The sequence below is a fragment of the Ciconia boyciana genome, chromosome 5, assembly GCF_034638445.1.
Source record: "Ciconia boyciana chromosome 5, ASM3463844v1, whole genome shotgun sequence".
NCBI classification, from domain to species: Eukaryota; Metazoa; Chordata; class Aves; order Ciconiiformes; family Ciconiidae; genus Ciconia; species Ciconia boyciana.
The window spans coordinates 57,554,963-57,698,781 of record NC_132938.1 but is presented as its reverse complement, the minus strand read 5'-3'; the positions used below and the strand labels follow the sequence as shown (position 1 = coordinate 57,698,781).

Below are 143,819 nucleotides of genomic sequence, written 5' to 3'. Positions count from 1 at the left end.
TTCTGGGGTAGTTGGTGTCTCTGGAGAAGATTACCTGCTTATGGATCCTGGATAATTCGTTGGCCTCAAATTTTCTAAAAGCAAAGTTCCCTTGCAGTGAGTTTTCCAAGTGAGCCATTTTTTTTGACAGAGATGGAAACGGTGAATGGTGCCTGGGCAGCCCATAGAGTAAAAAGCAGGGGAGAATCCCATCGGTTGCAATAGCCCTTGGCTATTTCGGCAATGTTGGTCCTGACTTTGGTCCTCAGAAGCATGGCTGGGGTAAACACTGAGGTCACTGCTGTGATTGCATGCCTTCCCCCTATAGCCTCCCCCTGCCCACATACCTATACATGCATGCACCCACATATATACCGCCATGAGTGCCAGCTCTGGCAGAGTGCAGGTTGTTTTGGAGGTACCACTTTGCGGGCTGGGTCTGTGGGGAGTTTTACGGAGGGCCAAGTGTCCCACCCTGCCCCACAGGGTCCCCTCCCTCAGCCTGCTGCCCCAACGGCCTGGCATGGCACAAGAGCGGGCCTCCCAAAAGCTGCGGGCTGTGGGGAAGGCTTTCTACCGTGTTAGCTAAGGGTACTGAGGGTGAGACAAATTATGGCTGCTACTATCTTTCTGAATTTGGAAGGAAATTATCTTGATATCAGGTGTTTTATAGCATGTCTCAAACATCCTCCGATTTTTTTCAAATTTCATGCAACAAAGTTTTTTTTCCAAATACGGACATCAGAGTTTAGATTGGTAACAGTGCTGGGTTAGGGCTCTGTCCAAATATCATGTTCAAGCTGAGTAATACCCCTTGGCTAGGCAGCGGGTTTGCTCCTGATACCCAGGAGCGTTGCACAAATGGGAACACACAACACAGACGAAACGTCCGTCTTTGGAGGACGCTGGTTGCCAGCATGCACATGCCCAGGTCCAGTCTGCATGTGTTGTAGGAAAGGCATCTCCGTCACTCCAGAAAAGCCGGAGATCTTTAAAAGCTAGAGGTGCTGCCCATCCTCTGGAGGCCCCACCTGGCTCCCCTCCCTGCTCCCTGCCAGCTGCCTGGCAGGCGGTGACAGCTCTGACAGACGCCAGGAATGCGTTAGGTCTAAACATTTCCAAGCTGCTGTTTAGATCGTTAAGAGCCTGTTTGCATTAGGACAGGGGAAAAGGGGCCACGCAGTAAACAAAAGAGCTCCCGCAAATCTTCCAGCTTGGCTGGAAGGTGGTCCAGCTTGGTCCAGTGCCGTCCAGCTTGTCTGCAGGTGGACCGGTTGCAGAAATCGCTTCTGACAGTTTCTGAGGCACCTCCAGGAGTCAGAACTGATGAGCTGCTGCTTCTTGCGGCCAAGGAACAAGGGGTAGCTCATCAGAGAGCCCTGAGCCTGCTCCCAGCTAACTCCACTGCAAAGCAGCTAACAGCGCATCCTGCCCGCCCTTCCTACAAGTTATGTGTAGGGACTCCACGCCGCGGAGCAACCTGCCCGGAACAGGCCCTTGTGCCAGCCCTTCGCACCCTCCTGCATTGCGCTTGGTGCCAGCGAAAGCCGAAAAGCCCGTCCCCCCAGCCCGCGGTTTGGCAGCTGCACCCTGCTGCTGGATGCTGTGAGGATGCTGCTCCCAGGGCTGGTCCCCGTGCGGCAGCCACTGCTCCCGCTCCCTCCCTGGGCTCCGCAGGGTGTGAAGGCGGCTGGAGAGAGGAGAGGCTGAATTGCTGAGACCGTAGTTGTGCATTTGGGGAGGGACATGGGTTGCTTAGGTGAGCACGCTGTTATTAACCAGCTTGTTTGAGGTTTTGCTGCCTTGGCTTGTTCCTATATAGCGTGCCTATACGCAACCCAGTCAGCTAGGACAAAACAGAGCACAGCTTACCAGCAACAGGCACCCGCCTCTAGAAACAACACCTTGTTCCCCTGCTCATGGGGTCAGAGCAGGGACCCCGCCACAGCTATGCGTGTTGGACCATCAGTGACTAAAAGCACGGGGCAGCTCAGGTGCCTGGGAGACAAAAGGGGTCTGCGGGAGCTGCCAGCCCTGTGACCATCTCTCCTCGGGCTGGCTCTGCCCTGGGCTGCAGCGAGCCCAAGTGCGGGAGCCGGGGGGAGGACCCATCGGGAGGCACCCCAGGACCCCACCACCCATGCGTTTTTCTTGGGGTATCACTGTAGGTTGATTATTTGGGTTGCAATTCGTTTTTTTTTAAAGTTTACAGCATTAGTAAAGACCATTTTGCAGGGCTCAGCTTTTAAAAGAAACCCAAAGCAACTTTGCAGGGTGTTGCCAGCCCTACCCACTTGACTGCTTTTAGCTTTAAAAGACCTTATCAAGTTGAACACAACTGACAGGTCATATTTCGAGGAAGTGAGCCAAAAATGTTTTCACTATTTAGTTGGGTAAATTCAAGCACTGAGCAGTTTAACCCCCAAAGCACCCTCCTTGTCTGCTCTGTGCGCCTTTTAAAATTGGTTTTGTAAAGGACAAAATGTAGCTGGGCTATTTGTGCACTGAAACGTGAGTAAAACGCCGTGTTTTCCACAGCATTATAAATAGATGGAAGTTCGTTCCATAAAAGGTAACCGGGCAGGAGAGGGGAAGAAAAACCCTGAAGGTGATTTCCATCAGTGTTTCCAGGCTCCACTTCCACTGTTGTGCAATTAAGTCCAATTCAGTTGATATATTGGTTATCCAAAATGGAAAGACAGAAGGTTTATATTGCTTTCCATTACTATGGGTATGATGAAAGTACCACAGGCCCCCATCCCTGATAGAGACCTCTATTGTCTGAGACACAAAGCTGAGTAATAAACACAGTCCCCGGGGGAGATTCTCAGCTGGTGTAAATTATCACAGCAATTAATGTGCTATTTTGTAAGTATGAGAATTTACACCAGATGATAATCTTCCTCCTGGCCTGGAAGAATTACTGATTTTACCACACGATTCAATAAAGCCAGCTACAATTGCAAACGGCCATGATTTACATGCTCTGCTAAAAACCTTCTTCTCTGCCATGTTCCTCTGAATTAAGAGGATTAAGGGCAACATTTAGGTTCTCCCTCTTCCTTACAGTGTGCACCTGTTGAGCACCCACCTTCCACGTGCAGCCGGCAGTTTTTAGGCATTGTTCTTCGTTGCTTTTTAGGCACCTGCTGAAGGTAGCTTGGCTGTGCCCTGGAGACCTCACCCTCCCTGTGCTGTCTCCCTGCCTGGTGTCATGGGGGTCTGTTGCTCTGGAGGTGTGGGGTTTTCCAGTTGCTGCCTTGAGGAGTCTCTGAAATGATCTTTGGAAATGGGATGGGAATGCAGACTTTGTAAAGTGGCAGGCAAAAGTGGTGTGTTTCTGCAGTTGCATCGTGGCCTGAAGGATGAGGAATGATGAAGTTAGTGGGAAACCCTTCCTGAGCCCCTTCCTTGGCACAGTAGCTGCCACCACTGATTTCTCCTTGCTTTGAGACAAGCTCCCAAACAGCCTGCAGGGTATCCTCATCCAGCACCTTAGGGAACTTGACCATTTATCTGCTATTACTTTTGTCACCTCAGTTGGGCTTTGGTGCATGTAAGACACCAACATGATCTACTCTGCCACAGCTGAAATTCTCCTGTCTCTCCAGAAGCAGAGATGAAGGCTCTCGGGGAGCTATAATCTTTTTAAAGATGCAAATGGAGCTTCCACAACATCTAAAGGAGGAATTTCAGGATCTGGCTGTGGATTTAGGCACCTAAATCACCTAAATCCCTCTCTAGTGGAGTGATTTTTTTTTTTCCTTTGGGGTGGTGGACTGCTATTGTTTCTTTCTGTATACATATATTTGTAAACCTATGAATTACACTGTGAAAACTCACAAGAGTGAGGACCACTCACATGTGCTTTAAATCTACCACAAATACTTGCTAGGTTGAATCCTGGCCTGATTTTTAGCCTGGAGATGTTCCACATGCCACTGCTGTTAGACATGTGCAATGGAAACAGGATTTCTTTAGCTGGTTAAGCACTTTTGGATCCCGCAGAATGTAGACATTACTATTATAATAATGGTTATGGTAATTTCCAAGGTAGGTGATAAATCTATTGCTTAATCCATCTCTTCCTTAATTAGACAGCAAGCACAATGTCAGTATGTGGAGTAGAAGAAGCCTCAAGCGAGATCAGCGTTTAAAATCTAAGATTCAAATTATCCTTTCCTTTGTGAAGATGAGGGAGGGACTGTTTAAAAATAACAAACTCCAGTGATTTATGTGGGATCCTCTTGTCTTATCGAAAAAACACAGATTCAAATTGCAGAAGCTTTAGCGGACCCAATGGAGAAAAGTCTTAAGTTTAATCCTACTAGGCATTTTAAAACCATGAGATGATATGGCGCACAGATTTTAAAAGGCAAAATGAAATGCTTAATCTCCATCAGTTTAAAAAAAGGCCACTCCAGTAACACAGAAGACTATGTAACTTTGAGGAGAGGGTTTAAGTGGTTACTGCAACCTAACTAAACCGGGATGGTGAGAGCTGGGGGAGAACCGCGAGCCGATGATGTGAGCGGGGGTTTTGGGTTTGACTCAATGTTGCGGGGGGCAGCGCATGCGAAATCTAGACCTCGAGATGTATGTTGAGATCCTGGCTCACTCGGGGCCCTCTTGCACGGGAGCAGCCCAAAGTGCATCAATAACTCAAGAGGAGCAGGACGAGCCGTGCACGTCCCTGCAGTGCTGAAGCAGGGGCCAAAGCAGTGCGGGGAGGTGGCTTGGCCAGTACGGCTGGTACGGTGATGGATTGCCAGTCATGCTCTGTATTTCTGTCGCATTGCCTTTGTTTTAATTTGCTGAAAAAAGTTCTTTTGTAAAAGTTTTGCAGCTAATTTTCCTGGTTTCAGAAGCCTTTCAGGTGTTGGCTTAGAGGTCTCCTGCCCGTGAGCTGGGGCCCTTGTAAAGAGCTCTGCAGTCTTTCCTATGGCTTCTGGATTAGTAGTATTATTATTACTGTGCACTTGGCATCAAACCCACATGAGCTGCTTTCTCAACCAGGTGTAGAATAGAGAATAAATTACAGTTTTTGCAGGAAAAAAAGGAGAGAGTCAATCAGTTGAAAATTTCACCCAGCATTAGCTTGCAGATGGCCTATTAGTGCTGTGTAACTTTTTATCCCATGAACTTTTAACAGGATGAGTTTGAAGCTGGGCTGTGGTTGCAGTTCATCCTTTCCTCTCTTATTTTTCACCACTGTAAACTTTTTCTTTCAATTAAAAAAAAAAAAAGTGCTTTCTACACCCAAATCAGGGTGTTAGACTCTGAGTGCCCCGATGCAAGAGGTGTTTTTAAGAAGAGGTTTGCATTTAGGGTATTTTTAGCTGATTTACAGCAGAACAAGCGGCTTATGTCTGTGGCCTTAAATGTGAGTGGCAGGGGCTTGTGACTCATGAAGCCTTATCTGATGCAGAAGATTTCCTCCATCTGGAGCTTCTCTGTTCTGCCAACTTTTATCCTGCTGTGGAGAAGCTGTAAGGGTTGGATCATTAATTAATAATATCCCAAGGATATAGTCTTAAGCTAGTGCAGTAAAACAAAGCACTGATTTATTGAGTTGTTTCTTTTTCCTGCCTTAAATGACTTTAAAAAAACTCACACACACAAAAAACAAATCCCAGAAGGTTTGTTGTAGTGGCAAAATCTAGACATAGTGAAACTGCTGCATGTGCTGGAGGGTGGGGAAAGAGGGGTGAAAAACCTGTCTTGCTTCCCCCTCTGCCAGGAGCAGAGTGTACATAAAACAGTTAAGCTAGTTTACAAAAAACCCCTGCAAACTAGGCTGAAAGCAGCATGCAGTGCTGCCTCAACAGCAGCCTCCAGGATGTCCTACGTGGCCTTCGTGGGCCTGGCTGGGATGGACATGTCCAGCCAGGCTCCTTCTCTGCCGAAGCACTGCTTTCGGAGGAGACGTGCAGGTTAATATCAGCCATGGACCTCCCCTTCCCCAAGCACCAGTTATTTTTTTTAAGGGAGCTACTTTTAATTTATATCAGCTTAACTGAGATCAAAATTGGGACCGGTATGTCAATAAATCCACGGACCCATGTCCTGATGGGGTATGAATTAGTGCCCTTTTACATAGACCTGCTTGCATTCATTTCATACACCAACATAATCATCCAGCATTAGCATCCAGATGAGGGTATTAAAAGAGGAAAATTAACACGACATACCAGAGGTGACATTCAAATACAAAGTCCCCACCATTTTCTGGACTCAAATTCTACCATTACAAAAAAGGGAGCTCATTACATGCTGGGGATCCTTTCAAGCTGCAGGGCAGCCTTGCAGGTAGGAGCACGGCAATAACGCAAGCCGCACTTTGTGTTCAAACAGTGTTTGACAGCATTAAATATAACATGGGCTCATCTAACCTTCACGTCTCCATTCAGGTACCTGACAACGGCAGCGACGTTGTTTTATTATAGATTGAAGTGCATTTTCCTTCTCCTTTGACTAGCTTTTCTTTCCCCTTTGGAGCACACTGGAGAGACCTAGACATGCTTTTTTTGGTGTATCGAGACAGCTGGGAGTATTTTCTTGTTGCTCTCGTCTTTTCCACAGTGCGGGCTGTCCCCTGCAGCCGACCACGTCGGCTCAGCATCTCCGTGGCCCCATCGGGGGCCAAGCCCCCTGCTCCCATTTCAAGGACAGCGTTGAGTATTTGGTGAGCAGCGAGAGGCTATTTGGAGGGAATGAGAAATGAAGGTGCAAAAGATCTGCCACAATGGTGCTATTTGACTTTTCATGCAACTGGCAGCGGTGCAGAGGGGAGGGAGGAGAGGATCCGGGAGTCGATCTGGCCGTGGGTTAATCTATCCTGACAGCAGAGCTGTCAAGGTATCTTTGCTTAATGGGACCCGGAGATAATTGGATTTAGCAGTCGGGGCCAAGCTGTGAACCCTGGGGCGAAGGGGCTTGTAATGGGGATTTCCCCCTTTGGGGGGGCTGGGGTGTCTGCCTGGCTGGGAGGTGGCTGGGGAGAAGTCCTTGCTACAGCCCTTCTGCTTTCTGCAGAGCTTGGGGTAATGAGCCAGAACCCACAGCTCCCTCCTCAGGGTGAAATCCCTTTTGGCATAACCTTCTTCTGCTCCCCCTTGTCTCAGCAGACATCTCCCCCCCCCCTCCCCCCGCAATGGTTCATCTCAAAGGAATATTTAAAGAAAAAAATCATGCTGATATAAAATTGTTTTTTTCTTTTTTTCATTGTAGTCTTATACAGTGTTTCGAGCCATCCTTAGGAAATAATAATAATAAAAGTTAGGGAAGTCAGAGTGAAAAGAAAGATGAAACACAATTATACCAAAAAGTAATTTAAAATGCAAATTTGCCGGAGAAACTGCAACCCCCTAATTGTGGCGTTCTCTCTTATCATTGCTTCAAAAGCTCTGCGTGCTACCTTCCTCCCTCCGGGAAGGGCCTCAGCCGCGGCTGTGCTGCCACACTCTGACCTCTCCAGCGAAATACGGATGACCTGAAATAAAACCGGGAGGAGAGAGGGGAAGGAGGGGGCCAGGGTGCCTTCACCCCTGAAACCTGGCAGTTCATGGCTGGTACCCGGGGAGGGGTGCCTGCCCCACAGACAGGGGTGGGAGCGATGCTTTATAGGGCAAAGGCTGTGAATGTGTATGTCTGGAGAACGCTAACCTGCTGCGTGCAATTTCATGTAGGTCTTTAATGGCAAAACCCCATAATTGCACTTTAAAAAAGTTTAGCTGAGAAATTTGAAAAGAATCCAGCTGTTGAAGCACCTTTGCACAGAGCCTGGTAAGCGAAGACCTAAGAAGAACATATTTAGCTGTCAAGCAAAACATTTGTAGCTCTGGGAAGTTGTCCTTGGGGGCTGAAATTCCCAGTTGGGCTGTGTACCGGACAGCACTGATGCGCTGCAGGGACCACCATGGCCTCCTGGCCAGCACCTCTCCCCTCTGCTCGGGGCAGCCCAAGGGGGCAGAGGGGGCAGAGGGGCCTCTCTGGTGTCCTCTCCCTCGGCTCGACGCATAGCCGCTGCCAAGCGTTACGGTAGAGGTGCCAGTCTTTGCCAGCCGGCACATGGACACGTGGCTGCCGTCTGGCCATCAAAGATGTCCTCAGGGACATCATGGAGGCAATTACACCTCATGGTCTCAGGCAGGCTGGTCTTTTGTGAACATGCCTAAGCGCTTTCTGAAGCCATTTGTACTTTAACCTTTGCAATAACCCCATGTAGTTAGTCCTCACGGTTTTACCCTGATTTCTTGGGTGGCCTTGGAGGGTCCTGGGCCAGGTTTTGGGCTCAGCATCTCACAGTGAATTTGGAGGAACTGGGTATTTCTAACCTGTTCAGCCATACGGAGGCCTTTTCTGCTTGTGGTCTGGGCCACTTTTTATTTAATTATGCTTTATATACAAAATTGAGATGCCCTGAGGCTTTCTGATTACTGAAAGGCAGTGGAGTCATCTTGGAAGCACTGAGCACCGTGGGAGGGACTGACACCTCTGTTTTCACTGCACAGGCTGCCCAGGGCAGAGACAGCCAGCAGGGTGGCACAAGTCACCCAGCGTGTCCCTGCCTGCCACGGGACCGCGAGGTTTGCTCCAGCACAGGAGGAAACAGCAACAGCAGATCTCCCCCAAAGGCACCGAGTGGGGACCTCTGGCCAAAACTGCAAAATCACACATGGGATTTGCTGGCCCCGTGCTCACCGCAGTTGCAGGACCCATACGTTTCCCTTTCCAGCCCACCCTGTGGTGTAGGGTGCTGTATCTTTTTCTCAAATTTTGGTGATGCACTGACTTTGTCTTTTCCCCGGCAAGGTTTCACAGAGGATGTCTCTCTGGTGCTTGCTGGTGTCTTGAGCTGTGGTGGGTCTGAGGGTGCTGGGGCAGGAGGTTTTTCTTGTGCCTCTAATCCAATAGGATGCTAATACAAAGAGCGGAAAAGCCATGCCAAGGTGTCACATTTTTAATGGTCCTAGCCAGGACCCAGAAAAGAGAAGGTGGAAAAAGGCAGGACTAGGGATGAAGGCAGGCATACGACACCATTTCCTCTCCCACCAGGAGCTGAGGAAAAGTCAAATGGGTTGTGCTGGTTCAAACACTCACTGAGTCCTGCTCTCTGTTTTGCCTCTTTCCCATTGCAGCATTAGCAGTAGAGCCAAATCAGCCCATTTGGTGACTCAAGGCTTAGTTTAAATCCACCTCCATCAGTAATATGGGCTCAGATTCTTGCACTGAAGTGCCTAGCTGCATCCTGCTGTGTTGGCATCCAGGGTGGGAGCTGCAGGACGACAAGGGGTTGTGGGACCGGCTTCTGAGCACCCATGTGTAGGACCTGCTGTTGCAGTGGCTGCTGATAGCTGCTTAATTTTGCTTATCATTGCTCTGCTTTTCACAGGCTCTGCTCTGCTTTTTTTCGGGTTGCATCCTGCACAGCTGCTCTTCAGCCACATGGGACTGCATTCCCTCCGTGATTCCCCACCGAAGGCATACCTGAGCACGATGAGGGCTTCACAACCTCTATTGTGGCTCTTACGGGATAGATTTGTCACTGTAAGGTATCGGGATGCTCTAAAACAGGGACGAAATGGGTTCCTCAGGGTGGCTGCTGGCATCCCCTCTGGGCCTGCACGCGCAGGGGGACACTTGTGGCACAGCCAGTCCCACACTACTTCAGTCTGCGGTGGAGAGGGGACAGGGCTTTGCAGCAGGCTGGCATGTGTATTGCTATCCAGGCTGCTTTAGATAAAATGACTATGGCTTGGCACATCCAGCTTCATTTAACTGCGAGAACAGCTTGCTTGGCAGGTACAGTGCCAGCTGGACGCACGGTCACAAATGTAAGCACAAGGAAGAGGCATTCACATAATCCGAGAATCAAAACCTGACTCTTAAAGGCCAGAGCGTGTCGGTTTTCTTGAGCTGAGATATACGTTGGGATCTTGAATTATTAACGCAGCCTTAGGCTGGAGATATGTATTAGATGTGGAAATCTTTGGTGTTACCACCTGTTGGTGACCTTTTTGAGTTGGATTTTGCCCATCTCATTGACTTGATCAGGACATTATTGAACAAAGTCTCACATTTTCTCTGAAAATACTTATATAGCACTTCTTACCTTGTGACCTAATGACTTGGTTTAATTTGGCACGTCATTATTACTGCTACTGTTACTGTGCCCCTAAAGCACTGCAGCATTGCCTGGAGTCCTCACCATGCAAGGGCGGGCCAGGAGGGTGGCAGCAGCAGCAGCAGCTGGCTTAAGGAGCTTACAGCAGCAAATTAAAAGTTTCCAAACGAGCTTCCAAATGTTATTTCTGCCCTGAGCCTGCGTTAGATGTTGTAACCATTTGAACACAGGCATCACCCCAGTCCTGAAAGCTTCTAATGGCTTTCATCCACAGGCCTCGGAAAGCTAACCACAATGCGCAAACACTAGTTAAAAAGCTGTTTATATAGCTAAAATGTGGGGCATCCTTAGTTCATGTAGATGGGTGAAGGCACAGGCACTCACTGTCATGCTAGCTACGATATGACTCTCAAATTCTGGAGCTGGAGGTTGGGTGGTTACACGCAGTCGAGGGAGCTACAGCTGCCAGTCATGGCTTGACAGCGGCAGGGCTGAGCAAAGATTATTTATTTCCACATAGCAGAGCCATAATGAAAAACTTCTCGCCTCAGACAGGCGCGGTGCTCACCTGGCTCCTTCTGCACTGATGGATGGGAAAGTGAATGAGGTTTTACTTGCCTGCGGGAAAAAAATCCGCAAAGAAAGCCAGCCTGAGCTCACCTCATTGGAAGGGCTGCTGGGGACTTTTAAAGCCATTTTTGGGGGTAGGGCAGTAGTGAAGTAATTATTATCTGAACACATGCAACCAGTAAAATGGGTATGTTTTCTAAATGATCTCTTTTAAAGCAAAACTGAGTAGTAAGTAGGAATGCTTCCCTGCAGGCTGGCAGAAGGACACAGTTGGTATCACACATTTTAGCAGCTGGCATGTTAATGAGGCCATTTTTATTGAAATGAGCTAAATACTATTAACATTTGTGGACTCCCAACTGATTTCTGAAGCATTTATTGAACTTCAAAAAGTGCTTCAAGAATCAATTAAAAATAATTTTTTAGATTTGATAGAAAGAAGACCAAAGAAAATTGTGCCGTCACGTTTATGTTTATCTGAAGAGATCTTACCTTTGTGTTGCTGACTTTAAACAGTTTCCTCTCTTTTTTCCTTTCTGTGCTCTAAATAATGCTGAAAAATATCTCTTTTGAGAAAGTGATAAGGTAGTTTGTAGCCAGGATGATTTTGTTGGTGCGGGTTCTCTCCTGTGCAGGAAGATGGTCAGTGTGTGGTTGAAAGTGAATATATGGCTCCGTTATACAGTGATTGTGCTTGGCCACTTTTGCCAGTGAACTTAAAGTGTTTTTAAATTATTAATTAAATTATTAATTAAAATACTAAAAAGTTTTGGAAGGGAAGAAAGCAATGAAGAGCTGTCTGGCTCGGTGTTGCAGGAGGGGTGGATGGCAATTGGTGCTTCCCATTTCTCCTCTCCTCAGGCAGATCTGGGGGAAACCCTTGAGCTTTGATGTGTTTTGGGCAGCCTGAGCAGCCAGGTCTGGGAGCAGCGGTGAGGAGCTGCTTGCCACGCTGGCGGGGCAGCTGGTGGTTCAACACACCCAACCCCACCATGGCACGGGGAGGTGAGGCGCTGCCGACTCCTCAGCTGCTTGCCTTGGCTACGTGAGAGCTGCAGCCAGCCCAATATTTAAAGCGTTGTGACAAACTCTAGTATCTTCAAGGCAGAGTCAATTATTCGGTGCTAAGGTGAGGGGCTTGTTGGTAAAGACAAATGTTTAAAGGAAAAATCAAGCCACGTTCTTGAAAGCGACATTAATCTAAGCAGCGTGTCAGCCTGCAGATGCCGGTGGAGTCATTATCCCAAGCTGAAACAACAACCTATGCAATTTTATTTCCCTCGTTTTGTATTTTTTGTCACAGCAGGTATTCGTTGCCTGCAAATACGTGCAATGTTCATCAAGGACAGTCAATGGCAGCCCCAAGCCTCGACGGTGCACTTGGGCGGCAGGAGCCAGGCACGCCACGGTGGCCGAGGGCACCGTCCGAGCAATGGGCTAACAGTGTCCCATGCAGCCGCTGCAGGCGGGGGCGAATCCAGAAAAAGGGATGACTGACCAGTTTGTTGAAATAAATCTGAATAAGGATGGCCGGGCCATCCTCTGGCCTTCCCCGAGGGCTACAGGGGCATAGGTGCTCGCTGTCAGACGGGCTTTATGGCCAGAGCAGAAAACCTGCTCATCAGCAAGGCTCCCAGGAAAGCAAGTTTGTGCACTGAACACCGTTGGAGGGACTGACACAAAAAATTGGAGTGGGAATTTTATTCCTTACCCCAAGTGCCTCTTGCTTCTTTACTAATGAATCCAGCCTGTGGCAGAGAAATGCTGTTGGCTCCATTTAGCAGCTCCGGAGAGGAAGGCAGAGCATTAGAGTATGATCTATGGTTACGTACCAAAAATACGGGCCGTTAGGTCTGCGCGCAGCCTGCGAGACCACAGCATGCCACAAATGTGCAACCGTGCAGCAGCTAAAATGAGCAGCGTTTCTGTTTCTGTACTTGTTCCAAAAAGTTGTATCATTGCTTCTAGTTTTATCTCATATCTAACCTGACAATTACTGGCCACCAGGATGATGATTTTTTTCATTGGTTTCCTTTGAAAGAAAAAAAAGACAACAAAACAAACCCTCAAAACAAGCAAAAAGATCCCACGATGAAAGCACAGCACGTGCAAAAATAAACCAGTAAGAAAAAAAAAAGAAGACTATTGTATAAATATGCCTAGAAGTGGTTGGGTTTTTTCTCATTTGACTTGAATCCTTTCCCAAACTTTAAAAATAGCCTGGTCGGAAGGAAGGAGACGGAAACCAGAAGAAACAGCCTGTCACTCTGGTGCCTTTAATAGCAAACCTGTGCTTCCCCAAGCTGCCAGGCAGTCACCCAGCCAGCATTTAGGTAGCGGGAGTGTGACATGCAAGCGAAGGAGGCCAGAGCTCGCCAGGCGGTGAAGGAAGGAGCTTCTCCCACCCTTAAATGCTGGAGACGAGACATGTAAGCCTGGCAGGCTGGGAGGGCGTGGAGGAGAGGAGGCGAGCGGCTGCGGTGCGGGCTGGTGCTGGGGCAGTGACACAGGGAGGTGCAGGCTCGTCCCACCAGCAGAGGGTAAGGTCCCCCACCCGCTTTCTTCCCCCTTCCTTGCTGACCGTGTCCCCTGCGCGCTCGTGCTGCTGGCCGTTGGACGGCGCGACGCTGGAACGAGCTTGGTGCTCTCTGCATGGAGGTTTTGGGGACCTAGATCACGGCTGACAAAGTCGGCAAACTACAGCTGATGTAGGAGAAATTACTCTGTTTACATTTCTTCACTCTTCTGAGTCCAGTTTTGCCATACGAAAAAGAAACATGGGTGATGCAGTTGCCTAAGTTAATTGCTAAACACTGATCTTCATTATTTACAGAATCACAGAATCACAGAATCGCACAGGTTGGAAAAGACCTTTAAGATCATCGAGTCCAACCGTAAACCTAACACTGGCAAGAGCACCACTACACCATGTCCCTAAGCACCTCATCCAAACGTCTTTTAAATACCTCCAGGGATGGCGACTCAATCACTTCCCTGGGCAGCCTCTTCCAGCTTGATAACCCCTTCAGTGAAGAAATTTTTCCTAATATCAATCTAAACCTCCCCTGGCGCAACTTGAGGCCATTTCCTCTCATCCTACCACTTGTTACCTGGGAGAAGAGACCGACCCCCACCTCTCTACAACCTCCTTTAGCCCTGTGGCAAAATCTGGTTTACCTGCTTGTTGTCTCTGAGGCTGCGCAATTGCTTCAAGCTTCATCCAGGGAGGACCTTTTACTGTTATGAAATTTGTGGACTGTTTCTCAGCATATGAGACACAGCATCCTCGATGAAGTGCATGCCGACTTACCTTCTCTTGGGCACAAACACACATGTGAGCACCCAAGGTGCACTTCAATTTCTCCCTGTGCTACTCGCTCTGTGAATGATCTCTGTATTTGTATTTTGCCTTTATTTTAAAAGTCCAGGGTCAGTGTTCTGGCTGGCATAATTTGACCTCTTTTCATTAATACCACTGTCATTCTGCTGATGTAAGCACAGCTGTGGATCTTGACCATCCTCTTTAAAACACAGGTTCCAAATACTCTTCAAATGCTTTAATGAGTAGTTTCTGAATAACTGGAAACCTTCTTCCAACTCCTTTTTGCTGAGGTTCACATGACTCGCTCAATTTGCAGGACAGGGGCAGCGTGCAGGTAAGCCAGCTAAACGAGGGCCATGAGCACCACCACGGCAGAAATCAATCCAACACGTGCTTGTGGCTGTGCTGCAATTTCCATGCACAAGTAATTAACATGTTTAAGTAAAAAGCCCAGACGAGGTGCTTGGTGATAAAGGCAACGTTCAAAAGCTCCATAAATTAATCCCTGGGTAGGGCGGGGGCTCCCCGAGCCCAGGGGCTGCCGTGGGGCTGGAGGCTGGGCACGGGTAAGGGCTGGCTCCAGCCCCGGCATCGTGCAACCCGCCTGAAATCCAGTGCGTTATCGTTTGTTGGTTTTAACATTGCTTAGACAACTTGCGTAGGTCTCTTTGGATGCTGAATGGTTTTATGGCAGCTGCTGCCTGGGAAGCTTCGTGTGCCAGGGCCCTAATCTTGAAGTAGTCATTTGGGGATAACTTTTACTAAGATTATTAGCTCCGTTTGACTGGGATGGGATTGTTCCCAGTAGTTAACCTTGCGAGAGTTTGCTGGAAGATGATGCAGCTGAAGATCTGAAGTCAGCAAGAGGATGTGATAACTGATAGGTGTTAGAGGAGGCAGAAAGGATAACTGAGATGATGGCATTAGTGAGACAAGATTTCAGTTCATTTCTGCTTACTGCCGTACAGCTTCCCTCCTATAGTTTGTTCTGGTTTGTTTGTTTGTTTGTTTTCTTTCTACAAGTCTCCATTTTCACCTGTTGTTGTTCAGGGAAATCCACCTCATCCAGCCCCCGGCTGTCTTGGTGCCGTTGCTGCTGCAGGGAGGTCCCTGCTCCTCTGCCCAATTTGGCCACGAGGAGCACTGGCACTGCCTCCGTGGGAAGCTTTGCAGTTTGGATGCCGTTTCACCTTTCTTTAATTGTTAAAATGAGAATATGTACTAGTGGCGGGGACCTTGCCCGCAGGACCCTGGTACGCCAAAACAAGTGGAGCCAAATGGCGCTGGTTGCAGCTCCCTGTCCGCACCGCACTGCCGGATCCAAGCAGCGTTTGCTGAAGCTGGGCAAGCGCCGGGTGGGATTGCTGATTCTTATATGACACCGTGAGAAATGTAAAGAAGCAAGGCTGGCTCTTGCCTACAGAGAAAGTAGGTGGCTGCTGATGAGCAGCGAAAAAACTAATTGCCGTTTATTGCCTGAGAGGGCAAATAGCTGCTTTCTCTGGCACATGAGAGCTTAGAGTTGGCATGGGTAAAGATTATCTTTCCCCGCTGCCTCCCGTGTGTGAGGCTGTCCCCGGGTGAAGGTCTGGGAGGGGAGGGAAGGGTTTGCCGAGCCGCGAGTGACCCGTACGGGGACTTGAGAGGGGAGATCCCAGAACAAACACCATGGCCAAACCCCTCTCCTCTGGGCTTGGCTTTGCCTCCTCGTTTGCTGGGAAGGTGTCTCACTTTCTGGGACAGCCAGCCCTCACCCAGCGTGTGTGACGAGGAAGAGCTGCAAAGAGCTACTGAGATGAGTGAGCTCCCTGAACGCAAGAATAAAAACCGAGCTCAAGACGGGAGCTGGCATCTCCTTTGTTATTCACCGGGGGACAGCACCAGCCTCGGCTGCTCTACACAACCCAAAGGCTTTAACTTGAGGTGACTTATTCAGGAAACAACGTTTTCCCTCCCTCCCCCTACAACCATTCCTCTCTTCTGAAGCAGCGGTGCCCTCTCCATCTGCTCGGCCCTTCCCCAGCCCAGCACGCGGGAACACCGGCCCCGAGCTTACCTCCCTGCCCGTGCCTGCTGGCAGCTTGCCCGGGGCAGCAGCAAGGAGCCAAGGGCTCCCTCGCAGACGTACAAGGGAGGCGACAGTCATTTTGGGGATACTTGCCCAAAACCAAGCAGGTTTCTCAGTATGATGCTGCTGGAGTCGGCGTTGCCCCGCACCTGGCCCCGCGTGCGGTGCCGCGCCGAGCCCCTGCTTTTTCCAGTTGTGCTCGATCGTGTTCAGGAGGCACCTCTCTGCCTCCCTAAAAAGAAAAAAAGAAAAAACCAACAAAACAAAAACAAAACAAAAAACCCCCCCATGAAATGGAGAAAGGGTGTTTTAATGAAATGAGTCAAACGAAAGTGTTTTCATCTGAGCACTGCTCTCTAATGTCACAGCATGGTCAAAGCAAAGAAACAAAAGGTTGGATGTTTTTAAGGCTTAAATAATTAATTTTTAGCACAAACAAGGCATAAGGGCCGACATGGGACCAGACCTAACGCTGCCTGAGTAGCAGCGGGTGCCCTTAGATGTGTAAAACCAGGGAAACTGGGACTCTGAGGAGGTGGTAATGGTGTGTTCATGGCAAAGCTGGACACCGAATAGGCGTAATTAGTAAAAATAAGTCTTCTTGCAAGCTCAGCCTTTTTGCAAAAACTGCCTATACCATCGCCTCCCACTTGTAATGAAGAATGCAAGGGGCCTTCTTCTGAATTACCTGACTCCATTTCTTTTATATCTAAACACCTTGAAATCTAACTAAATGGTTAGTTTTGGTGAATTTTTGCTGCTCTGGATTTCAAGCAAAGTTATTGTTCTGCTGCTCTCTCTTCAGGAATGGTGCTGCTATTTTTTACTTCCCTGTGAATGGCAAAAACATAAAGCAAGCTGGCATCAAGGATTGTGCTTTATAAGAAAGGAAAGAGGAAAGATAAAATGGCTACATATGGCAATATGGACAGTTTCCAACTTAATGGAAATAAAAAAGTCCAATTTTTGCAGCATATACCGAGAATGGAACTGTATTTTTATGCAAATGCTATAGAAAATGCAGCTCAGCAAAGGCTGTTTTCCTTACGTTGGCTGGAAAGCATTTTGAGTGCCTAAAGACTTACATTTTCCATGAGAACTTGGTGAGAAAGAATATAAAGAGGTAATAGAGCGTCTAAAAACATTATGCCTACCACAGGTTTTTTGTTTGTTTTTTTAAATCCAAGTTTCATCTCAAGAATCAGCTAAGAGGAGAAAATACTACTGAGCCTTTGACAATCCTAAATAGTGATTATTCCTTGCTATTTTGATTTTTTTTTTTTAAATGCAGGTCAAGAGCAATTTGTTTGTGGAATAAAACACCAGAAAAATGGTGTACATCTGCACAGCACGATCCAGCCCTGAGGGCATCCACCGGAGGTACTTTAGGTGCAATATAGCTTTGATAGCGTGGAGCTTTATATATCAGAGGGGAAAGGCAAAGTATAGCAGCACGGCACTGGTGCGCAGTGCTAATTCATCTCTGCTACTGAGAGGACCCAGCCTCATCCAGGTACCTCTGTGTCGAATGACGCTGTGCCACGTCGACTGAAAAACTCATTGCATGTGGTGAATAAGATGGTACCACTATCAGAGGGAGCCCCATAATCTAGACAAACCTTTGGGATAGCGCAATTGGGACACACCTTGGGGTATGGATGAGCGTGGCTCAGAACAAGGATGCTGCTTAGAGAAAGAGCTGGCGGACCTGAGCCCTTTACTAGCATGGGTGGGATGGGCTGACTTCCTGGGTATTCTGTTAATGTGAAAATAAATCACACAGCACTAAGCCTGGGCGTCTGTGCAGGGTATCCCAGGGAGTATATCAAAGAAAAATTTCTAGAATAAGTCTGAAGGAAATGAACCTGCTGTTACGGTGTCCCAGAGAGGGAAGAGAAGGAGTTTTAGGCTGTCTGCCTGTCACAGTAACTTCGCAATATACCTGTTTGCCATTAGAGTTAATCGTGACTGAAGGTGCCGGTCTCCTGCTGATAGGCAGAAAGTGGCAATATATACATGTAAACTGGACCGAAGAGCAACACGCTGGAGACCTGCCAGGGAGGGGGAGCCGATAGGTAAAATACAGAGCTGTATTTAGGGCAGACATTTCTTTTATAAACAGCACAACAGGAAGGCTGGAGGGAGCGGGCGATGCCATTTCTCAATTTGTGCGGGCGAGGCTGGTGCCATTTGTGTCGGGGAGGGTGGCTGTGGAGGGGTGGTCGGATGGGTCGGAGGAGGGATGGATTACAGAGGCAGGTATCGTTTCCCCCGTGAATGCCCGGGCGGGGGCTGTACCAGCCGTACATGCTCCCAAGACCCACGACAGGGTAAGGATTTGTGGGAACTATAAAGTCACTGTAAAACCCTGTCTGTGAATGGATCAATACCCAATTCCTGCACTGTAAGATTCATTCACAGAAGTTTGGAGAAGGGGAGGATTTGCATCTCTGGGTTGGTCCCGGGTCTTCCAAAAGGATCTAGCCAAGGGGCTATTTACAAACATGACATTAACCCTCAGAGTGACCAATCCTTATGCCGCAGGACGAGGGGGTACAAGTTGTTAGCTGGTTTTTTGGATAACGTATAAATGAATGGGATGAGCTCAGAGGAACACTTCTAAAAGCTGGAGGAGATGCTAAAGAGATTGCAAATATATGGCTTTACTGTTTTCACTTAGGCAGACTTATTTGGAGCACTGTACAGGTGCAGAAGCGATCTGCTTATTAAAAGGGAAAACAAAAATGACTGAGAACGTACCACAGAATACTGCTTTTGGTCACGTTAAGCTGTTATAGTTTAAAAGTTTGCTCCAAATATATTAGCTTTGACCAGCTCAATGTCTGGCTTGTTTAAAAAAAACAAGTTCAGAATAGTGAAATTAGATATTTTGATAATCAAATACTGAGGCCTTTGATACATTTTATTCTTTAGCATTAATGTTAGTACCTCTACTGGAAGGGCTGGTTCCTGTAATTTCCAAAATCTACTAAGAGATTAGTAAAAAAACCCCATATCATTATCTCACGGAACATTTTCAAAACCGGCCAGCATTCCTCTTAAATAGTACTGCTTTCCTTCCCTCCTTTCACTACAAAAACCTTTTGTCCATCATTTGTGGATAAATGCTAAAATGACCTGTTGGGATGAAAGTATTGTCCTCATCACAAATCCAAAACTACTGCTAGAAGCATTGAGGCTGAAAATATGCATTTCTCCCCTGGCAGAAGCCAGATAGCAGACAGTGAGTTTTGTTAGATAAACATTTTACCAAAATATTTCTTAGAATAGACCCTCAAAAATGCTTTCTTATACTCATGGGGGGAAAAAAAAGAAAAGCAGTTCAGTGTATATTTTCTATTCTACAGACTTTTTCTTAATAGTGCTAAATAAATTGTTCTGGAAACAAGAAATAACTCAATTTTGGTTATAGTTATACAGTCTGGACTTTAGGGATGGCCACATTACATCACCAGCAGTCAGCTTAAGCCAGAGTACTTTTAGAAAATTGACATTTTCCTCAGTTCTTTGCCAGGGGGAATACTAGGGACAATAAAAAAAGCTTACAAAGAGCCATACCGGTGTAATTACCTGAGTAGGACCAAGAGACTATTAAACTGAAAAGGAGGGAAAAAGTCATTTTGCATGCCTGCTGCTTTACACCAAGGTAGATGCAGGCAGCAGTTTGTGTCCTCGCAGCAGGTTGTGGGGCATGCCGAGGCAGGGCGTGCTGTCACCCGGGGACATGTGCTGTGCCACCAGGTGTTAATTTTGCAGGGGCAAGAAAGCCTGTTGCTTTCACTGGTGGCTGGTGCATATTGCCGGTGCTGGGACGGGATGCACAGGACAGGAACCTGTGCTGTAAAACAGCCCAAGCGCTTCATGAAGCAAAATTTGCTGAAACCAGACCCAGCTGACCCCTGTACCGACCGCAGTCCTGGGCCGCCCGCCCTGCCGACAGGACCGGCTATGTGCTTCCGAAGGGAGATGGTGGGAGAGACCTGCTTTGGTGCACTGCTACAGCTTTCCTCGGCTCGCCCAGGTTGGCTGTGCCGAAACAGTCCCCAGGTACCTCTGGCATAACGCGTTCCCTGTGCTGAAATCAAGCAGACTCAAAACGTCTGGCAATGGAAAATCCCCCCTACAGGTTCCTGCTTCCCCCATGTAATGCCCTAAGTTTCTGCTCGGGGCAGATGGTACCAGTATGGATTGGATGGAACAGGGAAATTTGGGAAAAGGAGTGGTAAAATAGATTTTTTGTGCCGGTGACTTATTAAGTAGAGGTTAAGGGGGTGCAACGAAGAGACACGCTGATTGATTGTCTAGAGAAAAGCTTAGAGCAGATGTAATATGTGGCTGCAGAAGTTAATAAAAATGGCTTCATCTTTACAGATTTTTGTTGTGTCAGAAAATGATAGCCAAGGAAAGGAGAGGATGGAAAGATGTGCTGGGAACCAGAAGGAATGAAGAGCAAGAGAAAAATCAGACATTGTGTTCCCTCCCTGATGTCCAGCACTGACCACTGAATTCAGAGAGCTCCCCCAAGATTAGGCTTGTGATTTATTTTTATATTGGAGACGTCATTTGGGTAACGTACAAGAGAGAAGTGCGCTGTATTGACAAGCTGTGCCGATGCTTTAAAGCTTACAGTGCTGCTGATTTCCAGCCCGCTGGGCAAAAAGCGCTTAAGATTTTGTTCTTCGTTTCAATCATGATTACGGCACAGTGGGGGCTGACGGTCCTTCTATGGCCGCTGCCTCGCAAGAGTTACTGGTTTTTAACTTCTTCATGTATATCAGCCCCCTAACTGTTTGGAAACAGCTTATAGGAATGAATATCAAAGATAACTGGAGCAATCTAAAAACACTGGGTAGAAATTAATTGAAAAAGTGAATTGTAATAATCTCCTTTAGATTTTCGCAATGCGCGGAACAAATTACTTAAAACTGGTAATGTTCTTCATCAGAGAGACGGTAGCTCGCTGGCTCAGAAGACAAAGACCCGGGTGCCATTAGGAGGCAGGTCCCTAAGGGAGCGCGAGTGCTCCCCTTCCCACGGTGTGACCACTCGCCTGGGCACGAGCCACGGCTTGGTCCAGGTAAAGGGATGCTACCAGCTGATGGCCCAAGGGGAACGTGGCCAGATATTGCTTTTGTTGGTTTGCTGACCCCCAGGCAAAGGCAGGAGAGGGGCTGTGTTAGGTCCTCTGTGCTCCAGGTTCCGTGCACGAGCAGAGGGCTGGGGGTATCCTTCCCCAAAGGCAGGAGGGCGGCCCTGGACAGCCCTTTGCCTCTTTCTTTAAGGGCTAAGCCTCGCAAGATGTTTATGCTCCAGCTGCCACCTTTTCCAGTCTGCCAGATTTTTCTCCTATGTGATTCAAAAAGGAAAAAGAATGTCAAATTGTAATGCTCAGCTTGCTCTTCCTAGAGGGATGAAAATTTGCTCCTTTGGAGACCATTAGGATTGCCAAAGATTACCATTTAAATGCTTCTCTCTTATGGACTGTCCCTGTAAGTCTCAGAGCTGTCTGCACCTTTACCACTTGCCAAATCACAAGCTGAAGGGGAAAGAGAGCTTTCCTTGAAGCTCTAGCTCTGGGATTCATGTGATTAAGCCAGATTCTTGTTTTCCATTGAAAAGGTAAGTTTCCAGCTGCCGTGACTGCAAAGAGAAGGTTGAAAGTGTAAGCCCGAAGTATGCAAAGCAAGAGAAGCAAATACAAAGAATATGAGGGTTTTTTCATTTAGTCCTGTGTTTTGAACTACTCCTCCTTTCTCCAGGAGCCTGATTCATTCTTTCGAATGGATTGAGCTGGCAATACTGTATTTTTTTGTTCCCCAAGGGATAACTTCAGAGCTTTTCCTTCAAAACCACTTTGCCCAGTTTAGACATCTCTTAGAAAAACTAAATGAGAATGAATTTGTAAGAAAAATTAATGATCTGCTACATAATTTTTTCACAACTTTGTACATGGATGGAGTGGGTTTGTGGAATTACAGAATTGCAGTGACTAATAATAGTAATAAAGTGTCTGATTGTATTATGTGGTTAAAGATAGTCATAATACTCTCATTGTCTTTGCCGTTTTCCCACTCCTTGCTGTGACATCAGCCCATGCCAGACCATCACATCCTGCTCATGGCTGTGTCTTTGTTGATAAATAATGAGTCATTATACGCTCTGCTCTGACTCTTACAGCTGTATTGCCCAATTTTCCTCTCTCCAGAATGAAATCCCCCTTTGCAAGGATTAATATGCCTGTAAAACAGCAAAGTTTATCTGGTGACAAATACGCATTTCAGCAGGAGGAGGCATGGATGAAATAAAGATCTTTCCGGATGTTTTGTACCTGGAGTAGGCTCACCTACAGTAAATTATATATTTTTATTAATGACAAAACACCACCACCACTTTGTACTGATGGCACAATCCACCGCATACTGAAGCCGTGATTTCCATGGAAATCCATGTGTCCCTGTAGGGCACATTCGAGCCAAAGACCTGAAGAGCCCTGCTGCCACGCAGGCATCAAAACTCTGCACAAAATATTTGGATGCTTACATGTAAACAGATACACACGGAAGCTACATGTTTTCTCCACAAACACCAAACTGATTTATTAATACTGAAATCAAAACTTCTTGCTTGCCAGCATGCTGCTACCTACACAGCACACTTGGGAAGCTCTCCTAAAAAAACTTGACATGAAATCTAAAACAGATACCAAAATGTATTTTAAAAGTGCAAGAAATAATTGCAATGTTTTCCAGAAAGACAAAAATACTTATGCACCCTTTGCTCTGACACCGAGAACATTGCAGAAGTACTGTGAGCAGCCTGGCACTGTAAATAGCTGATTTGCATAGTTGGGAGGTAGTTGTTTCCTTTCCTTTTAATTTAAAAGTATGATCAGGCAATAGCAAACTTGGCATAGCATAGCAAACTTCCAGCTCTGCAGACCTGCTGAACTAATATGAGTTTCTTATCAACAGCCAATGTGCAATCCAGTATGCCTTCTTTGTACAGATGATGTGGGGGGGGAAGATCCAAAGATATGACAGATCCTCAGAGAGGCAGGACACGCGATGTGTTTGTTTTTCCTTCCTCCATTTTAATCGGCTATTTTACAACTCACCCTTGCAAACCGCGAGAGATCAGGTGGCATAGGGAGTGGAAGCGAGTGCTCGTGGATAAAGGAGATATAGCTGAAAACCAGAACAAAACACATGGTCCCTGGGGCTGCTTTCTGGACAGATGCATGGCCTTCAGCCCCTGCTCACGTCTCTGTCTCCATGCCCTCTCTTTGCTTTCTCTAGATTGAGGGCCCCAAAACCCAGCCCATCGGCTACACGTAGGCGGGGGTCTGGTGTGGAACAAACCCTTGGCCAAAATCTTGTCCTTAAGTCTTGCTCTGCTGCTGACCCTCCGTGGGGCTGCAGCTGTGTCCCTCAAAGGCTTTCTACCCAACCTTCCCTGTCTGTAAGTGCAGACGTGTAATACCTATCCCACGAGCGTGACGTAAGATGGTCAGGTAATGCATGGGTGTGCTGCTATCAAGCAGTATCTACACTTGCAAAATGTTGCATACTGGTGTTCAGGGGTGGTTTATCGATGCCCGTCACCTTGCTAGCAGAGCCCGTGTGTTGCGTTGAGCATGCCCTTCCTCGTGGTCTGGCCTGCAGAGCCTCCTCGTGCACATCTCTTCTCTACTTGACCTAAAGTGATCTAGGGAAGTCCTGTTTTGAATCTCTCCCAGAAGGGTTTTGAATGAAGCATTCTCACCCCTGCCCGTTTGCTGCGAGCTGGCCTGGGGCAGGTGCTAGGATGCTGCTCTCACCTTGCCAACAAACATCCTGCAGAAATTAAGACATTTTGACTGCAACAAACCAACGTATTTCACCGTAAAACAACTCTGTTGACTGCTTTTGTGCCTGTTGCTTTCTTCCCCATATCACAGTCTCCTCCTTTGGGTTTCTGGGGGCTGGGGACACCATAAAGCCCTGCTTGTGGTGCAGCAGGGATGGCAAACCTACGGAAAGGCACCCCCTATTCCCTACCCCCATAGAAGAGCCTTTCTTGCACAGAGGAGGGACTGGGTTTGGGCAAACAGAGAAGTGCCCCTGCAGCTGTGCGAAGGAGATGAGTCAACTGCCCATTTGCTGCCTCTCTCTCTCTCTGTTCCTTCTGATGTATTTTTGGGTGGAGGGATCGCAAATTTGATTTGTTAAATAGGTTTAAAAAAAAGTAAATGATAATTATAAAATTCCACAAGCCTTTTTTTTCCATGATAAATTTTATGTAGTTGGCAGTTAAAATAAGTGATTACCCCATAAATACCATTTTAATAGCCTAGTCAATGGTGTAGCCTCTGCTGTTCTGAGAGTTTTATCTCAGAAAAGGGAGGGAAAAATCCTTTCCCGTGGATTTATATTGCTGTAGCGGCTGCTGCTGCTGCTGCTCGTTACTTGCTGAGTAATTTGGGGGGAACGTATTCCTCTAACGCAGGCAGCCACAGATGAGTGAGCATGGATGCTGGCGGGGGCTACCCACCCTGTGCCTGCGCAGCTGGCTATGCCCTGGCCAGCGGTGGCCCTGGCCAGCACATTGAGTGCTCCAGCTGATGCTTTTGGGGTAACAACCTCATGTTTTCCAAAGCCAGTCATTCCTGCACGCAAGCACCATCCTCCTCCAGCAGCAACGGCTGGGCAGGCCAGGACCCTGCCGACATCCTTGCTGCTAAGTTGGAGAGAGATGGGTGTGCTGGATGGACTGTTCGATGGACAAGGAATTGGCTGGATGGCTGCACCCAAAGACTTGCAGTCAAAGGCTCAGTGTCCGAATGGAGATCAGGAACAAGGGGTGTCCCTCAGAGGTCCGTGTAGGGACTGACACTGTTCAGTATCTTTAATAATGCCATAGACGGTGGGATCGAGTGCTCCCTCAGCAGGCGTGCGGACGACAGCAAGCTGAGTGGTGCAGCTGATTTCCTTGAGGGAAGACACGCCATCCAGCGGGACCTTGACAGGTGTGGCCCTCATGAAGTTCAACAAGCCCAAGGGAAACCTTACTGCGGCCTTTCACTATATAAAGAAGATGGAGAGAGACTTCTTACCAAGGCCTGTAGTGCCAGGACAAGGGGCAATGGTTTTAAACTGCAAGAGGGTAGATTTAGATTGGGCATTAGGAAGAAATGCCTGACGATGAGGGTGGTGAGACCCTGGCACAGGTTGCCCAGAGCAGCTGTGATGCCCCATCCCTGGAGCTGTTCAAGGCCAGGCTGGATGGGGCTTCGAGCAACCTGCTCTAGTGGAAGGTGTCCCCGTCCAGGGCAGGGGGTTGTCCTAGATGATCTTCAAAGGCCCCTTCCCACCCAAACCATTCTGCAACGGGGGCCTGGGGCACCCTCGGATTTCAATTAAAAAATCGTTAAAAAACAAAACAAACACACACCCCCCCCCCATTTCCCAGCAAGGCCCCGCGGCGGCTGTCCCCGCAGGCAGCCCGCAACGCCGCTGCCGCCCGCTGCGGCGGCGGGGGGCCCGGCCAAGCCGCCACCGCTCCGCAGGCCGGGGGCAGCGCTCCCCCCGCCCGGGCTCCCCGCGGCGGCGCCCGCCGCCCCTGCGCTGGGGCCCGGCGGCAGCGGCGCCGGCGGGGCGCTGCGGGCGGGGCGGCGGGGCGGCGGCAGGGGGCGCTGCGGCCCCGCCGTTGCGGCGGCGCGGGGGCGGCGGGAGCGTTGATCCTAATTGGAGCCGACGCGCGGCTCCTCCATAATCCTCCGACATCCCCCCGCCGGCTCGTAATTCCTGGGCGGGCGCTGCCGCCGGCTCGGCTCGGCTCGGCTCGGCTCGGGAGCCGCCGCCGCCGGGGCAGGTGTTGCCGCCGGGCGGGTCGCGCCGCGCCGCGCTGCGCTGTGCCGCGCCGCCTCCCCGGCGCGGGGGGCCCGGCGGCCATGTTGTCCCCTCGCGCGGCGGCGCTGCCGCGGCCGGCGGGCGGGTGACGGCTGTAAAGGCCGCGCTGCCCGGCGGCGTGACGAAGCAGAACGGTGCGGGGAAGGCACCCGCCGCCGCCGGGGCGTAATAATTCAGCGTTAGAAGTCCCGTTATGTCTTTAATTGGCGCACGTAGCCCAGATGTTGCGCGTGAGAGCGCTGGTGTTGCTCCCGCCCAGGCGGGAGATGGCGGCGCTGCCAGGCAGGGAGTGCCCAGCCCCCCGACAAAGTCCGGCCTCCGCGGCCAGGCCTGCGCCTCACTGCCTTGGCTCCCCCCGTTTCCCCCCACGCCCGGCCCGGCCCCGCCGCTTTCCCCTGCGGGGAGGGTGGGGAGCGCCTAGCCCACAATGGAGCTGCCCCTCATGGGGCTGGCGCTCGGCCCCAGCGAGGGGCCGTGGCACCCAGGGGTGGCCGGTGGCTGGTCTTGGGGCACCGCAGGAGCCTTCCTTAAATAAACGGAAGGCTGGTCATACCCTGCTCGGTGCCTTCGCAGGCCAGTTGTGCTCCTACGCCATTTTGAAGTCAGTATTTTGCTGAAGAGACTGTCCGTGGCTGGGCGGTATTTGAGGGAAAAGTACCGAGCAACCGGGTCAGGCTCTAAACCCGTGTTTGTGTAGGTACCAGTACTTCCAGTAGTAACGCAAGTGACTTTTCAGGTTGCATCGGAGCACTTCATTTGGCATAGGCGAGGAGTTGCGGAGTTCAGCATGGCTGCTGGTCACTAGGAGAAGCTGCCAAGTGCCTGCTCTTCGCTCTTCCCTCCTGTCGCATCCGTCCAGGGGCCTGTCTGAGAGGTAGAGATTTTTTGCTCTATGCATGCCGTGAGCGAAGGGTATACATTGATTTTGCTCGTGGGCTGTGTGGAGCCCCTGGACCTTGCACAGCTCCTGTGCCAGGGCCAATGCAATGTGTGTGTGTGTTTGGGGGGACAGGACAGAGATACCAGGGGCTACTGGCTCCCAGTCCTGCTGTTCCAGGCTGGTATTACCAGATAAGCACTATCTGTCTCTGTATTCGTGTAGATACTAATTTTTTCCTCTCCATGTGAGCACACAAATTAGTCTTGCTAGGGACTGCATGCTTCTGCAGGTTTGCCACAATTGTTCAAGCTCGGTCTTAAAGGTTTAGACTCTAAGGTTGTTTCCACCCTCGTTTTAAACAGATGTAAATGTAGAGTTAACTCTCCTGAAGGAAGAGTTATGCATGTCTGTGAAGATACAGCTGACTGTCAGAGAAATAAAAATAATAAAGTGGTGAATAAGCCAGGCACCTTACTTTCAGCCATAGTAAGCAGAGTTTCTGAGAAGCAGATGTTCTTCTCCCACTTGCAAGTGCTGGTCTCTAGCTGAACATGGCTGAGAAGGCAGCGAGGTCCCCTGAAGCCTGTGTGAGGCATGAATGTATACACAGGCTTTAATGACGTCTTAGAGGCAGAGTCCCTGCAATCTGATTCTTACATGCAGAACTGCAATATTAGATACACTGCCAGATGTGTTACAGACATGGATTGGCTTTACAGGGATCTACCTTTGCATATCTCTTCATGTGTGCCATGAGCTATTAAAGCAAGATTAATGGACATATTCTTCTGCAGCTTTGTTCTCTCGGGGCAGATTTATGTCCCTAGGTGGGTCTTGTAACCACTGCTGCCATACATTACACCACCTGCTGATTGCTAGTGCCATAGAGTAACATGTAAAGGGCTCTTTCAGTCCTTTACAACAGGTAGTAGTGCCATTTTCAACAGGACTGGGCAGCTCTACTGCCCAGGGTATTGTGTGTTAGCGGGATTGATGAAGGTTTCTCCTGTCCTTTCACTTCAACATGCTCCCTGATCCCAGAAAATAGCTGTGTACTGAACTGGGACAATGCTTCTCTGACCTTTATGTGAGCCCAGAACAAGCATGAGGAGAAACTCTCTACCTAGTCTGCTCGTCTGTTGTTTCTGCATTTGGACTTGAAGTAAACCTGGCCTCTAAGAATACTCCATTCTCAAATGCTTCTGTTTTTCTTCTTGAGGCCACCTAGAAAAGACTGCTTATCTTATGCTTTAAAGAGGTTTGCTTTACAGGAGTTTCTAACTATTTTCTGTATTTAAATAGCCTTTCTGTTTCTTCGCATTGACTTTCTTCCCCATATAACACCTGCGTGCTTTCTTCTCTGGTATCTCACAGTCACCTAGAATAGAAAGCAAGGATGTATTTATTTATCTTTGCTGTTACACTGTCAAAGAACATCCCGCATTCCCCAACAAGAATTTTATTTTCCCTTTTTGTGTGTTTACTATTGGATCTTCACTTGTGCTCCCAGCCCCTGCACAATTTAATACCTTTTTAGCTATTCTCTTTTCAAAATCCATCAGTTTTTGTTTCGTCCTCCTCAGCCCCCGCCTTTACCTTCTGGAGTTCTTTTTGAATTTCTTCTTTTTCATTCTGTGGCTGTTTGAAGTCCTGGTTCTGCTTTGTCATTGTGTCTTCCGGGTTCTTCGTGGTGGCTGTCAGGTTCCTCTTCACAGCTTCACTTTTTAGCCATTCTCCTCCTGTGCAAAGCTGCTGGTAAACTTTGAAAGAGCTTGCTGTCTCTTCTAGTTGTGCTTCTAGGGTGTTTAGTTTGCCCGTGCCCTATACCCTTTTCAGTTTGGAGCTGAGTATTACCTGGAGTCGGTCACTGCAGTGTGAAAGGCTTTTTATTCTTCTTTTGAATGTTTGCACTTGCAAATGCTGAACAAGCTGAGTGTCATCCTGGGAATGGTACATCTTCTGTAGTGTTGCTGCTCAGGGGTGTGGGCTCATACTCCTGTAACACATATGCAAGTGCTGCACTGGTTTCTGTATTCAGTAACTGTGTCTTTCTGTAGCTTTAATAATTTGTCCCTTAAAGCCTTGGCTGTCTAGGGAAGGTCTGTGAAGATGGGTTAATAAACAACTATTTGCATTGTGGTCTTGTGATCCAAGGCAGCAAACTCTTTTGTGGATACTAGTTGGTAGAATATAGCATAAATATTGGCCGGTGCCTTGTTCTGCATGTAACATGGGTCTGGAGGAAAGAGGTTTAAACAAGCATTTGGCTGTCTCCTACTGTTTTCAACAGTGACTTACATAAAGGCTGAGTGAGTGGGCTTGATGATTTGGGATTGACATGGAGACTTCTGAATCTTTCCCACTTTTGTCATTCTGAGCAAATTTTGTTCCAGTTTTGGTATATATCACTTATAAATCTGTTTCCTCTGGTAAATGGTATTGGTCGTATTTACCAGCGGCAGTTCTACAGACTTCAGAACTTTTTCCGTTTTGTCCTTCTGAGCAAGTTTAATTTTAATTTTGATGTATGTATTTATGTAGTAGAGGGTATCTCTTTATATTTACCAAAGTCAGTTCAGCTGCAGAAGCTCCTGAATCCAGTTCAGCTCGTTCTGTGGAAGTAAAGGAGCCAGCTACCAACCAACCAGTCCTCATAGAGCTGTAGGATAACTGATAACCAGAGTGGTTTCCAAGTGTGCTCACTGCCAGCCACACATGTAAGTAACAAGCTACACAAGCTTGTGGGAATGTGCCAGTGGTATCTCATGGGCTTTACTGTCACCAGTGGAATCCATCTGTACCCTGCATTTCACATAGGCACTGCAGCAGGAGAAAAAAAAAAAAAAAAAAGAAAAAATCAGCTTCTGAGTGAAGAACTGTGGCTGTGGTTTTACTTACAGGAGAACAAAACAAAACAAAGGGGTCAGTACTTAAGGTGAGTAAGCGAGGCTGCTAGTCTGTCCTTCAAAGGATGGTATTTGGTCCTCTTCTGCCTTCATGGGAAAAAATTCGGCAATCACATTTTTGATCCATAGTGATCGAGTAGATCAGTTTTCTTACTTGAAAACCTGGTTCTTTCTTTTTAAACAAAAATCTGGTCACTGGATCTCTCTAGTTCAGACTGTACAGTTCTTTCTAGAGCTAGACCTCAGCAAAGTGTTTTTAAGTAGTAGGGTTGCTGAAGAAAACAAATTTTCCAGGGAGACCAGATCTACTTTGGTGTGACATGAAATTTGGTGAAGGTTTATTACCCACACTCACACACACACGCCCCCCCAAATCAAAGAAAGGGAGAAAAGGAAGGATTTAAAAACTGATTTAATTTTGTGGGCATTTTTTTCCTTTTCGGTAAAAAATAGAGAACAGAGGATTTTGTACTTTAAAGGCAAACATTCCCTCCTTTTTTTTTTTCCCTTAGCCAAACCAACCCCTTTAGATTTTATTTCAAGTAGATTCAACTGAATTTTTTTCTGCCCGTTATTGTTTTTTGTTTGGCCATTGAACCAGATAATCCAATATTTGCACGGCTCTCCCTGGAGCTGCACAAAGAGGTAATACTGTCATTATGACAGGTAGACCTCAGGAGATAATGTGGAAGCACGGGGTCTCCTAGCAGAAGCTCCCTGGCCTTTAAATGTTCACTCTCAGATCTTCAGGATTTCCCTGCAGATCTCTGGACTGTGTTATATTAGTGGGGTTGAAGTGTTGAGGGGCCTATGCTTTCCCGAAGGAAGGCAGAGGAAAAATGGTATTCAGCAACAGGGCATGGAGTTCCTGGACTGTTCATGAGTATTTTTCCCCTAGGGAAAGATAAGGCTTCTAGTGCTAAATGGTAGGATTTACTCCTATACATATTTGAAATTTATTTTCTTTTTAGTTTGTGGTTTTTTATTGTTCTGAAAACATGGTGACATATATACCTTTTTCTTGCTGTTGGTTCTTGCTTAGGTCAATGTACCTTGTTCTGTTTGTATAAAAATATTTGTTCCTAATTAAACTCACCTTCTGTTTGCACCAAAACATATTGGGCTCATGAAAACTGCCTGACCTGCGAAGCTGTCTGCTTGGACAGACGGCTTTTGCAGATCACTCAGTTTGCATGTGGAAATTCAAAGTTTTTCCTGCCTGGCTTAGGTGGTTAGTAGTATAAATTTTCTAAGAAAATGCCCACTGTTACAAGCAGCTGTAGGTTTTGTGCTTGTGAAGCCTATTTGCACAAATATTATAAGCCACCAAAGTCTCCACCCAAATCTGCCACAGTTGCTCAGATCTTCCAACAATTACAATCTAATTAGACCCGGCATTCAAAGTTGCCTCCAGCATTTGAAACAAAAGTAATTTAGCGGTAATAAAAGTGGTAGATTGACAGCTCTGGAGGCTGAACTTGGCTTACCCACAAAACATACCCAGGGTGGGAAAGAGCTACAAGAATTGCCGCAATGACTGTCTGAAGGGCTTGACCCCTTGCCTTGAAATGACAACCTCCAAGGGATGAACATATGGGTAATTTTGTACAGGTCCCTCTACTGCCACTGCCGAGAGTCCTGCTAATTACTGACAATAATTAGTATATTGTCTGTGGCGTGAATAGTTTTCCACTAGGAAAAACACCTGATTCATTGTATGATAACAATCAAATGCCCATCATGTAGTGATGGTGTTTATGAAGTTAAGAATTATTCTGAATTTGAACTGCAGCCTGTGAGGTGAAAGGCTTTATCCTATTACCAGTCCCCTGAATCATTCAGTCTACAGTGTGTGAAGCACAGGGCTGTGATTACCAATTCATTTCATAAAGGCCAACCATTTAAAATTCTCTCAAACTAGCAGCTGCTCAAGGAATGAGAAAGCACCTGTGTCTGGACAAATATCTTTTTCTTCTTCTGGGTTAATTTAAAAAGAAAACCAACAATTCTTTCCCCTGACAAATGAGACTTTCAATCAGCATTGAGCTATCGCTGCAGAAGGATAACCTGTCTTTGCTTACTTGAGATATGGGATTCTTCCAGTTCCAGAGATGGAAGTCATGGTTAGGCTGAAGAGCACTTGAAAAAATAAGACGCTTCATGTTACCAGTCAGTAAGAGGAATCATTTGGATTTGATGCGGAGAAAAGAATAGGCAATCTACTGGCTTCAGTTTCTTGTGGTGTTGCTGAATTCTTTTATTGCTGTTGCTTGTAACCACAGGCAGAGACAAGAAATACTTTTCCTTCTTTCCTTTCTTCTATTTCTCTCTCTCTCCTCTTTCCTCTATCCGTTGCTTTCTATGTTCTAAAATACTGAATTGTAACATAGGAAGTCCAATGACAGGTCCAATCTGACAGGTCTTAGCTTTCCTCCAGATACTGAGTTAACATATGCTTTACTGCAGCAGGCAAACCTTAATTCAGTTAGCAGTAGGACTACAGCAGGTATATTTACCCTTAAGAACACTCATTTTCTATATCTAATTATCTCCTCATCTGCTGAGTCAGGAGGAAAATCAAAATTATTCTCTGTTTTAGATTATGTTTTCCTAGGATTGACATGAGAATTCTGGGTGACATTCTCAAAAGCATCCAATTTATATAGGATCAAAAGACTGTGGCTTTCAGGGGATCATCTGCTCCTTAGATGTATTAGGGATGTTAGTAAACAGTACCTTTGGTTTCTAACATTGGAGATGGAGGTGTAGAGAGAAGATTGCTGCCTTTATTGCCGTCAGTATAGGATAAGATCATAATTTATGTTTTCAGATGAGGCTTCGAAAATGACGATCTTGTATGTTCTAACTGGAAACCAAGTTGCCCATGGGGTATATTTCAAGAGTATGAGTTTGCACTAGTAATTCCACTATATTTTTTTTCTTTGTCCCTCTGCAATACATTTTTTCTGGCAGCCACAATCCACTCCAGAGGAGGAAGAAGAAGGTTGGGGGTTTTGTGTGTGAAAAAGGCTTTTGATTTATGCTGGGGGCAGCTGGGTATTTTTTCTTCTTTTCTGCAGCATTCCTGTGTGATCTGCAAATTACTATTCCCTATTTGAAAATTGGGTATAAGCAAGATGATTTTCTGCCTCCTTCATCAGTCTGTTCCAGTTAGCCTACAGGCAGATTCAGACAGAGGCTGTCTCTCATTCCAGAAGTATGTATGCCTCCAATATCCATGCCTTAATGATCTAGAAATACTGTGCTATCCCACTCACTAGCCAAGGCTGATGCAGAGCAGTTGTACCTAGAGACGCGCACTGCAGGTCCTTTTCTCATCCAGTTCTGTTCTCTCATCCCTATTTGAGAAAAGCAGAATTTCCTCAATACAACCATGCCTGTGAACAACTATGACAGCCAGCAACCTGTCTCCTCATCTCTGATTGCATATAGCTATATCAGCAATTTGGCCCAGCATCTAACCCAACACCTCCTGAATCTCACGAAAATACAAACGCTAAGATAACAATACAGATGGAGCAAGATATGTAAGATAACAATACAGATGGAAGCATTTAAGTTAGTATATGGTTTGTAGAGTAGTTTGGGATCCTTTGGGTTGATAAATGCTGTATAAGTTTAAAGCACTATTTTGTCTCATGCTCACATAAACTTACATTCCTTGGCTTTGCATTTTGCCATGTGGATTAAGTTATAGCAGATCTGTCTGGAACACCCATTAAGGCTAAACAGTGGTGCGTCTTCCGCTTCGTTGTTTAATATCAGATGCTTTATTATGGGAATTCAAATAAAACTTGACCTAAACAAGGCAGGCCTTCCTCCTATTTTTGGAATGTTATGCCATATCCCATGTCTGTGTTTCACAGGCTGGTGTGTAATTAATGATGTGTGTCCTTCCTTCCCTTGTTAATTGATGCACAAGCTTTTGGGAGGTATGTATCATTATCTAATGTAATCATGCAGAAATGTGAAAAGCAGAAAAGGGAAGAAAAGAAAAAAATCCACATGCCTTGATGTCTTATCACAGTTGAAGCAGGGGTGGGGCGGGCATGTGGGTTGCCCTAGCAAGTTCACAACTGGACTGCCTCACAGTATTGCCAGGATCCATGAGCTTTGAACAGTCTCTGGCTCCAAATGCCTCCATGATCCTGTTTAGAGAAGTTGTTTTAAATGTGTCTGTTCCTTCTGTTGCCCCTTGCCCTGGCACCTGGCAAGAGGGCAGAGGAGCCTCTCCCTCCATTTTCTGCTCAGTGATCTCCATCTTGCCATCGTTTGCTTTCAGGTTGGAAGCAGGTGTGTGGGAGACCGTAGGTTCCTTTAATCTCTATTAAGAACAGCAGATCATAGTGGCTCCTCTGGCCTTGTTCCCTATGACTATGAAACTAGCTTTAGGAGCACAGAGATTTAATCTTTCTAGTGGAAATGTAGTGCCGGTCAAAGGTCTGCGCTGCATCTTTTAGGACAGTTTCTTAGCTGTGTGAAGTTAATCGTGAGGCAGTGTCCGTTCCAAGTCGCAGATTTTGGCAGAAGGCTTGTGCTACAGACTTACCTTTTTGCAGCTCTGCTCTCTTCCCTGGGAGAGATCCCAAAGAGGAAAGCCACAAACTCTGCCAGAGGCACAGAGCGGGCCTCTGGCCCCTCTTGCAAGCTCCTCTTCTCGCCTGCCACCTCTTCCCACCACCTATCTGGTGACCAGAGGGAGAGAACAAGCAGCTCTGGGGTGCACTATGAAGTGTGTGGGGATGATAAGCAGCTCTGGGTCTCTCTTACCTTTAAAACCTACCTGGTGCAGTCTGTCAGCTGCTTCAGGTCCTCTCTGAGAGTATAGACGGGGATGAGCCAAGGTGTCTATGCTACATAGTGCTCTGGCTGTACCCCCGCTAGCGCATGCAGCTGATAGGGAGCAGCCAGTCGCTCCTTCAGCTGTTGCTCCCCAGTTTTGTTCCTCCATCCTCAGTTAATTTAGATCATACCTAAAGTGCGTCCACAACTACGTTTAAGCAAAAGTAGTTACCATAGTAACACTGGAGATTTTCTAAATGCAGTCTATGATGTAAACAACTAAAATGACTGTCACCCCAAATAGTTGTTTATTTCTTCTCTGTAGTTTATTGAGTATTTAAATCTGTTGTAGCACACACAGATTTACCACTTCTAAGTATAACTTGGAGGAGTAACACATTTTTTCTTATTGCTTCCATTTCAGCAGATCTGTTTCCATGTCAACAGCTCACATTGATAAAGAATTGACATTCTGACTGCATTTGGCAGTGTAAGGTACAAGGTGACAATTAAAATAAATCAATGTTTCTAATGATGCTGATGTTAAAACCGTGCCAAAATACTGGGATTCCCATGCACAGTAGCCAGAGATTGCTTCTTGAATCTTCAGAGAACGAGGCAGGGATTCTCATGGGAACAGACTTTCTTTGCAAGGTTTTCAAGCCTTCCTGCTTACAGATGCAGAAAGACTGGGAAAGTAGACTCTCTCTCTCACACACACACACAGAAAAACGCACCTAGCACTCTGTGTGTGTGTGCACGTGTGTTTGCTTTGGCTCATCCACTTCTAATCTAGGTGAGGTCTAGAAATGCATAAAGCATGCAATAAAAAATAGAATGCAATTCTTGGACTAAAAACCTGTTTTGAGTCAAGTTTGCAGCAAAAATTGTGGAGCAGGTGGGCTTAATTAACCCCCTCCTTCCACTCCTAATTTCCTTGTAGTGAGTATATGTATTGAAATTACTGAGGGACAAGAAACATGGAGGCCTAGAAGGGCTTTTTTTAAGCTTGCAAGCCTGTTCAACAAAGACCCACACTTCAAATTGTGTATTTGGGAGATGAAAGTGGACTGCTTTTCTCTGTCTGTGTGAGCAGCATGTAGATACACAATTGCCACAGTTGAGGTGTCATCGATGTGTTCGTTTTCCCTTAGTGCGTAGAGGGGCTAAGATCAGTGGCCCACTGTATTAAGCACCCCATTTACATGGGATAGGAGAGGCAGACATGATCCACAAGAATTCCCAGACTAAGCAGACAGCAAACAGGGAAAGGAGAAAAAATGTTACTCCCATTTTACAGGGACAGAGAGTGATTAAAAGGAGTTTTTCAAAGCCGCAGATAGGAGTGGTGGCTTCCAGGTGATGCAAGCTCCCTACCTGCGGTTTGGATGCTAGAAAATGCCTTATCTGGTGTTTGCTTGGGGTCATACTGGAGTCTCGTGGCACATGTGGAAATCCAGCTGAGCGCTCCTGAATTGAAATGTGCTCACCTTCAAGGGTGAGCAAAGTTTGGGAATACATTTGCATGGAGGCATTCAGCTGTTTGAAGGCACTCTGTCTAGTTTGAAGTAGGTTTGAATCTATAATTTCAGTTGCATTTGGGGACCATACATACCTCCTAATGTTAGGCATCCAAATGACATGCCTAGGGATCTTAGTTGCTGCGGGTTCTTTTGATAGCCAATGCAAAGAAATAGTTGTGTCCAAGCAACAGTTCAGATCACCTTCAGCAGGTGTCTAGCGCTGCCTGATATTGCTTTGTGAATGTGCAAATTCACTTGTTATGTCTTTCATATCATGGGATCATATAATTTTTGTGGTTTTGACAGGTCCGCAAACTTACTTTGCCTAGTGAGGCTTCTATTTTTAAATGAAATTCTTAGACATTGTTTTAGAGAAAAGAACATAAAAGCAGAAACACTGGTAAAAGTAATGCGATTCCTGGTAGCACTGAGGTGTACCAAAATGTGGTGAGTTTTCGCCCTCGTACATATACACAAGAGCAAACTCCAAACCCCAAAACCAGTCATTTGTGTAATGGAGAATGGAGATGAATATAGTAAATCCCCCACGTGTACTAATGATAATGATAATTTTATTTCCAGATTGCATTCTTTGGAGGATCTCTGAGCACTTCAGAAGGACTAATGAATTATGCCTCACAGCAGCCCATGAGGTGGTAAGTATTATTACTGTATTTTGTAAATGTGAAAGAATTGTGGGATATTGATAAACAGAGGAATTGCCAAATCAGTCAAGTCTCTGGCAAATAACTTTTCTCTGTAGAAAAATACCACTCTTTCTGATACAAGACAGGTACAATGTTTCTATGTTTCAGCAAACAAGCGGTTGCTGAATGACTTTAATTTGATTGCACAGGAGTGAGACACTTTTAGGGCGTATCCTGTGAATGTCACTGAGGTGCTGTAACGTAAAAAATAGATTGCAGCCGAGAGGGGATGTGTAATCTCTGTTTGTTGGTCTTGAATATTGGCTGTAGCTGACAGTAGAACAGCAGCGGGTTAGATGGGGCTGCACAATAACGAGGGCTAAGAAGATGTAGCACTCTCTGTTGAACTGCTGTTGGCCTTCCTTATCATATTACTTCATCTCCTAGCTGCAGGGATTGGCAATCTTTCAAGGAGGTATGCACAACGTTGTTTTCCCCCGCCTTGAATTAGAGCTATGAAAGTAGCGGGGGCTCTGAGTGCTGCTTCTTACAGGTTTGGCTGAGTGAGGGGTCCTGTGAGGGAGTAACCTCCAGCACCTCTGGGATTTGGCTTTGGAGGGCATGAGGGTGAGGCAGGCGTCCCTCCTAGTGCCGCAGCTTCCAGTACCTGGTTCTGCCTGAGCTCTGGTGTCTCCCGTCAGAAGTCCTTTACCACAGGCTTGTGGCTGTCAGCTCTCAAGCCAAGTTTCAGTACCTATAGCCATCGTTCCATGGAGACTTGACTAGCCATATAGTAGTGCTGCTTCTACCCCCGTTTTATTAGCTAACTTTAATTAACAGGCAATTATAATAACCAGACAGACAAATATAATAACCTGCTGTCATGCTTCATTGTAAATAATGGCTGTAGTAGGCACACCAATATTATTTGACTTAATATGAATGTGTTTGATATACGCCATCGAGAATGAGATGAACACGATGCCTAAGACAAATGGTATATTAACATGTGGTCCCTGTTGTTCAAAAGGTCTGGAAACCTGGCTGTAATCAATAACAGTAAAGTTCTGAAGAATGAAAGGATGGTCACAACCATTTATATATGAGTTAATGCAAACCAGAAGAAATGCATAACCAAACGCAGACAGGAGTTGAAGAAAAGCTATAACTTAGTCCCAGAAATTCTGTACTAAAGGCCTAGACTTTAACAGGAGTAAACAGGACCCATTCCTAAGACACAGTTGAGAAATCTTTGTGCGAAACAGAAGGAATATATAAGTGAAAGATGTCAAATGGTGTTTGGCTGTAATTGGATATAGCATGAATGCCATGAAAATGTTAATCTAATTCTGTCCCAAATCTGAAACCAAACTTTGCTCTTGCCACCTAAGATTTCTTCTAAGCTTTGCTGAGGTGCAGTTGTGGAACCACTAATTGAAAGAAAACTATAATTCTAACAGTTGAACATGCCCTTTTGTCACCAATTTTGTCCAACACTAGAAAGTGGAGGAGGAAAGAAATCAGTTACTTTACAGCCCTTCATGTAAAAAAAAAATGGGGTGGGAAATAATAAAAAATGTAGTTTTTCTAATAAATCAGATATATTAAGCTGTAGGCTTCTGCCCTTCTGAAATAAAAGCAAGCAAGAGATTGTTGGTGGCAAAAATACTGTGTTGTGGGATTTTAATAGAATTGTAAAACCCATTCCCCTGCCTTTGGGATGATGTAGTGAAAATGCAAGGTGTTACTCACAGTTCTGCTTGGTTTCATTCAGTGTCTGAGTTGCCTTTTGTCGTCAGTGGGGTGCAATTCCTATGGAGTGGAACAACACATGCAGCATGGACTAATGTGCCTCAAAGCAGCTGTGTGCTGCCTTAGGCAGTAGCTCAATGGTTAATAGGACTAATGAATGTGCGCACTAACAACAGTGAACTCAGCCAGTTTAAGGATCAAGACCAAAGGTTGCTTTTCAGATAAGAGAAAGGAGAGAGTGAAAATATACAGGTGTGTGGGAGCACAGTGTTGTGAGTGGATTTAGGGCCTTGGCACAGAGAGAGGATTCTTCTCCCTCTGCTGTTACTTTGCAACAAAGGTTGCAACCTGAAACATAACCTAACTGAAATACTGCTTCAAGCTTCCTTAAACTTCAAAGAGGCTCTGTTCTGCTGGTGAGGGTTGGGCAGAACAGAAGGAAAGGGTAGTATCTAGGGTTTACTAAAAACTAGTGGGGCTTTCTGCTGGAGCACAAATTATTGAGCAGTCACTTTGCTACCTTTTGAAAGAATAGGCATGCCCCTCCTAGTCTGTCCATGCTGGTGAAGAGAGGTGTGCAGGCACAGAAACCTGGTACCAGAGAGGATGCTGCAATGATTCAGTAGTAATAGATTTTTGGTCAAAAGCAGAGTGAAAGAGCATGCAGTGACACATGCGATTCCCCTGTCTACGTCTGCTGCCCTGGATGTGCCAGATACAGTCCAGTTCTTTTTCTAGTCCCCAGCAGAGGAGCAACATAGCTAGTAATTGTCTGGCTGGTTGCTCCGTTCACTCTCCCATACCTGTAAGAGGAAGCGGTGTTGCTACCACAAGAAGTGTAGCAGTGGGTCTCTGGTGACAAGGTAAGCAGGTACCAGTGACTGGCGAGTGCATACTGCAGCGAAAGGGGGATCCCAGGGTGTCAGAAATGTCTCACCTTGGTTCTGTGTCTGGATGTTGAAATGCTGAGCCAGCATCCCAATGCACTTTGTTATTCTGGAAGAAAGTTACTCCATTTACTCCTCAGGTTTCTGGAAGGATTGCTGGGGTCAGAGACTGGCTGTCAGCTCACTGTTAAATGGAGAGATGTAAAATACCTCCTTGCACATCATTTATTAACATTTAAAACCTGTCAGGGGACATATAAAACACTCCTCTTTTTGTAACATTTATAAACTACTGAGGAGCACAGACACATTCCCCTATATTAATTACCCTAATTTAGGCAGTGTCCATGGAGGGCCCGTGAGCACAGCAGCTATGATTCCCCCCCAGTTCTTTTATTTCTAGGCATTGAGGTTCCCCTGAGCCCATTCCAGCTGCAAATTCTCCTGGCATGAAGCAGGGTAATGCTGGAGAGGGAATGTATTTTCAGACCTTGTATACATGAGGGAGTTGCACTAAGATTACGGGTAAACCTGCTTAGTTAAACCAATGCAAAATGTGACATGGACAGTCTTATTTCATCTGGTTGCTTCTTTTAGATTTGGATTGGGTTTGAAATCAAGTAAACCCCCATTTAACATCTTTAAATAAAGATGTATGAAGGCATTCGCATCAGTTTAACTTGAATTGTTTCAGTCAGATTTAAATTAAACCGGTGAAACTTTCTTGTACTCGGATGACCTCAGTAAATACAAATTTCTGTCACTCTTCTACAGGCCTGAGGGGTTGCAGCTCTTCTGGCTTTTCACAAGGCATAATTTTAGTCACCTATGCTAGGAGCCAGTGGGAATTATAAGCTCTGCTGGCTCAGGATAAATCAAGTGAGGGGCATTTAGTGGTCAAGGAAGGAACATTAAAGAAGGCAGCTTTACTTGTCTCACTCGGTGAAAATGATCACAGAAGCTCCTTTGAACCTCTTCAGGTCTAGCGCTGTGAATGGGTTGGGCCTGCCATAGATCCTCAGTGTCTTCTTGTTGCTGTCAGAGTATCCAATGGGGCTAGCACATATGGGGTAGTCCAAGTGATGCATCTGACTGGGGAAGGGTCAGCCTGCAGCATCTTTAGATGGCAAATTCCCTTTAAAGAATTCACTCCTCTCTGCTGGGCTTTGGTATTGGTATCTTGCACACAGTGCAAGAGCAAGAAAACGGGCAGGTAGCTATTCCCCTTGGGTTATTTCATCCAGCTGATAAAAAGTAAGAAATGCGGTTACTCTAAGTTCATGAAACGTTTGTGGTGGGCATGTTTTCCTCCAGTAGTGTGACATTTGGAGAATAAAATAAATATGTTATACTGAATGTCATCTTGAGTTTCCCCCATGAAATAATTTGAAGAGTGTTCCCCAGCTGCATGCGCTGAGCTGTGAGAATTGTTGCTGAAAGCACATAATGTTGTGTATACTTAATTTTAAATGACTCCGCCATGGAGAAGTCTGTACGTGTTAGAGAATTACTGTGATTTTGAATGGTACAGATCTATGGTTTTCTTCATCAGAGGTGAAGCCATATAAATGCTGCTTGTCACTTTCTTGCTATGCACTTGCCGTGTCACCTGTGAATATTTTAGTAAGTGTCCCAAATCAGTGATAGAAAAGCACTGAGAAATATCTAGAGTAGTAGGGTTCTTGTGCAGAGGGGAGCTGATTAGGTCCAGTGCCTGGAGGGGGATCCTTCTGCAGAGTTATTCTTCCCATTAGCTGTGCCACTAAGCCATATATCATAGGAGGGCTGAAATTTGTTTTTATCAATTCAGGAACAAGATCCTACATCTGTTCCTAATTACAGGTAGGGGTCTCAGAGGAGGTCTGAGTTACAGTGTATGTGGATATCAAAATGCATAGCTCTCATTACTTGAATAGGTAAATAATTTTATTCATCATCTGTGCAGGGACGTAGGAAGCGTAGCCCAGGAGATGTTAACAATTAACTGCAATCTCGTTTTCATTACTGGCTATCAATATCTTCACCTCTTCTGCACAGTAGTTTAATATTGGCTATGTAAACCTTCTGAAAAGGGGTTAACTTTTTTTGTATGAATTGGGCATTTACAAATATATTTCTATTTTTGTCAGATTGAATTTACATGATATTTTTCTATAGAGGATGTGTTCTTATGGTTCTTTGCTTTCTTTTGGGGAATGAGGGACCAAGTGTCTTCTGTAAAATCTGGGCTACCACAGTTTACGACTGGCTTCCATTCAGGTCGAGGTACTAACCACCATGCAAGACTGTTTCCTGTGTCTGAAACAGATCATTTCCCTGGACCCAAAATTTTAGTTTTGGCAGAGTTGGTGTTGTTGCTTATCCTTTCGAGGGCAGCTATCTCTGTCCCATGTGGTATACAGATTTTACAGTCCAGTAAATGCAAGGATTTGCTCTTGGTTTTTTAAAGGACTTGCCCTCACTGTAGGGTTACTCTAGTTGGTTGCAAAAAAGTCACATGTAAGAAATGCACCAACCCATATTGATACAAATAGATTCAGACAGATGTGAGAGAAAAGTAACGAGAAGTGTAGCTATTTGCAAGCAAATACACTATTATTCATATTTTTAACTTGAGCTGGCTTAACTGAAGCACACTGGTGCCTTTTACTGAAGTAAGTTGTCTGCACAGTCGGAGCGTATAGGCAAAAACTTGAGTTAATACCACGTACCAGATGCTAATATGACTTCCCTGTATAGCTTAACCACAACACTACAACAAGGCTGTCCTCCCTGCAGTAATCCTAACTCAAGGGTTGTTAACTCAAGGGTATGTAACTGCTGGGAAACTCTTTTTTTCTGTTAGAAATTCCAGCTGTATCCCAAGCAGTGCAAAATACTGCTGACAGATTGGTTCTGCCCTCTGCTAATTGTGGTAGCAGAAGTGCTTTGATGGTTTATACGTATGGGGTTGGGAAATCCCTCTGAGAGCCTTTACAGGTGCAGTAATGTAAAATACGCTGCTGTTTTTACTTGAATTGTTAAGTTTGTTGAGGTGAACAGCAGTTACCTACAAATGGGAACAGGAGAAAATCCAGTGATTTCAAACCAGTGCCTTTAACTTGAATTCAGTACCAAGCACATTGTTGTAACGCAATCAGTTCGGAAGCAACTACAGCAATATGGGTGGTAAATAGATGGCAGCATGGATTTATTAAAAGTAAATCATACAAACTAACTTAATTTCTTTCTCTGATAGGATAAAAAGCTTAGTGGATAAGGTAAATCCACCAGAATAATGTGTCTCCATTTCATGAATATTTTTCTTACAGTTCCATACAACAGTCTCATAACAAAATTAGAAGCGTAGATAAGATATAATTTTTATAAAACATGATGGATTGTAAGTAATTTTGAGTGACAGTAAATATATATGTCAAGGTATATCTAAAGTGCTTGTCACATTGGTGCTTATATATATATTAATAACTCAGTTCTGAGAGAGGAGAGAGCTGTCTTTCGGGAATCAATTCTGGCTCCAATACTAAGTTAATGTGCTCTATTTTCATTAATTGCTTTGATGGTAGGATTAAGACTTCATTGATCATATGGGTGAATGACATTAGTCTTGTTGGGACTGCAAATACCATGCAGAGAGTAGTCATTAAAACATATCCTTCTCGGGACGTGTCCCTGGCATACGCGCTAGAGCCTCAGAGAGGGAATGTGTGCGTAGCTGGCCACTTTGGAATTTCTCTATAAAGCAAAACTCCCTCTGTCCTTCTAGCTGGGGTCAAGAGATTGGCTCTCTATCTGCAATTACATTTAAAAAAAACAAAACAAAAACATTGAAAAACTTACATTAAAAGAACATTAAGGTTGTAAAGCCAACCACTGAGTAATTAGGAAATAATAGAATTCAAGTGGCCTGTATAATTTTATTTCAGCTTCCTAATGCATATGTATTATGAGGCAGTCTTTAATTCCAGGAATCCATACTATTTTTAACTCAGGATTCTCCTTTGGTAGCTCTCTGCATAGGAAGGAATTTCATGCAGGCTGAGTTTTGTTTTATGCAATTTCATGAAAAATTCCTCAGAACTTCATTCCAGGCCAGTTTGCAGCCCACTGTTTCTAATGATATTCTTGCAAAACAGAGATGTGCGTGCAGAAACATGGAAGCACTTCAGTGTAATGTTTCAGAAACACTAAGAAGAAAAACGCACTTTTGAAGTGCAACAATGATATAAGGAATTGGTGAAATCTAACATTTTTTGATAAATGAAATAAAACTTAAAAAATCCTTCCAAATTCAAGTTTTGGTGCAGATATTTTGCAACATCTGTAATTAAAGTCATAATATGATCTATATGTACACTGAATCTTTGTGTCTGAAGGTTTGCACTGTTGCCTTAGATGCATGACAATTAGGCATTTTCTGTTGGATGCTCTGGATAATACCATTAGATGCACAATAATTAGGTGTTTTCATCTCATTAATATTCATTTTCATACATTTAAATGCCTCTCTTATAGCATTTGTTAATTAACATACATTTACAATGGTATATTCCTCTTCCCCATTCACCCATTCTGACTAATTTAATGAGCTGACATATCAGATGACTTCTCTTACAGGATTCCGCTGTTGTATCTTTGGTGGGAACAAAGAAGTGGTTATTGTGCTGTTTGCGAGCCGTATTAGCACAGCTATTTTTTCTCACAAGGAATCTGGGGCACAGAGAGTCTGTCCTCAGTGATGCTGTTGCAAAATAGAGGGCTCCTTACTGTCTATTTCCTTTTATTCGTATTATTAAAACCTGCACCCCAGAAGCAAAGTTTGGGCCCTAATGTGTTTTTTGAATTGAAAGTGAATACAGTTTGTACCCCTAAAAGTTTGTGTTTCGTGCATCTCAGAGTAGAGTGCAGCCTGCAAAACTGTAGTGAGGGACACACCAACATTAAAAAATATCTTTCCTCATTCTTGTAAGTAGGGCTAATTTAAAAGGTAAACTAAAACATTCAGGGGAGTTGAAGGAAATGCCTGTCTCCTGAAAATGTCTGCAAGGAGGTGAAGTAGTAACTGAAGTACTGCTGTATAATTACACCTACTGGGGATATTCATTATGATTCTTGGGTTACTCTAGAGTCTGACTATTAGTATTAAGTTAGACAGCTTGCCCGTGTATCGTACAAATATTTTAACAGACTGTGCGCAGCACCTCCCACAGTAATGTCTGTGGTTTCAGTTCCTGTGTTGCTGCTGAAGTACAAATAATAATAGTAAACACATACAGAAAATAAACATAGTTCCTTCTGTAGGTTTAGCAGATAGAGTTTTTGTGACAGTACGCTACAGTTTTTTGAGTCTCATTTCATCAAAAATTAAGGCGAAAAACTCCTGTAAAATTCTTTGTACTGATAAATCAAAAAGCAATCTCAGCAGTTAACAGATTATTCAAATTCAAATGGAGAAAACACACCTGGAGGGGAATTTTCAAAAAGGCTCAATGTCAACTTAATTCTGTTCCCACTGAAGTCAATGGGAGTTAAGCCAGTACAGAACGTTTTTCAAAATCTTAACCTTAGGATCTGCATACCCATCTAAGTTCGATGAGGTTTATTCTTTAGGAGATTCCAAGTTATTAAGGAAAAGATTTTCAGTAGCACCTGGGAGATTTAGAAGCACAGTTCAATTAGTCTTCCGCTGCAATTTGTGCTTCTAAATACCTGAGACAGGTTTGAAAATCTCACGCTAAAACCCTGTCTCAGCTGTTGGTTAAAGCCTCAGTGCACATGTCTATTCCGATAAAAATAGGATTCCAGTCTGAGGCACATGCAGAGTTTTGCGCGTGGTTAGATGGTACGCCAGGAGAATAGGCTGTCACATTATCGTTAACTATAAATGAAGGGCACTGTCAAGTGAGGAACATTTGAACAACATTACAAACACTGCTGCCGCGGTCCTGTGGTGGGTTCTGCTTAATACCGAAGAGTCACATTCTGTGACCTGTGTTAAACTGAGAGGCATGTAACTCCCTGAAGATGCCAAGAGGGTAAGTTAGTATTCATTTTGAGCATGATGGAAGGATCTGGTGCCCCACTTTTTGGATTGGCATATCATTTAGGAGTGATGGATGTGGTTATACGTCAGTGAACATGATTTACATGGGTTTAAATGGGTCCTTTTGACGTGGTTTTTATACGGTGTTACTGCAGGCACCCAACAAAACCCTGCCCTGCTAGTGCAGTAAAGATGATCAGATTTAGGTGTCTTGACAGCCCTCACTTTTTCTGCTGGCAAGAAAAGACACATCCCTGCTTTCCCGAATTTCATGGAAGAGAAGACACAATTCCTTTTAAGTGTCTGGAAGAGAAAAGAGGAGAGAGTTCTGTCAGTGTGTTAGAAACTGGGAGAATTTCAGCTGTGGTTCTTAGGAGGAAGGGTTCAAAGCCCAGTGTTACTTCGTTTGAGAGCAGCTTGGCTGGCAATGCCGAGTTAACCCCCTCACTGTTTGGGAGCTCCAGCTATGACATTCCAGTGGTTCAGAGTTTAGTCTACTTTTTTTGCTCATAGGATGCAGTGCATGTTTCATACAGAAATGGGCATATGCCTCTTTTTAGAGGTCAGATTCTCCTTCAGATACATTTAAGCATTCCCACTGATGGAAACTAGTTGGACAGCTACTGAACAACATTACTGCCAGAATGACGTTTTGTACCATACTGGTCCATCTCAGGACCTCTTGTGAGGGTGCCTTGCTTTACATTTTTAAGCCTGCTGCATTGTAATTGAACAGGAATTTGGGGGTCAGGCAGGAGGAAATGGGAGTAAGAAGTTGATAAATGTTTTCCTTTAAAAAGGGTGGCTAAAAAAGGATACTAAATTTGAATTATTTTAGTGTGCAATACACCACACAAAAATGAAGAGGAAGCTTGTAATTTATTACAGGGGCTGTCCTAGTTATGCTAAAATTAAGCCTAACAGGACAGACAGTCTTAGTCTTTACTTGGGTAAGCAGATGGGTGAAGGAGAGTAAGTCTGTTTTTGTACCATCCCTTCTTCTCAGCAAGCCTTGTACTCATGTCACGGGGAGGAGAAGCAGGAACATTACAGCAGCATACCTAGAGAAATGCCAGATGCTCTTCTCCTGTGAGCAAAGGGGGATGAAGCGGCAGGAAATGAAAGGAGCCTCATCCCGACGAATGCAGGGAGGTAGTGAGCTCTGCAAAGCAGGGTGAAATAGCTCCCCACTCTGTAAAAGGAAGGAGTCTAGGAGGTGAAGTAGCTGTAATTCACACAACCCATGCCAGCCTATTCAAGGGACTACTGTGTTATTCAATACAGAATGAAGAATTACCATCTTTGTACACTACTGAACCTAAACCAAGCCCGTTGGGGCCAAACTGTTTCAAGGGAGAGCATTTGGACTTGCACTGGAAAAAACAGTTAATGAATGGCTCCAGAAGGTTCAGATTACATTAAGAGTTGAGATTTATTGTCTGACCAGGATGTCTCTTTATGACAATACCTTTGTTTAAATATAGATAGCCGATTGGAGCTGCTTGATAAAGGAAAATATGAGCAACAATGTCATGTCTCCCTTGAGGGAGAAGGACTCTTGCAGAGAACTGTGGCTCCTGAGGCCTTCTGAGTACACTAAAGCAGGGAAGCTCTGGGCATTAGAAGTGTGGAAGAGGGTTCGAAACAGGCAGCTCCTAAACTGAATGAGGCCAGGCAGTGTGGGCCTCACCATCGGGTCAAAGAATGGTGGCATTATGGGGACGCTAATGGCATGGAACCCTAGGACAGGTCAGGAGGCAACTGAATTGGAGGTGAAAAAAGGGAATCATAGAATGGTTTGGGTTGGAAGGGACCTTTAAAGGTCATCTCGTCCAACCCCCCCGCAATGAGCAGGGACATCTTCAACTAGATCAGGTTGCTCAAAGCCCTGTCCAACCTGTCCTTGAATGTTTCCAGGGACGGGGCATCTACAGCCTCTCTGGGCAACCTGTTCCAGTGTTTCACCACCCTCATCATAAAAAATTTCTTCCTTATATCTAGTCTGAATCTACCCTCTTTTAGTTTAAAACCATTATCTCTTGTCCTATCACTACAGGCCCTGCTAAAAAGTCTGTCCCCATCTTTCTTATAAGCCCCTTTTAAGCATTGAAAGGCCACAATAAGATCTGTCCAGCACGGTCTCTTCTCCGGGCTAACAACCCCAACTCTCTCAGCCTTTCCTCAGAGGAGAGGTGTTCCATCCCTCTGATCATTTTTGTGGCTCTCCTCTGGACCCGCTCCAACAGGTCCATGTCTTTCCTGTACTCCAGAGCTGGACACACTACTCCAGGTGGGGTCTCACCAGCACGGAGTAGAGAGGCAGAATCACCTCCCTCGACCTGCTGGCCATGCTTCTTTGGATGCAGTCCAGGATATGGTTGGCTTTCTGGGCTGCAAGCACACATTGCTGGCTCATGTCCAGCTTTTCATCCCGCAGTACCGCCAAGTCCTTCTCTGCAGGGCTGTTCTCAATCCCTTCATCCCCCAGCCTGTAGCGATACTGGGGGTTGCCCTGACCCAGGTGCAGGACCTTGCACTTGGCCTTGTTGAACCTCATGAGGTTCACATGGGCCCACTTCTCAAGCTTGTCCAGGTCCCTCTGGATGGCATCCTGACCCTCAGGCGTGTCAACCACACCACTCAGCTTGGTGTCATCTGCAAACTTGCTGAGGGTGCACTCGATCCCACTGTCTATGTCATTGATGAAGATATTAAACAGGACTGGTCCCAATACAGACCCCTGAGGGACACCACTCATCACCGATCTCCATCTGGACATTGAGCCGTTGACCACTATTCTCTGGATGCGACCATCCAGCCAATTCCTTATCCACTGAATAGTCCATCCATCAAATCTATCTCTCTCCAATTTAGAGAGAAGGATGTTGTGGGGGACCATGTCAAAGGCCTTACAGAGGTCCAGATAGACGACATCCATAGCTCTTCCCTTGTGCACTGAAGGGATAAACTGTTGGAGTGGTCACAGAAAAATGTAGCATGTAGAGAAGGATGCAAAGGAGTGAGAAGACGACAAAAGTATCCCCATGACCCTGATAAAAGACTGAAGAGCTCTGGGCAACTTTTCTGATTTGGGATGGAAAAGTGCCTGACGCACAGAGACTTCTGTCTGGTGGTCAGTCTCTGAACAGGTACTTATGCAGTCTGTTTTACTTTGGTTTCTGTGAACTGCAGCTCCTGATAAACAAATGTTAGAAATACCCTTTTGATTCTGCATGGCTTATCTGGCCTGTAGGCTCAGTCCAGAGTGATGTGTAATGGGAGCTTTACTTTGACAGGAGCTCTGCACAGATTGGTGATTTGGAGAGTAACGTTTTCTTCCCTCTTGGTCTAATCTTGGAGGAAGTGATTCACCGCTATCTTTCTTTCATTTGCTTGGAGGTTGTGCTGGTAGGGAGAACACATTATAGCAGAGTCAAGTTTCCTATCCTTCCTTCCTATAGCTGTTTCTCTCTTGCGCTAACTCATCCCACTTAATGTGGAAGAAACAACTGGACTTGAAATGGAGTCCTTGAACAAGTGGCTCTAAAAGGGACAGATGAGCTATTTAATTAATGGCTTCTGTTCATCCCTGCCACGCAGCCTAGCATACTTCTGCCTTTACCTGGCTCAAGGAGAAGAGATGATAGGGTAGCAGTGCTGTACTGTTCCCCTCCAGGCAGAACCTGAGACCTGTTCTGCTTCATGGGGAAACAGTGAACCTGCAGCAACAAACCCTCTGTGAGATGTTAAGCCTGTTGTAGTTAAGACAGCAGTGCAAAGCTGTCTTAACGTCAGTATTAGCAGGATGGGCAGGTTAGGTGTAGAGATGGGTGGTACAAGAATTCCAGGACATTCCTCGGGGCCATCCATAAACTGGTGCAAATCTAGGGCCTCTAAAGATGCCTCCCCTCCCTCACCCCCAGCTGAGCTGCTCTCACAGCGCAGAGGCCGAAGGCCGGGACACAGCGCATATACTAAGGTAAGGTGAAAATAGCAGCATACACTGCATTTTGTGCTGTTCTCTTTCCTGACGTAATCAAGTACTGTAAGTTTTACACACCAGTGCACAGATTACTGGCATTTACTAGGAAGCACGAGGAGCAGGCTGGCAACTGCTCGGAGGCACGCGGAATATACAGGCAATTGCTCTGGAGCATGGGGAACACACAGGCAATTCAATTCCCAACTGGTTTCTAGGCAGGAGCTACCAATTAAAATTAAAAGAATAAAAGACTGCAAGCTTGGGACTGATGATATGCTCTGGAGAGAGGAGTTGCCAACAGCTTGTGCTACAAAGATGCCTCTCTTTCAGTGGATTTCAAATGGTGAAAGAAACTCAGGTAACAGATCATTCTTTTCTTCTGGCTTCCCTGATTTTCATGTACTCAGTCGTGCAGCCAAAATTCCTACAAAGACAGACGGGGCTGCTCCCCATGAATTCCAAGCAGCGAGCCAGCCTTTTGAGAGCTGATGCAGTGAATATGCCAGCAGTCAGCTATACCTAGGAAGCGAGATTTTAAAACCAAGCATCAGATGCCTGAGCAGAGAGTGTTGAATGATGGGGCTCAGATAATCTACTAATGAGAGCATGGCATTTATTTATGTATGTATGAAATGATTTAGGATTTAAAAAAAAATACATCTAATGCATCTTTCACATTAATTGTTAATGAGTCTCTGAAGCAGACCTCCCCTTCTGATGGAGAAAACTGAAGCCTAACTAGGTGAGGTTATTAGACACACGTGGGATCTGCAAAGCTGGGATTTATGCTGTGCCCATCACAGTGGTCCCTGAGGATCATGTAGGAAGTGGGCAAGTTTTAACTGCAATTACCAAACTGCAGCTACCATGGGGCAGATGAAGTCGTAAATTGCAATCTGTCATTGGTTATGAAGTCAAAACATGCTTCCCTTGCTCCTCTCAGAAGTTGTGTGAATGTTGATGAACTGGTCAGGTGGAGGCTGCTGGATGGGAGAATTTTCACAAAAAGCAGTGAGTTTACCCAGTTTTTTTAATTATTTGTACAAAAGAGGATAATGCAAAGACTATTAGTGCTTCAAGACATGGAAGTCGTAATGGTGGTGCAAGGCAAGAACTGTGATCTTACCTGAACTCCCTGCCAACCAGAGAAAAAGCTGTGCCCACCAGCCACTGAAAAATGGTGGCACTAATCCAGTCAAAATGTCTAGAGATAGCGTATGCATTGTTTTAAGTTGCATTTTGTCACATGTGGCCTTTACTTGGGAAGCAGCGTAAGAAAGTGAAAACCTTTCAGGCACTTCACCTCCATCGGGTAACTTGGGAATCACCATACTCCACACTACAGCACTTTGGAATCCTTGTGGTATCTCATGTCAACACAATTCTGCTACATTAGGGTTTGGTTTGTGAAGGATGAACTGTGTGGCTCTCAGATTTCTCTGAAAGAGAGCTTAACGCAGACACGGATCCACTAGCAGGTGCAGGATGGAATCATTTATTATTGCTTAGCTTAATAAACTGCATCTTAAACTATGATATTGATTACAATGTTGAATGAAAAGGCTGAGCTTGTGTTATAGTATTTGACACAAGCAGCATTTTAAATTGTTTACACTGATTGCATGGTGCATCAGTATTGGTTTTGAAAAGCAATAGACTTAAAATACGGTGTTGCATAAAGTGCTAGGTGCTTCTGAATTCATTTACTTAAATTTTGATCTAAAAATCAAAGACCTTGCATGGCAAAAGGTGCTCACCCAGAGTTCTTGTCCCCATTAACAAACACAAGCCAACATTTGCTGTGTTAGTTCACCAAATGAATGACATTAAAGCACAGCAAAAATACATTTGCAGCAACCCTAGTAAGTTCTGTAGGATCTCCTGACAGGATAAACATGTCTTCTCTGCCCTCCTTTTTTTCCCTCCCCCCCAAACAAGCAATAAAAACATTTTGCATAAACAAATTCCAAATTACAACTAATCATAGGAAAGCTGACAAATGTATGCTATGCTAGTCTGTGAAAATACTAATCAAAGCAGCCTGTCAATTGTTAAAGTTAATGATTTAGATATGCAAAACTCTGACTAAATTTTTGTGGATAATTACATAATTACGCCTGGGTTAACACAATCAAAAATAGCAATTGCATGCTCCATCTTGAAATCACCATGGCAGTTCCCTGCTATCTTTTAAAGGCCTCTTTACCCTTGTTCCCCCTGCACACAAGTGCAGTAGGGAAAGGAAAAAAACCTGGGAGTCACCTGGGAAAGAAAAACAACTGTGGTAGGTGCCTCCTGCCTACTCCATCCACTCTTTGCCCTCTGCAAAAACAATCCCCTGGAGAACAAAGCACCCGCTAGAGTAGGTGGAGGTGTGGAAAAAGGCAGCCAGATAACAGAGGATTGGAAACAGGAGAGTTACCTGCTGTAATGAGCTGCAGTAGCAGCACCTCTACCCATGGATTAAAATATGTGTGACAAAGAGCTTTTCCTGTGGGAGGCCTTTCAAATTGAAGAGGAAGGAGTTTATACTTTGTTTTAAAGGTCTTGCTATGATACAAGAACCCAGGACTGGCAAGGCTTACCTAGGTCATGCAATTTTTCATTAAATTATCAAATCGTTCAAAAGTTCCTTTTGATCCCAAACAGTCCCCTCCCAGGTGTTCAGCACAGAACGGGCTATCAAGCTCTTCCACCCAAACTGTCACCCCCACGAGCTATGAAGTGTGCCCTCCACCTGACCACATGCTTAAAGCCTTTGCTGGGGGTGCCAGAGCAAGGGAGGCTCTTGGTGGAGGGGAAATGAAAGGGGGTAAGCAAGCCCAATCCTATTGGGCACTGGTCTTTTTTTAGCCCCTTTGAAAATAGCTCCGAGTCTATTCTAAGCACCTTTGAAAAGCCTGGTCCTTGGAAATCTTGAATTTCTCTTGCAGCACTGTTTTTTTCCTTCTCATGTTGGCTTCTTGCTCTCTTTTTATACTAGGTCTAACTGATACAGTGTAGAGATTCCAGATGTCGGGAATCTCAGGGAGGTGACACAGTATAAAATAAAATGAATATTGGGTTCTTTCCTGAATGTCACATTGGCTGGGATGGGGTAATGATAGTGATGGGGATTTAAAAAGTAATATATCTTGTGTGTAATTTTTTATAATAATTTTTCTATACAGTTTCCATTAAATAGATAAATGACCTAAATGAAAAAGAGAAATAAAGTGAAAGCATAAAATCAGTCCCTGTCAAGAGCTACATAAAAAGAGTCAGGGTGCCAGCTTTCTGAAATTGGCTGCCTAAACTCCTAACTCTGTAAGTAGATGTTCAGGTGGATTGACTGGCTTTACTAGTGGCTTACCAGTAATAGGGACCTAACATGTGAGGGAAACAAATGCACATTGATGCAGATGTATTCTGCTTCCTCCCCCCCACAAAATATGCTGTCAAAGTCAGCTTCAGCTAATTGATGTTATGGAGCCCATTATTGCTTTTGTTATATTTTCAAGAGTAACTATTACAAATCCACTTGGTGGGTTGCTCAGCCTGTAATAAGGGCATGAAATTAAATAGTAGTGCAGTTGGATGTCTGAATGAAACCTGAAATGTTGTTTTGGAAACCTCGCAAGCACCTGGAGCAATAGCAGGGCTCTGAGGTGCTATTCACCAATCTTACACTGCTTACTTCTGCTGCACTGATGAAGCAAAAATAAACTTCCTGTACTTAGACAGATTTTAAACATTTTTCTACAAGACAGAAACCAGATGGAATATTTTCACAGCTGACACCAAAATTCACAGTTTTCGTGACTTCTGTGATATTGTGATTTATACAGGGACTTTCTGTATCAGCAGCCCTGAGCAGACAGCCTCTTGCCATTCAAGCTTTTAAACATTATTTGAATTGGTAGGTCAAAAGATTGTATTAGCTGTGTGAAATGTGAAGTATCAGTGGATTTAAAGAATAGCTCTGTGGGCTGTTCTGTTTCTGCATCTCAACTGTAAGTCATAATAATAAAATATGTTAAAAGTACACTGCTCCAAAATGGATAGCAAACCCTTAAATGCCTTGAAATTAATCATTTCTAGAAGCAAACAAAAAATTCTTATGTCATGGCATGAGCACAAGGCAGGCTATTGTCTTCAAGCATTTGCTAGCTCTCTTAAAGGGAGGACATGAGTGGCAGAAGGCATTCTGCTTGGGGCTGCGCGTTCCACAGGCAATATTTACAGATAAAGATAAACCTGACAAAAAAGTGTTGAAGGTTGGTTTTGGTGGGGGTTTTTTGTTTGTTTTCCCCTGCTGGGGATGGAGAAGCCAAGTCAAAGCTGCTGGTAGACCAGGAAGAAGGAACCGGTGGAGAGCATGGGACCTGGCAGAGCTGGATGCAGGCAGGGGTTTTTCCCCATGTCCTGTTTCCTTTGCTCTCCATTTGTGCCTGGATCAGATTGTTCTTTGCAGTCGAGCTTCTTCCGGCCTTTGTGGGAATTCATGGTTTCCTGGGAAACTTGTGTTGACCTGTACCTAAAGAAAACTTCAGAAACGCATTGATTTTTCTGTTTTTACGGGGCTTTCTCTACGCACAAGAGCAGTATTTCAGCAAACCTGGTGGCTGCCTGCCTGCTTCCAGATGCAGTTCCAGATTTTACATTTTGCTTTCACAGTTTTAGGTGATGTGGCTTTTGGCTGTGTGATATCCTTACAAATCTGGAGCAGCAGGTTGGTGTTCCGGGTGCTAACAGTACTCAAGAGTTCCAGCCCGCTGAGGGAGGCAGTGTTGGAGGTATTCCTTGTGCGTGTGTATTTATAGGATCCCATACTCTGAAATCCACCTCTCTCCCCATCCAAGAGAGCTGGTTTGCACAGGGCTCCAGAGATCAGAGAAGTGCCTTGTCTTTAATCAGGTGTTCGCTTAGGAAGGGATGTGTTGTTGCTAGGGGATGTAATTTCTTTCCAGCTCTGAGAAAGGTGGAGGTATATATAATTTTAGGTGCTTATAATATGTGCTTCTTATCTTTATAGGAGGATTTATTGCGTAAATCAATGACAAAATAAATGGTAACAGCTCCTACACAGCCAGGGCAAGGGAAAGGCTCAGTCTCTAATGCGTTTTTCCAGCTCAACCAGTTCTTAAGGCTACCGGCATAGCGAAGTATCCTTCAGTACATATGTACCAGTCTCAACTCCAATGCAATGGTCAAAAGAAGTAGCATAAAACCACATTTATCCTTCACACTGAAATGGTACTTGAAGTTGTTTGGACCTGATGTGTGAGACTTCCTCCCCCCCCAAAAAAAAGGTAGAAATATGGTAAAGACAAAGGAGGAGGATGGTTAATAATCTGTAGCAAATCTTACTGAATTGTATGCTAAATAAATGTTGGTTCCAATGATATCTGCTGAAAATTGGCATACAACAAAACATTTGGTGATAACATATGGAAGGAGGTGTGGGAGACAGTTAGAAGCAGCTTTCCACTTTTCTGTACATGTTTATAATCTAGTGTCCTCAACATTATAGATATTACATATTGAAACTGTCGGTATGCAACCTGGCTTACAAAAAAATGTGCTGGTATGAGTAGAAAATACTGCCATTCTTAACATGTTATTTCCCCATTTGGCCCTTTTTCGCCTGTTTTTTTTTCTCCCCCCTTCCCCCCGCCTCCCCCCCCCCCGCCAGCTTCAGTGGATACAGACACTGTATTATAAGGTTCATGCTAATGAGCAATTGTTTAGAAGGCTGTAGCACAAATCTGTAATGTTCTCCTTCTATAGACAGTCACTGAAATCCAGGAAACCACATTTTAAATATAATGCTGATATATATCTAGGGCAGTTTAAACAAATGCAGTCACTTTTGCAAGATACTTCCTCTGGCTACGCTGATCTGGCAAATTACTTAAATATATGCTTAAATCCCATGTGTACTTGCTTTGAAGTCAATGGGATTACTTATATGTTTGTATACTCTGGTGGTTTGAGGCCTTAAAACATAGGAGGACATTTGGCATTTAGAAAAATAGGGCTAGAAGGAGCCTCAAGAAGTCCCCCTTCTGCAGGATTGGTTATATATACGTCATTCCTGGCAGAATTTTTTTTCTAGGCTGTTCTTAAAAACATCTGTTGGTGGAGATTCCAGATTCCATAGCTTTCCCAGGCTCCATCCCAGTGCTTCAGTATCTTTATTATAAATGTTTTTCTCTAATGTCTGACCTGCATCCATCTTGCTGCAAGTTAAACCTGTTATTGTGTGAACTTTCTAACATGCAAAGAACCCCATGTGTGACAAGCTTTTACATATTCAAAAGCTTAAAATTGCCTTCCCAAGAATTCTTTTCTCTGAAGACCCCAAAGTTTTCAAATCTTTTCTCCTGGACACATATTCTGGACCTCTGGTTGCTTCCATTGCTTTTCTTCTGGGGCTCTCCAATTAGTCTATCTCTGCCTTGCACTCTTCTCCTCTTCATCCCCCATTGAGTTTCAGCCCTTTTCTTGACACCACTGTAATTTGTCAACATCTCTTCAAACTCTGAGCCTCCATACTTGCAGTTGTCCTATGCACACCATTTGTATGGTCTGCGAGCACAGTTAAGTGTGCTGTTTCATGGCCAGATGATTCACGAAAGTACTGAACAGAATCATATCCACAGCAGAGTTTTGTAATCCTCCTGTCCCCCTAGATGGCTTGCTTCGACTATGGGCAAATGATAACTTTCTCTACACATCATGCCCAACCACTTTTGTACCCGTCTTGCAACCATTTCGTTCAGACCATGTTTTGTTAGTGTGTGTGTGAGAGTGACATTTGAGACAGGACCAAAAGCTTTACTAAACCAAGAAACGTGACATCTCCTGCTTTGCTTCTGCCACAAGGCCTGTTCCCATATGGCAGAAGGAAATTAAATTGATTTGACAGGATTTATTCTCTACAAATCCATACTAGCTGCTATTCATTTCCATGTTATCTTCTAGGCGCTTACAAATAGTTTGATTGCTTGTTCTGGTGTTTTTCTGAGGACTGAAGACAAATTGACTGGCTGGTAACTCCGTAGCTCTGCTTTCCCCCCTTTGTAGAGCTAGATATTCTGTTTGCTCTTTTCCAGCCTTTTGGCACCTCATCTTCTATTCTTGCATTCTCAGAGGTGACTGTCCAGTGATTCAGAGATTGCGTAAGTGGCTGTTTAAGAATCCTGAGTTGAAATTCATTGTGCCCAGTCAATTTGAAGACCTCTGATTTATTTAAGGGCATTTTAATCTGCTCTTTTTAGGCCATTATCTTCCTGCTACTGCATCTTCTGTTCCTTGTCTGCACTGGCATCTGTGTCCTTTAGAAGTTTCTCAGCGACACTACCAATTCTCCTAAACTTTTTATTTTTGCCTTCCATGAGATCTCTTGAGTTTAGGTCAACTGCCAGAGTTTAATCCTGTTATCATCAATGGTTGTGTTGCTTCTGGATCAAGGCTTAATTGGAAACTATGGAAAGAACCTCAATTTCTGGTTCTTACTCGGACAGTAGTCTTGCTGAAGCGCGAGAGCCCTGAATGAAACTAAGAACTGCAATAATGGGACCTGTGGTGGGTTGCAATTTGGGATGCCTGCTGACCAACTTGTGTAAGGCAGAGTTTGAGCTGGTATATTGATTCGTTTTCAACCAGAACAAATAGCTCAGCTGTTACTCTGGGAGCTTAATGAACACTTGTGCTACAGTGTCTGCTCCTCTTTGTAAGACCTGAGAATTTATTTTAACAAATAGTATGTTTAGAGAATAAATTGACCACATTGTATTTACCTCCTAAAGTTGTTGTTTGTGGTGGCACTTTCTCATTTGCAGTTCTTCACTGTTGGTCAGATACCAGAATGGTAACTTCATCCTTTATCTGTTTCCCTAAAAAAAGTGAAGTAGGGAGCATCATTAGAAACTTGCGTACATTTTTGTTCATGACAATTTTCCCTGATGTCAATTTTTACATAGTCAAAAGAAGAATGTTCAGTTGAGATTACACTTGAACTAGTAACATTTCACTGTATATAATTCAAAACTTTCTGTGCTAATTATAATATATTTATGAGGGCTTTTAGTTTCTCTCCTATAGAAGAGTATTTTCATTCCTATTATATTTTTGCATTATCTTTGTTTCTGAAAGGAAGAAATGCAAAAATTCAATAGCCAAGGTTGTCATTTCAAGATGTGCAATGAGAGACTAGGCTAAAAGAAACTGCAATATTCTATATAATTTCATGGGGTCTTCTAAGGAAATACGCCAATTTTATGGGGGCTCTTATGGAGAAATTCTGATTTCATGTGGATTCAGGTGAAAAGGTAAATTTCATGCGATTTCTGAAAATGGCTGGATTTCACTGGTTCCATGAAATCTGTGACAGCCATGGAAAAATGCACAGTTCTTGTCATGGAGTAAATTTTTATTGCGGTCTGCAGAACTTTTATTTTCTGTGTACATCTGTTCCTCTGACACATATTATGCATTCTGGACCTCTTCCTCATCTTGTAGTCTCTTCCTGTGAATATTTTACACTTCTTGATGGATGCATAGTGCTCTGATCCTCAGATGATAGAAATCCATGACTGCCTGCAAAGGAGGTTCAGTGTGTGAGAGTGTGTGGGGGAAGGGCGCAAAAAATAAGAAATACTAAATACAGTCCTGGGGATTTCATATTTTATGATAATACCAGCTTATTTTATGCAATATAGGAGGGAAAATAATCAGGACTAAGGAATAGGAATGATTTATCATATTCAATGTGAGATCTAAGCAACGTAGCATCAAAAGCAACCTACTTGCAATTTGTAAAATCCCAGCTTGTGCAGAGGGTCCAGCACAAGACCACCCAAGGAGCATATAAAGCTTCAGAGGAGAACGACTGTGTTGTGGCATCTCAATTTATCCTGTAAGCAATGCCCTCGTTGGCTAGGACGCAAGTGTGACTGTAGCATGCTTGCGTTGTTCCCTGTCTTGATAGAGGCAGCAGAGCTGAAATAGATCTTGCTTTTCAAGGAGAGAAATTAAGACACAGAGGAGAAAAGGAATGCATCCTCAGACAGGGCTTGAAAATCAATGGTGAGATGAGGTGAAAACTTACAGGAAGGCTGTGTCGGAAGGGCATGGGAAATGACAAAGAAAAAGCGATATTAGATAAGTGGAGGAATCAGAAAGGAAAGAATTGTGAAGCAGATTAAGCCAAATCTATGCAGGGTTTTAAATGAAGAAGTCTGAACAGTGTCTTGAGACGAATGGGGAGCCATCTGATTAGCTTTGATTTAATGATATTCTTGAACATCTTTGTGTGCCTGAGCAGCCAGAACCAGGAACATTCCTGACAGCGGAGATGAAGCCTCTCCTGGGGAATTGCCTTCCCCTCAGCTGAGGGGAGACATGGAGAAACGTCACAAAGTACAGGAGAGGTGGTGGGGCTGTAGGTCATTCCTCACGCAGGAAAAGGAGAGGAAATAAATGTCAGGGTCCTGGATGATGTCCTGTACCACTCCCACTTCCATGAGAAATGGGAAGCAGTGAGCTGAAACTAAGGCTAGCTATTGATGCACATCAAGGCTTGTCTATATTTAGCGAAGCCAAGGAGAGGTTCTGAGGAGCAAGAGGGACAAATGAAAAGCAATGTCTGGTGTATGAGGGAGTTGTTCATGTTACCTGCAATGGGTACAGGTATTTGTGCTGCATGTTATGCTGTTCTTTATTGCCTGCTATCCACTCTCTTCACTGAACCTAATAAGTTCCTAGGATCTGTATTCCCTTTTGCTCAGTTTCTGTAAATGCTAAATAGAATTTTGCCATGTATAATGTTTTCCAGAGAAAACATCATCCACTTTTGTTATATTATTTTGAAGGGGGTTTTGGCCTGCTGGGACCTAGAACTGCTTTTCCCCCTTCCCCATCAAACAACCTACAATCCAGCTCTCCTTTGCATAATCCTATTTCAAATATGAACAATATGAATCCTTCAGTTTATGCTAGCAAGGAAATTTGGGTGGTTATATTTCATCATTGCCTTAGAGAAGAAGGGCAGAGTGGCTGCCAAGCTGTCTTTGTACAGCTTTTCTCTGCTGAAATCTAGTGAAGAAACTGTAGTCGTCTTGATAACATATTCAAGCTTTTTTTTCCCTCTTTTGCTAGCTCGTGGTATCAGCAAGTTGTGGCTGTGCATTTTTCACTTGCAGTAGATAACAACAGCCTGCCCACCTCATCCCCAAAGGGTACAGGTCAGACAAGGTCCTACTGTCTCTTTCTCTGTCTGCAGCGTCCTGATATATCTGCCTCTATCTTGGTGACCCTCAGGTCACTGTAGTGATGCCTATAGCACCTCTAGGATTTCTAGTAAAAAATGGCTAGTTAAAATGTTCTATACCAGCGTGTAGTGAGCTAGTTGGAGGCCTACCTTTTAGCTTTAGTGAGCTTTTCAGCATAGAAAAGGGGTGTTCAGCTCGAGGATAGCAAAGCCGAGAAGAAGATGTCTGTAATAGCATTGACCAGACAAGCCTGTAGGTCAGGAGGAGGCGGGAGCCTTCATGAGGAGCTGTGGGAGGTTGAGGTGGTTGTTCTGCATCTGGCCTCTGCCGTAGTGACCTCTCCTTTGCCAGGGAGCTGAACCATGCTCTGCAGGGTTGATTACCAGCAGAGCTCCTCCGGCCCCAACTCTTCGTGTACGGCAGGACAGGGTTGGAGTTTGGGTCTCTTTGGGGCTCCAATGCTGCACCTGGTCCTTGTGGTGTAGGAATCAAAGCTAGGTGTGATGTCTTGTGGGGTCAGAACAGGATGCATTGGTACTTCTAGTCAAGAACAGATCAGTTTCGTTCTTTGAAACTTCCCAGTTACTCCTTTTCCTTACATACAGCGTATGCTTGCATTGTATGTTTTGTCAGGTCAGGTAAGAAGAAAAATCTCCACTTTGTAATATGTTTTGGCAGACTGTCCCTTTTTCCCCAGAAGCACTTTGTACCAATATCTAACTGCTCTACTGACTAAATATACGTGGCTAATGCCTACAAACTTATCCATGCTGATGGGCCCTGCTTGCTGAAAGTGTTCTGTTCACACCAGAGGCTGCAACCCTGACCATACATTTGTGGATTAGCATGCTTGATTAAACATGCATACAGAACTGGAGATTACAGCACAAGGGCATGGACTATCTGAGCCTTTAATCTCAAATGTACCCCATGGGTAAGGTAGATGGATTAGTATCATCACATGTAATCGTATAATTTTACCTCTCAACCCCCTTGATTGCCCCCACTTTCCATGGATCTTTGGGGATTCCCAGAGTCGTGAGGCCCTGGGACACCTGAGTTCACATAAGCAAAGACGCACATTACCTGTGGCAGTTGTTCTTTCCACCAAGGGAGAGCTAGGTGGCAACCCAGCTATTTCCTTTTGGGCGTCTCCTTTCAAAACAGGCAAAGGCAGTGGGACTTGGAGTGCCCGATGCCCTGCTGTTTGCATGTATCTGACATCGTAATTTCTTCTCCAGAGTAAGCTGGCTAAATTAATTTGATTTTAAAGAAGTGAAGCACTGAGACTGTGCCTGACATTTTCAGGATTCCAGGACGCTGTGTTCCCAGATCAATATGCTGATTTAGTAACATAACTTATGCTCAGGAAGGCCATGTGACACTCACAGACCCATCCATCTTAGTTGAGCATTTCTATTAGAGCTATGCAAATCCTTTCCAGGACAGCAAGTGAGATTTTACAAGTTTTCCATTAGAAAAGGATAGTGTGGAATTACAAACACCCCCCTACTCCCCCAAATACCAGATTTGAATATACCCCTTTTCTCACATTTGAGTCTCAAGCAGGCCCTGACACAAGACCATCTCTGTATTGCTAGCAGTCAAACAGACAGGCACACATATATAGTGCACACATAGATGTGCAGATATAACAATAATAGCCTACTGCCCATAAAATGTGCACTTGCATATGCAGATAAAGAAGATACATTTTTAAGAAGGCACTTTTTGGGATTAAAAGATGCACTTGAAAAGGTAAAAGGGCACCTCAAGTACCAAGACATCATGTAGTTAAAAACCAAGGAGAGATTAAGTTCTTCATAGACTTAAATAGAATCAGAATAGTGCACAAATGTAGTCTGAGTTTATCTACATGAAAACAAACCAGATATCATTTGGTCATGTAGCTCATTTAATATGTATCAAAAGTGTTTGGCTGTAGGCCATTCATGTTTATGATACCCACAGAAACAGCACATTGGAGTCAGCAACTTGTGTCACTCAAACAAAAAGTGACTTTAGGATACAGACAATATGAATGAACTTATTCTGTCAAAAGTCTTAGTAAAAGTATATCAGAAAAAATGCTACTCTCATTTTCTGTGTTAAACAGCTGGTGTTTTAGCTTTCTTACATGACACAATGCTTAGAGTTTATACTTCCTTTTACTTACAAGGTACTGGCAGCTGAATCTCCTAATAGTGCTAGGAAAATCTTTGTATGTTATTTATTTCAAGGTGCACAGAAACTCTATTTTAAATAGTGAGCCAGCTTTCTCTTCTGAAAGCTGTGAAGCAGCAGTGAAGTTGCCTAACTTCTAAACTGATACTGCTTGTTTACATATTCACCCAGCTTTGACTTGGGGTATTTCAGTACCATACTGTTTACCTGTAGGGACATTTGCCTGACTGCAACTTTTAAGAACAGGTTTAAATTTATGCTGGAAAGTGACCAAAGGATACAATTTTTCTTCTAAGTGCCCTTCCTACTCCAAATAGCCCAAGTACTCCTGAAGGCATCACAACCTATACGCCCCACGCAATAGCAGACAGAGCCTTGTACACCAGAACCCTTTGTGCTCGCCAGGGAACCAGGATTTGAAGGATCACTAGACTTAGCCATTTTGTATATCAATCCATGAGGCAGCACTTTAATCATGTATTTTCAAGGTTAGAGTGTTCATTTTGGCCTCATACTTGCTAAGTGGCATAGAGATGTTATGCGCGGTACGTGGTAATGCTATAATCTATTGCTTTCTAAAAGCCACCCAAAGTACTACACTGTAATCAAATAGCACTTCTTGATCACATTGCCTGCTCCAGATGTATCCTGAAACAAACTGACACAAATAAGTCATTTAAAGATGCACAGCCATCAGGATATCTTGCTAAATGGAGGACTTGCGTATAAACAGTTTTCTATCTTTTTATATTATGGCTTTGTTTTAATGAAGCGTTTGCTAACAGTGAAGCTATGTACACGCATTTGGTCTGTCCCTGTTATTCTCAACAAGGTAACTGATGTGGCCATATTCTGATCTGCAACATGGGACCAGCCTGAGGTTAGTTTGTCCCTATGAGGAAGAAAATAGACCTGTTACTCCTACTCCTTGCTTGACTTCGGTTGCTGATGAAAAAAACACACTGTTTTTATATGGGGGGGGGGGAGGGCAAAAAAACCCAAACCCCAAAACCCCCCCAAAACCGAAGACTTAAACAGATGATGAAAGCTGCCCTCGAAGTGGCTGTTTCTAGCTGGGTTTTTTTCTTCTTTTTTACTGCAGAATCTATGAATCTTCCAAAATCTAACTGCTTTCTGCCTCAGGTGGTTCTTACAAATATTAGCAGGTTACTTTAGATAGTATGGAGGACATTAGTTTTTGTCAGGCTTGTATCATTGAAAATGTCTCCTTTCTCTTTGGTTGTCCTTTGAATGTCACTCAAAGGACAGTCTTCCTCCTGACTTCCCCTTTTTTGGGAGGAATCTCAAATGACCACTTTCTACCCCATTCCTCCAGGAACCCCAGCTGAGCAAGCTCACAGTTCGTAATGCTTCACCTCTTAGCCTTGCTGATGTGTTTCTGACTCCTTGAGTGGCCAGTTTTTTGCCTGTGCTGCCTTCTTGGCTCTACTGGACATCTAGTGCTAAATGTCTGCTTGTTGACTGGGGCGTTGTATGGCCCAATCCAGGCGTCCTTTCTGCCACGCTGTCCCATCATTCTCCCACCAGTTATGGGAGCTGCTCTTTCATGCCTCAAGGTACCTTGTCCAGGTACCTTCAGGTATGGAAAACAGCCTCAATTTCTCTTGATTGCAGGAGACAGGTAAATCTTGGCGCATCTTTTTGCTGTATTTCTGAGACTAATGAAGAGGTGTTTGTATGGGTAGGCCAGCCTCTGCCTCTATGTGTGAGAGGCAGGCACGTTTACAAAGTGTCAGCCAGATTTTAGAGCTCTCTGGGACAGGCATACCTTTAAGCCTCGTGTGGAATACAAAGCACATACATCATCATTACTTCATTACGAATCACTATTGATAACAAGTAAAGTTCATAGTATATTCAATATTACACCTAATTGCTTAATACTACACCTGTGTAGTATTGCTCTGGGGCTCTGTAGAAATGTAACCTATACCTCGGGAAGCACTGGACCAAGTTTGACATTGCCAGTCTGTCCAACAACGTAAATACAATTGTTGTACCTTAATTTGCAGAAATGTAATATTTAGCTATGTCTGATATGTTTTAGAATGCTTTTCAGCAGAGTTCACTTGAAGATAATTTATTTTGTAAGACAACTTGGCCAATGCTACAATTCTTGGAGTCCTATGTTCTGTAGCATAAAGAGAAGCTAGCATATTTATGCCTTCTGAAGCCAGTGGAAGTCTCTGTTGACTTTCATGGGGCTCTGGATTAGATCTTTAATGAACATCTCCTGATATCATTATAGGAGCAAATATTGGAACAGCATCATGAAAACTTCAGATTTAGTCAATATGAAGGATTTATTACATTTTTTTAGAACATAAAGTAGTTTGAAAATTGCTTCTTGAAAATTGCTTCTTCACCTGCTGCTCTGTTCATGCTTATCCCACAGTGACCTGAGCCACCCAAAAGAGTATTTTGTCAGAAAGGTTCTGAGGCCAAGATCAGGGCAAAGGAAGAAACCATGCAATCTAAAATCAACCAGTTGCTTTGAAACAACTAGACAAGTTGCAAATTCAGAAATCAAATCTGAATGCACCTAAAGAGATGTGGGGAGAACTTCTTGAATCTGATAATTTCAGAAGTGTGGTGTGTTGGGTTGCAGAGAACCTGATAGTTTTGAAATGTGAACATGCAATATGTAAAACATAAGCCGCAGAATTAATGAATCATGTTAATTTCACACTGCCCCCGCTTTGGACTAATTAGTGCAAATTAAATGCTGCACTTGTCAGGCAGAGCAGTTTGTGCACCGTGTATTGCATTGAGAATTATTTTTGGATCCATTTGCACAATGTGAAAATAGTGTGAAAATATTTTTATTTCAATTAGTGGTAGTTTTACAGTCATTAAAAGACTTCTTTAATAGGCTTAGACTCCCATGGCCTGCACAGCTGCATGAGGTCTGGTTTGCATTTAAAGGTGGGAAAAGATGTAGTGGGAAGGAAGACATTTAGCTGACTGGATTTACTTAATTACCCCCCACCCCATTCTAAAATGCCAAACCAGGCTGATCAATTATCTGTCCCTTCATCAGAGGCCAATTGCTTAATTGCAAATTATCCCTAATAATTACACAGTCAAATAACTACTGGATTTATTTTTAATGAATGTGGGAGCCCTTAACAAGGATTTAAATGTACCCACCAGGATTACTCAAGATCGACAGCTATCAAAGGGCCGGAATCTGCCACTCTCGCTTACGTGGAGGAGAACCTCACTCTGCTTATTTTCAGTTCATTTTCAGTGAGACTCGGGGAAGTAAAGATGCCGTGTCCGTGCTCGGTAATGTTTTTAGGGTCTAACACTTCCATTGTTTCACTGGGACAGACTGAAAATGAGAGATTACTGAAAATGAGACAGGGTATCAGAACGTGGGATGCTGTGAAGCCGGGGCAGAATGTAGGACAGAGCATGGAAATGCTGCCTTTGCCAAAATGAGATGGAGCTCTGCCAAGCAGCAAAGAAAGGGATTGTCAAAACAGCAGCGTGCTCCCCCTCGCAGGCATTCCCGGTGCGGGGAGAGGGGGTCTGCCCGCTGCCGGGGCGGGAGGCCTTCCCCGCGGTGGGATGCAGGGCTCCGGCAGCGGGGATGTAATTAGCGCTGACACAAAACACAAGGCAAGGCTTTTGACGCTTGTTTTCCAGTTTTGACAGAGAGGGGAAACATAAGGAAGGTGTCCTTTTTTTCTTTTTTTTTCCCTTTTCCCCTCCCCTCTCTCTCTCCCCGCTTAAATAGCTTTCTCTCTTCAAATTACCTTAAACCACTGGGTACGTGGGCCGTGTTCCACGGTGCTGGCCACTCCTCAGCACGCTTGTCAGCCTGGAAACAAGAGGCGGACTTTGTCGAAATACTAAACCAAATGAGAACAGGAATTTAAATATAATGCTGTGTCTGCTTACAGGCAGGCGAAGAAGATTCAGCAGTTGAATAAGTAACAGAAAATTTGGAGTGTGAAGGAGGAAATAAACTGAATGCAAAGGAGCATGCAGAGGGGAGCTAAACTACACACGCTTTCTAACGTGATGCAGGTAAATTAAAGTGGCTGAACTGTTTGTGAAATGGAAACTCGGCATCTGTCTGTTCTTTCTCTTTCTTGTATTGATGTCCAGAGATCCAGTTCAGAAATCGGGGCCCCATGGTGCTAGCCATAGTAAAACCACTGTAACTTGGTGTCTCCCACCACCATCGCCCAGCCTCTAAGCAAAGGCACTCTCTCAGTTCTGATTTGCTTTTTCACTCCTATGTTGCCAGCTCTTCGTAGGTCACGTGTAAGCAATTTTTTGTGCTGCTTTTTCTAGGAGGTTAAGTAATTAACTTGGAGGAGAATGGGAAGCTGTGATCTCGCCTCACTTTGAAAGGCCTTTTCCTGAGATTTCTGCAGCGTGCCTCTTCCTCCTCTAAAATTTCTTACTCTGGATTCTTGCATGGGGAGTTGATATTCTTGACACCAAAGCCCCAGCTGGTATCTTTCTTGATTGCGAAGCATCCTATGGTATATTATACTCCTGAAGAGATTTTAACACTGATGAAGTGAGGCCTGAGGGAGTATGGGACTGTTTTGTTTTGTGGGTTGGTTTTTTTAATGCCTGAGCCCTGTCTACTTGTACTCTGCTATGATGGGTGTCAAAGTTTGCTAATGCGATCACAGCCTGAAAATTTCAGATTGCGCTTAACGGCTCAGTGGCTGGAGGACACAATCCTGAAGTTCCTGAAACACAGCTGGATCCTCTGGTTGTCACTACGTGACACTACGTTGTCACTACATTGTCACTACGTGACAACCAGACTGGTGTAAACTTGACTTGTCATCTAAAATCTGGATTTATTTAAAATGTAGATGATCCCCAAAAGATGAATTCAGTAGCATTTGTCGTTTTCATGTATGACTTTGAATAGCTTCTCTAGTCTGTCTGTGCTGTTGTCAGTCTGTTGGGTTTGTTCCTTACAGGGTTAATTAAGAATACATTCTGGTTCATACACATGGAATTAGCACATTAAAGTCGATGTGGATTTCTACCTACACCCCTTGTTCACAGAAAGGAAACCAAGACCTCGCACTGAGAGCAGTTGCTGGATTTATTCTCTGTACCAGATGCCAGTAATGGGGTGGGGGTGGGGAGGAGGAATCATCCACCCATCCTTTTAAACTGAGCAGATCTTTTCTTCCCTATTTTTCTAATTGATTTACCTTACCCTTCGGTGTTTTTATTACCAGTTTCTCACTTCCGCCTCCTTGGTTTCTTTTTCCCGTAAATACATATCACAGTCTGCACTGCTGTTTGCTCTTCTTAAGTTGTGATGTAGTCTTGACTTTTATTCGCATTAAGAATACCTTTTTCCAGTATTTGCACCCGCAAAATAAATGCCCGTAGTGGTTACGGGTGCCAGAATCTAGTTCAATATTAGTAAGAAAATTCCAGCACTGTTGTTTTTCTTCTACTTTTCTTTTTAATCTGGAATCAGCGCATCTTCCAGCTTTTTCAGCTTCCTTGTAACTTGTTCAGCGTGATCACTTTTCAACGAGCAATACTAGGTACGGGCACCTTACTTTTACTTGAAAAGATCTCTCTTTTCCATCCTATGCCTAATGCGGCTTTTTATGCATCAGAAATAAGAGTGTAAAGCAACCTTTTCCTCAGCCTGGTTTGAAGCACGACGTTTCTCAATGAATCTTCTCTTCCCGTGTTCTTTGTCTTGTCACAATAAACAATCAACAGTTCCAAAGAATGCTGTAATTAAAATTTCCTCCAGGAATAGTGGTTGTTATGGATACTGTTAAGTATACTGAGAAGCGTCACGGGCTACCGCGAACGAAGAAATACTAATGAATAGTCTTTTGGCCCTATTTTGACCTGTGGAGGGGAAAGAGAAAAGGTAGGTGAAATACAGCTATGCGGTTTTATCCCGATAATGCATCCTGGCTGGAATACAGAGCGCTCCTTCAGCGTGCTCCTCTTAGGAAGCGTTTTCAAGTAGCACGCCAGCCAGGGCGGCAAGTGGAAACGCGGGGTCTGGATCGCACAGCCCTCCTAACAGGTCCCTGCCGCCGCCGGCCTGGCGGGTCTTCCTCCAGGCCCTGCTCCGGGCACCCCCGAGGGCGGGCGGGCGGCGGCAGGGCGAGCGGGGTCCGTGCCAGCCGGGCCCTCGCCGCCTGACACCGGCCCCGCGGCGCAGCGGCCGGGCGCAGCGCCGGCAGCGGCGGCGGGAGGGGCCTTTGTGACGCGCGGCTGGAGGAGCCCCGCGATAGGCCCTGCCGCCGCGCGGCCCGGGGCGGGGCCCGGCGCCCCTGGCCCCTCGCCGCCCCTGGCCCCTCGCCGCCCCTCGCCGCGGAGCCGAGCGGGCATCCCCCGGCGGGGCGGGGCCGGAGGCGGCTGCCCGCGGGAAGGCGGCTGCCCGGGGTTCGCCCGGGTGTTCAGGAGAGCTGCCCGTTGCCGGTGTCCGCGTCGTTGTCTGAGCCCGCCTGGGCCAGGCGCCTTCGCTTGCCGTAGCGGCAGTCTGGAGGGGAACTGGGCGAACCCTCCCTGGAAGTCCAAGTAGGCACTTGGGTTTTCTCTGCCTGCTCTTGGGGACAGCCCCAGGGCGGTCTGGCAGATGAGAGTGGACTCTCTCCCTTCTTTCCCTCCTCTTTCTCTCCTCTTTCCTTCTCTCCTCTTTCCTTCTCTCCTCTTTCTTTCTCTCCTCTTTCAGAAGCAGGACAAGTTTGTCCTTATTCCATTTACCTAGCTATAGCTTCAGCCGCTATTGCCTGTACTAAAGTAAGGCTCCTGGCTCTGCAGGCTGTCTTAGCCATAGATACATATAAACTTTATAGCATGTTTGGTTTTAAAAATACCATTAAAAATTCGGCAGAAAATAACATATTTGTTATCTGCTCAGCCATTTAACTCTCCAGGTTTTTGTTTTATATCGTTTAATCCAACCCATCCACTTTGTTGATCTGGCCTGCTACCCTCTATTTTTACTCCTCTGAATTGAAAAGTAAAGGACAGCGCAACAGCATTCTCTGCTGTGAATATACATTCAGAGAATCTCTTTGCAAAATAGATAATGGTTCACCCGAGACAGAGAGTATGGCTGTGCTTCTACACCCGATTGCAACGCCAGCGCTGCTGACGTTGCCCCCTATAAAGGGCAGCGATCTGCCCAATAATTCTTTAAAATGCATAAAAACAGATTGCAAGGAAGAGAGGAAATGACCCTGGGACAGCCTGGGAAGCCCTGGAAAGACCTACAAACAAAGGCAAGAAAAGTCTAGAATGAGCTAAAGGAAGGATAAAGCTTGAAAAACAATTAAAATGGGGAAAGCACAGAATGGCCTCTCAAGTGCTGTGAAGGCCTCTTGTATTTGAATACCTCATTAAGCAGCTGCATGGGAATTGAGCACCTAAATACCTTAAAATCTGGCCCCAAATAACTAAGATTTTAAGCTGTCTGAAAAGGAAAGTGATCTTCTGTTTCAGGATATGAAAATACGGGATGAGCAGTTACTTTCCACTCCATCTATTTAAGATTTGGCTCGTCAATCATAAGCCTAGGAAATAATAGTGAAGATTTAAATTCTGTACGGCTATGTACTGGTTTATTCTCCGAAATACAGGAAGAGAAGGAATGCTAGAGGTCCTACCTTATGAATTAAATATCTTGTAAATGGAGGTTGTGTCCTGTGAAGTGTGTGGCTCTGAGCATGTGTAGAGCTCTATGGGACTATCCCCATGCTTGCTTAGGTGGGTACGTGTGCGTCCCTTGCTAGATGAAAGCACATCCTAGTTCAGCCTGGAAAAGCTCACAGGCTGGGGCAGAAGCGTTCAAGCTGTACAGAAATACTCTTACCGATGGAGATATTTCAAACTTCTGTTCCTTTAAAAAGACAAACCCAACCCTTGTCATTCAGTTCTAGGCATGACAAATTTGGAGTTTTAGGAGAAAACTGCTTTTGAATGATGCTGAACTAAATTAGGAATTGGGGGGGGTGGGGAAGCATTCCAAAGGTACAATTTGGAGTTAATGCTAAAAAATTTCAGCATATAGACAAAATTATAAGTAGCTAAGAATAGGAATTTAAAAACTACTGTGCCCTCTCAGCCGTGCCATCAATGTTGCTACCATGACACTACAGTAATTTATTGTTGCAGAATGTTCCCTCCTAGAACTCTCTAAATATTTTAAGGAATTTCAATTACATATTGCAGGGGAATGTCTTTAAAAGCGTTTGGGTTTGCTGGCTTGGAGGAATCCATATGCAGAAAAGCAAACAAAACCAGTGAGAAATGTACACTGTTTAATTAAAATATCAGGTTTTGGCACGTTCTTTTTCTTGCTAACCGTGACTTATTAAGGAAAAAAGCCCTGCATAAAATCCTTTAAGTGTACAGATTTTTTTTTTTCCTTCTGAGCTTTGTTCCGATGGCTTCTATTGTCACCAGGAAAAAAAAATAATCATAGACTTGGGTATATTTTTTGTTCTTTTCATATGTTAATAAGTTGTGGACTGTTTTGGACCGTTTATGTGATCAATAATTTAAAGGCTCATTGTCCTGAGAAACGTTGAATTCATTAAGAGAGAGAGAAGTAATAGATTCAGTATCTTCATCTCTGTAATCAATTGATGTTCAATTACTGTGGATGCAGGCAGGCAGGAGAGCTGCTCAGCCAAGAGTACTGCCACCCTCGGTGCCAGCCAGAGCTCGCTGGCTCTCAAGTTTCATGTGGAAACACAGGGGTTATTTTTGCTACGTGGGTGTATGCAACTAGGAGGTGTAGTTTCCAGGCTGTTGCAACAACAGAGTTGGTACTTTCAACGAGAAACAACTCTCCTGTTTGCACTCCACACAAATCTTTAATGATTTCAAAGAGTATGATTAAGAAGGGGAGGAAGGCTTGGGTGCTTCAGTAAATTGTTAAGGGCCTTTTGTCGCTCAGTTGCGGGCGGCAGTCCTGTACCGTCTGTCTCTGCAGTGCAATGCAAGATACTTCACAGCAAAGTAGTGCTATGTAAAGCACACTTCAAAATTTCAGTCTGGGAGGCAGTAAATAGAGTTTCTGTTTTCTAACTGGCTTCAGTTAGGAGCCAAAATGTTCCCAATTTCTGTATGACTTTGGATTCTAGATTACTGCAATGTTCTCCGCTTCACTTCGACGTTGGACTCTTCTTGTCTGCTTTGTGAAGCTGCATGGGATAAGTGATAGATCTCAATCTTTAGAAATAAATGTTTTCTTCCTTTCAACTCCAAACTGAGCCCACTGCTGGTAGATTAAAGTTAAAAGGAGTTGTGAGGGGGGGGTAAGCCTGCTACCATGATGATAGGTAATGTAGGCCTTTTGGGGAGTAATGCAGATATCTTGATGCATCAGGAAAAATGTGCCCATTCCTTGTTGGTTTCTGTCTTGTCAGGAACTAGTGCTGTGAGGGAGGGAAGATCCTGGGTGCAATTATGGGCCTCACGGACTAGACTTGACCAGGCAGCTCAGTGAAGTACTCCATCTCTTCTTGCACCAGTCTGGCTTCTCCCACTGGGTACACCGAGGGACATACGCTGCAGGGGCTGATGAGTAGCTGCACCTATCTCTTATGTAGGTATGATCAGTGTTAAAATTTTGTTCCAAGTTTTGCTCTTGGTGACACCAGTGTTCTACTAAAATCAACCAGCAAAGAAAATGTAGCTGAGAGCAGAGCATGGCTATTTATTTTTACATTCTCTTGTATCTGTGGTCTCAGGGGTGGGACCTGATGCTATCGGTGCCCTAACTCTGAGCAGCTCTCAGCAGGCACTCAGCTCACCAGCCCAGACCGGGCTGTACAATACTAATTAATTCTAAAGAGGGCTAAGTGGGTTCCGGTATGATGTTATTAGTACTGAGGTAACTGGGTGACACACCAGAAGAATTTGAAATTGCTAGCTCAGTTAAGAGCGTAGGGGACTCTGGCTTATTCTTCCTTAAATACACTCTTTTTATATTCCCTTGACTGCAACTAAACTGCAGAATATTTACCTGCCTGATTGTTGTTTGTAAATCTAGGCTCTTTCCTCCCCCCCTTCTAAATCTTCCTTAGATGCTGAGAGGAAAAAATAGCATACAAGAAAGTGGCTGTAAAGCATTTCTTTTCTGTTCTGCCTCTCTGCATAGAGCTTTTTGTGGCACTCAGGGGTGCAGTAGGGCTTGAACAGTCCAGACAGTGTGCCAAGGCGTATTCCTGTAGGACATCACTAGAGATCCCTGCTCGTAAACCCTGCCTGCAGAGCTGTAACCGGAGAGAGAAAGAGAGAGAGGGAAAGAAAAAGAGGTGAAGCGGGGAGGACGTGGAGGTGTGATTAAGGACTTCCAGAGAAGGCAGAGAGGGAAAACAGAGAGAGAGAAAATAGTGGACAGACTGGGGAGACGGGAAACAGCAGCATTCAAGGGCCAGGCTGAAGACAAAGGGGCTTGAAAGAGAGAGTAAAGGAGAAAAAGTAATTGCAATCCTGGGGTAATACATTAAGATGAAAAGCTGGGCCAGTCACAACCAACCTGTGTGGAAAGTCCAAGAGCTGGCTGGGAATCAGCAGGCAGAGGCTGTGAGAAAAAGGGAGAGGTGGAAGAAAGAGGTTGGCCATGAGAGCAAGAAAATGTGCTGTGCTTTGTCAGGGACTGAGAATCGTTCCGCTGGGAAGGTCTGTTTGGTTGTGGACAAAATGCTCAGAAATCTACAGGGAGAGGTGGAAAGGGCCTTTTGCAGAGAGGCAGTACGAAGAGCTTCGCATAGTGATAATTTTTAACAAAGTAAAAAGGGCAGCGATTTCATTAAAAACTGCTGGATGCTTAGCACAGTTGAATCTCAGGCCACTTACCTGAGTATCTAAATGTGGATTTAAGGGCACAACTTTACACATGTGAAAGAAAAAGAAGTGGAGCGGGGGGCTTGGTCTGCCTTCTTTGCTGGTGTAAATGTCTGGAAATCAGAAGACTTACCTGGATGGCAGAAGGCTCAGCTACTGCTATTATAATAGATTGTTACCAAATCAGTTTTTCATTCTTAAAAACAGGAGAATCCGAGATAGTGGAAAGAGAAGTTGGTGGAGCTCTTGCAAGCCTTGCTAGCACAGAATCTGCCTGGATGTTTTTAGTTATGAATCAGCTTCATCTTGGTTTCTAATGAATGATTTGAAAACTGTTGCCCATTTGTGAGAAGCGCTTGTATACCACTAATATTCTCATCTGTGTTATCTTGTTAGTCTTGTAATTTATTTCTGTATTTGGCTAGCTTTCCTCAGACATGTATAGTCTAAAATTGAACACAAATTCTATACAGCCTATGGTGTTAAATACCGATTTTAACGCAGGATTTTATTGTATTTGGCTGTGACTGAAGAGAAACTAAAGAATCCAGGCAGCATTAAGAGGCTCTTTAAAATTTCAGCCAGTCCCCTCATTTTGACTTCTGACGTCGTGAGAAGTTGGAAGAGGGGTAAGTGAATGGGGCTGGTTAGGGGGGTTCGAGGGCTTGCTTTTCTTCCCTTCTTCAATTCATCACCACTTTCATTAAATTATGCTAAACTCTCAATAAGAACAAAAGGGTAAAAGGGTGACAGCTGAATTTTCAGACTCTGATGACCTCAAAAATTACTTTGAAGACATAAGGAAACATAAAGGATTGAAATATATGACTGTAAACATCTAGAGGTACATTTATATTGTCTTTTTCTCAGATAATTTCAGCTTCTGATATTCACGTTCATAAATAGCCCATTTCAGTGACATTAGTGGGACAAGATCCCTATGGGTACAATTCCCGTTACTTCACTAACATCAGTTCAAGTCAATATCTCCTCACGGATTTGAACTTTCTTGATGAATTTAGTGAGGTTCGTGTTATCCATGCAACAAGATGTGGCTGCTGTCACCGAATGGACATATATTGGGAGCTGGTGGCAGGTACTATCATGCTGGCTGTGCAGAGAGAAGGCTGCAAAGTGCAAGCAGAGTAGTCCTTGACCAAGCAGCAAAGGACTGTGTGGGGAGGAGTGGGAAGGAAGGTTGTGAGTGGAGAGCATCACAGAACAGCAGCTAAGGACTCCCAAGGGCAGGTACTCTAGAAAAGCACTGAATGCCCAAAAGCAGTTCAGCAAACACCTTTTTATGAAGTTGAACGGGGCTTCCGAAAGGGAATATGAGCAACAGGCAAGTAGCTTTATTAATATGGCTTGTTCAGCAAGCTAACATTGTTTAGTAAGCTAAGTGCGGAAGAAAGAAACTATTACCAAACCGTCGCAGAAATGTGAGGAATATTGCAGTTGGAAAGCGTGAAACTCTGGAACTACAATATTAGTTTCCTATGAGAGGCCAAAAGAAAGGGGGACACTTGAAACACTTGTAACAGGTTTAAGACTTAGGAGTCGCACAGGTAATTTGGAATCCTTCATTCAGAAATAGATGGTAATGGGCATAAGAGACCCAAACTGTGAACAGGGATGTTAGAAGATCCTGAGTTAACCTTAAAAACAGTAAGGATGCAGGAGGCCACAGCGCAGAGGTAGACCGAACTGCAGGTGCTGGAAGGAAAACCAAGGCGACTGTCCCCTGAATCAGGACCACAAGCCCACAGGAGCGATGACTCTAAGGGGAAATCTGCAAATGTACCCGGAGCTCTCTTTAAACGCTGCCCCGGCACACTGCGCTATCTGCATGTGATGGCTTTCAGCAGGCTGCGTGAAATGATTTGGTAGCCTTAGCTGAGTCCCACCACAGAAATGCCAAGCTTTTTAAGCTGCTTAACAGGCTTGGCGAAGAGGATAATGATTAACCGTTTATTAAATCAGCCCCTCCAGGTCAGGATGAGGGATATTGGCAGTGAGAAAGCTCGTGCTGCTCTTCCCTTCCCAGTGCCTTTTATGCAGATAGGGGACTTCAGCCTTCGGGGATACAGTCACTGGTATTAAATTTACTTAAAAGTATGAAGTGGCTTCATTTCTGTTCTGAATACCACTGTGGGCCATTGTAAACTTCCCCCGTGCAGTTTGAATCTCCTTAAAGGCAGACATGCACTGGTTTCTAAGAATAACTCTACAGAGAGCATGCAGTGTACATGTCAACTTAATTAAATGAATTTGTTTAAAATATGATCGATGGTGTGTGAAATTATATAATTATTCCATAAATACACTTTGTTAATTAATTAATATTTTAATTAAAGGGTAATTGGAAACTCTTTGTGTTACTACCTTTTTTGAAGGACATGAATGTGTCTTTACCTCATACTCACTGATTAGACCAAAAAAAATTAAAATAAAAAAAAGGTATTAAACTAGGAGCCCAGGAGATTTAAAAAAAAAAAAAGCACAAATGACAGCTATGTCCCAGTTTGCCATAGGAGGGAATTTGGCTGCCCTTTAAAATCTTCCTTCTCAATCAGCCTTTGGTTTTTCTAATATCCTTCGTGTCTCTTATTCTGGGAGAGTGATTGTCTCTCTGGGAGGCTTGCCTTGAAATGTCTCCCTGGAAAACGAGCTTGGAACAAAGTGCTGGGGACTAGTTGTTGTTTGAGAGAGCTGGTATTAGCAGTTTGTCAGAGCTAGACATAAATCCCTCTTTTCCCCTCATAATCGTTTTCCTCCAGTATCTTTCAGTTTACCTGTTTATTTTGAAGACTGTCCATATTAACAAATGCAGACTCCCTCTTACTCACTGCCAGAACAGCACTCCAATCCCCAGACCACTTTCTGTAACTGCTGGTGTGGAATAAATGAAAAGAAATGGCTGGAAACCGAGAAGAGAGAGAAATGACTGTGGCCCTTATCTTGCCCCTGGAAATTCATATATAATTCACACTGAAGCCAATAGGATAGGAAGGGCAAATTTGAGGCCTGTCTGTGAAAAATTATCAAGAGCTCCCAAATTAAGGCCCTGATTTTGCAAACTTGCACAGTTAAATGTGAATGCCCCCCATGAAGGCAGTGGACAGGATGCTGCTTGCAGGTCTCAAGTGAGCTCATGCTTTTATTTGCAGCTTTGGGACACAGACAAATATGAACCAGGAAATTCTGGGCAGCAGATAGTTATTCTGCATATTTTGATCTTCTGCTTACATGGCAAAATTAAACTGATAACTTTCTGCAGCTGTTAACTACTCTACAACTGCTTGCTACTCCTGAATGTGTTAAGAGCTAGTAAGCATTGTTCGTCTGTGACTGATCTAAAATGTCAGTGCTTTTGGATTTCTAACCAGTCCTGCAGTACCATACCCAGTGTAGATCTAGAAGGTCGTAAGTCCTAAGAGAAATCATAGTTCATTGCAGTGACAGTGCTTTAGTGTGTGACTTAAGAGGATTATATGAGGCTAGCGCAGAAAGAACAAGGAGCACAATAACTAGCACAGGGACAAGTAAAAACTAAGTCAGTCAGGAATAGGTTACAGCACATGTAAGACAGGCAAAGGACCCAGTGTGCATATATTTGCACAGAAAAAGTTACACAGCTTCAGTGATTTACAGAAAGCAGTTTGCCAGGGAACGTTTTTAAAAGAAAATCTAATTTGAGATTTAAAATATTTTTAAATTCCTATTACAAAATTGAGCTCACTGCGTTGTATCCTCATAGAAAGCTACTCTTATTTGTCTTTAAATTCAGCAGTGAATCACCAGCCATGCCTGACTTATTCATGCGTGAGATGTCAGGTGCATGAGAGCTTACATCACATGCCATGCCGATGCATAAAATTTTTAAACCTGCCCTTGACAACTGAACAATTCAGCAACCTGGACACAAGCTGCAAGGATCAAAAAGTAGGACAAAAATTACAACTGTTTATACAGCTTTGCACAACGCCATGGCAATGCTTTTTGCGAGAAGAAATATTTACTGAGAGTAAACACAGTTTAGAATGAGATTTAATGTTTGAGTCTTCTCTGTGGGGATCCATACACAGAATGCTGGGTTTAATGCTGCTTGAAGAGCCTGAGCTTTTTACCTTGGCGAGTCCTCTGTTTTTCGAAGGTACAGGAACGATTGGGGTAAGAGAAAGTGTCCATGACGTGAAGAAAAACTTGCATAGGCAAAAGGGAAATTTAATGTAAGTGCTGCTTCTGTTTTTTTGCCGTACTGCAGATTGTTTGACAAGGATGATACCAATTAGTGCCAACGATAGCATAGTTTATGATACTGACATCTGTCCAACAGAAACTGGCCCCAAAACATCAAACTTATTTTGCAGATGTCACTGAATAATCATTAGGTGGTGATAACTTTCAGTTGTCCAGTGGGGAAAGGTTCCAGCATATTAAATGGACGAAAAGTTTCTGAATTTCAGAAATATTGCAGTGGGAATTTTCAGTTGAGACAGCAGGCTGAGGGTTTGCAATCCATCTTTCGCTTCCTTGTGAAGCATAAGAGCAGAAGGCATGGTCTTTTCAGCAAGGCTGGGGAAAGTCTGAAATATTTGTGGGGATCTGTGTTCTGACTGGATTTACAGGTCCAAATTTATCTTGGGGCTAACTCCACGGGCATCTCTGAAGTCGTGCCTGTTTATCTCCAGGCTGAATTTGCACCAACAGAAAACCGATCATTCTGGCAGGGACATTTTATTACATTCAGGAACTATCTAAATGTTGAAGTGAGTTTAGTCAATATCTGTTTCATATCTTTTTATATCATCTGCAAACAGTCAGGCTTGCAAAACTGAAATTACGAACCTCCATCTATAGGAAGTCACCTAAATAAATGGCTTGATTTTTCTCCTCCCAGGACTGCTGTAAACAGACAGGGCTCAGTGAAAGCTGTAGCCACACAGCAGCTCTGACCATTGAGCTTCCCATTTAAGTGAATAAAAATGAAGTTAGGTGACACTGGACATTCATGTGGCTTGCATTTAGAGATCTGAGTATGTCCTCAGTTATACTGGGGACAGTATAACTTTATATATCCCTTTTGTTTGTTTGTTTAACTCTGGAATTATCTCCCTAAGGAAGAACCTCTCCCTCCATTTCCAGACAAGGCCTTAAATTTGGAAGGGACAAGTCTACACAATACTTGTATCAGACCCAAACTAAGAGATGAGTCTGAATAAATCTAAGCTGCTATGTTGTGTACTTCTAGATTCCTCAGCCTCCTCCTGACAATGATAAAGGGATTGGGATTCCTTTCTGTGTAAATCCAGGAGGAGGACAGCCAAAGCCTGCAGGGAAAATCTCGTCCCTTCTCACACCCCAGTGCAGAATTTACACCACCTCACGCATCAGCTCTGAAGTTAATCCTCTTGGTCTAACTGAATCTGAAGGAGTCTAACATGGAATAATTTACATGGTGAGGGGCGGAAAGAGGTGTGTAGTAAGAAAGACAGCAATCAGAAGGATGTAAGAAGATAGAAATTAAAGTAAGTGGTAGCTTACTTACACCGGCTAGCTTGCTTTAGGTGGAATACTTCAAATTCACTTAGATTTGTATGTGAATTTGGTCCTTACTGTCTGAGAGAGAAAGCAAGACTTCATCATTATTTCCTGTTGCTAGATGATAATAATATCCAGATGTAATAATATCAAGATTTTTAAATTTCTATATACCTGATTTTAGAAGGAATTATGAAATGGATATGATTCTTGTTTTATTTTCGAGTTGTATGCTGGGAAAACAATGCACTCAGGTAGATATGAACAGAAATCATTGCAGCCTGTTAAAACAAATTAGGAAACATGCTTTCAAATCTTAATATAATTTCTAGAGGAAGGAGCCTCTTGACTTGAATGATAAAGGTCTGAAAATGGTCAGAGAGTCATAGAGCCAAGTGGGGATCCCAATTACAGATTAGCAATAATGCAAATGTTGCTGCAGAGGGACCACTCAGCTTCTGCAGCTCAGGAGCTGTGGCTGTGGCTAGAGCGCAGGCATAAAAAACCTCCCTTTCATTACTGTTTTTAATTATCTGCACAACGACAGAGCTGGAATACCTGCTGCACGCTGAGGGCCTTTGTGCGAGCCCATCAGCAGAGGCTATGAAGGCCAAAGCCTGTATTTTTTGCCTTCTGGAGGTCTTTCAGCTGAATTTTGCTTTCATGCAGATGCCTTTCTTTCCTATTTATCCTTATCTTCACTGGCTATTTCCCGTGCTCCACTGAACATAAGCAACAGATGCAGCCTTACGTGACGACACCAGGGTTTGGCTATCCAGCTGTGATCCTGAGGTTCTCATGTGCAACCGTAAGGCTCTTGCGTTCCCACGAGGGAGTGCGGGTGCTCTGCGCAAGGCTGGCCTCGGAGCACAGACCTCGTGGAGATGAGCAGCGGGTGTCTAGCTTCCTCCCTCTTTCATAAGGGAGCTTGCAGGCTCTTGCGGATGGAGTGATGCCCTTCACTCGTAAGAGAGAAGCAAAAATATACTTTATTGGTATAAAACAGTGAGTTAACAAGGTTCAGTGGTTAATGGGACAGTGGTTTAACAAGATTTGATTGCAAGGTACGCTTGATTATTTACTGCATAGAGGATAGGACAAAACTGTCAGGGAGACCCTCCTGTTGAGGCATGAGATTCAGAAAGGACACCATTGCTTTCTAAACTCCTCCTCAGAGAGGAGTCTAGGTGCGGCTAGATCCAGTCCTAGTCCCAGACTTGGTCAACGGTTTATGTCTAAAGGATTATATATGCGCAATCAACCCTTTATATCACTTAGCTAAGATTTCAAAGTTTAGCATGCTGTTAGTTGCTTACCGAGGATCTGTTGTGGCAAGGAATCTCTCAGCCTCGAGGAGTAACCTTGAGAGGCGTCCCTACTCAAGGGGAGACCCTGGCGTGCAGCCCGCTGCCGTGCAGGAGAGCTCAAAGGGCTCTGGGGCTGCTCGCTATTGATGGGGGTGAGATGATTGACCCATAGTCATATTTGCATATCGACCACAGATTTTAGTTTCTTCACTGTGGTTAGGTGGGCGCATTGCACAATAGCCCTTGGCTATTGTGTTGTTATCAGTCTCCCGAATCCACTTTGAGCCAGATGCAGCCATCGCGACCAGACGCATCCATTACGACCACCACTGGTGGTTATCGCTAGAGCAGGTTATGGGAGCTAAAGGTCAGGTTGGGGCAGGGGAGCACACCATCACACTGGCTTGGACGGAGGAGCAGGAAACTGAGAAGCTCTTCGTTAAACTTGGGAATGAGGCATTAGTCCGTGCTCTGGTCTTCTCATATGTTAGACTGCTGTTCGGTGTGCCCTCATTCTTGCAGCTCATCCCTGTGTTTTCCCATGTACTTAGCAGGCACAATAGACCTTCACGGGGAGGATAAAGCAACCAGGAAAACTAAGAGGAAGAGGGAAGAGCTGGCAAAGGGAGGTTCACTTTCTCACAGACAGTCACTGAAACGAATTCCCTCTGAGAAGATCTTGCCAAAGTTATGTTGTAAGTTGTGCTTCCAGCTAGAGGCTGCATAGTTTGAGACCATGTGAAAACTTAAAACACAGCTGGGTTACCTTTGACTTGGACCTACTTGATCATGTGTTGGAGCATGTAGCACTGGGAGAATAAAAGGGACTGACTGGGCAGTGTGTGTGTCCTGGGTCAGGAGGGTTCAGGCCAGGACACGTGGACAAGTGACCACAGGCAAAATGAACACCCACTGAGCACAGGTGAGGAGCGATAAGCGGAACCAGTCAGAAACAGGGAAGTGCAAGGAAAACTGGCCCAGGTTTTTGGCCCCTTGGCAGTGCTGAGCTGCTCCAAGAGGATAGGAAAGAGGCAGAAGCAAGGTAGTGGAGCCCCTCTCCACAATGAGCACCTTCTTGCCCATTGCAGAGCCTTTGCCCCCAACTCGGTCTTGTTGTGAGGAGTCTGAGGAATGATTAATAGCAAGGGATACAAGCAACTTCTGACTGATGCTGCCGAGGTGTCAGGGCCTGTGATAATGCAGATACTCCTTGTTCACCTTCCCTGTTTTCCTGACGGCTCTGTGCCAGAGATTCATGTGGCAGCAAATTTCTGCCTGTTGTAGACGCATGAAGGATGACTTGTATATATGAGGGCATAAGGTACCCTTTTGTCAACAGAGAAACAGGCAGACGAAAGCAGGAGTACAGCCTGGAAAAAGCTGTGTGGTGGGGATGGGGGGTAGTAGCAAAGTTGGCTAAAGCTGGTCGGGGGAATGAGAACCGACCATACAAATGCTTCAGCAGGAGGACCGACACGACAAAGAGCGTGTCCGTTAATAGGTGAGGAGGAGGAGGAAAGGAGTGATGAGTAAAGTCATAATGACACTAAACTTCTTTTAAAATAAGGGATGATTGGAAAGTAATACAGATCTTGGGAAGATAGCCCTTAGAAAGCCAGAGGGGGGATAGCGGGAATAAATGCAAATCAGCTGGCCTACATCGGGCGTATCCACATGAAGGCAATAAAGTGACAAACTTAGTGAATCGCTAATCGCTGTTTCTCAGAAATCACTGAGAGCTGCGGCAGCTCCGGAGAGCGGGAGCGGGGGGAGAAGCGAAGGTGAAATTCCACCCTGAGCCCGGCAGGGCCGAGCAATTAAAGCCCAGTCAATCCAGCAGCAGTCCTCCGGGAAATAATGCAGCAAGCAAACGGAGGAAAGAAAAATCTTTAAGGAAAGAGGTATTGATGAATGGTGGGGGTGGGGGGCGGCCCTGCGCAGCTCTCCTCAAGGTGATAGGAGCAGTGCAAAGTGAATTCCTGAAAGTTAAGATTTGAACCTTGGGCTGTGATTTGTGGCTCCATGGTGTTCTCCGGGCAATTCAGAAGGGCAGTGTAGGGGGAAGCTTTGCATGGATGTATCTGCAAGGCGCTCCTTGTTTTTGTGGGGAGAAAGGAGTCCTGTGGAGTAGGACATATTCTGCTTTGAGAGTTAATAAGATGTTTAAACATTAATAGTAATAAATATTATAATAACACATACTGTATAAAACCATACTAGTAGCGCTGTGCCATTTGGGATCTAAATGAATACAGAAAAAAGGGAACATAGAATTCAGGGGACAAACTAAGTGGTAAGGGTTTGAAATGTATTTTAATTTCCTACTGTAGTTAGCCCATTTTTCAAATGTTTTCCTGATGTTATTTCATATCAAAACATCTGCTTTACACAGCAAGGGCTAGGTTTTCAATTAGAGAATTCCTCTAAGTAACCCGAGGGTCTGCCTTGAACCCCAGAAACCTTCCCAGCTTAAACACTGCCAAAATCCAGGATGTCTCTGCAGAGCGTTTAAGCTTTGTCAGGGCTTTGCCAAAATCCTTTTACTGACATAGTGAATTCTGATTATCTGTGACTGAGGATACATTTGTAGTTAGGTCTAGACCACAGTAAGAATGGGATATGGCTGAAAATAGGCGTCCTTTTTGGTCAGGTTTGATTTTAAGCCGGATCAGGATTTGGGTTTATTTGTGCCATTGCACGACTGCCGCTCCCAGCGAGAGAGGACAAGTGGGAACAAAGACCCTGGAGGGGGCAGGGTGCCATTGCCTGGGTGGCAGCGGTGAGGACCCCTGTCAGCGTAAGGCGATGGTGTAGCTATGAGTCCCGTTACCGTTGCGTGTAAGTGCTTTCAGGATTCATCGTGTTGATGAGTCAGACAGGCCAAACAAAAATTTCAGTTTGCTTGTCTTTCACTTTTTGTTCTTGCAGGGTGTTAGCTTTTTTTTTTTTTTTCTGGGGGGTGAGGGGTGGTAGGGAAAAGTGAAAGGGAGCCGGGATTTTTTTTTTATTTTTATTTTCTGTCCGTTAACGTGGCTCTGAATGGCTGCAATTCAAATGCGACAAAACCTGAGCGATACTGCAAATATAACAAAGGAAGAAATACCAAGAAAGCTGGATAGATGGAAAATAAGAGTGGGAAAAGTCATAAAATTGAGAATCAGATTGGAAAAAGAATACAAAATACTTGATGTGAGGACAGAGCGCTTGGGAAGAGAGGAAAGGCACAGAGAGCTCAGAGATTTCTAGCAGGTGTTGAGCCTGATGCACATCCTTTGCACAACAGCGAGTGGCTAAGCAGGGAGAATACAAAGAAGCATGACTGACATAAGCACAGTCACCATGCCAATGAGCACAAGTGCCTGTATGTATTAATAGGCCAGAGGGAAGATGTGAATGCAACAGGAACGCTAGCTACCGGAGGTGAGCTCTATCATCAGCAATATGTGGATGTAGGGTGAGAATTTGACATCTGATCGCACCGCTTGCTCTCTCTGGGGAAGAAGGGCTGTTCAGGCATTTTGGAAATGTGCTTCCCAAGGGCAGCCCAGGTACTCTGAGATCGGAGCAGGGGATGGTGGTGGTGGGACTAGGTAACACGCAGCTAACGTCGCAAAAATACCCAGTGGTCCTGAGCCTGTGCAGCAGCTGGAGACAGATGCTAGGGCATATCATCAGGGTAGCCTTTATTGACTGGGATTACAGGGCATCCCTCAGCCAGAAGCCTCCAAAAGCTCTGGCTGCTCTCCGGGACACCACAGCAGAGAGCTACCCCCTGCCTCTGCTACACAAACCTGGGCTGCTGTGGCTCCCGGAGATGCTGAGCCCAGCCAGCCGTTCTCAGCTCATATGACACAGCTCAGACTTCCAGGATTTAAACTCCCTGCTTTGTGCTTTCCCTTATTTCTAAAGCGTAGGGACAGATGGGAATGCACTCCCTCTTTCCTGTCCTTCATCTGGATGCCTGGGTACCTTTCCTCTTTTCTCTTGCAGTGTAGCTGTTCTCTTTCTGTGGATTATCCTGGCCCCACCACTCTTGCGGTGTGTTAATCCCTGAGCACAGCAAACATGCAAATGGCCTGTGATGTTTTTGTGCTGGGGACAGCTATTCTCCTTGCTGATTGCCAGCCAGGCCTCCACTGACACACTGGTTTTCATAGCATGAGGGTGAACGGATATGTACATAAACAGTTGAGCTTTCCTAAACGTTTCAGAAGCTATTGTGTGTCTCTGTGCATGTACCTACACATGGACTTCTGCTGCACTCCACATGGGAGACCACTTTGCTCACTGAAAGCATATGGTTTCTGCTTTAACCGTGGCTCTTCATTTATTGCTGTGGCTTTTCATCCCTTCCCTCTGGTGTTAAAGGCTTCTTCTGCAGAATTTGCTCTCGCTCAGTAAGTGGAACCCCAGCTTTATGCTCCGTGCCTGTGCCGTTTCTTTGCTTTGCAGAATATTGGCAAAGCCATTTGCCTGTTGAGACTATAGTTGAAGCACCTCACCTAGCTTCATCTTTTTATTCAGTCCTTCTACCTGCCTGTGGCTGCTTCTGGTTGGGAAACATCTGCCTCCTAATTTTTTTTCTCCAGTCAGGCTTCCAGCCTTTTTATTCCCTTGCAGAAGGCTTTCCACTGTGTTTGCACACACACTGTGTAGCACCTGGTTGCTCGAACAAATCCGACGAGTGCAAATGTGAAAACTAGATAGTTTCTGAGATATTTAGGGGCAAACCCAATAACTTCATCCTCTTCTAATATTTGTGTTTCTTTGGGCGAATTCCTGGCTCTGGTTACAAACACCTGAAGAGGTCCTTGGCTGAATTTAATCATTCATATTTTAGCAGGTTTCTGCAGGTCTTTGTGATTCCTATCTTCGTTCTCTTTTCCTCATAGAGATGGATAAGGAAAACTTGCAGGAATTTGGTTTGTAAAATGCACTGCCAAAAAAAATGGTGGTATATATGCTAGCATAATAGCAAGTAGTGAAGAGGGAATTTAGCAGGGTGGAGGAGTTTTCTAAAGCCCTACTCAACATTTCACATTTTATGATTCTTAATGACAAATGGTGATTGTGAATATTCATGAATTTTTCCCTGGGTTAATGTCATAACCTTTGCAGTAAAAAGGCTGTTTTCACCGGTAATAACTACCTTTCAATTTATTTATGCTTGCTTGTTTTTTTTTTTTACAGAGATAGACCCCAAATTAACATTCAAAGTGCAAGAAAGTAATTTTGTGTGTTTGTTTGCTGGGGGGAGGGGAAAATAGATTTTAAGTGTCTATTGTGTTGTGTCTTTTTTGAGACAATGTGGCTCTTCACTTTCAAATTCTTGGGTTTTTATCTCAGTATTTTTAGAGTGCTGGAAAAGGTGTTTCAATTCAGCTTTACTGAGGAGACAACTCAGCATGTAGTATGCAGAATTTGTTTGTCTTTTTGAGCCTGAAGAATTTGCCTGTCTTTGTTTTTCCTGGTTATTCTAAGCATTAATTTAGTATTTTATCAGTAATTACCTTATATCCTTTCCCCTGGTCAGTATTCCCTCTTCTCCTCCCTTTTTCCTGCCTATGATTGTATTTGGTGCCTTGCAGCCATTACATCTTACTTCGCTGCACTGAACTGGATGTGCCCTTTATCTGTCCATAAGCTTAATTTATTCAAATCATTTTAAATTTGCTTGCGCTGTGCACCATTTTACACTTATGTGCTATCAGCAAAAAATTCCACTTTAAAAATTATATCCCCTGCAGGCCATTTATATAGAAGTTGAAGAGAAGCGGGTATGGTGCTGAAATTTGGGAATACTGCCTTGTTCCTGTCCCTCTAGTCACCCTGAACCGTGCCGTTTTGCTGATGCCCTGCTTCTTGTCCCACGGATAATTTTGAAGCCATTTGCTATTGCGCTTTTTCTATACCGTGCTTTACTGATTCTACAGATCAATCTCTTTGTGAGGTGCGACACCGAATGAATCTCTTCTATCTGGGTAAATTATGCCCGTCACTTCACTTTTGCCTCTCTGTTGAGGGAAGTACTGAAAGAACTTAAGCACATTTGACAGACATGACGTGAATCCAGCTGCCTCCCCTTCCCCGGGCTGGCTGTTTCTACGTGTTGCATAACCCTGTCCCATATTAATGTTTCCAATATCCGTTCTGTGGCTGCAGTTGGGATTACTGGTGAGTGGATTCCTAAATCCTCCCTTGATTTAAAAAAGAAAAAGAAAAGTTTGGATTTTTTTAAAATATTATTATTTTAAAAAAGTGAAGCTGGAGTAGCTACCTTCTAGGCATCTCCAGATATACCTTCCTCAGGAAGTTATCAAGCAGTGTTACTAAAGCGTTGCCAATTTCCCTTGCTATTTCCTTCCAACTTCGGAGACGCAGTTAATCTAAGTCTCAGGTCGTGTCAACTTTTAATAGTTCTAATTAACTAACTACCTGTCCAGATTGGATCATAAAGCCTTTTAACATTTCATTTTTTCCCCCTCAAGAAAATGGATCCTTGTTTCCGGGATGTGACCTTCAGCTTCTGTAAATACTCAGGCAAAGGATATTAATTCAGGCTCATCTGTCACTGACTTCTCAGTCATTCCCTTTTGTGGCCCCACTGATTCCTTCCCTGGTCCTCTGCTTTTCATATATTAGATGAAAGATCTCCACTGAATTTCTTCACATCCTTGCCATTTTTTAAAAAGCATTTGCTACTCCAGCATTTCCTGCCAGTGTTTATAATTGCTCCATTTTGAACGCAATGTCATCGGCAGACCTGCTAAGTAATATAATAATAATGCAATAGAGGAAACTGAAACCGTGGTAGGGGCCCGAGTGGTGAACTTGTCTGGAACTGGATATATTGAAGTGGAAGTGGCTCTAGTTTTACAGCGCGTGGCATGAGACCAGAATCTGGCCTTGTACGTGAAATAGCTCATAAATTACCTGAGGCTTTTTAGCACGGCGTAGCAGCGATGCTGCCTAGTGTTAAGAGCTCTAAACAATGTTTTGTAGGGCGTTCGCAAGGAAACCTGAAACTTGCCAGAACACCTTTTGGAGGAAAGCTTATATTTCCTCAGGAAAAAAAATAATCTGACCTGGTTCTGAAATAAATCCCTTTTTCTTCCTAGAAGGTTGCTATTGCTGTATGTCTATGCTAGATTTTTTTGTGGCACTTCCATAGGTTTTTGTGTTTGATTACATGGCTGTGTTTGATTTACTGTGCCATGCTCCGTCCCACTGTCGTTACAAGCTCGAGTCCCCATCTGATAAACCTTTTCCTTCTACGCATGAAGATGTTATGCCAGAGACCTGCTGCGAGGCTCTCCGTGTAGAGGGAGGGCATGGAGGGAGTTGCCTTGGGAGGGATGTTTCTGGCTGTGCAAGCAAGGTGACTCCCGACAGCTCTGTGACCCGGAAAGCACCTTCGAGAGGCAGCTAAAACATAAACAGGCCCCCAGGCCCGCAGGCATTGCTCGCCTGCTTTTGCAGATCATTAGGCAGATCAAGAGAGGGCAGAGGTGACATAAAGCTACCATAGTTTATCTGTGAGGTCTCCGTAGCCTGTTTGAAAGATGGTCTATACGCAGGTTTGCCAGCTGGCTGCAGAACGCGCAGCGTCTGTACCGGCGCTTTGCCCTGGAGCAGAGCTGTGTAGGCGCGGGTGAGAGGCGTCGCGGGCCCAGCTCTTGCTCCAGCGGGGACGCGTAGGCACAGCAGCTCGTATTTCTGCGCTCCATTTTGGAGGGTACGTACACCTTGTAGCCGGAGTAGAGAATGTTGCTGCAGAAGCTTTTTTAGCTTAGCAGTCGCTGCTCCTTCTACCTTTTTTTTTTTTTTTTTTTTATACCTTAATGTCCTAAATCAGATTCTCTGCGTTGCTTAATACCACATCTGGCATTCTTCCCTTCCTTGCCGGTTTATGTACACATTAAATTAGAAAGCAGTCCTGTACCAGATCAAGCTTTGCTTCCTCCGCTTAATGTAATCCACTCTGAGGTCTAGATAATTAAACTCTCCCACTATCGCTGCCATGGTCGTTTACATGTTTTGCTTCATATATGCTATACTTCATACCTCCTTCCTGGTCAAGCTGCGCACAACACATTCATTTTAGTACATCTCCACCGTAGGAGTAATCCATATCACTCTGCTACAACCTCGTTTATTCCAGGCTTCAATTTTCAAGATGGGCCAGATTCTCTTTTGGAAACATGACGAAGATTCTGCGGCTATGTTCCTGCCTGCTTCTCCTAACCAACCATTTTGATACGGGGGTTAACCTAGGGGAGAGCCTGGGTTAGATTCAGTGAAGATCAAGACAGTATGCAGAGAGTGGCCCATGGAGCTTGTCCTCTTATTCTCCTCTTCTTCCACTTCCCAACTTCACTTCTGATCCCAAAAGGATGTTCTAAAAGGAGAGGCCTAAGTTTGAGCTCAACCTTAGACTCAGACTGCAAGCCACCTTTTTTTTTAAGTAAGTATTTGATTGTCAGGTAAAAGGCTCCAAAGAAAACCAGTGCTCCCTCGTCTGGCACTGGCTACCAAACCCCAGTGGCGAGAGAAGCCAGCGAGGCTTGAGCCAGAACCCTTCTGCAGCCGTGCTCGTAGTGCAGCTCTGCCTGGGATACCCAGCGCCACGCACCTGAGCAGTGTCTGCAGCAAAGCAGAATGGGAGAGATGGACAGAGAGGGGTCCGTGCTCTTGCAAAATGGCTGTCACTTTTAAATAGCATCCATAAAGAAAATTTTGAAAACTGTAGAGTCAGGCTCTAGACATTCACCTGTGTAGAGCTCTGCTTTCATCTGTTTTGAGTCCTGGTAAAAGGTAGTCTCATAGTGTGTCCTAAAGGGGTTTGGAACAATTTGTTAGGATGGGCACGCTCTATTAGAGGGCTCTAGAAGTGAAAAAAGAAGGGAGAGAAAAACAGAAATATATCGCTGACACATTGTGCGCAAAGCATGCTTAGCTCTAGCCAAGGTTTTCTCAATTTAAATTCAAAATTGTTCCAATTTTATTTCAAAATAGAAATAAGGTGTTGTACTACTGTACACAGTCGTTTTCCCAGCTAAGCTTTTTCAGTCAGCAAAAGTGTAAATAATGTAAAATGTGATGGCACTTGAGGGAAAAAAAAATTGCTGATCCTCTTTGTCATGTTCTGTAGGGGCAATACCACTAAACAGCATTAGAGATTTAAATATGTTGGTGTATCTCAGGACATGACTTGCTTCCAACTTATTCTGGGAAAGAAATAGAGAAGTTTTTATTTCAGTTGTTTTTAATTTTGCTGTCTGTGAATAAGTCTTTCTGTCACCCAGTGTAGGTGTCTTTTAGTGCCTACAGGGTACTAAATATTGGTATTTATGTTAAAGTGCAAGCATTACATGGTTGTACTTTTGCACAGCACTTGCTGTTTCTTTCCCACATGGGAAGACATGCTGCTTCATTGGCAGTTTGGTTTTATGAAGGTGGCTAGGGGTCTGTGTAAGCAATAGCAGTGTTTTGCCTCAAGAACTGATACTATTTAGAGGCCAAAATAACAAGAAAAGTTCTCTGAGATTTGAGCATATTGTGTTTGGTCAGGATTCCCGAGGAAGGGAGTACTTTGAATGCTGTTTGTGTAGAAATGACATTGCAAGTCTTCTCTGTGCGGCTGACTCACGCTGGAACTGTAGGTAGACAAGGTATCCACACCACTGCCTGCCCATTCTCCTGCCCCAGCCTGCCACCACCGCAGCCAGAAAGACTCATGAGGGTCCTGGTTGTCTTCTACTACTCAGCTCAACGCTGAGGTTGGAAGAATCAGCTTTTTTCTTTTTTGCTCCAGCTAAAGGGCCTTCTCAAGGAGTCCCCTGTGGCCTTCTTCCCCAGCAGCAGCCAGCCAGCCCATCAGATTGTGGGCTGTGTCCTCCCACCCCTGTTTGGTTGCAGAAGAGAGCCAGCTGCCTCGATACCTTTTTCTCACCGAGCAGGTAAGTGAATGTTGCTGTTACACTCCCAGCCCCCCTGGGAGGCTGACGAATGAAGCTGTGCTCCTGAGACCTGAACATATAATTTGCAACATGCAATTTGTGTCGCATCATACCTAGCTGGAGCTCTAGTTCCTGAGTACCCAAAATATATCTACAAATAGATCGTGTCATGTCAAAAATGAAATGGAAGGTGATAGTAATTGTGGACTATATAATTAGAAAGCAAGAATCAGAATGTCTAACTAATGGCAACACCTGGAATACCTGCACAAAAAGCTAATCAAAAGTCAACTTGAAATCCAAGGAAGCCTATATACGGCTGTTTCTGCCCCTTTAAAAAACTGCTCAGAATATTGCAAATTACACTTCGATCACACTTCTGCTGGTGTAAACCACATGGAGTCAATCATAAGACAATAATCTGACTTTTCAAGAAGGTCACAGCCACTTAAATGTACAAAGTTGCACACAGTAGGTTTTTCTAAATGTAGACACCTGCCTATAAAATCATGGTGAATCCAAGTCTAATAAAGTTTGCTTGATGTTACGGAGCCTAAAAGTCTGTCAGAAGTACAGGGGAGGAGGAGGAGGGAGAAGCAGCTTTAGGGCCCTGTAAAAACAAAGCCTTTCTTCTCTCCTTTTAAATATTTCTGCTGAGCCCTGATTGAACATAGGATGAAAAGCCGCTGTCTTGAGATTTGAGGAAAACAAAGGATTGCTGTTTCCACTATTACATTGAAAAGTTCTTTACTGCATGAAAGGTCGTCCCTTCTAAACTTCCTCAGACTTGTGGCTTAGGTTTCAGGGGAACACAGCTGCTGGTACCACGGAAAGCTATTATCAATAGGATGTGGTATCTCGGAGTAGTTCATGTGGTCAGGAACATTAGCCCTCTATTCTTTATATCAATTTTACGTTGTATCTTGGGTGAAATATTTTGAGAATGAGGTTTTGGCTTTTAAAGGTACTGTGATGGCATAGAAGGATAGTATGTTTTAACCCAAACTCTCTGTTATTACATGGTAAGAATGGCAGAGTAATGATCTGAGGTGTTGTACTGAGGCTGGCAGTCACAGTGTCAATATGAGCAATGGGCTCTTCCAGAATTGGGCCCTAAGATTTGATGTTGCTTTTGACCTGATGTTTCTCTCTGTTATCAGGTTTGTCAAAAACACCCCTCGCATCCATTAGAGTTTGTCATGACAATTGTTTGAAAAAAAAACTTTCAGAAAACATTCTTCTGTCAAAATACAGCATTTTACAAAAATACAAAATGTTTCATGGAAGTGTGTTGGTTTCAATGAAAATTTCTGAGGGAAAATTTCTTAGGGCTAGGCTGGAATTTTTAGGAAAGAAAGAGAAGAGAGAATGACTACCTGGGAAACAGTGTGACCACCTGGGGCACTGGTGACCCCATATACTGTCCAGCCTGGGTGCAGAGATGATTTATAGTGCATGTCTGCCTATCTACCTGCCTCTCCCACTTTCTCTCAGCCTTGTCAGAGGTGTTTTGTTGTGTGAATGGTTCACCATTCTCCGGTCCAAAGAGTCACTCTACAGGCCAGTGGTTAGATTCCTGGTATCCACCATAGGGGACAGAGGCCAAAGTCCCAGTAGGGATAAAGGCAGGACAAGGAATTTAAACTCAGCTTTTCCACTTGTAAGCAAGCAAGTTGGCCACCTGGCTATTAGCAGTCCTGTGGGGGATATGTCCAAATGTCCCGCTTAACTTTTTGACCTTTAAAAACATTTCCATTTGACACCGGAATGAAAGTCAGCTCTGAAACTGGGCTTTCCCTCCTGTCTCTGAAACGAAATTGTTATATTCCTGACATTACTTCTCATGTACATTGTCCATCAAGTAAAACCAAAATGAGACAGGCTGTAGTCCAGTAGGTGCTAGATCCAGTCATGCACGGTTTGTATGCAGACCTTACTAGTGGTCAGGGTGAAGGTTTCATGTGTTTGGGTGAGCAGAGGGGGAAATCGTGCCTACCAAGGAGTATCTTCATTTGTGCTCATGTGCTCTTCTCCACAGTTTGAAGATGGTGCAGGCTCTTCTATGAGGAGTAGCTGCTATCGTGGTATTTGTAGTAAAAGCCAAAAGTTAGCTTCATTTTGAAGAGAGGAAAGAGAGGGTTGAAGTCAATGCCAGGTTCTGGCTGCTGCTATGTTTGAGTTGTGTAGTATGCTAACAAAAATAATGTTATAATTAACAATGCATAGTTGTGCTTTTGCCCACATTTTCAGGTCAGGAACACCCTCTTGTACTCTCGTTCCATTATGTGTCAAAGTGGAGGGGAGCAGGACTGTGGTTTACTTCCTCCTTGTGTCATTTCATGCTATTTGTTTTTTAAAGCAGGTGGGAAGAGACGAGCAGGCTGCTCTTGGGCCCTGCTGTTGTAAGAGGCTGCTCCATGGACAGCTCATACAGGAGCTGTGCTCTCTGCTTTTTCTTCTTCTTCTTCTTACCTTAGGACCCTTCATGGCCAACTGCAGCCTATCCTGCAGGAAGTGTTTTCAAGAGAGTCAGGTATCACTGACATCTTCATGATAAACCACTTAAACACTGAATCAAAGACTCACCTTTATACATTTCCATTGAAGTTGTTTTCAAAGAAAAATATGAAGAGGCAAACTCTGCTCTCCCTGATATGCATATAGATCTGGTGCCACTGTACTGAAGTCAAGAGCTAAAACCAAAATAAGACCAAAATTTTATCTTCTGGCTCAGAAAGCAACAGTCAACAAAGGGCCTGATTTGTCGTTGAGGAAAGCCAAGTCAACAGCAAAGGCACATATTAATTTGCTAATTTGATTTAGGACTTGACTAGTGAGGCAAGGTGGCCCCCTAAAGCATTGACTTCAGTCAGCTTGAGCTATTCTTAAAATGATACGAAATATTATTGAAGACAGGCATTGCTCTACCTGCAGAAGGGAGCAGCTTTGGAATGTACTATTACTGCAGTGACTGGGCAGCCTAGTCCCAGGCTGTGATGCAAGTATGATGGATGCTGAAAAAAACAGAGAATTAGGACAAGTTTTGTCCCAGATACTTTTCCATGTGCAGGGGAGCCATGTAAACTTCAGGCATTAGTTTACAATTACAGTACTTGTAGGAGGTCTTTCTTCTCCTGTGTCCAGACGTCCAAGCCTAGCAACATGCAGACCTTCCAAGTGTCTAGTCTTGGAAAGCTCAACCATCAAAGAAAGGCATCTTACCAAATGTTCCAGTCTGAATGACAGCCTTTCTCCAAAACCCATTCGCTCGACCTGTGTGATGAAGTGGATGGAACGATTTGCACAGGCAAGTTGCTTGAATGGCTTTGGAATGGAAATGAAAAACTGCTGTCTTGCACGTTGGGTGGTTGAAGCTATGGGTGAACTAATATGCCAGATTTCCTATTGTAAACTCCACATGGTAGATATGACCCAGTTTGGGGGGGATAATATAGCAGAGAATTACTTTTTTTATTTACAAATGATTTCTCTGTAGCAACTGTATGAATTTGAACACAATGATAAAAGGTTTTTATTTAGTCAAAATAAGAAAAAGACTTATAGGATTAATGTGTTCCAACTAAAAATCTCCAATAATCTATTATTATAACATTAAAATATCTTAAACAAAATTGGTTATAATATTTTTATGAAAGGCTAGTTTATGTAGGCAGTAGTTTCCTACCACATGCAATAAAAAGCATTTCACATGCATGAAAAACTAGTGTACCAAATTTCAGGCTATAAATAAGGCAATTGTAAAATGTAAATGCTTGGAAACACTAGCAAAATTCAGCCAACAAAGCAGGGATCAGAAATTTATACCCTCGTTACTGGTAATTACAGTCACATTCTTTACTGAACTGTATTCCCAGCCAACACATAAAAGTGTCCTGATGCATTACCTGCTTAGAACTAAGTCACCCCTAGCACACATGTGCCAGAAAGCAAATCTGCAGCAATGTGGCCATGTTAGCACATGGAGCTCTGCATGCACTGCTGTAAATGTATCTGTCTACCTTTTAAGCAAAGTAGCTGAAAGCCCCTCAGGGTGTTCTTACGAGATGTAAATTCACTGACTTGGAGACCTCAGCATAAAATCGCTGCTTTTAGTGGATGGCAGTTTAACACTCTCCTTTCCATAAGAAAGTGAGGAAAAAGAAATGCAGTCCCATGGCTGTTTTTATGTACATTCAGCATTTGTCTTTTTTCTTATCCTTTGCCAAAATAAAAGCAGTTTAGGCATCTATAAAAGTAGCCTTTTTTTTTCTTTCCCCAGAAGTAAGCAATAAATTCTTAATGCCCTTGTGACAGATCAATCTGAACCTGTCAATAATTCATATTTGATACTTGCGCTATTTAAGTTAAGAAGGAATTGTGAGGAAAGATGAGCCTTCTTTTGGGCTCAGATTGACACCTCCTGCCAAGACTGTTAATATGCCTAAGAAAAAAAAAAAAATGGCACACACAGGGAGCTTAACTTCATTAGTGGTCTTCTTGGAAGTATTTTGACAATACTGCATGAATCACATGCTTTTTCTTTTGAATGGTGTGCACACACACTTGATTAATGCGTCTTAAAAAGTCCAACTAACTGTAGATTCTGACACATAAAAGTACCCATCTAGAGTGGAGCTACCCACATGTTTGACTTCAGTGGAACTGTTGCAGTTCCTTAATATCTGAAAATCGGACCCTTTTCAATGTAGAGTGGGGTGCCAAGTGCTATCTGTCCAGTTCTGAGGCCACTAGGCTGTAGCCGTGAAGCAAGACCAAAACACAGGTGTCCTCGGGAAGAGACCTTGTTGCCTGGAAGACTGCTGTGACTTGAGCACCTTCTTCAAGAGTCAGTCATTCAAGTCTTAAATTATTTTTATAGTAAGGTTGCATTCTTGATGGGACAGCAAGCCTAGGACATGTTACAGAAGACAGTTAGGAAGAAGATACTACCTACCCCATAGCAATCAGATGAGCTAAAGTCCTCACTACTGCTAGCCAAATTCTGGATACTCTCAGTTTGGAAAACGGGGTATCTAAGACAAATCACAGAAGTCAGGACCCAAAAGTTTTGCTCATGATCTTTCTAAGCACTTTAAGGCTTAAAAAAGTAAGCATTAAGAATATTTAGTGCATTTAAAGATCTCTGCATGCCTTTCTCAGGTGAATAGACCCACTGTCCCAGCAGTGGTTTTCAACTTTTTCCAGTTTGAACATACCTAAACATTCTCCAGTGGATGGGCAGACACCCTGGGTAGCAGGTGTAAGTTTCCTTACAAAGGGCTTCCTTCTCGCAGTTACTTTTTTCATCCTATTGGAAGTAGTTAATGGAAAACCACCAGTCTTAATGCATTTCAATAAGCTGATTCTCTTTGGGATCTTTAAAGGGCAATGTTAAAACAACCTTGAGTTTTAAAGCATAGTGACACTCTATGTAAAAATGTTCTCCAGGTTTCTTGTATATGTTGCTAGTGCCGAAACAGTCAGCTTTCTTCCATTTAGAAGTTAAAATGCTACTTTTCCTTGTCCAGTTCTACAAATTTGGCTGGGCTCTTCTTTTTATTTTTCATCACCATCTTTTTTTTTCTCTCTCTTTTTTTTTTTTTTAAGATGAAGTAAACTATTTCATAGACTTGCCAATTAATATTGGTTGTCTCCTATCCTAAGTGCTGTACAAACGTAGTGAAAGAAATGGTCCCTTCCCTGAAGGTCTTCCCTGATGATCTAAAACCAGAAGGAGCTGATGGAGATGTACTAAAACAGGTCTTGCAGGTCAGTGATGTTGTCAGTAGATTTTGGCTGGTGGGGCTGATTGAACAAGCTAGCAGAAAATTTCACTGATAATGCACAAATTGAAAAAGTTTACTCAGCGCCAGATCAGAGATGTGTACAGAAGCTGGGGAGACCTTCCTCATGATATGCTAAGGGAACAGGTCGCACTCATCGTGTTCTCAGGGCTGTGTATGAACTGCTTCACAAAGCTTAAAGGGTATATCATAAGGCTAGAGAAAGGGTGCAGTCCTGCTTACCCCCCAGGGAATAGGTAAGAAGAAAGCCACCTGAGCCCTCCAGTTATATCATGCATTCTTCCTGATGTGCGGTAAAGTCTTAATTTCTCTGGGCCAGTGTGGTCCTGCAGCTGTCTTCCCTGAATTAATCACAGCTGGTTTCTCAACCCAAGCAAACTCTTGTGGAAACTTGCTTCTCTCTCCTGTGAATGCATGCAAGAAAGAAAGTGCTACTTTTTTTACGTAGTCACATTTCAGATTAGAATGTGACTTATGCTTATATCAGCTGGATGATATAAGCACAAGAGACATCATTAACTAGGAGAATCTGCTAATACCCGTAATCAATAAATGGGTACAGGACTGTTTCTTGTATTGCAGTCACAAAACGATGCATAGTGTTTGCTAACTGCTGTTCACTTCTAAATACTGCATGTTACTTGCTCATTAATTACTGCCACAGTTTGCAGGAATTATTCCATAATTAATTGGCCTCTAAAACACTCTGCTGTATCTCTTTCACATTTGGGAAGTGCTACTCGACATCCTATTTTTCATACAAGTTTTTCGTACAAGCTTTGCCAAAGCTCTTTGAACATGTCATCTTGGCAGATAAAAACATGACTTAGGAATGGCTACAAGAAATAAGATAGTGTGAAAAGTTTTAGAAGCAATGAAATATCACTATTAAATGTAAAATTAATGTGGCATTCCTACATCATGAAATCCTTCCTACCAAACTATAAACCAGGCAATACTGTAAAAAGTTTGAATGCAGACTATTTAATAATTTATGTAGTAATTCAGGAACTGGTTCAAGTCTTAGAAAGACTAATTTATTTGAATCCATTTGAACAATACGACTGACATAATAGCATAAATAATAACCTATACAAACCCAGCATCTTCACTAGCATGGATCCCAAAGTAAAGTATCAGTTGTGGAAATGAAGCCACCACTTCAGGCACCTGTGCCAGCTGTATTATAGACCCAGTCTTCCCCACTGCCTCTGGTGAGCCATTTATGAACCGTAGGGATTCAGCATCACAGTTGAGGGGTTGCAGAGAGAGAGGGGCAGGCAGAGATGTAATTATTTATGTGGCACATAGCTCTGTGACCTCTAATGACTGAAAATACTGGGAATGATTTTAAGTCTCATTTGAAAAAGCGTCACAAATAGTAAATAGCACAATTCCCACTTCACAGGGCTTAATTTTCAACAGCCAATCTCATAGTGCCAGTCCACGCAGCACTCAACATGCAGGGCTCCTGGAAAATCTTGACTTTGGTTTAGGTGCTTACATGGGAGCAGAAATCTTCTGAAAATCTAGTCCCAGCTGTGGGGGGTGGAAGGCCTTTAGGAAATTCCAACCAGTAGCTGGATTGTAAAGCAAGAGATCACACAACAGCCTTGCGAGTAAAGCAGTATTACGCACTGTTAATCCACACCCATTATCCAGCCAAAATAAATAAAATAAAAGCTCTTAGTGCATTACACCAATGCAAAGCCCAAGATAATACAGGGGACGTTCTCCCATGAGCCAGAATGCCTCTTCAGCTGAGGTTCTGAGCCCTGACGATCTTGGCACAACCAAGCACGCTGAGGGAGAAGTGTCAGGGACAGAAGGGGAGGCAGAATAGGAGAAGTTTCCTACAGACCAGAAGACGGTATCACCCCATCTGTCAGAACCACGTGCACCACAAACTAGTAACTCCTGCCTGCTCTGTGCTGGGAATGACATCCGTGATAACCTGCCTATTGCCTGCTCTGGCAATACCATCTTGCCTAATCAAAACAATGAAAAGATGTTTCATTTTCCTGTGCCTTTCTCCCTAAAAATCCTCTTTCATGAAGCTTTTAAACTGCTCCTCTCTGGCTTTGGTTAGACTAAATGGCACGTCGAGACCTTTGCTTTTCTACTAAACCCTTTTGGTTTTATCACCTCTGGTCCCCTATCACGGTCTGTTTTGTCTATGCACTGAAGCCATACTCAGAAGGCAAGCACTTCAAGGAGAACAAAATCTTCCCAGGCACAAATCTGTACAGCGTATAGTGACGAAGGTTGCAAAGTGCTTCCGTGCTTCCGAGCTCCTAAGTCATCCCTGCTATGTAGTAGACATGGTTGTGGCTTTTTATCTATGTAGTAGACATGGTTGTGGCTCTTTATTAGAGAAAATTATTCTGATCTATATATTCATTTAAAAAATAGATGTTGGTTGTGGAGATGGAGATCAGTATTGTGGTGGCTCCATTTAGTAGTAACTGAAGATTGATACAATTTGATGTGGTTTGGGTGCCTTGATAAGAGTTGAAGATGAACAGATATGTACAAAACAAAATAAAATTGTAACATAGCTAGCATGTCATCTGTTTTCTGGACTCAGAAGGACCAAATGGGTACTGGAACTGAAGGACCAACCTGTAAAGGTGGCCTCCCAGAATAAAAAGTGATACACATTGCACAGTTAAATATGGTAGAAGATTGTTCGGTTGCATGTTCAGCTCCTGTAAATACATTAGTGTACTTTGATCTCCAGGGTTGCCAGGCCAGCTTCCGCTTTTGTTAAATCAGATGCTTTTTTTGATGAATCTGCAGTGGATGTGGTGGGCTGTTGAGCATTACACTGAGCTAAAACTACTGAGACAAGCAATTGTGGACCATCTAAGCTGAAGAGCATTAACAATTAAGCTTTAGTGGCAGTATTTGATAAAAGAAAGATACATTACCCTAACTTTGCTGAAAGGACTGCTAATGTTGTAGAGTATTGGACGTGACTCTGAGGAGAGTACAAATGTGAACTCGGATTAAATGAGTAAAATGTGAAGGAAGTTAGTATTGAATTAAATATGAAAATGGTAGAACTGTAGGTTTAGCCTGGAAGTTAGAGATCTGAATTTTTGCATAGTAACAGAAATTTTACCAGCTATTTGATGAATGTATCATTGCACATGAACATGTTTGATTAGAAACTGGTGGCCAACAGTGATCCAGAGCACAAGAGAGAACACAGAAATGTACTGAGGAATGCAGAATCAACTGGCCCGTATTAATACTGTGACAGCAAATACAGCTAAGCTATCAAGATAGTAGAAAGGCTTTCTAGCTCTAATACAAATTCCCAAATTGTTTTGGCACTGAACTCAGAATTGCACAGGCAGATGCATAGGATGACTCTGAACATGATAGGAACGCAAATAGCTGCTTTTGCTGAAACACGGAAATGCTATCCTTAGTACTAAATGGACAAAAAACATGATTTGGGGAGACATCAGTAAAAAAGTCAAGTGTTGTCAGGTGAGAAAATGAGGTCAAAGTAAAAGAAATGTACTTTCTTCTAATGTTTAAGGAGGCAGAACCAAAGCTGAGTTTCAAACTGGCAGAAAAAATCGAGGGAGATAAAATGATGCAGGAATCTGACTGAGACTGCAGCTAAATCAAAGAGGTAGGAATTAATGATCTACCCTGAGGTATAATACACATGGCATAGTTTAGGTGGCCCAGCAGAAGCAGCAAATCAAGCTTAGTGAGAGGTTTGGAACCAGGAAAACTGAAAAGGAAAAAAAAAAAAAAGGATCAATTTATTGCAGAGGGAGAAAAGTTTATAATAAATGGGAAGCGAGGTATAATGTAAAGTGAATATGTGGGATTAGCTAGATGTATTGTTTTCTTCTTGAGCAATATGTCAGAACACTAATATAGCTTCTATATATGGAAGAAGTAGCAGGGCTTTGCAGGACTTTAATGTCTTATCAAAATACAGTTCTCAACCTAGAACTTCAGGTAAAACACTGCAGTTGTCACCCACACACACCAAAATGATACCAGGGAGACCCAGTTAGAGCAGCTGATACACTGTGCTTTCCTACCAACACACAAACATCTAAACCAAAAGCTGTATCTGTCTAATTTTCTGCTATGGCTAGTCTAAATGGTACCCCAAACCGTGCAATTGATGTTACTCCATCCTCTTTGTCCTTAGTCTGCCATACGTGTATGGCACTTGAGGACAAAAATGATTTTAGGTTGAATGGGGAAGTAATCCATTCCCTTCGCTGATGTATGTTAACACTGTTAGAGTGTACACAGACGATGCCATGTTCTATTTGATCTACCTGACTTTATCTCAAGTGTTTTAAAGGATGGTCATAGTCAGTGGAGGAAAACATCAAACAAGAAGCTTCAACTGAGATGAGAGTATGACAGAAGGGAAAATGCAGGTTAAAATCGTTGATGCTTTTTACAAATTATAGGAACTGAATCATCTATTCCCTTTTCTCCTACCACCAAACCAAACAATGTACAACTAGAGCCAAGAGAACTGTCCTTTTGAGATAGAAACAGGATGTGATCATTAATATATAGCTTATGTTTTCTATGCTGTATCAAGCCATGTGTCTGCTTTATCCTGGGTCATAAGCAGCCGCAACCAGGAGACTGATAGCTTCTTAATGAAATGGAAGCATTATGATATCTGACTTTTATCGCTATTACTGAGCCAACACACTTCCTTGCTCACTAGGTCTATTTCAGAGCCTATGAGATAAATCCTTTTGGGTAAAAAGCACTGGAGGAATTAAGTGGTATTAGAGACATACATGTGTATGCAGATCTTAATGTATTCTAAGGCTCTTCCTCACAATTTAAAAAACCCTTTTAAAAGATACACCCAGTGTATAAAAATGATCTCCAGAAATCCCTTTTTGGGCAGTCCTTAATAGTACCTCTTGTGGCAATTCCTCTTCCAAGACAGGGACTGCAAGAGGTGTTAGAAACTTGGTTGCCTTTGACTTAAATGTGTTTAGACTTCCCAGCAATGCAAGAGGTAACGCTCTTTCCCTAGTACCACACACGTGCAGTACTAGGCACTTCTGTTTGGAGAGGTCTGAATACATTATCCTTAACGAAGAGAGAAAAGGTGAGAGTTTCAGTTCTTTTGCTCCTTTACACCAGATAAAAAGGAAAGAATAAATTAAAGCCACCCTCAGTATCCTGTATCTGCCTGACAGAGATTGCTGGAAGCATGGCAGAGGCCAGCTGTGAGGGTCCCGTTTTCCCTGTGGCCGGTATTGGCAGGGATGGGGCTTGGAGCGGCAAGGGAAGGAAAAAGGCACAGATCTGGGGAGGATAACCTTGGCGTGTCTATGAAGACTCTAGGACTTTCTTAATTACATCACTGACTTCTCCAGCGCCCCGAATCAGGGTGACCTAAAGCTCTAGGACAGCTGCTCACCCTGGAGTAACTCTGATTTTTGTCTTTTTAATTACATTATTGGCATAATGGATAATCAATTAGAATCACATAAAATAGAGAGGAAACATCCAGGAATTTAAGTTACTTGGAGGAAAGACAGATTTCATAAATGTAACAATAAATGTGAAGTTTAAAGTATAATATTCTTTTTTAAATTCAATAAGTGGAAACATAGCAAGGAGAACCAAATGTTGGAAATGTAATCCTGAAAACTCTTGACTTATTGAATGATACGTTAATGAATTGTGAAAACCTAGAAACTATAGAGAAAATAAACAGTAAACAGAGAAAATTCAACTGAACCAGAGGAAACTGTTAAAATAGGAAAAATAGTTCTTAGAGGTATTCTTCTGGGACCTGACTGCTTTCTCTGACCAGCATATATTTCTGCCTGTTCTTTCTTTCGCTCCCTTTTTCCCTCCTAAATGTTTGAAGTGAGGAATGCATCAGGGTCAATGGAGAACACGCTGTGATTGTACATGAATGGGTTGTGAAACTTACTGAAGAGCTCGTGTACAGGCTGGGCTAGAGTAATTGCAATAATTATACGTTACTATTAACATTTTATTCATCTTGGTGGCAAGATTTATTTAGAGGGAAATGTTAGCAGGTGTTTGATGGGGGAAGAAAGTAAGACTTGCATACTAGAGATTCCTGGAGACAGATAATAATGGTTGAGCTTACTTACAACTGGAGGAGACTCTTCCACAGCGACAGACAGAGTGATCTTACGTGTCCACTAGACAGAAGGAAGACCAGTGAGTCAAATCATGTCTGGCTTTCCCTCCCATGGCAATACTCATTTTCTCTCCTTCCATAAGGATTTCTAATCCATCCCAACTGCATCTGCCTTTTAAGTCCTTCAAAAACCACTTTTTACTGTAATGCTTGAAGAAAACACCTTGCCAAAGGTACCTAGCTTGATTGGTAATTGAGGAGAGATTATTTTATTTATAGTTAAAGAGATTGTACGTAAACCAGACCTAGTAATAACTAAAACTACTTTGATTCATGACTACCCCATTGTGCATAGTTGCTGTGAACATATGACCGTGCTATTATTACTCATATCTTTTCCAGTCTTCCCGTTTTCATTGCTTCTCACCTTTGCTAATCGTATTGCTTCTTAAATGAAGTCTGCTGTAAAGCTGATCAGTATTTGAGGTTTGAGTCTTCTCTGGATCAGTCTTGGATTGTGCTTTGGCAACCTATCGTTTCCCTGCACGCTCTCTCTTACAGCTTCTGGTACATCAGCCTCCTCATTGCAAATGGGTCATTTGAGCGCTATGGGTTGCACTCATCTCACCTGACTTTACCTTTTAGCATATAAATCTGGGTGGGGGATAGACAAGAATCTTTAAGATGCCATTCAGACCTATCTGTGACCTGTACTCTAAAGTGAATTACGTTATTGACAGCTCAAGTTTGGTCTCCCCCAGGACCACTGCGCAAGCAAACAGCCATTGTACATACATAAATGTACATATGTATGTGCGTGTATTCATTTTGAAGTCTGCCCTGGGAAGCAAAAATCATTTGGAAACTTCCAGTGCTTTGTTAGGAAAAATGAATGGGTTTATTGAGTCAGATCAAATGCAGAGGAAGGTCAGGTGAACTAACGGTGCTGAAATGATTGCTGTGGGGTGGAGTGGCCAAGGAAGAATATCAGCCAAAGTGAACAGTGAGCTCAGTTCTGGAGGCATAGCATGGGTGTATTTAAGCATGGGGTGCATATATTATCTGTAGACTCATGTATCACACTGGAATGAGCAGGATGCAGACAGATATTTGAAATACAGATTTGATAACAATAGAAATGAAAGATGAGTAACCCCAAAATTCCTAAATATAAAAGGACATTTATCATGGCTGCAGCAGGAACTGAACCACAGGAATGTAGATAGAATTATACACAGTGATGAATTGCATATGGTAGGAAAATGAGGGAGCTTAGTACCCCTGTCAGTGTGTGAAAACATACATTCCTTAAAGGTCCATTTCTTTTACATACTCTACAGGTCTGCTGTGACTCCATTGTTTTATAGTCACAGCATAGCACGAATGGGAAGCTTGAGTGTTCCTGTTTCATTCAACTTTCTCTTTTGTCCGCAGTCTGCAGCAGGTTTGGCAGTGGTGGGTTTTAGAAGCTGCGATTCTCCAGACAGGAGAAGGAATGATGGGGGGAGCAACAAAAAGCTAATTCTGAGACTGATTATAACAAAGAGAAAGGCTAAAAAGCTCCAATCATTAAAGTCAAAATATTTAGAAGCATTCCCAAAGGATACATTTAATTTCTGATTCAGAACAAGCCTAATGTACCACTTAACCTACAAGTTTACATGAGACTTAAATGATACACAGTAGGAACTCTCTCCAAAGAGATACAAAGCTCTAAAACTTGCAGCGTGCATTGAATGGTACATGAAGACATTCATATTTTTGAGGTAAACATATTATTGGTGTTCTTGGTACCTTGCTTTTAAAGATGCAAAAACAATACCTATTTTAGGCAACTATTTATTCACTCATACTAATGCTTTTACAATAACAGAGACATTTAAAGAATCATAAGATAACACCTGCAATTTGTCTAGAAGTACTAAAAGAAAATAATGTATTGTTAAACAAAATGATCAGTGTCTGAGGTCTTTGACAACTGTAAAAAAACCCCTCTTTCACAGGGAGCACTATTAAATAATTTTTAATTTGCAGTAATAGTGGGGTTCAGGTTCTCTAATGATCCTGTGAAAACATCCACAAAAATATTGAGAGAACATTTAGTTTTTGGCAATACTAATCCTAGGTGACAGACAGTGTTCTCAAGGCTTTTTTTTGTTGACAAAGACAACAATAATACTTCCTCATAAATAGCTGTATAATGACTACAATCTGCAAAATCCAAAGTCATTTAAAAAATCTACCTTCAGAGAACACAGTCCTTACTCTCTCTGAAAGACAGTTTCCTTATTATGACTTTTTCCATTTTGATTGAGCCAGATGCCAAGAAATTTCTTTTGGGGTCTATTCTTTAAGAACTGAGAGCAAATTATTAGCAGAAGCCAGCAGCAAAATAACAACAGAGTGCAGTTTGCTATAACAAACTTGAGAAATAATTACCATACCCCTTATGCATCTTTACTTTCTCCTTGGTTTTGCTACTGAAAAGCATGATCATCATTTCCATGCAGATGCCAGGGCACAGCTCCTTACTCGTACCAGGACTTGGTTCAGCACAGCTGCGATGGGGAGCGTGGATTCACACCATCTTAATATGCCAACCGGCAGTCCCTGGGACTGCAGAAGACTGGCACAGCCTCTGGATTAATCTCAAATAGCATCATTTTGCCCTGAGGACATCAAATACTGCTGACCTCTCGTAAGTCTGAGCCAAGTCTTGTGATCAGGGCCAAGAAATAAACACCCGTCTCGAATTAGCATTCTTCAGTGCCACAACCCCATTAGAACTGGCATAAACAAAATCAAGAAGCAATACTTTCCCCTTCCCACCTCCCGGCTTCCTCCTAGGATGGCTGTGGCCATAAAACAGAGATCATTAAAGAGGACTTTTGTATTAATGATTGGGTGTACATTACAGTAATCAGATAATGGCTATATCAGCTTTCATTAGAGGTCTCAAGAAACCCATCTTTGCTATGCATGATAAACTAATTTCTTCTAAATGTTTTGACAGCATTGTTGATTAAAGCCTTAATGTTCACTTTATCTATAAGAGCAATTGTTCTTTGGTCAGTTTATTACTTTGTGTAACAGCAAACCTGAGTATTAAATGTGCTTGAGAGGTGTTAAGGAAAACTCTGCATACTGAGTGATCTCTACCCTAAAGTATTTGTATAGCACTTTTTTTATATCCTTACATACAGTCCAGGTATAAAAGAAATAACCCTGTTACTTGATCTCAATTATCAGCTAAAATGTCTTGGGCCATTAAGTACTACGAGTAATAAAATAATAACATTAATTAACAATGGGCATTTCTGTCATCCTGCTTAGGATAACACTTTGCAACTTGGAATCAAGTGGATCCTGCAGAAAAGGGATAACAGAGAGAATTTCAAAACCAAAGGTATATTGGTCCTTGTTCAATCGCTCGATAATATCTCCTGGTCTGCCTATAGCATGTTTTAACAAGATCTTTGTACTCAGGGCCTTGTTTCTTCCATTCCGCAGATGCAGCGTAAAGCATGTGTGTGTTTGCTCAAGGGGGCTAAAGTTACACCCAGAAAGGGTTGAGGCACTAACTGGAACGTGATCGTCATTCAGAGCACGTAGTAAGGTGTGCAGGGAATCGGCTGGCACGCCAGCGAGTGAGTGAGAGGTGAGAGGGCTTTCTCTGGGGGCTCATCCAGGCAGTGCAGCACGGGCTGCCGTCATAACAACGCTCTTGCTGGCAGGAGAGAGCAGCTTAAAATATTTGTGTGACTGCACATTTGGATGGGACTGCACACGTGTGAGAAAGGATAGCTATCTTGTTGAAACAAGAAGGTTTGCTTATGTCCCTTCTGGTGCCATCTGTGTTTTGTTCTGCCCTGATTTTCCTGATAAATCCTCACAATACAGTTTATCCATTTTTCTTCCTCTGCTCTTACCAGCTTTTTTTTTGTTTGCTTTTCAATGTGTTCATTCTTGTCCTTCCCAAGTCCAGTAGCTCACATTTTGTCGCCGTTCTTGGGATGTAATGTATTCTTCTGACCACTCATTGGCATCTGGGGTATCATTTCCCTTCCCCAACATCCTCTTTCTTGAACGTCTGGGGCCACAGCTGTAAGTAAGTGAATACTGAAAAGCATTCAGGGAACTGGGGTGACGGTCATAAACTGATGGAAACTGGTATTATCTAAACCTCAGCAGTTACCTTTTCTGTGAGGTGATACCTGCTGCTGAATGTCCTGCCTTACAAAGGAGGTGCTTAGTTGCAGTCATGTAGATGACAGATACTGTGCTGTCAGTATCCAGCTACTGGTAGCATCTTTTAAACCACCTGATGTGTGGAGCAGCCAGCTGGTCTCTGCACCTGTGCTGGTTTTGGCTGGGGAGGAGTTAATTTTCTTCACAGTAGTGAGTATGGGGCTGTGTTTTGGATTTGTGCTGGAAACAGTGCTGATAGCACAGGGGTGTTTTCGTTACTGCTGAGCAGGGCTCACACAGAGCCAAGGCCTTTTCTGCTCCTCACCCCACCCCACCAGCGAGGAGGCTGGGAGGGCACAAGAAGCTGGGAGGGGGCACAGCCAGGATGGTTGATCCAAACTGACCAAAGGGCTATTCCACACCACATGACGTCATGCTCAGCATATAAAGCTGGGGAAGAAGAAGGAAGGGGGGGATATTTGGAGTGATGGCGTTTGTCTTCCCAAGTAACCGTTATGCGTGATGGAGCCCTGCTTTCCTGGAGATGGCTGAACACCTGCCTGCCCATGGGAAGTAGGGAATGAATTTCTTGTTTTGCTTTGCTTGTGTGCATGGCTTTTGCTTTACCTATTAAACTGTCTTTATCTCAACCCACGACTTTTCTCACTTTTATTCTTTTTTTTTTAATTCTTTTTTCTTTTATTCTGTTTTTCTCACTTTTATTCACTTTTATTCTCTCCCCCATCCCACCGGGAGGGGAGTGAGTGAGCGGCTGTGTGGGGCTTAGTTGCTGGCTGAGGTTAAACCACAACAGTCCTTTCTAGTGCCCAACGTGGGGCTCGAAGGGTTGAGATAACAACAGCTTTGATTGGAATGTGCTAGATAGAATTTATAGCTGTTATTGCTGTTTAGCTATTAATTGACAAGCTCCTGTGCTTGCCATGGGGCTTGCTTGCCTTACTGTATGTTAGGGTTTAGTGCTCGTTCTTAGCTGCTTTTTGCTTTTGCTGCTTGCTGTACTGCTGATCATCTTACTCTGCTGTGCCTGGGAACATTTTGATAACAGCCAAGGCCATGTGCCTGGGCTGGCAGATGGCCAGGGCATCGCTGCTGTTTCTGTGCTGCTGTACTGGTCAGGCTGGAACTCCAGTGTGAACTTGAGTCGAAGGGACTGTGACCTGTGGATGAGTCCACGTGGGAGCAGGACACCCCAAAGTGTCTGTGGCTGTGATAAGTCCACACCAGAGCAGGTACATCTTGAAGCGTCTGTGGCCGTGGTTACGTCTGTGCCACAGCAGGTATACCTCTGAAGGGATTGTGGCCCAAGGATAAGTCCACGCTGGAGAAGGTACACCTCAAAGTATCTGTGGCCGTGGATAAGTCCATGCTGCAGCAGATACACCTTGAAGCATCAGTGGCTGTGCATGAGGTCACCCTGGAGCACCTCAAAGCGTGTGGCCACGGATAAGCCCATGACAGAGCAAGTACACGCCTGGAGGGACTGCAGCCGTGGGTAAGGCCATGTTGGAGCAGGTTTACTTCTGAAGGGACTGCAGCTGTGGGTAAGGCCACACTGGAGCAGGTCTATCTCTGAAGGCGTTGTGGCCCATGGAGAAGGCCACGCTGGAACAGGTGCACCTCAAAGCGACTGTGGCTGTGGATAAGTCCATGCCACAGCAGGTACACCCCTGGAGAGACTGTGGCTCACAGATAAGGCTCCACCTGGAGCAGGTACAACCTTAAGGGACTACAGTCTGTGGGTAAGTCCAAGCTGGAGCAGGGGCAAGGGGAGGAGTTCATTGCAATGTTAAACCCGATGGTCTGGTCCAAAGGGACCAGGGGAGGAGACTGTAATGGAAATACCTTTAAATTGTTGTAACCCGGGATTTGAGCTGCATGTTACAGGAATTACTATAGCAGGAACCACCGGAACCGATGGAGGACAAGCCTTACAAGAAGCAGCGCAAGTGCAGCAGTGACCCGACCTGAGCTGGCTTTGGTGCCCAGTAACTCCACGCAACGCACCACCTCTCCTGTCCTGAGTGACCACCATAACATGGAGCCCAAAGTCATGGACTAAATGAACTCAGTGGACATTTGTGGACATTTTACAGATGTTTCACAGAGGTGGTCCATAGAGTAAGGGAATGATATCTGTGTATTGTATCAAAGCATGGGAAGGGGGGTGGTGGTTAATGAGGATGTATTGGATAGTGTGGGACCTGAGCATGACATAAATGGTATGGAATAAGGGGTGGAGAATGTGCTGGTTTTGGCTGGGGTAGAGTTAATTTTCTTCACAGTAGCTAGTATGGGGCTATGTTTTGGATTTGTGCTGGAAAACAGTGTTGATAATACAGGGGTGTTTTAGTTACTGCTGAGCAGGGCTCACACAGAGCCAAGGCCTTTTCTGCTCCTCACCCCACCCCACCAGTGAGGAGGCTGGGGGTGCACAAGAAGCTGGGAGGGGACACGGCTGGGACAGCTGACCCCCACTGACCAAAGGGCTATTCCACACCATATGGCGTCATGCTCAGCATATAAAGCTGGGGGAAGAAGAAGGAAAGGGGGGATGTTCCGAGTGATGGCATTTGTCTTCCCAAGTAACTGTTACACGTGATGGAGTCCTAGAGATGGCCAAGCACCTGCCAATGGGAAGTAGTGAATGAATTTTGCTTTGCTTGTGTGTGCAGCTTTTGCTTTCCCTATTAAACTGTCTTTATCTCAACCCACGCGTTTTCTCACTTTTACTCTTCCGATTCTCTCCCCCATCCCGCCGGGGGGGAGTGAGCGAGCGGCTGGGTGGAGCTTAGTTGCTGGCTGGGGTGAAACCACGACAGCTCCCCTATTTGTCTGTGGATACCTCTGAAATCAGAGAAAGAAACAAGTTCTGGGGACATTGATAGAGGATCAACAGTACTTCTCTGGGATCATCCATCAGTCCCACAGTGTGCAGCGTGCGGAGTCCCATTTTTATGCCTTCTGACAGTAAAGCCGAGGGCTGATTACCATGACCTCAGGGGATAGTAAGGGAAGTGACCATCCACTGCCTGCTGGTGCTTATTGCAAGTCAGAATGATGGGCTGTAGAAGGATACGAGTGCTTCTGGCACTGAGACTATCTTTGAGTCATGATTGATGGTCATTCTTCCCAATGAAGCCTTAACCATAAATAATAGTATTGTGTGAAATCAAGTATTTTAAAAGCATAAGCTTATTCCAGACAAGCCTGAATCTTTAACAGTGAAAATGTGATAACAGATGAGGGGAGCAAAGCATTTACAAAACTGGATAGTAAAATATACATGTGCCTTTTGTCACAGTGTGAGAACTGAGCTGATAGCAGAATCTCCAGCTATTTCAATGAGAAGGTGACCAAACCTATGCAACATCACAACTATAGAGAAAAGACTTTTCTCTAGAGAAAAATCTCACTCGAATTCCCTTCCTATAGAAATCACCTGAAGCAGATAACTATTTTTTCTTTTGTTGTTTTATGACATAGTAAAAACGTTGGGTTTACTTACTATTTAGGTTTCAGATGCTCTTCCAGTCCAACAGAGCCTGGAATATCTTGATGTAGCTATCCTGGGCATCCCAGGGCCAAACTCAGGGCTCAGTCACTAGTAGTATGAGCTTGATTTTTCATTGGTATAAGCTACCAGAGGTGCTTGATCACAGTGATACGCGCATGATGTGAAATGAAAATCTGGCTCAGGATGACTGTCGTTCACCTGAAGCTGGTGTTAAATTGACAAAACACTGCTTTCTAATGAAATCCTTGCTTTCCCTGATTCATTAAATGTGAAAATGGAATTCCCTCATCAAAAACTTAAGTATGGAGGTAAAACAAAATCTGTCACTGCCAAGACGAGTACCAAAACTCAGAACGCAGCCAAGCCAAGGGGTTAGAAACCTCCAGAATCTTTGCAAGGGTCACAGACTGAAGTGCTCAGAAGCTAGGAGATGCCCGAGTTGAGTTTATCCATTCAATCCTTACTTTACCAGCTTGATACGTATGCCTGATCAGGCTCTTAATGGCCTGATCGCACACTAGTCTTCCCGCAGGATTGTTTCCTCATTTAGTCCGTGGTCCCTTTTCAGCATCAGTCTTTCCTTCCTTCACAAAGTTGCCCCTACTCCACACATCCACATTCCAAAATTTCTACAGGTTCTCTCTGTGGTACCTGTGTACTTCTCAAACATCAATGAGTCTGTCTCCACACTCTGGAAGTGGGATCATCCTTGTTTTGATAACTTGATAAAAGAGATCACTCAACTTGAATGCTCTGTGGCAGATGCCTACCTTTTGCTATTGTCAGATCACTTTGCATTTCCAGTGCAGGGAATGCGTTTACAGAGGGAATCTTTTTCAAAGATCAGCCAAAAAGAGACATCTCGGAGAATTTTTCCCTGCTGCACTTCTAACAATTCTTTTATGTGTGAAGTAAGATTTTTTTTCTTATAGCTCAGAAATTTGTGCAATTTGGCTGAATGAGGTATGTTCACAATGACCAAATTTCAAACTTTTGCTTCTAAGTGCAAAGGCATTAGAGCTCCTTAGCAAAGTAGTTCTTAAATAGTTATTATTTTAGCACAGAAAATGTGTTTGTTAAGAATGAAGTCTGGAAACTAGCTGAACGGTTTTAGAGACCGCATGCCTCTCAAGCAGGGAACTTTTAGCCAAAGAGGTGAAACTTGACAAACCGAGAAGTATCTGAAAATAGGGCCTGAAAAAAAAACAAACTGTGAGGCAACCTGAACTAGCAGCAGTGATACAAACCTTTCTTACAGGTTTTTTTTGGAGGACATGCAACCCCCAAAAGAACAAATACACTTTCTGAATAGCTGCCCCAGAGAAGCGTTTGTGCGATGCCGTTTGACAAAAACAGAATACAAGCCCCTTGGCACCAAGGAGCCCTAAAGCTGATTAGGTGAACAAGCTCATGCTTGCTACATACTGGCCAGGGAGTGCTTGTTCTAAACCCCCTTGTTAGCTGCTGGCATGACATTTCTAGCATGTCGTTTAGATTCATACAGCATTCGCAGGGTAAAAGCCACTCCAGGCCCCCTCCAATAAAGGGCAGGTTTTTAAGAACCAGAAAGAAATGAAACTGTGGCACCGACACGTGGGCCATCATTCACAGAGGAGAGACATCTGGAGATACTGAGGTGGTCTAAACAAATCCAGGTGTTTTTAGTAGCCAGCTCTTTGGACCCGAGTTTCAGAGCTCTCGGTCTGTGTCCCGTGAGGATCCCAGCATCGAGGGTACGAGGATCGCTGTGGGTTTTCTTTTTCCTGGGCACTGCTGTTTCTCAGCTGGCAGCATCCCATCGAATGCAGCGCTGCGATGTTGACTTGCATCAGTGACGGATCGAGCCCTCTGGGAGTCGGCATAATTGGAGATCAGCAACCTGGACTCCTGCCTAGGAAGCAGCAGGAAAGCGGCTGTACTTGCAGCAGAATCAAACCAGATTCAAAGTAACGGGAATATTTAAGCTGCGACAACTTTTAAAAAAATTGCTCTGCTACATTATTTTAGTAAATATTTGTAGGTGTCTGTAATAGAGGGGTAATCACTGCATTTCCTTTCAAACAAAAGCAAGGAGAACAGTTTTCAGTAATACTGGATGATAAGCAAGGCATTCTAATGGATGGTTTTAACCTTATTTTTGCTGGCAGATTATGCGTTACAGCAGTTCTCAGGTGTCTTTTCTTGCAGCACACAAAAACTAGTTTGTGCCTGGTCTGTTCCTTTATGGAGGCAAGAACTCCACAGTAGCTGGCAAGCAGCGAGGCGTCCCTCTTCGGCAGGGAGCTGGGATGGGCCGCATGTGTGGAAAGCAGCCGGGGCAGGCACGAGGGAGGTGTTCAGGAGGTGCCTGGCCACAGCCGTGAGAAGGAGGAACCATACACGAGTGCCAGCAGAGAGGCGGGCATCTACAGAGGAAGGAAGGAGGGTGCCTAGCACTGCTGGAAGTCACAGAGATGAACCACTGCTCAGAGGGGCTGGGTTCGGTATCACGGCAGTGCAGACAGACAGCTTTCAGGCTAGATTGGAGCCCAGGTCCCGGAGAGTCCATGGAATAATTTGTAGCTCAAAGGATGTTAAAGAGTTGTGAGAGATTCCAGGCAACGGGGTGCAGGTGTGCTGTTGTTGTTGTGGACGGTGTACAAGACATTTCCGTACGTTTCCACGTGTTTCTTGCACCAATGAAATAAAAGAGAAATTGGTTTGGGAACTCTGAGAAAGCTCGTGCATCTCTTCTTCAATTTACGCCCTGTCCCAGAAGGGGAGGACAGTACATTTGGAGTGCCTACAAGACTGGTGCTAGAAGAAAGGCTGTGCCGGAAATGTGTCTCTTCTCGAGGGTGGAAAACAGCTGAGCCACCATTTCCATCTTCATCAAGGGGTGAGGCACAGAGCTGGGGGCAGGTTAAAGAAGGTGGTCCTGAATGAAAACCTACCACTTCCAGTGCAAGGCGGGAGATCTCCCAGCGAGAAAGCGAGGGGAGCAGAGGGGAGCAGAGGCAGCTGCTTTTCCAGTCCCCATCCGCAGTTCTTCTGCAGCAGAGGCCCGCACCCCAAGGGCAGCCCGCTCAGGACGCGTGCCGGCAGCACCCAGGGGAGAGCCAGAGTCACAGCGCGTGCGGTCAGGGACGTTTTTAGAGCTCCTGGCCCCGGCAGAAGGGAATGCAAATGCAGCAGCCGAGCGAGAGTCCAGCCCTGATGGTGGATCTGCGGGCTTCGGGAGCCCTAGGAAAACAGCACACAAAAGGAAAGAGTAATAATATTAGAAAAAAAAGACCCAGCTAGCAGTCTGTAATGAACTGCTGCATTCCCCAAGGGCTTGCTTCACCTCCTTTCTCTAATTCTGGAGCAATGCTTATAATACTGATGGATCAGGGTAGGTTTACAACAGCCAGCTTGCAGATACGTGCTAGAGCCAGGCACAGAATGAACAAGAACAGGAGGTGAATTTCAGTTTGTTTCTTTTTTTTTTGCAACTTTCTTTCAGATCAACCTTAATATTTACAGAGGCAGGGCAGCTCCCATGTTCACAATGTTGCAAGATACTGCTCTCGCTGCATTCCTGCTAAAAATGAAATAGCAATGGTTTCTGGATGAAAAACAGAGCCTGTGATTTTTAACTTTCCGTCCCTCCCATCAACGCACATATTACGGTGAAAGGGACAATCTGGAATTGCTTTCTTAAGACTCGTGATGAGAAAGTTGTAGCTGGAAGGTTGGCTACCTCACCGATAAACACCTGTACATTTTCCACTCTTCCAGGTCTCCTCGGCCCCCAGGCTCAGGGCAGACTGCAGGATAAAACAGAGTCGTATGTGAAAACAAAAAACCCTCTACTGAACAAAAGGTTTCAGAGAAAATCCATCTGAATTGGATTCCACGCTTCTTCCCCAACACCAGAAAAGTGTGCAAGTTTTGCAGGCTGGAGCAGAAAGGTTATATATAGCACCGCAATTTAATTCACATGACAATTAAAAAATACATGAAACGGTCTTCCTTATGCATGAGAAAAGATTATCAGAGTTTTCCCCTTTTCCTCTTTTAGGTTATTAAAAATGTAACTCCTTCAAGAGTAATAAATTAACTCGGAAAGGATTGCTTAAGTGAGACCCGGGTTGTGATTAAAGGAAGTTTGGAGTTCAGGAGGAGTCTGTGTTTCAAAAACGTCCTCGGTGTTTGGAGTATCGCATATGGCTTTTGACAACTAATTTGGGAGAGAAGTGGTAGGGAATGAACCTCAACAGGAAAAGCGCTTGTTTTTTGTCACTTTGTGACATTACCGAAACATCGTTTCCCCTCATTTGTATTTTTCCCCATAAGTTCATATTAAAATGTATCAAAACAGAAAAGACTTTGAAAAAGGCAGCAGAACTGTCACAAGGGATGATGCTCGCTAGTAGGGAGGTTACGCTTTATTATGTAAATACATGTTTGGGGGTATTTTAAAATGCATGTTGTGTGGCTAGAAGCAGATTATTAGTTTGATAGACTGTACCGCTTCCAAATAAAGTGTACCAATCCATAACGTAAATACCGGTGGTGTGACTTCTCAGAGATCTGCGAGCTACCCGATCAACCATAACTGTCCCTCTTCCCAACCCATTGGTCTCACTTGTTGGAGTATTAACCGCGAGGCTGCTGGTCCTCGCCAAATCCCGCTGCCGAAATCCACCTCTTCCTGCTGCTCCTGGGAAAAAGTTCCTGTGGCGCTTTCCCACAGGTAATTCCTTAGCGTTGAGCACCCCGAGCTTGTGTTCAGATTGCAGCGCAAGGAAATAAAACTTCAGTCTGCGAATAAAGCCTTCATTTACTTACGTATAAAGCCAATGAAATGGTACGACTTTCCCTTCTTTTTCTGTAATTTACGGATGGCTAAAATGATTTCCCTGGCAGAGACATCCATTTCTGAACTGCTTAGTGCCCACGCCGGCTGCACCAGGCTGCAGCAGTGTCTCTGTAAGTGCCAGCGCTCGCTCTTGGAGGTACCAAGAGGAGCTGGATGAAGAACTTGCGATGCATAATTTATTCAGTGAATATAGGCCCTTTTTTGTGCTTGCAAGAACTCCAGGGAAGGCAGGTGGGTTTGGTTGGGTTTTTTTACACTTTGTTGAAATTCTTTAAGGAACTGCTGCGTGTTTGCATGCAACATCTGTATGTCAGTGGCTTGTTGAGGGAAGCGTTTTGAATGCTGGCAGCTCAGGTGCGGGGTACGTGTGGCCTGCACGGACAGGTGCCACGCACCTCCTGGGCTCTGGCACAACCGTCCTCGCAGGCAAGCGGCAAACGTTCGGAGAGCACTTCCAGTGATTGCCGGGGCGCTTGTGTAACATCCACGATTCGGCTGGCTCCATTTCCCCAAAATACGCCTGAAATCTGCAGCACCTCGCACGCCTGCAAAAATATTGGGGGGGGCGGGGGGGGCAGTCATTAGGGACACACAAACGCCCTTGACAAACGCAGCGCTGCCTGGCCGTGCGCTAACTTGCGCGCCGCGCCCCTGCCCCAGCCTGCCGGCGGGTAACGCCGCTGCCGGGCTGGGCGCGGCGGGGGGACCCCCGCTCGCCCCCAAACTTCCCGGGGCACGAACTTTCCCGGCAGTTCCCCGCCCGCCCGCGGGGGAGTGAAAGGCCGAAGCGGCGGCGCGGCGGGGCGCGCCCTCCCCCTCCCCTCCCTCCCCTCCCCTCTGCGGCGCGGCGCGGCCCCGCCCCCGCCGGCAGCCCCGCACCGGGCGGCCGCCGGCCGCAGCGCCCCGCCGCGCCGGGCCGGGCCGGGCCGGGCCGAGCCGCGGGAAGGAAGGGAAGGGAAGGGAAGGGAAGAAGGGAAGAAGGGCAGAAGGGCAGAAGGGCAGAAGGGAAGAAGGGCAGGGGGCGGGGGCGGCCCCGCGCTGCGCCCCGCCGCGGCCCGTGCGCGCCTCTCGGCGGCGGCGGAACCGCCAGGCGCTCGGCGGCGGCTGCCCGCACCCCTGCGCGCTCCCTCGGCTCGGCGGCGATCGCCCCGCCGCCGCCGCCCGCCCTCGCCCTCCCCTCCCCCGCACCGCCACACACACGCACACGCACACGCACACGCACACGGAGGCGGGCAGGCAGGCACGCACTCCCGGCGCTGTGTGCGAGGGCGGGCGCCGGGAGACGGGCGGCGAGCAGCGCCGGCGGAGGAGACCACCGCGCACACGCACACGCACACGCACACACACACACACTCCCTCTGTGCCTGCTCCTTCCTCGCCCCCCGCCGCCTCCCCTGCTCCCCCCTCCTCCTCCTCCTCCTTTCTCTGCAACGAGAGAGAGAGGGAGAGGGGGGAAAAAAAGCCACTTACAGGTATTTGTTTAGTGGATCGGCGGCTTCATCTATCCCCCCACCCTCCCCGCCGCCCCTCGCAGTTTGTTTACAAGTATCAAAGTTGTAATTGAGGAGCTGCCAAGGCACATCTGGATATTTTTCTTCTTCTTCTTCTTCTTCTTCTTCTTTGTGTTAGGGACTGATGTGCAACTAATTAAAGGCAGACAGGCTGGTAGCGTCTGCACGCTCAAGCCCCCCCAAATAAAGAGCCTGGTAAGTGACTGGTTTGCTTTTTTCCCCCCTCTCCTTTCCCCCCCATCCGTCGTGGGTTGTTTGTTTTTTGGTTTTGGGTTTTTTTTAGGCGGGGTGGGTTTTCTTTTTTTTTAATTTTGTGGTTTTATCTTCTTTTTTTTTTTTTGTTCTTGTCCTCTGGGATCGTAAAAGTAGATTAATGCTAGACTTGGGCAATAAAAGGCGCCGCTATATTAATTTATTAATTAATCTGCACCCGCCCCTCCTCCTGAATGTTAAGTATGACCTTTGATCTCTCTGTCTTTGCCAGAGCAGACATGCAATATTGAACGTGTACGGTCACATTTAGCTTAAGCAGGGACAGAATCGCGAAGCCCGGCTAGCGATTCCTATTTATTTATTTCATTCGTGGAAATGAGGGCGATAGTTAAGGGGGGGGGGGGAGAAATCAATAACTGCGTCTCGGGTACCCTTTTCGTGCTCCGGAGACGCATCGATTAAACAATAATGACCCGGCTGGTGGGCACCATCATTTTCTCGCTCCCGGTGGCAATAAACCCCGCGAGGGGCTGCGGGGAGAGGCAAGGTAGCCAGCGAGGGAAGCTTTTGTGGAGAGGAGCCACTTCAACGCTGGGGGGAATAGGGCAAGAAAATGCGTATGTTCCTTGACTTCTGGCACAAACGGCGGAAGGCTAAGGTTTTATTCCTTGCCAGATGTGTGGCTTGCCTACACATGGCTGGCAAAACTAGTTTTATTGAGTAGTTGTTACCGCGGACATGCGGCTAGGTTTTCCTTTCTGGAAACGGGAGAGGTTTCGGGTTTTTTTGCTACATGCAAATCCTTCGCATCCCTCCACAAGACGACGCGTAGCCTAGAGCTTTCCGGGGCAGCCTTTGTATTGCCACCAGACCTCTGAAGGCAGCGAGAGCCTGGGTTTTTCCCTGACGTGGAAACACAAGAGGTGGCTCCTGCGGGCTCGGGGTCCTTCTTTCCGATGGAAAGACGCCCGCCGGTCCCCAGTGCCCCCGGGGGTGAGGTTTCCCCTCTAGATTTACGCTCCCTTCGTCTGGATTTGTTTACATGAAGCCCGCGTTTTAGTGCACGACGTCGGGAGAAGACGAAGTTTTTGCACTCGGTAGGTTGGGCTGCAAACGGTTCATTAATCTAATTATGATCGTAATTACCGTAATTGATAACCATTTTGAACTAAACATACCGGAGTGTGGAAACTAGACGTAGCCCCACGAGTGTCTCCGAAGAGAAGGTTTCTGATCGATAGCCCTACAGCAGAAAAGATGCTGGAAATATCTAAACTATTCAGGTAGAGCATCTGGAAAACAAAGAGGCAGTGTTCGTAAACTGAGGGCTTTTTAAGTTGTGTTTATGTTTTGCTTTAGCTCGCGCAGGCTGCCAGAATGTACCTTCCCCATTGCCATACACTCAAATGCCCCCCTTCACCCCCCGGGGGGGCGCTGGGAAATCAAACCAGCACCGCGTCCTTACCCCCTCCGAAACTTTGCTAACCCTGAAGCAGAAAGCCATCTTTCCCCGCCGACGGCTAGCCCAGCAGGTACAGCGGCGTCCCCCCCGCAGCCTCCCCGGGCTTTCTCCCCCGCGAAGCCCCCGGCCCCGCGCCGCCCGCAGCGGGGCTGTCCCCGTGTCGGCTGCGTCCCCCCAGCCCTCCCCGCGCTGCGCAGCCCCGGCGGCGGCGGCGGGGAATCCTCCCGGGAGGCTGGGATAAATACTCCCTCTTTAGTACAGCTGCAGGCGCCGCGATCACGAGCTGTGAAATTGCCTGCCTTAAGGATTTTTTTTGCCTTTTTTTTTCCAAGCTAGCCCCGTTTTCCCCCGCGGCCCGCAGCCAGCCCCCCCGCGGCGGGGAGGGCCGGGGGGGCCGCTGCCGCCGCGACCAGCGCCCGGCGGAGCCAGCTGTGCCGGCAGGCAGCTAATGACCGCCGGGCGCAGAAGGACACCGTGGCAGCTGGCGGCTCCCTCCCCCCGCCTCCCTCCTTTTTTTTTTCTTTTATTCCTTTTATTTATTCCCCCCCCTCTTTTTTTTCCCCCTGCCTTTTCATTTTCCCCGGCGGAGATGGTAGGTGGGCAGCTCCCGCTCCCCGTGCCGTGTGCCGTGTGTGTCCCCCCGCCGGCTTGTCCCGGGACCGGGCTTGCTTCGCCCGGGCCGCCCCCTCAAGCCCTCTGCCCGCGGGTACGGCGGCGTGTGTGTCGTCCCCCGTGTCCGTGTCCCCCGCCCCGGGGTGGCCGTTGGCGCCCGCGCGCGCGCACCCCCTCGGAAATGACTTTCTGTGTTTCAGCTGCGGCAGCTCCCGTGAGGATGCAGGAGGAGCGGCTGCCCGGCCAGGCACCCACCGCGGGAATGCGCCCGGAGGAGGAGGAGGAGGATTAAGCGACCCCCCCCGCCCCGTCCCGCTCCCCCCGGCCCCCCACCCCCCCGCCCCGTCCCCCCCCCCGCCGTCCCCCGGCCACCATGAACACCAACGTGTGCGTGGAGAGCGGCCCCAACCCCGAGGCGCCGGGGCTGCCCAAGGACAGCCACCTGCCCGAGGGGGCCCTCAACAGCCTTGTGGATTACAACTCGGAGATGGAGAGGTACCGCTCCTTCGCCACCTTCTACAAGACCAACGGCGGCGCCTTCCCCCAGGCGGCCAAGATCGCCCGCATCACCACCCCCATCTTCCCCAGCGCCGCCGCCGCCGCCGCCGCCCGCATCGGCATGTCCCCCTGGAACTGCGACACCGCCACGGCCGCCGCCGCCACCGCCATGCTCTGGGGCAGCGGCGGCGGCGGCGGCGGCGGCGGCGCGGCGGGCGGCGCGAGGAAGCCCTCCTCCGCCGCCGCCGCCGCCGCCGCCTCCGCCTCCGCGGCCGCCGCCGCCGCCTCCTCGCTGCACGCCGGCAGGGGCGGCATGCACCACCGGAGCGACTCGCAGCGGCTGGGCAAGCCCGGCTGCCCGCCGGCCGAGCAGCCCGCCCTGCCCATGGCGAACGGCAACTTCCTCTCCACCCTCTCCCCCGAGCACTGCCGGCCGCTGGCCGGCGAGTGCATGAACAAGCTCAAGTGCGGCGCCGCCGAAGCCGAGATCATGAACCTCCCCGAGCGCGTCGGCACCTTCTCGGCCATCCCGGCGCTGGGCGGCCTCTCCCTGCCCCCCGGGGTCATCGTCATGACGGCCCTGCACTCTCCGGCCGCCGCCTCGGCCGCCGTGACAGACAGCGCCTTCCAGATCGCCAACCTGGCGGACTGCCCGCAGAGCCACGCCTCGGCCTCGCCCGCCTCCGCCCTGGGCGCCGCCGCCGGCGCGGGGGGCGGCGGAGGCGGAGGCGGCGGCGGCGGCGGCGGCGGGGGGGCCGGCGGCGGCGGCGGCGGCGGGGCCGGGGCCGGGGCGGGCAACCCCGCCAAGAAGAAGCGGAAACGCTGCGGGGTGTGCGTGCCCTGCAAGCGGCTCATCAACTGTGGAGTCTGCAGCAGTTGCAGGAACCGCAAAACGGGACACCAGATCTGCAAATTTAGGAAATGTGAAGAGCTTAAGAAAAAACCGGGCACTTCGCTAGAGGTCAGAGGAGATGATTTCTTTTTCCCCAGCCTCCCGCCGTCCCTCCTCAACCCCCTGCCCCCCCCCCTCCAGTGCTTCTTGTCTAGCTTCAAGATGCAGCACCCCTTTTCCGAGGCCTCCTTCAGGCTCTGAGGGTGCCCCCCGCCGCGGGCGCGGCCCCCCGCGGCGCTGCCCCGCCGCCCGCCCCCTCTCCGCCCCGCAGGGAAGAGAGACGCCGCCCCCCGCGGCGCCCGCCGAGCTCGGCGCTGGCCGCGGCCGCCGGCCCCGCCGAGGAGGGACGGAGAGCCGCCCCCGCGGGCGCCCCGCCGCGGGCCGCAGCGCCCGGCCTTCCCCAGCCGGAGGCCGGCCGCGGGGCGCCGGCCCCCGCCCCGCCGGGTCGCGGCCCTGGGAGACGCTGCTCGCCTGGTGTACCTGCCGCGCTCTTTCTGTCAGACTGCCGGCTGCCTCTGGGCTCTTCTCCTTCCTCCTCTTTGCCAGTGGCGATCAGGGCCATCCGGGGCGGTCTGCGGGGACGGGGAGGAGGTGGGAAGGGGAAAGTTTTAGCGGGACGCCTGGCTCCCGCCGTCGGAAGCTCAGGGGAGAGTGGTGGCGAGTTCTTCGCCGGGGTGGCTGGTGGCAGCGTGTCCGAGACAGACGGCTGGCCGGCGAGCCCGGTAGTCGGTGGAACGCGCCCGAGCGCTCTCTTTGGCAATATCTGTCACGAAATAACCCGCTCGTGGTGTGTGAAACGCAAGGGGGAAATAGCACAGGTATGACTGAACCCATTTCCGACTGAACTGTACATACGGTTATTTTCACGACGTGTCCTCGGAGCTGCCAACGTATCGCATTTCCCAAAGCTGTAACGACAGGTTTTCAGGTTTGCTAGACGTACGAGAGACAGGCAGGTCCCGTGTCGCAGACATTTCGGTTCATGTGTCGGGGACGACAGACAATGGGGAACCCAAATACACAACCGGGAGGAGAACGGGAATTGGTTGATATCGTTAGGCGAAGGAAACAAGCCAGGGGAAAGACTAGTAATCATACTTAATCCCTTGTCATTATTAAAATTACAGTGTTGCTGGTTAGACGCACGTATCAGATGCGTCTGAAGGTGTCGAGGATGATGGATTTAGTACAGAGGAGTAGTGTATGCTGGGTGACATCAAGATTTGTAGTCACAGAAATTAGCAACTACGTGAGAAATTGCAACTTCCCTCTGTCCATCTGTCTGTCTGTTTGTGTGCGTGCACACGTGCGTGTGTGCAGAGCGGTTTATTCCCTAACTCATTGCTTGCAGGAGTTCTCTCCGAGAAGAGGGGGGACGAGGGGTTCCAGGGAAAAGGCAACACCGAGAGCCCATTAATTTGATCTGCGTTAAATAAATGGAGATAATGGCGTTGGTATTGATACTGCCATGGGACGAAAGCGACATTTGGGGGTTTAACTGACATTGGGCTGATACCATTAACTCTTTCCTAACCAGCCTCATCAAACCAACTAATTAATTCCTCCTTGCAAGAGTGAACTGTCCTTGCTGAAAGTTTGATTTGTAGCTCTGCATCCTCTTAGCTGTTTTTTGTGAATGTACGGTGACCCAGCATCACTAACGCAAAAACCAGGATGGACTTCCCAGGTGCTAGAAACTAGATTGGGTTTTCAGCTCTTGTTTTTCTCAATAATATGCCTTTGTTGGTTTCGTAGCAAGTTCGCAAAGAAGATACTTAATGCCCCGGTCTGTTAATGATGAGTTATAACGCTGAGTACAGCCTAAAAGAGACTTCTCTGAACCAGAGACATGGAGAATCCCCCCCCGCACCACCCAGCACCGGGGGGTGCCTTTGTGCACCAGGTTTCTTCATTAGGCTTGCAAACCGGGACGCTGCTGGGATTTAATGTTTGTGATAAATGATAGGTTCTGATGGCTTATCGATTTGTGCAGAAAGTGAGCTATCTCTGGAAGAAACGAATTTGTACGTTATCAGATCTTCCTATGGGTTTGTGTGCATCTCTGAGCACATTTCCAGAACTTCCTCGCTCTTGACGGAGGTGTTTGACAGCCTTAAAAACTGCTCAGGCGTGTTATGAGGACGCCGCCCGTTAAAATTGTTTAACCACTGTGACTAGTAAAAACCATGGTTTTATTAGCCACTTGTGTACTCTCATAACCACCTGCCTTCACTTCTTTTCTTCATTCTCTCTCCCCCGCTCTCTCTCTCCTGTTTGTGCTCCGTCAGATACATAAACACAAAAGCTCCTCTGCTGCTATAGCGTGACTCGAAGGAAACAGGTTTCTCTTTCCAGCTGTGGAGATGGCATCGCTTCTCTGCAGGTCGTGGCCCATCGCAAAGTTTTGTCACGGGATGTGGCTAATTTCTTTACAGAAGCATGGTTTGTCAGTAGGAGAGGAAGAGTGCTCAAACCGAGTAACTTTCTTACATGGTTGTTTTGCTTATGTCTTTCTTTCTTTCTTTCTTTCTTTTTTTTTTTTAAATTTAAATTAACTAATAAAGAGTGACAGCAGGGCTGCCGACAGCACATGTGCAGCAGCAGTGCTCTGGCCGTAAGGCCACCAGCTGGAAGGGTGTCAGAGAGTGACAGGGCCTACAGGAGGGCACTGCAGCCGCAGCAGTGGCTGCGGGTGGGCGAGGGCAGCCTCCCTGCGGAGCGAGCTTCGGGGCTTGTTTGGCCTGCGCTCTTGGGGAAGCAACAGCTTTGCGTGGGTGATCCCCCGTCACCGCCGTAGGCATGGTCCCAAGGAAACGCAACAAGGATCGAGGGGCTCACATTCCACTACATGCTTGCGAGGTTTGTGAATTGCGCTCGACAGTGGCTGCAAGTTGCGGAGATGATTCAAGGCAGGGGGCAGAACTGTGTTTAAAAACGAAATAAATGAAAAATGAGAATAGTAACAATAAACAGTAAACTGGCTGATCCCACGGAAACCATTTCTCTCTTTTTCCTTTAAATCTCCTCTTCTGCTGGTGCAATGAAGGCATAGGATATAACTCTCAAGGTTAGTACGTGGAGTCGAAGACAGATTCACATGAATGCTTTCCAGTCCCTGACCCTTGCATTTTTAATGGAATACTTCCCTCCCAGCATTTTTTTTTTAAAACACTTGAATTTTTTCCTACTTTTCTTGTACTATTTTCACCTTAAAAGTGTCCCAATGCTCTAGTATTTTCCATAGAATGTTATTATTACTAGGAAATTTTATGTACGGTAATAATAAATCTATAAAAATAAGATTGACGTCACGTTGCACGCTGCCTACTTGTGTATGTATATTCTGTGTTCATTCAGATTTACAGTCGGTTTAAAGACACATAATCTTTATTTACCCATAGAGACTACTTATTTTCCTCTGATTGGTATGCGCGTCTATAACTTCTGCTGCAGGTTATGAAGATTAGGAGCCTGCCGTTACTTTACATCCCCCGCTCTTTGAAGTAAACCATCCCAATTCAGCGTATGAATCTCAGTTGCCCCGCTCCTTGTTTTCATTAGCATGGCAGCAAAAAGTCAGGCAGAGGGGCTGACTCACATTGGCAGGGTCTGAAGGGTTTGGCCCGGATGTGAAATACCTGCTGTTTGGGCATGCTGTCATCATAGCCGGTGCCACTTGCTTTATTCGTAACAGCTCCGCTAATTGATATGTGCGCTGTTAAAGTAAACGTTTGCATAGCGACCTGAAATAGTAAATGCCAGCATCCAAATCCGAGGCACCTTGCTGAGTCGCATTTCAAGCCAGCGGGAGTTTGAGATGGCCTTCGCCGGGGACAGGGTTGTGATGATTGATTTCAGCAGGAACGGCGTCTGATCCTGAAAATCTTAACACCATATGGCATTGCCACGGGGGAGAGAGGCTGCGCTGGCAACCTCCGAACTTGCACTTCGTGTTGTGGTAGCGCGTGTGAGCGCAGTTAAGGGAAGACCGCTGAGCTCTGTGGATAGGGGTCAATTAGTAGGGGCCTCAGAGGAAGCAATTTCCCTGCCGTCTATCTAGCTTTAAATTACGTGCAGAAGTTAAGCGACGGCATGATGGAATTGAGCAGTGTGAGCGGGAACTGAAAAGCTTGATAAGGAGCAGGCAGCTGACACGATCCAAGCGGCTAACTGGAAGGTGGAAAGGAAGACCACCTTGTAGCCTGCGTTGCCTTTCTTCACTGCCATGTTGCTGTGTGGCAGTGTTTCTCACCTCCCTGCCGCCGCCTCGTAGCCCTCCATCTGACCAAGGCTCCCCAGGTGTTAATCACCATGCAAGCAGGCAGAAAGCCAGTCCCTGTCCCCAGGCATTTACAGCTGGAGCAAGAACCGCAGTCTGTCCCGAGCGCAATTCATGTTGGCTGTCGGCTGTAAAGCCCTGATCGGCCCTGAATGCTGGTTTTTTCCTCTCTCCTCCTCGTGCGTGCCCGTTGTGCCCTGCCAGGATGCTCTTGTCCCGTTCCCAGGCCTGAGCCTGCAGGGAGGGTGCCAGGCGCTGGAACTGGCTGCTGGCACCGCACGAGAGCCCTCGCCGGGTGACTGGGGCACTCTGGTTCGGGGTTTCCAACACGGCACACGATTCTGCAGTGACAGTGTTGGCAGGGAGCAGAAGAGGCAAGAGGCAGGGCGAGATTTGACCTCTGTTGAACGTTTTGCAACGTTTTTTGTCACTTTCATCCAGATTTTACATGTCTGGGATAAACACATTCATCGACGACTTTTCCTTTTGACCTCTGGAGGTTCCTGGGGACAACACAAGGCCTCCTACTGCCACCTCCGGCAGAGACCAGAGCAGCTGCAGGTGTCTTTGCTCACCGGCACCTGATCTCTGCCGCTTGGAAATCTCATTGAAGCTATTTGACCTTCTGCGTTAGGATCACATCTTGCAAGGTGGGAATGTATTGCGGCTGGTGGGAGACGTGGGGTTGAGGAAGATGTTGAGAGCCCAGCGGAGTCGAGCTTTTGGTCTCCTTATGGTTCTGGCAAATTACTGAGCGCAAGGGATAGCCTCTGAAATGGAGTTGGATGTCGTCTGTTTTACTGTTTCATATGTTGTTGTTTCCCTTTCCTCGTGTGATACTTACCCCAAACCCCATGACATTAGCATTCAGTTTTGAATATACATTGTATAAACTGCTGTTTGATATAGTGTAGTTTGTTAAAGGGGGGCAAAAATTAAGTTTCTCCTGCCTAAGGAAATCTCTTCATGGTGGGATTTGGTACTGAACTGAACAGAATTTAAAGGAATTCAGCAAAATTGTAGGCCAGACAAGGGCTTAACAGCCTCTTTCATACAAACACTGCTTTCTACTTGCATTGGAAATTGCTTGCTTTGAATTGTTGAACGATGATTGTTTGCCAGTGAAATTGTCCGTGTGGTAAGAGAGGTTAACTGGTTGTGGTGGTTCCGCATTTTGATTGCACTGAATAGTTCTTTGCACATTTTTCTAAGTACTAATATAGGTTATACAGTTGGGGCGTCAGGATTCTGCGCCAGACTTTGGATTTCAGTGTCGTGACTGATTGGTTAGGCTATTTTTTTAAGCTGACATAATGAAATCTGTGTGTATTGTTTAGGCTGGACAAGTTGCATATGTCGTGAGAACGATGATGAATGAAGCCAGTTTTTTTTCTAGAGCAGTAATTAGCATAATAAGTACTTTTTTCCCCAAATTCTCTAAGTCGCTGTGGACTACGTATTTCAGTTAGAGATGCATGGAACCATCATGACTTGGACTCCTATGCCAGCTACAGCACTTTTGGAAAATCTTACCAATTCTGTGTTTGAACAAAATGTGGGCTATACACATCATGCCTTATTCATATAGGGAGACTCATTTAAGCTGGTAGATATGTGAATATCATGTTATATACTGCTAATTCAGGGTGGGTAACAGTAAGTAACAGTCTCAGTTTTTGTCTGCTTATTCGTGTATGTTCATATTACTGGGTTTTTGGGCCACTTTCCACACAATTCTGTTTGCTAGGTGGACACCTAACACCTTTACTGAAATTAGGGAAGACCTTGCTCACTTGGAGAATGAATTAGGATGCTAGAAAGCGGTCCCTTTTGAAGAGCAACATCTTGGTGCTGTGTTTTTGGTTTTAAAAGAAATGTGCTCTAGAGAGCTAAACAAAAGGTGGACATTAATTTCTGTACACTGTGTCATGCATTTGATGCATAGCAATGACTGAGAACAGGTCCTTTCCAAATATCCTGAAAATTTCTATCAGTAAAAGAAAACTAGTAGTCTTCTGACTCTTAACATGCATGTATTTTAAGGGTTGGGCTTGGTGAAATATTTCTAAGCAGGCAAACCTAGAATGTACACCTTAAAGTCTCATCAAATACAGCATAATCTTTTCGATCGCTGGTTGCAATAGGAAGCGGCTGCTGATTGTGTAGGGAAAGGCTTTAAGATAAGCTTTTTGGATGTACCCAAGTGAGTTAGGAGCAATAAGAAAGTAACTTGTGTCACCATAAGAAAGTCCCTGGGACTTGGCCTCGGTTGCGAACAATTCCTGAGTCAACAACTACGTGCTTAAAAATTGCCAGCAGATACCATGTGTTCTGAGAAGTACCACCATCCGAGAAAGCGTTTCTCTCCTTCTGTAGCGTCTGTATTTTTTGATAGCTCATCTACTTTGAATGATCGTACTGAACCACAACGTCTTGAAGCATGCGGTTTTGTTTGACGCTTTTTTGCTATTTGGGAGCTCAGCCTGCTGTGTCTGTCTTCTCTCTTCTTTTGGGTACCTTTATTGTTTTCCACAGTCGTATCTTGTTCAGTCACATGCAAACACCTGTCCTGAAATTGAATTACTCGGCGGCATAATCTAAAGTCATCCCCCATTTCAGCATCCTGCGCTTTCTGTTGTGTGTTGAGTTATGTTGCACCATACTTCAGATGCGACAGCCATTTAATAATGTTGAAGCCTTAGCTCTGCAGGGGCTAAAAAGATCCCAGCAGGCTTGTTAACTTCTACTCTCAGACTTTATGGGAAATATTTTCTCCTCCCTGGAACTCCTAGGCATCCTCTTAATTAACACTATAAAAATCCATAGCCAGGTATGCGTGAAGCCTGTTGAATTTTTTTGCAGTTTTCCAGAGTTTCTGCGTTCCTTCCTATTTAACCAGACGCTCCAGTGCCAAGTGAGATATGAGAATGTAAAAGGAATAAAGGCAGCCTGGGTCATGCTGGATACTGCGTTCTTGGTGGGCAGCAGACTCATCAAATGCCTTTCCCTTACTCACCATAGGGTTTTATTCTTTCCCCTGCTCCACTCAGTATTTTCCTTTATCTCAGTCTCTGAAGTGTTGGACATTTTAAACTTGGCACCTCTCCTGTCTCAGGACAGTATTCCTTTCAGTTCCAGACTGCTGTGGCCATGGCCTCTGTTTTAATTCTATATAGGGTCCCCGTTAGCTGGTATCAGACTTCATTTGACTAGGAGTTATTTGTACAGAGATGAGAGAGATTATTCAGTGGTTTAGGAAGTGGAGAAGCAGCATTAAAATTTGAGGTGGAGGGAGGAACTTAATAAACACTGGAAAATGATGGGAAATCCTAGGAAGTCCAGGATGGACATCACTCAAGGTGAGGACAGAGGAGGAGGAAAGAAGAGCTGCAGAGTGCTCAAACACAGGAGGACACGAAAGTGGTTGAGGGTTGGTTATAACGTGCAAAACCTCGGTGAGGGGATGCCTGCTCCTCCGTAGGAGTGACTCAGTTACCGTGGGGCAGACCGACCGAGCACTGGGGGTGATCTGCGGACAGGAAGGGTACGATGGTAGTGCTGAAGATGGCAGTGAGACCTTCCCTGGTGAGAACAGTGCGGAATATATCTGCTGCGATGAGCAGGAGGTTTGCCATTAGTAATTTAGGTGAGGCAGCTGAAAAGCTCACCAGTAACCGTCTTCCCAGCACTTCTACGGGGGAAGGCCAAAACTTCATGCAGCAGAAGGGGGCCTTGATGAGGGTGAGCAGGGCTTTCCACGTGCCTTTGTTGATGGGGTAATCCAGTTTCTTTAATTCATTTTTTAAATTGACTAGAATTGATGGAGAGAATTTGGGTATCGGGGTGAGCATGTGGTACGGGAGGAGTCGCATGATCCGAACAAGTTGTTCAAGAGCTAAGGAAATGATAAAGGCATACATACAGACCAGCTGGCAAATGTGAAAGAGGGAGGGGATGCTTGCAAATGAAAGGCTGAAAATGATGATTTGTTGCACGAGGACTGCTTGGGCTTAGAGGTTTCTTCAGTGGTGTGTACTGTGTATCCTAGGGAAGCTGGAGCATGCTGCCAGCACGTCAGTCTGCACTGTGTTAACACAAAGAATTTGCTCCATCGTCACGAAAGAAATACCCCAAAACAACTGTGGTTCAGTAACATCCATCCTTCTGCACATCCTAACTGCTGGGTGGGGATGCAGAGGTGGTGCAGCAACCTTGGCAGGTACAGGCTTGGAAGAGAGCTGAAGAGCTCTAGCCATCTGTGTTGAAGGTACAGGGAGGGCAGAGCGTGATTATCATGGTGCAGTTAAAGAGGTCAGAAATGGAAGAGGAGAGGCAAGGAGTGTATGTTGTTAAATATGTGATCTCCAAAGTGAGTGGTATCAGTCAAACAAAGGCTGTTGGTTTTAGAGTGGGCAAAAGAAGAGAAAATATCTTTGGAAGGGTCGTGGGTTTGAATAGCTAGCCACCAGGGAGTGGGTGGGAGAGGACTTGATGACACAAGCTTAATAATGATGTAAAACCTCTTCCCTCTAAATCACCGGTTCATCTGAGCTCTGGAAGGCAGTGATCACAGTTGGCTGGTTGCTTGGAAGCCGATGTAAAATAAATTGGAGGTCAAAGTCCAGCGGAGGTGACAGTGTCATGAAAATAATCACTGAGATGGGTCTTAATTGTCATCCTTGAAAATTTCAGAAGACATACTCGGGAATGAATGGGGTTCAGAGCCATTTACAATCTTTTAATGTTTTCCCCTCCAGTCAGGAATTGTGGTGACCTGCTGTATGAGAGTTTGTGTTGCTGCTCCTCTCCCTGCATCTCATCGGACAATACATGGTGCTCACCGGCTGTGAGAGAGCCAAGCTGGCACCTGTAGTGAGTCTTAGGCATTGGCTGAAAATATTCCCTCAGCCCAGGTAACTGACTGAGTACTGCATTTGAGTGAATTTATTTTTTCTTCTTTTCTTTTTTTTTTTTTGCAAGTTTTGCAGAAAAAGAAACAAGCAAGCAGAGGCCAAGCATTTAATGGATATATTTTTCACTGGCTCTTTTATCAACACCGTATGAAAAATCCCAAAGGACAGAAGCAGTTAGCTAACCAATGAGGCATCCTAGCCGATTTTAGGTTCCATGCAGGAGAAAAAGATGCGGAAGCCCCAGCAGCTCTAGGGGAAGGAGATTTAAATTTAAGTTTGGTACTGCGAAATGTGCCTCCCCTCTGCTTGGAGACCAGTCTGTAAGAGATTACTGTACCCCTGAGCAGCAGTTTGGAGGATGATAGAGATGTCAGCCTGTGAGTGCAAAGACTTGTACCACTGGATGACGAACCAGCAGGGATTTCTCATTAATGGAATGAATGTTAACAAGAATAATTCTGTTTTGTGAGCGTGTGTGGGGGAAGGATAAATGATAGGGACTGATGGATGGTCTTCACAGAGATTTGATTAGGGAGAAGGTGAATGGCAGTGTGTGTGTGAGAGAGGGGGAGGTGTATGCACGTGGTACATCCATTGCAGAAGGCAGGCACACTTCTAGCTGATAATGCCTGACAGAGGAGAGTCAGCAGAACTAACCAGGCGAGTCCTAGGCGAAAGCAGAAGCTGAGCAGTGGTGTGGATATTTCATTTTTACTGTCTTTTGCGTTGTAGGGTCTTGGGGTTTATGTTGCATGGTGGTAACAAACCTGCATCCAAGAATTTCTCTATAAAACCTTTCTCAGTAACAGAGGTTTCTGCTTTATGCTAATAAAACGTTTGGCTATTTGATACTAATTCCCACAGTCAGTATGGGAGCCCTGAGTGACAGCTTTTCTCACCTGCTTAGCATCAGTCTGGGCTCTGAAGTAACACTGTGTTAGGGCTTGTACGAGCCCTTACCCGTCCCTGAAAAAGCAGGAGACAGGCCAGACCTACTGGTTGAAGAGGCCAGGCAGGCAGAACCAACAGAAACAATCCCTCATCCTGCCTGAGGCCTTCAGATGCTGCCGGAATGCAAATGATAAATAAAAAACCCCAAAATAGTCACATAAGCTGAATAGGCACTCTGGCGGGCTTAGCAGCTCCATCCTCAGGTACAGGGATAGCTGAAAAACCGAAGGAACTGCACAAACTGCTCGAGAGGGATGTAGAAATAGGGAAAGAAACGTGAATCCCTTTGGCAGTGAGATATGAGAGACCCCTAACCCGAAAACCCCAACCTCCGATGTCTTCCCTGCTGCCTTTGCCAGAAAGCCGTCAGGAGCCCCCGTCTGAGGCCGGAGCGTGGCCAGCTGGAACACGGCTGCGGGGAAGCAGACAGCAGGAGGAGTTCCCGACCCTGGCTTGCCCGGCGCTGCCAGCCCCGTGCGCGGGGTGCCAGGCACGGGGAAGCCGGCGGCCAAGCCGGCTGCTCCCCTCGGGAGCGAGCGGGACGGCAGAGGTGGAGACTTGGCTCCGTCCCTCGGCTCACTGGCCAAAAGAGCTGCGCTGGCACAAGGGAGGGAGTGTGCTGGAAGGCGACCGCAGGCAATTACTCCCAGCCCGGGAGGGAAGGGGGAGAGGAGATGTGTTCCTTTCCAGGGCTCTGCCTGCATCCTGGGGCGATGCTGGTGCCTGCCAGCCTCGGTGCAGGCCGTGCTTCGCGGCTCGAGCTGCCCCCTCGGAGATGTCAAGGCCGATGGTGGAGCACGTGAGCTGCTCCGCTGAAGGCTGGGGTGGCTGCTCCTAGCTGTAGGTGCTCGCCGGCTCGGAGAGGGGCTCCGTCACGAGCGTTTCCTGGGACTGAGCTGTTTTTCTTTGACAGCATTAGTCTGGATTCCTTATGATTCCTGATCTGTATTTGCCATCTGTTTTCCCCAATGGTGTTATGCATTTTTTCAGATCCAAAAAGTGAAATTGTTTACCCGTTGCCCAAATTTAATCTCATATATAAAGTGAAAAAAATTAATATATAAAATAAACTGTGGTGTGTACTGAATATAAATGAGCGACACGTTTGCTCGTTCTTTCTCCTGTGGAGAAACGCATTACTCCTCAGACTAATCCTATTGATTTAGCTGGGGAGCTGCGGCCTGCTGCTGACGCCGAGTCCACGTGGCAGGATCCGGCCCTACAGTGGCCCGTCTCCAGCTCTCCTGTGACCGCGGGCACAAATCATTTATTCCCCAGCTAGACCCACTCAAATCTCCTGAGGTTACCTCCGAGTGAGCTATTCAAGCGGAGCTGGGCTTTCAAAACATGACCCCGACGTAAAAGTACATTTTTTAAATTTCTCTTTGCAATGTCCCGTGGTGGAGGTTTACTTTTCACTTGGTGAAGCTGGCGGCAGAGAAAGTCAAATGAGTTTCCTAATCCGGTATGTTCTAAATCTGGTTTGTCTCAAATATGGCCTGAGAGATATGCAGCACAAGTGGAAAAATAACTGCCAGCACGCAGATGCATGTCCTCTTGGAGCAAATAAAGCTGACTTTTAAAATAAAAGTTAAATCTCATCCTTGGCATGAAGGGAGACAGGCTCAGGTATGGGGGGAGACATTTTAAGGTAGGCTGTGGAAGCAAACTCACCACCGAGCTTCTGACCCGGCGTACGTGTCCCTTTTTATCTGCCAAGTCCAAGGATAAGCTCGTTATTGCAGGACATCTGTTACCGCCTGGTAGCACGTACAGCGAGCAGGGGCGCGGCGTCGGTGGGCAGCCAGGGATTTTGGCAGCTGTGGGGAGCAGCAGCTTTGTGGACTGTTTCACACCTCGTCCAGCGCTGGCGCGTCCCTCCCGTGGGCCTGCGCCTGGGTGGGAAGAGGCCCGGAGGGAGCGGGGCGGGCCGCTGCCGCGCAGAGCTCTCCCGTGCCAGCTGGCGTGCCCGCGTGCCGAAGCCGCGACGCGTGCGGGAGCCGCGCCTTGTGCCCCCGCAGCCGCAGCCGGCCCCGCGGCGTGGGCGCGGTGGGGCTCTGGGCACAGCTCCAGGGCAGGCAGCGGAGCGGCTGGGAGAAACGTGCCGTGCGCTCTGCCTTTTCCTTCCTTCCGCGTTTCCAGGAGATGCGATTCGCGTACCGCTTTCTTGCCCCGAAGCCTCCTCGCCTGAAGAAAAACATTCAAGGAGACTCTGTGTGAGCTGCATCTGAGCGTCGGGAGGTTTTCCCCAAAGTCATTGCTGTAGGTAATGTATATTTATGAGCGGAACAAAGTGGGCCATAGATACTTTCAAAGGCTGCTTTCCTCTCAGGGCGGCTCAGTATTTAGGCAAGTAAGGAGGGGACGTGCTGTCCAGACCGCATTCACCGGTGGCAGAGCAGGCCGGCGCAGGAGAGGCGGCAGGCGTCCTTCACCCGCCAGCCGGTGGGCTGCCATACCACCGCTGGGGAGGGCACCTGCCTGCGGGTCGGGAGATGGTGTTGCTCTGTGGGTCGGGAGATGGTGTTGCTCTGCTGGTCGGGAGATGGTGTTGCTCTGTGGGTCGGGAGATGGTGTTGCTCTGTGGATCAGGAGATGGTGTTGCTCTTAGGGTTGGGAGATGGTGTTGCTCTGCTGGTCGGGAGATGGTGTTGCTCTGTGGGTCAGGAGATGGTGTTGCTCTTCTGGTCGGGAGATGGTGTTGCTCTGTGGGTCGGGAGATGGTGTTGCTCTTCTGGTCGGGAGATGGTGTTGCTCTGCTGGTCGGGAGATGGTGTTGCTCTGTGGGTCAGGAGATGGTGTTGCTCTGCTGGTCGGGAGATGGTGTTGCTCTGTGGGTCGGGAGATGGTGTTGCTCTGTGGGTCGGGAGATGGTGTTGCTCTTCTGGTCGGGAGATGGTGTTGCTCTGTGGGTCGGGAGATGGTGTTGCTCTGTGGGTCGGGAGATGGTGTTGCTCTTCTGGTCGGGAGATGGTGTTGCTCTGTGGGTCGGGAGATGGTGTTGCTCTGCTGGTCGGGAGATGGTGTTGCTCTGTGGGTCGGGAGATGGTGTTGCTCTGCTGGTCGGGAGATGGTGTTGCTCTGTGGGTCGGGAGATGGTGTTGCTCTGCTGGTCGGGAGATGGTGTTGCTCTGTGGATCAGGAGATGGTGTTGCTCTTAGGGTCGGGAGATGGTGTTGCTCTGTGGGTCGGGAGATGGTGTTGCTCTGCTGGTCGGGAGATGGTGTTGCTCTGTGGGTCGGGAGATGGTGTTGCTCTGTGGGTCGGGAGATGGTGTTGCTCTGTGGGTCAGGAGATGGTGTTGCTCTGTGGGTCGGGAGATGGTGTTGCTCTTCTGGTCGGGAGATGGTGTTGCTCTGCTGGTTGGGAGATGGTGTTGCTCTGTGGGTCGGGAGATGGTGTTGCTCTTAGGGTCGGGAGATGGTGTTGCTCTGTGGGTCAGGAGATGGTGTTGCTCTGTGGGTCGGGAGATGGTGTTGCTCTGTGGATCAGGAGATGGTGTTGCTCTTAGGGTCGGGAGATGGTGTTGCTCTGTGGGTCGGGAGATCGCATCACTCTGCTGGGTGCTGGCGCATCTCAGCGAGATGCACAGCCCCGTTCCAGCCAGGAGGCTGGGTCCATACCACCATGCGTGCCCTGCAGCCCGGCGGTTGGCTGGGGAAGGGTCTTTCCAGAGAGGGAAACTGGGGATGGAAAGTGAATTTTGGAGCACGTGGATTTGCACCGGATTCTGCACTGTTTATGTATGAGCAATGCTGTGTGTATATTTGACGTCATTTCCAGCGTGATCAAGCTGACACCTAAATTAGCTTGCGGCACTGGAAATACAAGGTGTGACGTGAAGGAAAGGCCAGTTTGCTTTCTCGCTGGCAGTCGTGTGAGTTTTGTGGGACTGATTAGGTGTGTAGCCCACGTTTGCACAGGTGTTAAGAAAAGCATACAGTCACTGGTTTATGGACAGTGGTGGTCAGTGTTTGCTGGGCTGGGCTGCTGATTGATCCAAATGGCATTTCATGCTGGGGCCGTGACTTTCCAGCTGAACTTTTTGGCCACCATGGAGCACCAGATTTCTCTATCTCTGATCATATGTCTATATATGTACACATATGTGTATATTGAGATACACATACACACATATGTATGTATATAACTTAGCGGGCCAAATTTCATGCTATACATCCACTGGCCTAAGTGCCAGAGTGCTCCTCTTGTGGAAGGCATTTGAAGAAGGGATTGTCCTCCAGGGTGAGAAGCTCACGTGGGGTTCTGTGCAGACGTTGGTAAGGTCATTTTTCCCTATGTGGCCAGCACCAGGCCCGCTGCTTTGGGAAATTCACTGGTTTCATTCGCCTTGCCATGTGAATTTGAGATTCATTAAGGACAAAGTTCCTTCGCCGCTATGTATTTTTGTGGCTGTGTAGGTCTTTGTAAAGACTGTCAGGTAGCCCAGCTCTTGTTGAACATACCTCAGCTGCAATATACTTCCCAAAGGGCCTCTGCTGAGCTGGATCGTTTCAGCCAGGACTCCTCAAGAGGAATGAGGAGTGCCACATCTGGCCAATAATTTGCTGTAGCCAACGTGTGAGTTTGCTTCAGTGGGAGCAGGATTTTTGCTCATGGATCAAGCATCAAAGGATTCTTACATAATGCAACATCTTTTAACATCGGTAAAGTATTAGGTCATAATCATGTACCGCTCTGATATATTTTATTATTCTGTTTTATTTCTGAATGTGATTCACCTCAACCCAAGTGATTCCCTAGCCTTGCAGAAAATAATAATACAGATGACTTACAGTGAGTCTTGGTTATGCAGCTGTGAATTTGGGCTGCACCCCAAGCAACAGCATCCCGAGCAGGAGCGGCGACTTTCCTGATTCCTGATCTCTGTACCAAATCTTTCAGGCGGCTGCGAGCTGCGAGCCTCAGAGAGCCGAGGAGAGGCATCTCCGGCAGGCGTCATAGGCATGAGCTCGCCAAGGGATGGGGCCGGGCTGGGCAAGCAGGCAGGCCTTGGGCGAGCAGAGCCCGCCGTCTGGCACCCCACGCCTTGCTCCATCGGTCGGCCGATCTCCCCGGGGGGCTGTGGGAGGCATTGTTCTTTAATGAATGCTTTTGCTGTGAAACTACAGAGCTCAGCTGTCGAAAGGGAGTCTCTGGTGAGGAATTTACGGCACCTGCCAGTGTGCTGTTTTCGTGCATTGGCAGTGCGTGCGTACACATACATGTAGCGAGGGTCTGCTTTTACATTTCTGTGTGGGGCAACCAGGACAGATATATAGGTATCATTTTTCCGTTAATTGAAGGGATTTTCACTCTTCTGTTGGTTTTGGTTGCCTTTTTACCTCCTCCTCCAAAAATGTAGAGCGCTTGGTTCCCTATGTGAAGCTGATTTTTCAAGGCAACAATTAAAATTTCAAATTTCAAATGTTTGAGCTACTTCTTTTGCAGTGAAAGCTGGCAAGAAGGGAACAGAATAGAGCATTTGAAAGCATGGAGGTAATTTCATCCCGAGTTTGTGCAGGGATAAATTCTCTCGAGCGCCATGCTTTATGTCATTACCCGCTCGGAGAAGCCGGGGCTGCGGGTTTCTGAGCATCCTCCTGGGAGCGAGCCTGCCATTTGTCAGCATTTGCACCGGCATGAGCAGTGAAGGCTTTTACAGCAAAACCATGCTGATCAACTCTGGTTCTGCTCCTCGCCACCCTTCCCCAGGCTTCCAGGGGGATCTGTCTTTCTTGTCACTCAGGATAATGATTCCCCGCCAGCAGCACAGAGATCCAGAAATGCGCTGTAATCTTGCCGAGAGTTTGATTCCCCAGCTGGGACTCCCAGATTTATACAGCCAGGAGGTAGTTGGTCATTGCACTTAAGCTTGTACATTGGTGTGCTGAACCGCTAAATGGGCTGAAGGGTCTCTTTTTGTCTGGAAATAACCTTGATTCTCGGAGTGGTAGAATCTATGGATTTCATCACATAAATTGGTTTAGATTTAACTCGATCCACCTATTCAATTTTAAAAGCTTTCTTTTTTGTTTTAGCGCCAATTAATAATTCATTCCCAAATCGGGGGTTAGCGCAATGGATATTTAATTGTAAATGTATATCTTTATTTGGAACTTGGTACGTGGATGCAAAATTCCTTATCTTGTAGTTTTTCAAAAGCACACATATTAAACCACAGCTTTGCCCTTCAAAAATATTATTCTGTGTATTTAAAGGTCTGAATGACCTTTTAATCAGACATTGCACCTTTACTTCCAGCTGATATGACAACGTCTGACAGTAACTCAACCTGATGCTGCAAGAAAATAAATAAAGGCCATCTCAGTCACTATGTCTTTAAATCGCTCTGTCTAGCTGTGGTTTTGTGTTTAGGCAGATGGACCCACAGCGGAGTATTACGTTTAGTTTTCAGGTGAAGACAATCTATTGAGTTCAATACATTTGCATGTTTGGCTGTTCTTTTGAGGTCAATTTAGTTGTATGATTGTTTCCTGTCGTTCCGAACTCCAGCCTCTTCTGCAGTCAACCTCTTTATAAATTATAAATCTGTATACCTCGCTCTCAGCAGCCATCTTACAGCCCACACAGACCGATGTGGATGGTGTAGCAGTTGCATTAGCTCTCCTCAGTGTACCTTGGGAGGAGGGCTGCTGTGCTTTGTCACTACTTGTGCTTGCGCTAAACACGTGTAATGGGGCAGGACAGGGACTGGTAAAGATGGGTATGAGCAATTCCTACTTTTGGACCACCAACACAAAGAAAACTCATACTGGTCAGGGTGATTGTATTCAACAAACCAGCTCATTGTCTTTGGAAGTTAATTTTCCCATGATTTATTAAAGCTTAACATTTGCGGATGGGGAGCAGGTATTGAATTGACCACAGGTCAGAGTTCTGGTGACACAGCAGAATTACTTTCAGCTCTGGTATTTTCATGAGCACGAGCGATAAACATAACAATAAGAGCTCCCCTTTCATACAGCTTTTACAAAAAGAGGAGCTGTGTACTGCTTGAGCCTGGCTATCACAAAATGGGCTAATTATTCAACAAAAAATACTTGCCATACTAATGAGCACTTCCCTGGAATTCAGAAAGAAATATTCTGACATCAAGTACAATGCACACTGTACGCTGTAGGGCCCATAGTTTATTGGATTTTTATGGAAAAAGTAGGAAAACATTTAAAAGGTCCTCCCTGAAACAAAAATGAAAGAATTCCTTCAAAAAGAGACATGGTATTCATATGTGACACCCACAAAATCAGTGAGAACTTTTTCTTTACAAGTATTTATTTGCAAATTGCCAGAGTTTTGCTTTTAGGGGAATTTCATCAGACATGATGGTACTATTTGTGGGCAGTTCTTAATGAAACAAGTACTTGTGAGCTGGGACTGACTGATACAAAGTCACCTCAGGGCTTGCTCTCGCCTCCCTGGTCAGTGCATCACCATTAGTTCTGGAGGAGAGACATGCAGATCTAGATGCATGGGTTCAAGGGCACTTCCATCATCTTTTGACTTTGAAGGAAATTGAGGGCAAGAAGTGCCCCACAGAAATGACACAGCTCTTGCAGGCTCAGTGCCTCAGTCTCTCATGTATGTTGTACTTAAAGCTGTGAAGGGAATTTGCCTGTACTCAAATGTGTACGGAGGCACCTGAATGCAAGTGGATATCATTTTCGAGGGTCAGCAGGCTGGGGAAGGAGGGAGGGCAGCAGCTCTGCAAGTAGACTATTTCTGTGTTAGCCAAGGTCCAGCACGTGTGCAAAAGAAAGTTCATGGGCAGTCTGGGCAGTCCCCCCCAAGTCAGTAGGATGCTTCCCTCGCTGAAATGAAGTCAAGGATGTGCTTAAGTGCTTTCTGCGTTGCAACCTAAACGTGGAACGAGGTGACCGGCCTGAGGTTTGAAAACGCCGACCTCTGCTCCCAAGGCGTCTGTAGCCACAGCACGCTTCCTGAATGACAGATCAATGCCTTCGTTATTCCCCTATCAAAAGAAGTGTTCTTGCCAAAACGTGTGTCTAACCTGCAAACCCACCAAGCCGTAACTGCACATCCAATATGCCAAGGCAGAGGCAGAAACCATTGTACAACTGTGTGGTTATTCTAAAAGCACTGTCTGTTTCCCAGGAGATTTTTTTCTAGCAATGTTTACATTTCCATGACTACCTTGTTTGACTAAGGAGAAGACAGCATGTTAGGTGTGTTATATACTGAGTACGATGTATCGCATATGATCCTAAAATGGTGTGTGTTTGGAGAAAGGATGTTTCTATTAATTGTCAAGCAATGTGAGGCATCGTGTTGTTCCTAGATAACTGAAAGTATGCCTAAAATGTAAAGGAAAAGAACAACTAGAAGAACTCGAGTATGCCAATGCCGCAAAAGAAAGCTTAACTTGTTTTCTTGCTTTTTTTTTAGAGAACACCTGTTCCCAGCGCTGAAGCATTCCGATGGTTCTTTTAAGCAGTAGTGTATCTTATTTTCAAGGCAGTCCGAAGTGAATGGCAAGCTAAAGTCTTGTTTTAAGAAACTGCTTAGTCCACCATTGAAGAATATACTCAGATACTATTTTCATTTATGTATAGGGGTTTCCTCAAAAGCAAAAGACAAAAATCTGGGAGCCTGGGGAATTGGCCAGCTTCTTCACATTGAGTACACTGATTCTTTCTTTGATGTAACTTAGCTATACTAGTGAAGTTGTTGTCTATTTTTAAAGTGGCTGTAAAAAAAAAAAAAGTTTGGGTAAACCCCTGCTATAAAGTCATGTATCTTTGAAAAGTAACATATCTATACTTCATTTTCAAATATATGTGTTTCAGTACTGTAAACTGTACAGATAGCCGCTTGTATTTTGTGTGTTTAGACACAAGGAGACAATCATGTCTGAGCATCTATGGAGATTAACGGTTTGTACACAACGGTGTGGTTCTGCAAGTTAAATCCGGAGCAATAAATTCTAGCTTTAACTATTGTTTTGCTAGTTGTTTAGCAGCAGCAGCAACAGCAGCACTGTTTTACCATGCATCCTTCCATAGAGACTTGATGCCAAGTTTTCCAAGATAAAAAGATTGTGACGCATCTAGCAATTACCTTCCGTCGTGGTGGTGTAAGAGGGGAAGACATAACATTTAAAATTAGTCTTTCAAGCACTATATTAGAGTAGTGGTTTGTGCACTTGCATTGCTTGCAAAGGAGCTTTACAGAGGGGTATCTCTCAAAAAATGCTGTCTGGTGTCTGACTCGCTTTTCACTGTGCTCTGAGGTGGAGTGCCCAGCATAGGCGGATGTGCAAAACCAGTCGTCTATATAAAGGTTGTTCTAGGATGCAAAACAAAGCGAGTACGAGACCTTAGAAAAAATGATGACTCAGCCTAATTACCCTTCACCTATGAGTTCTTATGTAACGGTTTCAGTCAATGGAGTAAATTTTTTATAAAGTGGAATGCAATATTTTTGGTCCAAGTGGAGCTCTTCACAGTTAAGTGAGTTTTGACAGTTGGACTGGTTTGGGTCTCACTTGCACTTGTGTTCGTTTAAGAGCCTGGATATTTTTGCGGTATAAAAATGAACTTTTTTAAAAAAATGTTTAAAAAAAGACCGCTTCTCCCCACGCGTTTCTTGGTCCACTGATCTCGGCTTTGCTGAACAGCTGGTCCCTTAGGCCCCCAGAAGAATGCTCCGCCGTTCTTCTTCCTGCTCTAGCTGTGTGGAGGAAATGTCTGCTCCTCGAAAAGGCAGCGCACGGAGGAATATAACTCACATGTCGTAAAAAATATGGAGGATACTGAACTTAGGGATACTTATTATGAGTTGATCATCACTTTTTATTGCTTGGCTTCGTCATACCACTCATGAGTGTAAAGGCCATCTCGTCAAAGTAAGCGAATGCTGTTGTGCCATGTATTTGATAGATTTATCATTTTATACAAGATAGGAGTACCAGTAGTTTCACAGACAAGGTGCTGGGCATGGAAATAACTGGTTAATGATGCACAGCATGTTCAAATCCCCTCTCGTTTCAGCACTTTCTCCGTTTTTTGCTAAGTACTTCAGCCTTTGGCCCCTGGTCACACTCACTTGGTGAAGTCCAGGGGATGGTTGGGAGTGCCGCAGTGTGGGACCTCTGCAGGCGGGGGAGACGCCGGCTTTGGCAGGGGAGGGAGCTCGCAGGACTGGCGGGTGTTGGGAATGGCCCAGAAAGTGAAGACCGAGGGATGGAGGAGGAGAAACCTCCTGAGGTCACATGTGTGTGTCAGCAGGGCCGGGCAGAGCGTGGGTGACCCGGGGTAACTGGAGGAGCGCGGGCGGGCTGGGCTTACACCTGTGTCCTCAACTTGGGGTCGATGCACGTGTCTACGTCTTTGTGTTGTACGACGTCACACACGTGGCTTCAGAGATGGAATGTCACGTTTGAAATGCTTATGTCATGGTGCCCCTCTTACAGTTTGTAAGAGGTCCTCAGTTGAGTATCCATTCAATACCCATCCAGTGAGCTTTACGTCTGTTTGTATGGCAGCCGTGTACGGATTTTTTTTGTGTTGGAGACTTTTTTGGTTAGGGCCTCTGTTACTGACCACTAGACCAATACGAGCTCTGTAAGGTCTTCTCTACCAAAACACTGATTGATTTACAAACTGAAGCCTTATTTGCACATCTGGCTGGTAAGCTTGCCTTGCTTTTTGGAAAATTGTGATTGCTCTTACAGAAGCAGAGACAAAATTAAGTTCAGGCTACATTAGGTGTACAAAGATATTCATAGCAATGTACTTACTGTCTAATACCCTAATGTTGCATGTCTTGATGTGGTTTCTTTTTTTGTTTTGTCGTTTTGTTTTAAAGAACTGATGGATCTGTATATTGTAATTGTGGTGTTTTACATGTCAATTCAAAATTGTTAAAACAAACAAACAAGCAAACCTGTTAATTATTGAAAATGAACAAGAGTTGATTTTTCTTTGATTTACCTGTATGGTTTTCATTTCGGATGTTGTTCCTTTGCACCATCAGATTTTTAGATTTTGCTGAAACAGTATTTATATGATGTAGTGCGCATAGAGCATTTTAATTAGTGATGTTTGAAGAAGGAAATCCCTTTTCTGGCCTGTCTCTCTCCACCCCAGCCCTACCCCCGCGTTTATACACATATTTGTCAATCGGATTATTGTCAAGTTCTAATTACCAAATTTGTGCTTTTCACAAGGTCCAAACCCATTTTCCAGTATGAGAATTTGTATTCCTCTATGTCTTTCATTCTCACGACGCAAAAAAGAAGAAAAAAAAAGCAGAACATACTTTCGCTGTCTTCTAGGTGTGAGCACTAAGCCTAATGGAAGCATTTTTGGCATACCCCAGATAACCTTATGAAAAATGGGAAGGCTGAAAGGGAGGCACACGTACCCATTCTGTCAATTAATAACAGACCCTCCCTACGAGGGGAAGTACTCCCTTTTGTGCAGAACCCCTGGTATGTAAGTCCTACAATTAATGTTAACGAATATAAAGTCTTTAAATGGGCTATATCTGTAATCAAATAATGAAGAAAGAAAGTAGTTAAATGAACATACCATTCAGGGTCAAATGCATTCAGCAAAAAGCAGTAGTGGGTCTTTGATCATGGTTAGATGCATAGTGATATCAAACAGTGGGTTCTCATGTAACAGCTAAATGTTTCAGATTTTGTTTTTATTAAATTTGGCAGTTTCACGCTGAGCTCTACTGTATTCTTAGTGAATAAAAGACAGCTCCTATGTTAGAAAGTACTCCATTTTCACAATTGCAGGGAACTAGGAGGGTTTTTTCAGAAACACGGGCCACAGAAATGTACTGCTTTCACAGTGTTCTCCTATTTCTGAACTGTGCAGTTATCTATTAAATTTTCTAATAGATATTTGTGTAAGGTGTATGTATGCTTGTGCAATTATGGAAAAAAACAGTTTTGGAAAACAGTGTATTTATGAAAAAAATAATCACTTATGGGGCATGTACAAAACTGTATAAAAACATTCAATTTGCCCAGTAAAGTTGTTTTTGTGATATTTCTGTGTTGTTGAATAAAGGACTTTAGTATTCAAAATATCTCTCTTTTTCCATAAACAGGTTTTGTTTGTGGGATCTTAAACAAAGAAAACCTCTTTTAAAAAAGAATCCTCCAAATGAGCGAGAAGGTCCAAGTGCTGACCTCAGTCTTGCATATGGGAATGAATGCTTATGAAGTGACGGTACAATAGCTACAAAACTAATTCCTTCTCAATTGGCAATTGATGGAAACCCCGTAAGTTCTATATCTGAAGGTAACATTGTACTCTGGAGTTTTTAAGATAGCAGAAAAAAATACCGCCTTTTTAAGGCTAGGAATGTTATGTTGAGATTTTGAGGCTACGAAAAGGTTAGTGAAGTAGGAGCAAGACGGATTTCAGAAAAGCCCTCAACCCTTTAATGCAGACCTCTGTAGTATAAAAGAAGTGGACTAGTGAGGGTGATGTGATAAATTAGCAGTTAGTGTCGTAGGGAAAAGCATATGAAGGTGAAATCTCATCTGTAACTCTTGCAACAAACAACAGTCCCGAGATTAGATCATCCTGTTGCTGTTGGAGTATTTGGGATTATGAATATGGTTTGTGAGAGAATGACAATAATATCTTCCTCTTTGTTTTACTGTTTCTCAAAGTTCTGCTCTTTAGGTGCCTCATAAACTATACATAGCAAAGGAAATGGTTTCCTCTTGCCGTTTGATTTCCTCATACTACTTGCTGACGTTAAAGCAACTTCAGATAGGTGGGAAAGTTCGTGACTGTGCCGGCAGCACATCACCTGATTTTGCTGAAATTTGGAATGTCATTTTTCTGCGAATATTCCTTCAATAAACAGAATGTCTGCTCTTAGGTGCCAAAACAGGATTTTGAAAGGGTTTGAAACATGAGGTAGGTCCTTTGGTCTGTGAGATTCCTTCAATGCCAACTGATTTTCCAGGGGGAGCCTCGGTGTATCCTTTTGTTTTTTAAAGAAAGCAACGAAAGTGAAAGGAATAGAAGTGGATTTTCCACTGATCCTGTCCGCTCTTATCGAAATCCGTAAGGATGTATGTTCTTGGGAGACGTAGACCGCTCATTAGACAATGCCAAGAGTGAATCCTGAGGTCTGTTTGAAGAGGAGGAAAAGGGCTGCCAGGTTGCTCAGGCATAGTCAGTGATCTCTCTGGATTAAATATAGAATTCACAGGGAGGAAATACACTCATTTCATGAGATGGTCGATTTGGAAGCAGGAAGAGGTCTCTGAGTTCCTATTCCTTTAATGCTTTCTCTTTCAACTTTTTTTCCCCTCGAGTATTGTTTTATACAAGTCGGAATGAAAAACGTCCCTCAGCTCCAGAGAAATACTCGCCCCAGATATGAACCTTGCGGTTTAAAACTACCTCTAGCTTTTTATAGCTTTTATTTTTTAATTAAAAAAAAAATCTAAAAAAACCCCAGACAACAAGCAGGTAATTCTTCAAAGCCAAAACTGACAAACTCGTTACTGAGCCTATTAAGAGGAAGGAAAATACCCTTTTGTGTGGAAGCTCAATTCTTCTAGGCTGTGGTGGACTCAATTTGGTTTTGCCACTAGCCATTTCAGCTCTCTCTTATATTTCTCCAAGGAACAAGTCTGAAATTATGAACGGTCTAGTGATACGGGGCAACGTGCCTTCTGGGAGGCTCTAGTCCTCCCCAGATTCCCATGGGCTTTACTAGATAGCTCACGAAATTGGAGGATATTGTATAGGTGACTTAGTTATAAGTTCTACTTTACTTGGCTGTAAGGATCTACTCAGTCACCAGTGTGCGGTGGGCACGCATAGATGGCCCCAAAATCTATAAAGGTAAGAAATATGTCTTCTCAGTAATAACCGCAGAACATACAATAAAGTTTGAGACCACTGGAACTATCTGAGGAAAGAAAGGTGAAGTTCAGCAAAGATGTTGGGATCCGCTCCCACCGTAGCTTTGTTTCTGTTTGCCGTTTGGTTTTTAGGATGGATGCACTCAGCTGGGTAGCTGGGTCCTTCAGAAAGGCAGTTTTGCCTAAGATAGGCGGAATGAAGGAAATGCGGGTAGCAAATTGTAATCTTGCAAGACAAGGATCTAGACTGTCTAAAGAAGCTGCGATGTTCAGGAAGTATTGCCCTTGTTCTTCTAAGTTTTCAAACGATATTAAAGGATTGACACATTATTCTTAATTTAATAAGCAGGAATAGTTTGTCGTGCTACTGCCCATTCCCTGAAAAAAGGGGTTTAATCCCAATAAACTTTGAAGGTACTTTTTAGCCTAATATGACTTCCCCATAAGAGAAGGTGCTGTAACTGGGGGTTCATTCGTCTGCATAAGGCCCCTTTGACTTGCAGAGTCAAGGATCTTTGCTAGAAAATAATTCAGCAGAATTGTTGTAGAAAGATCTGCAGGTGTCGTGAAGTCAGCCAGAGCCTGGATTCATTATTCAGCGTGGTTCTCCCC

General features: G+C 45.3%; 1 protein-coding gene and 1 long non-coding RNA gene across 3 annotated transcripts; both read left to right on the top strand.

The window, feature by feature from the left end:
* The first annotated feature begins 26,333 nt into the window (after nt 1–26,333).
* On the top strand, nt 26,334–108,308 carry LOC140652419 (uncharacterized). Of its 2 annotated transcripts, XR_012042776.1 has the most exons (8): nt 26,334–26,847; nt 36,668–36,741; nt 65,766–65,892; nt 87,688–87,990; nt 89,341–89,485; nt 103,933–104,120; nt 104,756–104,828; nt 104,933–108,308. It is a non-coding gene; the product is annotated as an uncharacterized lncRNA (long non-coding RNA). The 2 variants fall into 2 exon arrangements; XR_012042777.1 differs by lacking the exons at nt 65,766–65,892; nt 87,688–87,990.
* A 9,847-nt stretch (nt 108,309–118,155) lies between these two features.
* CXXC4 (CXXC finger protein 4) lies at nt 118,156–137,830 on the top strand. Its single transcript, XM_072863155.1, has 3 exons — nt 118,156–118,971; nt 119,062–119,245; nt 137,747–137,830. Exons 1-3 carry the CDS (start codon nt 118,160–118,162, stop codon nt 137,789–137,791), a joined length of 1,041 nt encoding a protein of 346 aa, XP_072719256.1. The 5' UTR covers nt 118,156–118,159; the 3' UTR covers nt 137,792–137,830.
* Nucleotides 137,831–143,819: the final 5,989 nt, after the last annotated feature.

Excerpts from the sequence above, each read along its gene's own strand:
- CXXC4 (XM_072863155.1), top strand. The coding sequence starts at position 118,160 with ATGAACACCAACGTGTGCGTGGAGAGCGGCCCCAACCCCGAGGCGCCG. Across the intron at positions 118,972-119,061 it reads TCGGCCTCGCCCGCCTCCGC|GGCCGGGGCCGGGGCGGGCA; the intron begins CCTGGGCGCCGC and ends CGGCGGCGGCGG. Across the intron at positions 119,246-137,746 it reads AACCGGGCACTTCGCTAGAG|AGAACACCTGTTCCCAGCGC; the intron begins GTCAGAGGAGAT and ends CTTTTTTTTTAG.